The sequence below is a fragment of the Chelonia mydas genome, chromosome 11 (assembly GCF_015237465.2).
Source record: "Chelonia mydas isolate rCheMyd1 chromosome 11, rCheMyd1.pri.v2, whole genome shotgun sequence".
NCBI classification, from domain to species: Eukaryota; Metazoa; Chordata; order Testudines; family Cheloniidae; genus Chelonia; species Chelonia mydas.
Window position 1 is genome coordinate 20,111,693 of NC_051251.2, and position 144,179 is coordinate 20,255,871.

General features: G+C 41.9%; 1 protein-coding gene and 1 long non-coding RNA gene across 5 annotated transcripts; one reads left to right on the forward strand and one right to left on the reverse strand.

Moving 5' to 3' along the window:
* Nucleotides 1–936: 936 nt before the first annotated feature.
* Nucleotides 937–12,515, reverse strand: LOC122462359. The gene is made up of 3 exons (XR_006284858.1): nucleotides 12,392–12,515; nucleotides 11,646–11,885; nucleotides 937–5,066 (listed from the first exon to the last, which is right to left on the reverse strand). It is a non-coding gene; the product is annotated as an uncharacterized LOC122462359 (long non-coding RNA).
* Nucleotides 12,516–36,990: 24,475 nt separating this feature from the next.
* SPOPL (speckle type BTB/POZ protein like) lies at nucleotides 36,991–98,734 on the forward strand. 4 transcript variants are annotated; one of them, XM_043524995.1, is made up of 12 exons: nucleotides 60,034–60,199; nucleotides 61,052–61,123; nucleotides 67,713–67,849; nucleotides 68,038–68,159; nucleotides 68,443–68,594; nucleotides 72,640–72,767; nucleotides 81,736–81,913; nucleotides 82,013–82,068; nucleotides 85,629–85,751; nucleotides 92,672–92,814; nucleotides 92,916–92,969; nucleotides 94,453–98,734. In XM_043524995.1, the coding sequence occupies exons 3-12, from the start codon at nucleotides 67,772–67,774 to the stop codon at nucleotides 94,595–94,597; spliced, it is 1,179 nt and encodes a 392-aa protein (XP_043380930.1). In that variant the 5' UTR covers nucleotides 60,034–60,199; nucleotides 61,052–61,123; nucleotides 67,713–67,771; the 3' UTR covers nucleotides 94,598–98,734. The 4 variants fall into 4 exon arrangements, with proteins under 4 accessions (XP_037767950.1, XP_037767952.1, XP_043380930.1 ...); XM_037912022.2 differs by lacking the exons at nucleotides 60,034–60,199; nucleotides 61,052–61,123 and adding an exon at nucleotides 36,991–37,384; XM_037912023.2 differs by lacking the exon at nucleotides 61,052–61,123 and having other exon boundaries at nucleotides 60,061–60,199.
* The last annotated feature ends 45,445 nt before the right edge of the window (nucleotides 98,735–144,179 follow it).

Genomic DNA, 144,179 nt, shown 5'->3' on the forward strand with positions numbered 1-144,179 from the left:
ACGTACACACACAGGTATGATATGTATGTAAATAAAATGTTAAGTATATGTTTAAAGTAAGTTATTTGTCAACATTATTGAATCTATGTCCATACAACCATTGAGGGCCAAATTTTGCCCTGAGGTGTATGAATGCAACTCCCACTGAAGTCAGAAAAACTCATGTACGTGGCTATCTATGTGAAGGCCATGAACTGTGGTACTCATTTTCCAGAGGCAGATTAGGGGTTTGTGGGGCCCTGGGCCAGAGCAAGTGGGAGCCCCTCCCTACCCCTTCCATCTGACCTGCAGGCCCCTCTACCCTCCCACCGGCGCTCCTGCTGGGGAAAAGCGGTCAGGGCATGGGGGCTTCCCCTGCCTGCCCGGCACTCCTGTCGGGGAGTGGGGTTGAGGCACAGGTGCTTCCCCTGCTCCCTGGCAGGAGCGCTGGGCAGGCGGGCAGAGCGGGGCAAGCCCCCCACACCCTGAGCCTGCTCCCTGGCAGGAGTGCTGGGAGGGCAGGGGAAGCCCCCGTGCCCTGACCACTTTTCCCCAGCAGAAGCACCAGTGGGAGGGCGGAGGGGCCTGCAGGTCAGGTACAAAGAGTAGGGAGGGACAGAGCAGGTCGGGGCGGCACCCATTTTTCCAGGGGCCCCCCACAAAGCCAGGGCTCCTGGGCACGGGCCCCACTGGCCCAGTGGCTAATCCGTCACTGCTGGTTTCCGCAAGCTCCTAGGCTGCTTTCCCCTTATTTTTCATTTGTAGTAAGAGCGGTTTTGAGATTGATCAGACACCTGAGCTTCAGTGTAACACTTCCTCTTGACATTTGTTTATTGCTTTTTCATACTAGAAAGTACGGGAATAAAAATATTATTTTAATTAAATGAGGGTTTGGTATTTGATTTTTTTTAATAAAAATGTTTCATAGAAGTTTCAAAAATCTTTTTGTTTTTTAGTCACCTAAGGTGCAAACACATTTTAAAATACTTTAATATTTGTAGCTAAGCACATATTTTGAATGTCAACCTATCAAATACATATAAACAAAGGTACTTTGCCTCCGGATCAGGAAAAATATATATACTGAGTGTGTAATGTTGAATGAGATCAAGAAGGGAACTAAATCTAATAGCAGCAATAACGGTCCTATGTTGGGAAAAGGTTTAGGGAAGCAATTTCTCAACATCTTGAGACATTGCTTCTTGAAACAGCTACTTCTAACAGCACAGTAGAGGAGAGACTATTCTCATTTCATGCTCTGTCTACATTAAGGAAATTTGCACTAGGGTAAATTTAAGTCCTGTCTATATTAAGAAAAATATACTGGTGTAAAAACATGCTTCTGTACGTTGCTGGCTAAAGGAAAACTAGTGTGTAAATCCCACTTTATGCCAATGCAGTGTATTTACATAAGGGCTTTGTATATATGTACATTTCTGTCATGCAGATGGGTCATAGGATGCAAGGAATTTGGTTCAAAAAGTAACTATTTTCAATCACAACACCACCACAAGTATTAGTGACTACAATATCAACCACAGCTATATAGCTTATGGCACTCACTCCACAAAGGGATTTTAGCCCATGCATCTGGCTGTTACCAGTCTCCCAACCCACTTACAAATTCCCCCTGTGAGGTCCTGCAGAGCTGACTACAGTAGAGCCTGGCTCTCTTGCACACAGGAGACTTTAGAGTTCCTCCACTAGGCCCTTTCATATCTCAGTTCTCTGAACAACCACCCTACACAATACAATGTACTAGTCTTAATCTCATTGCTTGGTTTACACTAACGCCTCCTGAACTGCTCTATGCTGGGGGGCGGGAGGCAGTGACATCCTTTTGGTAAAGCAAACTTCTGTTTGGAGTCAAAAGGGCACCCAGCCTAGTGAGGGGTAAGTTGGGTGGCTCCCATGCTGGGAGAGGGCATTAAAGGACAGCACGGGCCAAGTCCCTTTAAGATTTCCAGCTCCCATAAGATTTCGGTGGCAAGCCAGAGATCTCGCAGGATTTGGAACCATAACAGGAACCCTGCATTCAGGGCCACTTTCTGTTTGACAGTTTGTCTAGCAGTCAGGAGGACCAGAGCATGCGGAGCAGCTGTGTTCGCCATGGATCATAGGCAGCTGACTGGCAACAACCTAAACCTGCTTGATTGTGCTGGGCACATGGGCAGCACAATGTGTGCCAGGGCTAAGTAAGCATGAAAGGCAGCGATACCCTGTGATGCTACAAGACCAGGTGGGCAGCAGGATGGGCTAACTGACACATTGCAGCTGCTTGACGCAGGGGGCCATTTGTTGCCTATTCTGGACCAGCTGGGAAGGTCAGGAAGGAGAGAGAAAAGAGCAAGAGGCCAGGAAGGGAGCCATGTCCTAAGCAGCCAGAGATGGGGTAACTTGTGAAGATGATGCAGTCCACTTCAGATCGGTTTGGAGCACTGGAAAACAAGGGTCAAGCGCAACAGAAGACACCCTGGCCCCTGCAGCAGGTTGAGTTCACAATCAGTCAGGGTCCAGTGGGAGTGCATGGGAAAGATCCAGTGGTCCAGGTATTTGGGGTTCAGCATATTCCCCTAGTGTGGCTGCATGGTCTCAGACAGGCAGTTCTGATGTGAGGAATGGGCGGGGTCCCGGATGGCTTCAGCCTCAGGAGGTACATATGAACAGAGGGTCATAGAATAAGCCAGCTGCCTGCAGGTATACAGTGTGGGAGCACCCAATGCCCAGGCACTCTAGCTGACAGCCCTCCATCTGATGACTCCTCATTTGACAGCCTTACAGCTTCCAGCATCACAGCCATTTGCCCCACAGCCTCTGGTTTCCTTGTTCCTGGCCCTAAAGCCTCAGGATCCTCACTCCCTGTCCCACAGCCTTTATTGCAGCAACCCAGAGGGTCTACTAATGTTGGTCTGAATATGGGCTCATATGCAGCCGCTTCTGAGCCATTGGTGGCGCATCTTCTCAAATCAAAACGTGAGAAGATATGGTGGATGGAGTATATGGACATATTTTCCCTGCTGTTCAGGGAACCTATAAATGGAGGAGAGGAATAGGGCCAAAAGGAAAAACACAGAGAGGAATTGCAGCCTGCATCACCTACATGTGGGTGATGGTGCAGTTATGGCAGTGTATGGGCCTGTGCTGAAATATTTGCTTATTACATGTAGGTCATATAATTCATTTTCAGGCACTTCAGGGCTCTTGCATGATGAGCATGTTAGAATGAGAGCCGCCCTGAACGCCTCCTTGCATTGGGATAAAATTGATCAGGAACTATGACAGGAGTGCATGGCTCAAGGGCACCCTTTAAAGGGACCCTGCACCAATAGTGGACATATACAATAAAGTCAGGGCATGAGAAGGGGGACAAAGTTTTAGCTTAAGACATTGAAACCTGACCAGCCCAGGCCTTCATGCTGGGAATGCAATGAGACAGAGGAAAAAATCTGTGCATATGGTAGGTTTCGGCATGAATGTGGGCATTGTGGAGGTAGGCACACATCTTCAGGTTTCTGGCATGTTAAGTGCATCTTCCCCAGGGGATGTGGGCAGTGGCCCAAGCCCATGCAGAGTGGGGCTTGGGGCAACATGGCTGAAAAAGGCAATATATCCAATTAACTTGGATGTTTTAGCCCCCCTTTTAAGGCATAGTCCCAAAAAGGAGAAAGGGATATACTTGTAGGATGGTTTTGTTCAGGATTATAGGATTCCCTATGAAGGGGAGAGGGCGTATGTCATGGCAAATAATCTCTGATCTGTTAAAGGCATAAGGAGCCCAGCCAGGGACAAGATCCAAAAAGGAGGCCAGGCAGGGATGCAGGTCCTTTCTGACAAATCTCCATATTTCCCCTTTTTCTTAAGAAAGTAGCTGGTGAATGACGTGACATTCACCATCTCTCATACCGTAAATGTGGATCGGTAAACAATGATATTAACCCCAAGCAGTGCACCATGTGCTATGTGTCATTCAACACAGTGATGCACATGATCAACTCATGTGGTCCTGTACTTTGCTATCAAAGACCGACATAAAGTTGGCCTTCTGCCTCCTGATCTATCCAACAGACTTTGACCTCTTGGGCTTTTTTCCCCCTGATGGGCATTTGTCTACATAAAACTGACAAAGGGCTGTGCTATTTTATGGGTAGCCTTTGAAAAATTCAGTACAATGATGGACTAGGTGGTCAGGAGGCACCCAGAGTACCCACAGGTAATTCACTACCTGGATAATTTCTTGTTTGTGGGGAGGGCCAGATCAGACGAGTATGAAAACTGTTTTGGGTTTTTCAAGAGCTGTTGGGAGAATTGGGTGTGCTCTTAGCTAATGAAAAAAACTGAAAGCCTTGCAACCACATGACGTACTTAGGCATTGAGCTTGATACAGTCCATGGCAGTCCCGCCTTTCTAGGGACAAGCTCATGGCACAAAACCATATGGTTAGCCGTAGCAGCAGGACCAAAGCGGTTTGTCTGAGAGGTCTCCAATCTCTGTTGGGCCATTTGAATTTTCCCACACAAAGTCATAGCCCCCAGGCATGCCTTCTGCATGCGGTTTGCTACTGTGACAATTGGGGCAAAGGTCCCACACCATTTGATATGGGTCATTCTGGAGATGAAGGAAGACCTGGTGACCTGGCACCATTTCCTCACTCACTGTAAAGGGATGTCCATCTGGAGGGATGTTTACATGTTAGAGGTTGACCTGCAGGTCCACTCAGATGCAACAGCTGTTAGAGCTTTTGCATTTCAGAGGCACTAGAGTGCCTGGGAGTGGATGGAAGCTGCAATTTTGAGAAACATCCTCATTCTGGTGGTAGTCATCTTCTGGGGTGGGGAGTTCAGGGACAAGATGGTCATGTTTTGGTGCCACAATCTAGAGGTTGTCCATATGCTAAAGCTGCCAGGGTAATGAGGTTGGTGAGGCCTTTCATTCTCCACTGGTCCAGCAAAAGATACTACATCACCTACCTTGTCTCTCTAATATTAATTTCACTGCCAAGCATGTGCCTGGGCTGAACAATAGCATCGCCTATGGTTTTTCTCGTTTGCAGGTTGACAGATTCTGAGCACGGGAATCCGAAGAGGTGCCTGAAAAAGATATCAGCAGCCCTATGGAATCTTGGTTGCTAGAAGCAGTATCCATGGCCAAGAGACTACTTAAACCACACACCTTTTTGGCTTACATGATGGTGTTTGAGGAGTTTCAGATATTCCAGGAGGTTGTGGGTCTATCCATGGCCTAGCCTATACCCCCAATTTGTTGGTTCGTGATCTCACTACCTATGCAGGGGCTTGCACCACTGACAATAGCTAACCAGTTAGTCAGGGTGCCTTTCATAGACTATCAAGGTTGGAAAGGACCTCAGGAGGTCATCTAGTCCAACCCCCTGCTCAAAGCAGGACCAATCCCCAACTAAATCATCCCAGCCAGGGCTTTGTCAAGTCTGACCTTAAAAACTTCTAAAGAAGGAGATTCCACCACCTCTCTTGGTAATGCATTCCAGTGCTTTACCACCCTCCTAGTGAAAAACTTTTTCCTAACATCCAACCTAAACCTCCCCCACTGCAATTGAGACCATTACTCCTTGTTCTGTCATCAGCTACCACTGAGAACAGTCTAGAGCCATCTTCTTTGGAACCCCCTTTCAGGTAGTTGAAAGCAGCTATCAAATCCCCCCTCATTCTTCTCTTCTGAAGACTAAACATCCCCAGTTCCCTCAGCCTTTCCTCATAAGTCATGTGTTCCAGTCCCCTAATCATTTTTGTTGCCCTCCGCTGGACTCTTTCCAATTTTTCCACATCCTTCTTGTAGTGTGGGGCCCAAAACTGGACACAGTACTCCAGATGAGGCCTCACCAATGTCGAATAGAGGGGAACGATCACGTCCTTGATCTGCTGGCAATGCCCCTACATATATATCCCAAAATGCCATTGGCCTTCTTGGCAACAAGGGCACACTGTTGACTCATATCCAGCTTCTTGTCCAGTCACCCCTAGGTCATTTTCTGCAGAACTGCTGCCGAGCCACTTGGTCCCTAGTCTGTAGCGGTACATGGGATTCTTCCGTCCTAAGTGCAGGACTCTGCACTTGTCCTTGTTGAACCTCATCAGATTTCTTTTGGCCCAATCCTCTAATTTGTCTAGGGCCCTCTGTATCGTATCCCTACCCTCCAGCGTATCTACCTCTCCTCCCAGTTTAGTGTCATCTGCAAACTTGCTGAGGGTGCAATCCACACCATCCTCCAGATCATTAATGAAAATATTGAACAAAACCGGCCCCAGGACCGACCCTTGGGGCACTCCACTTGATATTGGCTGCCAACTAGACATGGAGCCATTGATCACTACCCGTTGAGCCTGACAATCTAGCCAACTTTCTATCCACCTTATAGTCCATTCATCCAGCCCATACTTCTTTAATTTGCTGGCAAGAATACTTTGGGAGACTGTGTCAAAGGCTTTGCTAAAGTCAAGGAACAACACGTCCACCGCTTTCCCCTTATCCACAGAACCAGTCATCTTGTCATAGAAGGCAATTAGATTAGTCAGGCACAACTTGCCCTTGGTGAATCCATGCTGACTGTTCCTGATCACTTTCCTCTCCTCTAAGTGCTTCAGAATTGATTCCTTGAGGACCTGCTCCATGGTTTTTCCAGGGACTGAGGTGAGGCTGACTGATCTGTAGTTCCCAGGATCCTCCTTCTTCCCTTTTTTAAAGATGGGTACTACATTAGCCTTTTTCCAGTTGTCCGGGACTTTACTGCAGATCTGTGGGTCTTTCAGATCGCTGTCAAGGATTCATGGTCTGCAGGATTCAGATCAGGCTGCCAGGATACTGAGAGATGCCAGGATGCCAATTACCTTGCATTTTCTTAGGAAGTTAGTTAAGGTTCTTCCTCAGATCTGCTGTTTGGGGGTGGGGGATTAGGCTGGACTCTTCAAGGCAGCTTTTCTGTTGGCTTTCTCCAGTGCCTTCCAGGTCAGTGAGCTGGTCCCTTCAGCCAGGGGACACTCTTTTGGATGGGCTCTCAAACTAAAGAGCATGAAGTGGGAAGCAGACACCATCTGACTCACAGTCCACAGGTCAAGAACTGATCAAATTTGGGGTTGGCAAGGCTATTGCTCCACTCCACTGTGGTGAAGGGGACCTGTGACCTGTTCTGGCACTGTGGGCATATGTGGTTCAATGGCCACCCAGTGGGGGTCCCCTGTTCCAGCATGGCAACTGTTCCTTCCTAACCAAATTCCAGTTTGTGGGAGAGTTTAGGAAGGGACTGTCATTTTGGAGCTTGCCACCCAGAGAGTATGGCTCCCACTCCCAAATAGGAGCTGCAAGAGTCACTACCCCATTGGGTCTGTATGCATGAGAGCTCCAGGCTCTAGAACATTGGCAATCCAGGGCCTATACATCCGACACTCAGTTGCCTGATGGGAGGCCAACACTGGTGATGGGCTGTAAGTACCACAGCTTTTAACCATGTCTGCTTCCTTCCCCATGTCTATCATAGGAGGTAACACTGCACACTCTAGGCTGAGAATATGGATTTGTGGGCACAGCATTTTGCATGGGGCATAGAAGAGAGCATGTAATTCAGTTAGGCGTTTGCAGCCTGGTCTTGGGTGGGTTGCGATTTTGTCATTGTTCACCGTGGCGAGAACAACCTGGGAACATGCTCTGCATTCAAGATGATTCAGAGGAATATTGGACTGCTGGCAGATATGTTTCATGGTGTGGGGACAGTTTGGTCAGAGATGCTGGTCTGCAGGATTTGGTGGACTGCAGTCCACCCACAAAAGGTGGATAGGGCCGGGGGAAAAGTCCAACCAGAACGTGGTGGGCACCTGGCAGCCCGTGGACCACAAGTGGCCCATCAGGGTAATCCGCTGGCAGGCCGCAAGACAGTTTGTTTACATTGACCATCTGCACGCACGGCCGTCTGCAGCTCCCAGTGGCCACGGTTCACCGTTTCCATTCCCGGCCAATGGGAGCTGCGGGAAGCAGTGGCCAGCACTGTCTCACGGCCCGCCAGCAGATTACCCTGATGGGCCGCACATTGCCCACCACTGAACCAGAAGGTATCAGCATGGCTGGAGTCATGAGGTGGCTTGGTTATCTGGTATGACTGCATAGTCCAGAGTGCAGCCAAGCTTTATTGAGAGGGTGGCTAGTATCTCACTGGTATGGGTCCTGATTTGTTCCTGGATGATCTGGGTATTGGATTGGCCAAACTCCTAGATAGCCTATGCAGCCAAGCTTATGCTGGCATCTCCTTGTGGCAGGTGCCCAGTGCAGGAATTAACTGATTTAGGCTTCCTATCCAAAAAAGGTAACAGTGAACACTCCAAGGATATCTCCTTATGGCAGCAATGTGTCTAATTTCTTGGGGGTTAATGCACACCATGGGCTGGGACGCTACCTGGGGTGGAAGCAGGAACTCCTTACTGATGTGGTTTACGGTGGTGCTGGCAGGGGTTGAAGTCCCCTCTTGCCTTAATGCCCCAAAAAGGGAGAGGGATGTTAGTGGATGGGTAGAGTAACCTAGAGAATTTCCTATTATGATGACTGGCACCCCAAGAATTGTCAAAGGATTGGTGCCCCAAGGATCAAGGGAGTGCGAGTGACTGTAGGGGGCTGTCCCCTTATGGGAAACTTGGATATAATTTGAATAGTAAAGTTGCAGCCTGGTTAAAACTCACACCCTGGTGTCCTTACCTTCTTCCATGTCATGAGCACACCAACGAACAGATGGAAAGAGAAGAGTTCTTGTAACAGCTGTATCTTCCTAGTGTGTTTTGACAAGAGAGAATATTACACTGCTGTTCCACTGCATTATGGGCCTTCTACAGCTCAAAGATTTCACATAGAGAGCTCAGTCAATTTGGTAAGAAAAAGTTTTGGCTTGGGGCCTTTTACAGCTGTTGTGGTAGGCAACTGGCTAACTCTAAAAATTTACAAAAAAACCCAAGAGTACTAGTACATCTTAGAGACTAACCAATTTATTTGAGCATAAGCATCTGATGAAGTGAGCTGTAGCTCATGAAAGCTTGTGCTCAAATAAATTGATTAGTCTCTAAGGTGCTACTAGTACTCCTCTTTTTTTTTTTTTGCGAATACAGACTAACACGGCTGCTACTCTGAAATCTAAAAATTTAGATCAAACATCTCAGATGAGTGTCCTCCCTGTAATTTAGTTGGTCAGAATGCAGTTTAGAATTTCATTCTTTTTTATGCAGTGTTGTAGCTGTGTTGGTCCCAGGATCTTAGAGAGACAAGGTGGGTGAGGTAATGTCTTTATTGGACCAAATTCTGTTAGCTCGGAGGTTGGCTCTCACCATCCCACCGTCACAAAATACATTTTTCCTGGTGTGCTTGTTATTGGTATTCTGGCATCTAATTTTCCCCAGGTGGGTTGCCTGAAGATTGATTGAGTGCTCTGAAATGACTCATTCTGCATTAGTGTGATAACTGTCAGATGCCACTCATTCAAACAGATCCAGATGCCCACTTTTCCTCTCATGCTTGAGGCCCTACCTCACTGGTTGAATGTTGTATGAGAAACAAAGATAAGCGTTACCAGTAATTATAGAGATGCATTTATGCTATTCTAATTAAGGTGGTATCAGTGGTTTCATTAACCTTTAAATTGCTGGTATTTTTCAATGTTGTCATGCAAGTGAATAAAGAAAAAAAAACAAACAACAAACAGTGGATTTAGTGCATATAAAGAAGCTAGAATTCAGAATACATCCCCAGTGCCAGAACAAGCATCTCCCCACAGTTCTCTTACTGGAAGGACACAGAGCTCTTTTGGGACCAGATCCTCAGCTTGTGTAAATCGCTAGTGCTTCGCTAGTGCTCCACTGTATTCAATGGCACTATGGCTGTAAGGCCAGATCAGTTTTCATTCCTTTTCACTTCTTGGCCTCTCTGCTGAGACTAATAATCAGGATCTCGAAGTGAAGTTTTTTTGTGCTGTGGGCACCTGTCCAATAGAAGCTGGTCAGAAATCCCCAACATATTTCCAATAGGCCATTGAAAGGCAATTGGATGATAGAAATTGCTACTGACATAGGCCCAAATAAATAAAAACTAAACATTCAGGAATACAAAAATAGAAATTGTTTTCTTTTTTATGGTTCAACTTTTACTGTCATGAAGTTGCATTTTTTTAAAATCCAGCACAAAGCCTCCTATATTTTTGCCGCAACTGACCTCTGAATGGAAAACTTGCTCACATTTAGAGAAGTTACGGAAAGGACATACATGACAAACAATGGTTTGTGGAGTAGAGGAACTAAATCTTCTGGATGTTCTGAAAATAATGTTTGCAGATGTAGCTGTATTTAAGCGAGGGAAGATTTTTCTCCCTCCATATTTCACAAACTTCAAAAACCAAGATTCACTCTTCAGAGGCAGTTTGTGAAAACACTTCCCATGAGCATATGAACATCCAGGAACAAAACAGAACTTCTGGCTGTTGGCAGAAACAATCTTCTGCTGTTTTTTTTTTTTTGTTTGTTTTTTTAAAAATGAGTACCCAGAAGTCACCTACTACAGGACAGGCCCAACAAAGAAAATAACAGAATGCCACTAGCCGTCACCTTCAGCCCCCAACTAAAACCTCTCCAACACATCAAGGATCTACAACCTATCCTGAAGGACGACTCATCGCTCTCACAAATCTTGGGAGACAGGCCAGTCCTTGCTTACAGACAGCCCCCCAACCTGAAGCAATACTCACCAGCAACCACACACCTCACAACAGAGCCACTAACCCAGGAACCTATCCTTGCAACAAAGCCCGTTGCCAACTGTGTCCACATATCTATTCAGGGGACACCATCATAGGGCCTAATCACATCAGCCACACTATCAGAGGCTCGTTCACCTGCACATCCACCAATGTGATATATGCCATCAAGTGCCAGCAATGCCCCTCTGCCATGTACATTGGTCAAACTGGACAGTCTCTACGTAAAAGAATAAACGGACACAAATCAGATGTCAAGAATTATAACATTCATAAACCAGTCAGAGAACACTTCAATCTCTCTGGTCACTCAATTTCTGACCTAAAAGTGGCTATTCTTCAACAAAAAGACTTCAGAAACAGACTCCAACGAGAGACTGCTGAATTGGAATTAATTTGCAAACTGGATACAATTAACTTAGGCTTGAAAAGAGACTGGGAGTGGATGTGTCATTACACAAAGTAAAACTATTTCCCCCCTCCCCGCGACTGTTCCTCACACGTTCTTGTCAACTGCTGGAAATGGCCCACCTTGATTATCACTACAAAAGGGGTTTGTTTGTCTTTTCCTCTCTCCTGCTGGTAATAGTTCACCTTACCGGATCACTCTTGTTACAGTGTGTATGGTAACACCCACTGTTTCATGTTCTCTGTGTATATAAAATCTCCCCACTGTATTTTCCACTGTATGCATCCGATGAAGTGAGCTGTAGCTCACAAAAGCTTATGCTCAAATAAATTTGTTAGTCTCTAAGGTGCCACAAGTACTCCTTTTCTTTTTGCGGATACAGGCTGCTACTCTGAAACCTAGTTTCTAGGGTAATTCCATATCACCCTTCAAAGTTTCCAAGCACATGGCTAATATGGCGAACTATCAGTCTTTCCTCTGTTTCCCCCTGTCACGGGTTCCACTCACCACGAGCAGCACCTCCTGCCAGCTGTCCTGGGGATTAGTTCTGCCAGCTTGCACTCTCCCTCCCGTGTTTTCTTCTCCCATCTTGTCTCGCTCTGCTGCCCTGCTCACTCCTGGGTCTGCAGCTTCCTCTCCATGGCTTGGCCCTCCTGCCAAGTTGCTAAAGTCCTCCCCTTCCGGGAAATTCAGTCTTTCCAGACTGGCTGGTTGGCACCTCCAACATCCTTTGCCACTCCCCAGTGCCTGATAGGGGAACCAAGATCTTCCCTCTACACTGGGTTCCAGCCACAGGCCCCGACTTTCAGAAGTGCTGGGGGGGTGCTGGACTCCTGGCTCTGCCCCAGGCCCCACTCACACTCCACCCCTTCCCCCAAGAACCCACCCCACTCTGCCTCTTCCTGCCACCGCTCCACCTCCACTCCCCTCCCAGTTCCACCCCTCCCCCTTCTTCCCACCCAGTTCCACCCCCTCCCCAAAGCATGCCACATCCTCACTCTTCCCCCCAGCCTCCTACACACCACAAAACAGCTGATTGCGGCAGGTGAGAAGCACTGGGAGGGAGGGGGAGGCACTGATCAGCAAGGCCACCTGAGGTGCTGGGGGAAGGTGCTGATAGGGGGGCTGCTGGTGTTCAGCACCCACCATTTTTCCCTGTGGTTTTCAGGCCCCAGAGCACCCATGGAGTTGGTGCCTATGGTTCCAGCTCGGAGACCCTATAACAAGCAGCCACAGTCCCTGTGCAATCCTACCTCTTGCTGCTGTTTTCCTGGCTTTCCTCCTCTCTGGGTTTGCCAGCTTCCAACTTCCTTCACTCAGGGAGTGACTGCAGCCTACATCCCAGCAGCCCTCCCTACAGCCAGCTACTCTGCTTTTTACAGGTCCTGCCTGTTCCAGCACAGATGAGCCTGTTCTTAATCAACTGCCTCTAGCCTAAATCTCCCCTGCTTGCAGCCTAATTAGCTGATTGGGCCCACTTGGCCTAATTCAGCTCTTGCAGGGCTAGGGTGAGGAATCCACCCCATCACACATCTTCCCCCTCAAGACTGCAACCCAGGGGTGGGCAGGTATTCTCTAAATCATCTACTCCTTACCCCTCGCAGCTGGGCTCTCAGGTCACCCCTTTGATGTCGTAGGTCCCTGACCATGAGCTACAGCCTGTTCTCTTCCTCCATTGCATCTTTACACTTTTTCTCCAGGGTCTGGGTCCCCACAGTAGCCTGTTTCACCTCCACTGTTGTTCCCATTTCAATCTGAGCCCCTTCTGTCCCAATCAATTTATCTAGCAACCCCCTTCTTCCTGTCTCACTGGGGTCCATGCCTTCCTCTTTCCTACTCTGCCCTTTTTTAAGAGGGGAATGCCTCCTTATATGGCCAACCTCACGGCACCGAAAACAAATCCTTTGCCTCCCGTTGGCTGTAGGCGTCCCTTTGGCCTATGACCAATTTACAACAAATCACTCTTTTCATGGACTAGTTGACTTATATAACTGAACTCATGCTGAAAACCAAGAGCCAATAACAACGTAACTGGGGAACATGGGTGCTGAACTAAACTAGCTTCCCTGTGAACAGGCAAAATCCCTGCCTCCCTTCAGACACTGCACATACACATGCTAGGTTAGAGGTCAAAACTAGTTCTTTTAGTGGGGTTTTCTTTAGGTTTAATTACACCTAATCTAGCTGTTTTTAGGGATTCCTCCCAAAAAGAGACCACAAAACCCTTATTTGTACCATGGATTAGAGCTCATGGGCGGCGCATGACTCCTGCATTTGGGGAGGCTGAGCATGAGCACCGGAAGCTCCCTAGAAATGTGGGGGAGCCACCGGTGCCCGGACGGTGGCCCAGCACCTTGCTCCACCCCAAGGCCCGCCCCTGCTCAGCCTCCTCCCCCAAAGGCCCCGCCCACACTCCACCCCTACTCCATCCCAGGCCCGGCTCCCACTTGGCCCTCTCCCCTGAGCCCTCCCTGCCCGTGCCTCTTCGCTCTCTGATTGAAAAGGGACCCTGGTGGCTCCAGTCAGCACCGCTGACCGGGTCATTAAAAGTGCAGTTGGTGGTGGTGCTGCAGGGCTAAGGCAGGCTAGTCCCTACCTGTCCTGGCACCGCACTGGAAGCGGTCAGCAGGAAGCGGCCAGCAGGTCCGACTCCTAGGTGGGAGGGGGGCCACAGGGCTCTGCGCACTGCCCCGAGCATCTGCTCCGCACTCCCATTGAACGGGAACTGGCCTTTTCACCCCCTGCACCTAGGACCCGGACCTGCTGGCTGCTTCCGGGGTGCAGCGTGGTGCCAGGACAGGCAGGGAGCCTGCCTTAGCCCTGTAGCACCGCTGACTGGGAGCCACCTGAGGTAAGCCCATGCCCCAACCCCGAGCCCCAATCCCCTTCCCCAGCCCTGAGCCCCCCCCAAAACCCGGATCCCCCTCCTGCACCACAAACTCCTCATCCCTGGCCCCACCCCAGAGGCTGCATCCCCAGCCCAGAGCCCTCACCCCCCTGCACCTCAACCCACAACCTCCTCCTGCATCCCAAACCCCTCATCCCCAGCCCCATCCCAGAGCCCGCACCCCCAGTTGGAGCCTGCACCCCCTCCCACACCCCAACTTCCTGCCCCAGACTGGAGCCCCTCCTGCACCCTGAACCCCTCATTTCTGGCCCCACCCTGGAGCCCACACCTCCAGTTAGAGCTCTCACCCCCTCCCGCACCTTAACCCCGTGCCCCAGCCCAGTGAAAGTCAGTGAGGGTGTGGGACAGCGAGCCACCAAGGGAGGGGGAATGTAGTGAGTGGGGGCGGGGCCTTGGGGAAGGGGCAGGGTAGGGGGAATGGGCAGGGAGTTGGTAACCCTACTTTGCCCCCTTCCTCCCAGGCCCTCCGCCTGCCGCTCACACCTCTTCACCCTCCCTCAAGCACCCCCACCCTCCACTTGCATCTCTTCGCCCCTCCCCTGAGGCCTCCCCATCCGCTGCTCATGCCTCTTCATGCCCTCCCCCGAAGGGCCCCCTGCCCGACACTCGCACCTCTTTGCCCACTCCCCTGAGAAGACCGCCCCCATCCCTCACAGAACTTTGAGCAAGTACAAAAACTGGAGGGTGGGGGGAGGATTCACTGCCCTCAGGCACCCCTAATTGCTGCCTGCTGATTAGCAGAATGCTCTGAAGGGCTCTGGGCCAGATGGAGGTGGTAGGGGATCCTCTTGTTCTGGCCATTGCAGTTGGTATTGCTCAGCCACCCAGCTTAACTGGCACTGGCCTATGAATGGCGGGGGGGAGGGGCCTCAGGGGAAGAGGTGGAGCGAGGGCGGGACCTCCATGGGAAGAGGCAGACCTGGGGCGGGAAGAAGAGCAGCATGGGCAGGGCCACGGGGAAAGAGCAAGATGCAGGAGGGGGGCTTTGAGGCGGAGCGTGGGCAGGGCCACGGCCCGGGCGCCTTTTCAGCGGCAGCACTCCAAAGGCAGCAGGCCGGCGGCATGCCTCCAAAGGGAGATGCGCTGCATCCTGTTTGAGGAGGCTTAGCCTCCCCTGGCCGCTTATACCTGCCATCCATGTTGGAGCAAATGAGATCCATTGGGCTTGCATGAGTCAGCAGAATAGCCCTGCCTCTCTGTTCAGACTCCTAGTGTGTTCTTATCTCCTATCATGTTCTTCTATGGTGGGGGGGAGTCACGTTACCCCTCCCTCTGGAGCAGCCAGTTTACCGTATGCTGCACCTGCCGCTCTACTGCGCAGCATATGCCCCCTAGAGTCCGAAGAGAAATTCTGGTTGGGTCACCTGCACTTCAGTCTGGAGCATGGACATTTCTACACGCCATTCCATTGGGGTGTTTCCAGGGCTTAAAGTCAGCTGGAGCCATCCGGAGCAGAGCTCCGGTAAATATTTTCAAACCCACTGTAGCTCTGGCCCCTCCTGCAGGGCTGAAAGTCCTGAGCCCCGAGCCCCACGTGGGGCAGAAGCCCTGAGCACTGGCACCTCCCACAGGACTGAAGTCCCGAGTCCCAAATTGCGGGGGCGGGGAGGGGGTAGTTCCGGAAAATAATCTCTGAGAATTTAAGCCTTGGATGTTTCAGTTGTAGAGAGAGAAGTAGGAGATGTTTGAGATGGGAAAATACATAAATGCATAACTTGAGATACTCCATCTTTGTTTGTTTGGATGGTTAGTTTGGTAATATGTACTGGGTCATGGTTGGGTGATGTGTTTCTGATATTGTGGGGGGGGGGGACCCTGAACTAGCAGGATTTATAAATTCTAAGATAAAATGATATATGATTCATTCAGAAGCTTCTCTCAACATCTTAGAAGCTGTTCTCTACTATGACATATTGAGAGACTCCAGTACAATTTGTCTTTTCAAGCTGTCCCTGAAAGAAGATTCTGGTGGATATTTTTTAAGTGCAGAAATGTGTACTGTCTCCTTAGCTTTCAGTTTATATCCAAGTTATAGAACAGAAAATTTTATATCCTGTCAGTTTTAATGGCATTGGGACTACTTTTATAATTGTGTCATTTGTGACATTTTGTGTGAGCAGAATCACACTGGTTTGTAAAACTGTGACATGTGGAAGCCGTTTGCAGCGATTTAAAGAGAATTTTCTTTCAGTAATCACTGAACAATGGGTCACAAGCCATCCCAGTGTAAGTTCTCCTATGGAGGGTCTGGGAGATAGGATTTGCCCCCTAGCCCTGTAGCAAGGGGTTCTGCCCCCTAAATTTTCAGGTGTCCTGTGATCTGTGGATCTCAGGATACTTTCAGGAGTCGGAATAGAGGCCAAGTGCTTCCACGCAACTGCCTGGACTTTTTTCTTATGTGGTGTCTTCCAGTAACTGCTGCAGAATTCCTCTTTGGAGTGTAACCGCATGAGGGAGTTGCTGCTGGCTGAACCAACATTAAATCCTGGATTAAATTCTGTGTGAAAATTATCCGACACCCAAAAAGAGCATGCCATGTCCAGCAGCTGCTCTCTGGCTCTCTCTCCAACTCCTGCCCTGCCCACTCAGCATTGGAAAGCCCCACCCCCATGAAAGACTTTCCACAGAAATCAGACGTCAAGAATTATAACATTCAAAAACCAGTTGGAGAACACTTCAATCTCTTTGGTCACTCGATTACAGATCTAAAAGTGGCAATTCTTCAACAAAAAAACTTCAAAAACAGACTCCAATGAGAGACTGCTGAATTGGAATTAATTTGCAAACTGGATACAATTAACTTAGGCTTGAATAAAGACTGGGAGTGGATGTGTTATTACAAAAAGTAAAACTATTTCCCCATGTTTATTTCCCCCACCACCACCACTGTTCCTCACACGTTCTTGTCAACTGCTGGAAATGGCCCACCTTGATTATCACTACAGTCCCCCCCGCCACTCTCCTGCTGGTAATAGCTCACCTTACCTGATCACTCTGGTTAAAGTGTGTATGGTAACACCCATTGTTTCATGTTCTCTGTGTATATAAAATCCCCCTACTGTATTTTCCATTGCATGCATCCGATGAAGTGAGCTGTAGCTCACGAAAGCTTATGCTCAAATAAATTTGTTAGTCTCTAAGGTGTCACAAGTCCTCCTTTTCTTTTTTCACAGTATGTAACGTAAAGAAGAGCAAATGCTGCACAGTTGCTGCTCTCCTTCACTGCCAGCTTAAGCCTTCTCTACATTGCAACATTATGGCACTGCCAGCACTATTCCCTCTCCTAGCTTGCCTCTAATATATCATGCATCCAGACACAAAAGTTTGCAGTGGCACACAACATGCACAACTCTTATGATTGCACTTGTTCTGAGTAAGCCCTTGTCTTCACTGCTAGGCTATGGCTACCCTGGCACTTTACAGCGCTGCAACTTTCTCGCTCAGGGGTGTGAAAAAACCCTCATGGAGGTGGAGCGCTGGGAGAGCTCTCTCCGAGCACTGGCGCGTGACCATACTCGCACTTCAAAGTGCTGCCGCAGGAGTGCTTTGAAGTTTCGAGTGTAGCCATGCCCCTAAAAAGATGTATTTTTTACCTTGGGATAATTAATACACATGAGCTACCCCAAGATCAAAAAACACAGTGAATATGAGGCATTTTAATCTTACCATGAGGCAAACTTGGTGAGGTCAGTGCTACGGGTCTGGTGTTTACCTTGTGGCTGGGATACAGAACTGATCTCACCAAATTTACCTTACGGTAAGACTAAAGTGTCATTTCTTCATTGTTTTGTCACGTGGGGTAGCTCACATGCATTAGTTTTGCCGAAGTAAAAAAAAATACACGTTTTTTTTTTTTAGCAAGGAAGTCAAGGCCTAGTGCTAAGTGTGGTGTTAACCAGCATGTCACACTACATAGTTGCAAAAAGAAAAGGAGGACTAGTGTCACCTTAGAGACTAACTAATTTATTTGAGCATAAACTGTAGCTCACAAAAGCTTATGCTCAAATAAATTGGTTAGTCTCTAAGGTGCCACAAGTCCTCCTTTTCTTTTTGCGAATACAGACTAAGACGGCTGCTACTCTGAAACCTACATAGTTGCAGTATCACTGTAACTACAAATGCTGCTGTATGAGCTACATTGGCTCAAATTGATCCTTCCAGATCAGTCCCATGCTGCACCAGTCAACCTTTCAGGGCCTGTGTGTATTCTAATGGCATGAGGTCAAATCTTCTAGAAAGTCCCTCATCTGTACAAAAATAGCTGCACAAACCTTGCATAATGACAGGTTTCAGAGTAGCAGCCGTGTTAGTCTGTATTTGCGAAAAGAAAAGGAGTACTTGTGGCACCTTAGATTGGTTAGTCTCTAAGGTGCCACTAGTACTCCTTTTCCTTTTGCACAAACCTTAGCTCTCATTGTGGGCCCTTTTTTCTCCAGCATTTGCTACTGTGGGATGACTGCATTCCAGCGTACTTTGCTAAACTTTCCCACACAGAGAATAGCGTATGTCTCAATGATTGTAAAACACTCTGAGATCCTCTGATGAAAGGTGCTATTTAAATGCAAAGTACCACGATTAATAATACTTGTTATTTCAAGTAGATATTTTTATAGAATTGTCTTTTTAAATAAATCAACAAAAACACAATGCCCTTGAACCATAGTCTTTTCACAGGTAGAAACATCTGCCCCTGCTGAGAGAACATCACACACTAATTGCTTTCAATTTGCTATTGTGTGATTGTGTGCATTTGAAGAGAAAATAGCCAAACCTTTAACTTGAGGTGAAAGGGCCTGAGGTGTGGTACATATGCTTTTGAGATAAGGCCTATATCCCTCTGTTTCCAGCTGATGTCCTTCTGGCAGCACATTAACACCTCCCTTACTCTTTGGGCACAATTATAGTTCCTATGAAGGCTTGCTCCTCAGATGACAGAAGGATGTCTAAAGGGAGAAATGATGCTCTAGAAACATGACTGGAATAGCTAACTAGGGTTTAAAACACATTTGGGAATTCTTCCTCTTGCCTAGGTCGGAGACCACATGGTTAATGATGGGATTGGTTAATATAAACTGGCATTGGAAATGACAGTTATTTTAAGTTGGCTTTAGAGAAAGCCTGCTTGTTAGAAGTTTGGTCAGCCTGGACTGGTTCAGAAGTGACAATTTATCCTCCTAAAGGCACTCTATTGATGCTGTTTAATGGACAGTGTGTTGGAACTTCCACAACCTCTTTCAGGGTTTGGAAGTCAAGGATTAAACTCCTTCACTGGACTGAAGGAAGGGAATCAAAGATGTTTTCTGGGCTGTCAAATGGAGAGATTAGGACCTCAGTTGGGCAAGGCTATAGAATCTAATGTCAGAAAAGAAGCAGCTGGATATAATAGGGTATAAAAGGTGAAATTGGATTGTGTTGACCCTTCTGTTCACCAACTCAGAGGTGGGGGCTTATTTTTTCTAGTCAAGGAAAAAATTGAAATCTGTATAAAGGACCTGTCTTTTTCAACTGATCATGTGAACAACCCTGAGAACAGTGCTTGTGAAGATGCATAATGTGTGTGCACTTGTGCAATGGGGAGGTATAGCCTGAATGAAGCCTCTCTGCCGTTGGTCTTCAGTTTCAGTGAATGTTTCACCTTCCCAAACACAGCCAGGGATTTACTCTGTTCTCTGAGCATCAGTGCTGAGATTATCACAAAGATGAAGATATGTCTTCAGGAAGGCACATCTTTGCAGGAAATTCTGGGGGTTGGTCATTCACAAGAGGCTTTTTCATCACTTGAAGTCTCTATGCCAAGAGTGGCGCACCTTCTAAAAGATGTGCACTAGCTCAACCAGAAGTTAGTCATGTTGATGCAGATATTACTGGTTTAGTGGCTAGGGCACTAGCCTAGCACTTGGGAGACTTAGGTTTACTTCTCGTCTGCTCTGCCACAGACATCCTGTGTGATCCTAAGCAAGTCACTTAGTCTATGCCTCAGCTCCCCATCTGTAAAATGGGGATAATAGTTCCCTACCTCACAAGGGTAGAGATAAACTCACTAAAAATTGTGAAACACTTTGAAATCTAGTAATGAAAAGTGCTATATAAGAGTTAAGTATTATTACTCTGTGAAATTCTATGGACTATGTTGTGCAGGTCAGACTAGATGATCACATGGCCCTTTCTGGTCTTAAAGTCTATGCATATTCATCAAAAATGCATCTTCCTTTAGGCCAGAAGTGAGAACTAGGGGATGGGTACACGTTTTTTATAGGACTCACCATATCCATCAAAATTTACAACCATAGATTATGTTGCCAGAATGGCAGACAGGCAAATTGGGACCTAACAGTCCCTTTAAACTATAGGCTGGTTGATGTGATTTTTCTGTTGATACACTCTGACCACCTGCCCCCCAGCTCCTTGAGAGCAGTTGCAGAGAAACCATATTGAAGAAAAGTCAGAGAAATTACAAGGAGTACTTGTGTCACCTTAGAAACTAACAAATTTATTTGAGCATAAGCTTTCGTGAACTACAGCTCACTTCATCGGATGCATTCATCCGAAGTGAGCTGTAGCTCACGAAAGCTTATGCTCAAATAAATGTGTTAGTCTCTAAGGTGACACAAGTACTCCTTTTCTTTTTGCGAATACAAACTAACACGGCTGCTACTCTGAAACCAGAGAAATTAATGTCCTTAATGGTTGACAAAGCCCAACTGGCCAACAAAGAGAGGCTGATCAAAGTGTTAAAACCAGTGATCTTTACTATCGCTCCAGTCACTACCAAATTATTTATTCTTTCATAGACTATTGGCTGAAAAATAAAAGCAGATGTCTACAAAAGCCAGATACCAAAGCCACAAATCAAAATATTTTAAACAGACACTTTGATTAACTGAACTAAAGCTTTCTCTTGTGCCAATTCATCTCAGTTTCTTTTCTGCCAGGTATCACTGATGATCTATGCCTTGCCTCTCAAAACACACTGATCATATTCAGTAGTGTCCTTAAAATTATCATTAGCGAGACATGACTCAAAGAACCTTGGATTGCCTCAAGCTACACTATGTATCTGTGACTATTGCTTCCTTTCCATCTCTTTATTTTCAACCTGTTGTTATTGTAGGCATCCGATGAAGTGAGCTGTAGCTCACGAAAGCTTATGCTCAAATAAATTGGTTAGTCTCTAAGGTGCCGCAAGTACTCCTTTTCTTTTTGTGAATACAGACTAACACGGCTATTACTCTGAAACCTATCTTAGACCTTGTTATACCAAACAGATGTTTTGGATTACAAGCCTACTTTTTCACTGTGCAGTTTGAATGCATCTTTCAAAAGTTTCATTCATGGCTGTCAATGACTTTGAGATAACACACTTTATTTTCAAGACTGCTTTCAGGATCAAATGACAATTCTGTTCTTTACACAATAGTATAAGCATCTTAATTTTAGGGGGAGAAAAACAGGAGTGATTAAAGGAAATTTATCCAAACTCCACTTGCTCTAAAAGAACACTATCAGGATCAATGTAGATTTTATTTTAACTAACTTCCTTATCTGTGTTAATAATACCAGCATAGAGTATTGAAGCTGAAAGAACATAATATGTTAGCTCTTGATGGGGCAAAGACTTACCATGTTTTATGCATGTTAGTAGTTTCATTCTCATTGCCATAAAGTTAAGCATATGCTTAAGTACTTGTATTATCAAAGCCTAAATCTTTGCTTAGAGATCTGACAGAGAATTGGACTTGCAACTGTTGCTCTGGTGATGCTCAGCCACATTTGGAGAAGCAAGGATATTGCTATGACGTGTAAAATGAAATTGCTGCAGTCTCTTGTCTTCAGCATGTTCCTATACGCATGCAAGACATGGACGCTAAAGAAACAGGAGAGTAAGAGGCTTTCTGCTGTTGCAATGAAATACTACAGATGATTGTGGGGTGTTAGCTATATGTCACACATGACTACTGAAAAGATAGTCACTTCAATTTACAACAAAACCATGGAGTGATACTTCATATCATCGAGGCAATCAGAAGTACAAACCCTGAGTTTGCAGGACATGTGGGTGACATGAGCAGGGAAAGATTGCTGAAACAAGTTTTGCAGGGGATTGGGCAAGGTTCAACAAAGTGGCTGACTGGACTGAATGTGATATGGTGTACTTCTCAAGCCCATGTGAATACTGGCTAATGACTCCCATGTGTTGCGTTTACTGTTTGTTGTGATGCCACTTTATGGTGCTTTGCACTATGAGAATAATAATAAATAAATTAGTCTGTGCAGGCCTGGGGCCTCAGATCTGCAGTTGGATCTGTGTGGATGGACCTTTGGATCTGCATGGAGCCCTTAGCTGGGGCTCCCTGTGAGAGCAAGCATTCACTAGTGTGGAGCCAATTGCAGGATCAGGGCCATAATGTCCTCTTTGCTATTTTTGCTGGCTGTTATTTACTTTTTATACTTCATTAGGCTTATACAACAAAAATACACTAGTCAGCTTGACATCCTGGCTAGCCCCATTCTCATCGTTTGGGTTGCAAATACTGCAGGGAAAGATTTAAATTCAAACAAAAACTGTTTTTCTTGAAATTAAATTCTAATATATTTATTACTTATAGTAATATATTATAAAAACTAACGTTAAGCCAAAACTACTTCTCAGGGTCTCTTTGAGAGAAAGAGAAATAATTCTTTATCAAACATATTTACCGAACAACTTTATCTGAGTCCATTATTCATTACATAACAAAAGATTATCACAAGCAGTAAGAAACTACTGTAAACCATATGGGGCCCACAATTGTCCCTGCAAATTAACCTATGTTTTAATTTTTTAAAGTTATGTTATAAAATTCATTTAAAAAACCCCTCATCGTAAGTTGGCACTTGTGGAGTGTGGGGTACATATCGAACTGATCACATAGCTGAAATGAAATTCCTGGGTCAGGCAATGTAATCATAGAAGCAACAAAGAGAAGGATTCCTCCTGGAGACAGCAAAATGTGATGGCACCTGCTATCACTGACAGAGTGAAGGGCCTGAAAGTCTTTTTAATATAAATGCCTAGTTTCAGATTTTTATAACTGATCATAAAAACTCACTCTAAGCTGAAGGTCTCTGCCAGAGAGCATTTTTTTAAAACAAATGTTCACAAAAATATGTACGGCCATTTTTAGTCACCGAATAAGCAGAAAAAAATAGCAGAGTATTCGCCCTGTACACCTTTTCGAGGCATAAACACCTCACCTAAACACAAGGTTCTTTTTTTAATTAAAAGCCCCAAACATATTGTAGATTTTAAGCGATGTAAATATGCAGCTTTGCTGAACAGCCATATGAAGAGTTTATGTTCAGTTGTAAGTGCTGCACCTATAAAAGTGAATTAGAAAATCACATTCCTGCCAATAGGAAATGGGCTAATTAGTGGTTAAAGGAGGAGGGGGAGTGTGCCAATTTTGGTTTCACAGGTCTCAGCGATGTGGCATTGCATCTTGTGGTAAACAAAGGCAGAACAAATGGAAGAGAATGGGGACGATCTTATCTAGGTTTTTAATCTGGGCCCATTGCCATGGTATCAGAGCACCTAGGGGACATCTGCACAGGGATAAAAGGCCCTCGGCATGGCCGTGGCTGGCCTGGGTCAGCTGATTTGGGATTGTGGGACTGGGGCTGTGGGGCTAAACATTGCTGTGCAGCCCACGCCTGAGCTCTAGAACCTGCCGCCCTTCAGGGTCCCAGAGCTTGAGCTGAAGACTGAGCCCAAATGCCTACACAGCCATTTTTCCGCCCGAGCGCCCGAGCCCCGGGAGCCCGAATCAGCTGAGCCCGGCCAGCCAGGGGTTTTTTTACCCTTGTATAGACATACCCTTAGAGAGAGAGAAAAGAAGAATTGTATTCAAAAAGAGTTCGTGTTCCCAAGCAGGCTCACTGTCAAGCAAGCAAAAGTGTATGTGTGTATATGTGTGTCCTGTGTCTAGTTACATAGGGGCACATTTCCCACTCCTGTTTTCGTAAATACTACCACTTACAAGTGACTCGGTTAGAGAACACAGAATCATAGACTATCAGGGTGAGAAGGGACCTCAGGAGGTCATCTAGTCCAACCCCTTGCTCAAAGCAGGACCAATCCCCAATTTTTGCTCCATATCCCTAAATGGCCCCCTCAAGGTTGTATGTCTTTTTAAAAAACCCAAGGGGTCCTTTCTCAGAAAGTTTTGAATTATCTGGTGGGATTTCCTGCATGTTAGAAGATTTAAAAAATTTCAAGAGATTTTATACAAATTTTGTGTCATGAATCTGTAAGTCCGGTGAGCTGGAACAGCTCTGGAACTGTCCCTTCGGGTCTCACTCTTTCACTAGGGTAAGCCACTTGGCTTTACTGCCTTGGACCAAACTTTGGAGCCTTCAGCACCTCTGCATGACATCGTGAGCTCCCTTCAGCAAGTCCACCTGATCTGGACATCTGAGAGATACCCCCACCTTCAGCATTTGCAGTGACTCTCAGCCAGTGCTGTAAAAACAGTAGGATTGATTCAATGTCTGGAACACAGAGTAGAAAGTCCTTAGTTAGCACAGAGAAAAGAAAGTTACAGCCTGGGCTATTCTGATTACCCAGAGCCATAGCCAAGTGGTGTGCACCCTTTGCTTTGGCTCTGTCTCCCTCTCTGTCCTCTTTGCTGCAGTTCCTGGGACAGTCCCATCTAGACCCTCCTCAGTCCTTTGTTGTGGTCAAACACATCTGGCTTCCTGCAGAAGGGAAGGGCCATCCTGGTCATTAGTTGCTAGGTAGCAAATGTCCCCATGTTTGGCTTTTCCATTGTCTTCATGGACCTGGGCCTCAAACGCAAGACAGCTAGGCATCAGTCACACCTGCCTCTCTGGGCCTCTGCAAAGAATAAAAAGCCCTCTTCCTTGCACCTAGTAAATAATGTAGCATATACGGGAATCTGAGGCACTGCAGTATTCATACAAAATATTACATAAAATTCTCATTCCGTCACATTCTATTCTGTATCATTTATCTGTCTCCACATTGCAAATGGGACCCCAAGGGGTGTGTGTGTGTATCTGTGTGGTCTGTCTTCCACTCTTGTCCTAGAGAAGAAGGGGAAGCATCAAGGGATTTCTCTTCCTTTTCCATCCCGGAGGGAAGGCAGAACCATCAGAGGGACAGATTGTCCTTTAAAGAAAGAAAGGGATGCAGGACTCCTCATTGGGACCTCACTTCTCCCAGCAGCTGCTGCTCTACCTACTAGCTGGAAAGGCTTGGAGCCCCAGAAACTCCTCAGCAAGGCATCAGATCCTCTAGCTGCTCCCACTTCAGGTTCCCTTGCCTATTGGGTCTTCACCTCACCGGTCAAGGAGGAGGGGAATACTGTGAGAGCAGGTTTCAGAGTAGCAGCCGTGTTAGTCTGTATTTGCAAAAAGAAAAGGAGTACTTGTGGCACCTTAGAGACTAACAAATTTATTTGAGCATAAGCTTTCGTGAGCATCTGATGAAGTGAGCTGTAGCTCACGAAAGCTTATGCTCAAATAAATTTGTTAGTCTTTAAGGTGCCACAAGTACTCCTTTTCTTTTTGTGAGAGCAGGGCTCCCTCAAGCTGGGATAAGGAAGCAGGGGATGTTTCCTTAGTACTAAGTAATACAGCAGGCTGAGTTGCCGGGAAGAGATTTCTATTCAGTATGTTGAATGGCAGGTATTATGTGCTGAGGCTCTACAGTTAAAGAGAGAGCGAGAGCAGCTGCGTCCCCACCTACAATCCCGTGCCTCTGATGTCACACCAAACTAGGTCTCTTCTGAAACTTCTGTTCTGAACGTCTTTCTCCAGGTCTACTCATTGTAGTACAGGTAGAGCCACACTCCTCTTTAACTTACATTATCCTCTGAGGCTAGTTACCTGTGAGATCTGAACCATATAAGTAATCAAACAACAACAGAAACGTGAATCATTCGTTAGAGATGGGTTTCAGAGTAAAAGAGACTCCAACGAAAGACTGCTGAATTGGAATTAATTTGCAAACTGGATACAATTAACTTAGTCTTGAATAAAGACTGGGAGTGGATGGGTCATTACACAAAGTAAAACTATTTCCCCATATTTATTCCCCGCCCCACTGTTCCTCACAGGTTCTTGTCAACTGCTGGAAATGGCCCACCTTAATTATCACTACAAAAGGTCGTCCCGTCTGTCCGTCCCCCCGCTCTCCTGCTGGTAATAGCTCACCTTACCTGATCACTCTTCTTACAGTCTGTATGATAACACCCATTGTTTCATGTTCTCTGTGTATATAAAATCTCCCCACTGTATTTTCCACTGCATGCATCCGATGAAGTGAGCTGCAGCTCACGAAAGCTTATGCTCAAATAAATTTGTTAGTCTCTAAGGTGCCACAAGTACTCCTATTCGTTAGAGAGTTCGTCTTACCAAATATAATAGGTACAATCATACTCTAGAGGCCCCCACAAATAGTGTGTGATCTTGCACACAGCACCACATATGCTGGAATATCTAGGCTTAATGTAGTGAGTTACAAAAGATTTTCATACTTAAATCTGAATATCTGTGAGTTATTTAGATTTAATTCAGCCCTTAATGATATTTCTGAACCCAGTTTCCTATTAGGATGATTCTTTTAAACTGTAAACATGATGAAGGCTAGTACTTATTCTTCTTTGTAAGACTGTCACAGTGTTGAGAAGGCTCAGCCCCAGCACTAAGCTGTCTTGTACGTTCTCAAAGCAATATGTGGCCATTTAGCTCTATGACTCCTATTAACATCACTAGCAGCAGAGTGACAAAATCACAGTATAGCACTTTGATAATTTAGGGGGAAGAGGCTAGGGTGGCCTACAAAATAATTTTGAACGGAAATATTTTTAACATACATAGGTTAATCTGACTGAGCAGAATCACAGAAACTCATCCTTTGATGGTAACTGGATAGGGCTAGTGTAGATTGGTTCAAACTATTAATCTTTGCTTAAATTATACAAAAATTCATTTTGCAATACCCTCTTGTTCAAAAGGGCTACAATATATTTCTTCAATGCATAGCTCAAATCATATCTTGGCATTGTTTCTCGAGTTGATCTGAAGTTAAAAACAGCTGAGCGTAGACCACGAATTAACTCATCAGAATTCAGTACCATTTTCATGGACAAAGATATCTATCTGGCACCCATAACCAGGTTATGCTACTGAACTATTATTTATAAGTAATTTATTTGAACAAAATAATGTGTAACCATTATTGTTTTATAGATAACTTCGGTTTTTTAAGATGTGACCACTGTAAAACCAGCAGGCCTGATTTTCTCTCATTTACACGGTCTAACTCTCTTGAAATCAGTGGAGTAACTCAGGTGCAAAACTGGCAAGAGAGAAGTTCGGACCCTAAACTCCTAGTATTTAGTGAAAAACGTCGAAAGACTATCAAGACGGAAATCAGTCAAAACAAGAAAAATGATTTATCTTTGAATTTTAAGAACCTGGGGCTTTTTATGGACTTAAATATGGAAATCTTAGTAATTCTAGCACTAAAATAAATACAGGGAGAAATCTGCATATGAGAAGATACAATACCATCCAGTGCAACTACTAGAGTCATGGCTTTCTTTTGTCCAAAAAAATCAAAAGTGTCAATAGATTACTTCAGAAAAATATTCATTAATTTCACCTTTGATAAAAGTGTGTTTTTTACCTTATCTGAACATAGCATGAATGAGAGTTTACTGTTTAATTTTCCTCACCAATTAGCATTTATGTTATGTAAATTTGATGTAGCAGTTGAACATAAAATATCTAAAATATCAGATATACCATTCATCCAATTACAGTATTATAGAATGATTCATGGGGCAAACAGGAGCTGTCAGATCATTACACTTTATATCTGTGAACAGAGTCTGACTCAAGAGGCCAGTGTCTGTTTTAATTCATTTCTCCTGACCACTAGTTTTAAACTTTCTATCTCGATGGCATATACAGTATTGAATGATGAATTCTACTTATATTACATTATTCCTCTAAGCTACTTGAGTTAATGCTGTTGCTCTAGGAATCTGAATGTTCACATTCTGATCTATCAAACCCCAGAGTTAAAGGAAACTACCAGAGTTATGAATCACAATATGTCATGAGATTTAAAATGCTTGTCACCATCAGGACAAAAATTACAAGAAAACATAAGCAGTGGGATACCTCTTATTAATGAGAAATACAGAACTTACAACAACATTGAGCTGTAAGAAAGATATTAAATCTGGACTAGTGGCAGTAACAGTCTATGATAGGCATCAAACACTAGGGAGATATTTCCATTGTTTATGACTTCATAGCAGCATTCTAAGATTTTCCACATGAAATTTCAATTTTATTGACTCCTTGAAATGTTAGCCCTATTTAAAAATGAATTTCAACAACACATTAGTGTATTTACTTAAAAATAGATATTTCAAATCCTGAAGGCATTTCTTGAGGATTAGACCCTCTCCATGGATGTGAATTTGTTTTATGCGCTTATGTGGGACTAAATTAGTGCATAGGACTTGTGCTGGCCTTCCACATGGGGTGAATTTCATTCTTAAAACTTCGGCTCAAAATAAACTACTTATAGATAAAACTTTCAAAAGTACTTAGGTAACTTAGGATCCTAAATCACTTCAGTGTTTTTGAAAATGTACCCTATGTCTTTTTAAAGTAGTAATTTTAGTCTGTGACAACATATTCTTCTGTCAGATACCTAAATCAAAACACTCAGGAATTCTTAACAGAACTTGGCATTGTCTTAATATAGAACACTTCCTCACAACTTTATATACCAAACATAACTGCATTAGTCAACACCATACAATCATTTAATAGCTGCATACTTGGATTCAGCTACTTTATTGGTGTCCTTTTTGATAGTGATGGAAGATATTATTACAGATTTTTTTGTATACAGTATAAAATATTGTATACCATTATTAAAGTTGAAAATGAGTAGGGATTCACATATTCTCTAAACTTCCAAAATTTGTTCATAAGGACAAACTTCTGTAGCAATACTATATCTGCCCTATAGAGCTCAGCAAGCATTGAACTAAACATCATAGATATTCCGATAGCACTTTTTATTGTACCCAGGTTATACAGAATTGTTCATTAATAAACTTATATTATGAATCTGTAAACTGACTTGAATGCTATTTAAATGCTCTTTTCCCCTGAGCTTAGAATACTTGCTACCCAAGCCACAGCTACTGCAAAAATTTCACACAGGAAGTACAGATCAGATTGAGGTGAAGGTGCTGAATTCAGTAGAAGCATTGAAGGGCAAAACTTCAAAAAACAGGGGCCTATTTTTATGCAAAGTATGCAGAATTGGACACAAACAGGTAACTGCATGTGTAAGTACCACACGCAAAAGGGATAATTGCATGTGTAAATGCACATTTGCACTAACTAATGCACATACAGTTATCTGCTGGTATATTTGTCAGGCAAAATTTAGACATCTGTTAAAGGGAAATACTTTGCTTTAAGTATTTATATGGTTTATTTAAAATCATGGGTATAGTGTTTTACACTTATATTGTACTTTACAGAGTGATTTTTTTCTAATCCAAAGAATTTACAATTTGAACCCACTCCTGTGTGATCAATGGAGCATAAGGACACTGTGTCTCTCAGGACTGGGCCCAAAGTTAGCCAAGACATGGTGTAGAAGTTCAAGATAAGGTGAATGAGGGGCTTATTGATGAGAGGGTAGAAAGGATTCCTCCTGAAAGAAGTGCTGTGTGGGGGTGTTTCCACCCCACACAAGTATTGAAAGGGTTAAGGGAGCTTGAAAGTGCTAGTCACCTCACTGATTGCACCTGGAGAAGGGGTGGTCAGGTGAGGACGGATTTAACAGAGGAGAGAGAAGGTCAGTAGAGAAGGAGACATAGAGGAGAAGATGTAGTGAGTGTCTGTGGCCTGTGAAGGGGCTGGCTGGAAGGGCAGAAAAGCAGAGGTCTACTCCCCAGATGACCCTGAAGCCTGAGGAAAGATCAGGGCCACTGAAGGGTGACAGCCTTCCTGATTACCTGGCAAGGTGGAGAAATGGGCCAGCCCAGGATGCTGGATGGAGTGAGGCACAGGAGCCACAGGATAGAGGTGATGATATTGGGGTGTACCTGAGGCTTGCCTGAAAGGGAGAGTGGGTGGTCAGCAGAGTGAGAGCTGATGATGAGAGAGATGTGAGAACACTGCATTAGAGATGAGGATCCTCTTGTGAGGGAGAGGGCTGGCCAGCTGACCCAAACAAGGGCTGAAGATTTAATGGCCTTCTACTTTTGTTGGGCTTATTAAAGGACTCTGTGGCCCTAGAAGTGGTCAGACTCTTGCAGGTGATTTGACCAGAGGGTCAGACCATGCCTATGGCTAGAATAGGCTGAAGAACGGCAGGGAAACTGAGGCACAGATGATGCAAGGTTACATCCGGCCACTGGAGGTGTGCTGGAACAGCAACTTTGCTACAACCACACTTATGGATATTGCTTAGGGCTAAAAAACATTTCAAGGGGTAACATGACAGAAGTCCCCATGTTCAAAATAACCTACTGCTGAAATACATATCCTTTCCTCTAAGCTGAGATGTATGTGGGGATTTTTGGTCTCCCCTAAACATGACTTTGGAGTACAACATAAAAGCTGGCAATATGATCTTTGTTTAATGACCTAATACTGAGATGTCATCAATGCTATTTGTGATGTCACTAAGTCGTTCATAAGACGAAGGTCTAAACATAATTCTAGACATGTAAATGGTGAAGCTTGTGTGCCCGCAACAAATGACTTAGGCTTTGTTGTGGTAGTTTTGCATTTGCTTTCTTGGCTGAATGTGACTCAGACTTTAAACTGTTCATAGCTATAGCCAGTCTCTCTTGTCACTTGTATTGTGATGAATATGAAGTTTGAATTAGCAGAGTATATGATGAGCATGTGCTCTGTTTACTTGGGCTGCAGTGTCAAGTCTTTTAACTGTAAACTAAATAAAGCTTGCACTCTTTACTGTTCCTTTCTAGTGTCTGAAGTCTGCTTAAGTGTTCACTAAAACAAAGTTTTTCCCCTGCTTATATAGGGGTGGTGTTTGGTGTGTGTGTGTTTGTTTTGTTTATTTTTCACATTTAAAAATATCAGCTCTTGATTTCCATTTTCTTTAGGACTGGAAGGATATAGATATCACAACAAACTTAAAACTGAAATGTGGCTTTCTCACTCTTTAACTACAGGAGAAAGTTGAAGTGAGTTTACAAGACCAACAATAGACCTTGTCTCCTGTCCACTAGAGAATTTTCTAGACTTCCCCACCAAAATCAGGAATTTATTCTGTCCCAGGTGACTTCCACCAGGAGATTCTTTTCCTAAAGAATCAAGAGGTTGTTCTTCTTCTTCTGATAGTTCTGAGTTGCAGTCTTTCTTTTAACTTTATCTAGGGGGAGTGGTATTGACCCCCTGTATTTAGACTGCCTGCCACTTTTCATGATGAAAAATTTCCCCACTCTTTTTTTTTGTGGTTTGTTGTTTTGTTTTGGAAATACCTCCATGGTTTGCAGCAACAATTTGAAATTTGGCAGAGTGATAACACTGTGATCAAGGAGTGCCTTTGCCTATTCCTGTGAATTTGTTCTGACTTGGCTGAGTTATAACTTTAAGATGCCAAATATTGCCGTTTGTAGTCTGCACTATGCTGCTACAAATTAAACATTCAAACTGCACAGAGCATGCTCCATCCCTAGGGAGGCTCCACGAGGAGACTCCCTATCATGTTAAGCTTCCTCCCTAGCACTTTCCTAAATAACCACATGGAACCATAGCCGCAAAACACAGGAGGGGTGGGATGGGAGTCACAAGACAACCTCCCCACAAATCTCGTTTTCTGGCAATACTCCCCAACCTCCACCTCCTCTTTCTGGGGAATTAGTATATATTCTGTCCCTCAAAAGATGTTGCCTGACTGCTTATCCTAATGTTCCCTCAACCAAACCATTTTCTGTTTTCCCACCCTAGCTTAGAGCCTTTAGGCGGAAGAGGATGCAAAATATTGCAGGAGTGTCCTGCAACAGATTCTCTGCCCGTGCCTCCCAACGGCTAATAGCACTAGGAGTGCTAAAGGGGCGGGAGAGTAGAGAGAGTGTGGGCAAGAGGATGACAGAGCACAGCTGTATGGATTGTGATGTGGATGACTGAGCTGTAGTGGATTCTGAGATACTTGCATGTGTCTGAATATCTGCTTGATAGGATGTAGGGGAAGGAAGGTATACGAGACTTCAAGGGGTGGTGACAGGAAAGACCATGTGCAATTCTGGGATGGGAGGCAGCAGAGTACATCTCCATTAGAGAAATTTTGAGGGGAGCAAAAGACAGCCTGTAATTTTTTGGGGGGAGCGAAGGGTGTGGAATTGCTGAAAAATGCATGTTATTTGTTGTAGCAGCCAAAGTCCCCAATGAGGATTATGGCTCCATTGTGCTAAGCACTGTCCATACATGTACAGTAAGAAGAAACGACCCCTACTTCAAAGAACTTGCTATATAATTTAAGACATAACCAGTGAGTAACAAACACAAAAATGGAAGGGAGGGGAGTTGCCCTGTAACCCTTTGTTTCAATGTGTCAGTCACATTGAAACAAAGTGGCTGGGCCATAGAGGATAACTGCCTATTCCTGCTGCTAGCTAATGTTGTTGATATATTAGCTCTAGTGGTACATTTCTCTCTAGTGGTAAAGTCCTAGCATTTGAATGCAACTTATGTGCAAACTAATAACTCACAAATTACAGCAGAACTTTTTTCCCTTTCCTTTTAGGAAGAAACCCTAGAAAATTACACACAAACTGTTTAAAAGAAAAATATTCAGGTTGTACAGTCAAGCACGGAAAGTTGGGAAATGCCTTGATAGGATGTTCATGTTCATGCCCCAGGTAGCTGCAACTGAAGGCAGCTGTGGCTCTTCTTGCAGTAAGGCAGTGTGGTCTAGAAAAATGGATGTGAAATTGGGAGTCAGGTGGTCCTGAGTTCTAAATCTGTTTCTGTCACTAACTCATTAGATGGCCTTTTGCAAATCACTTCACCTTCTCTCTCCATTTTCCCATCTATAAAACTGTAGTACTAAAACTTAACCACCTACTACTCAGAGGTGTTGGGAGGATTAATTTTTTAATGTCTATACAGTGACTTGAATATATAAAATGCTATGTATCCTAAAAAATGGCATAGGTGTCTCACATTGGGCGCCTAAACTCAGTGGAAACTTTCACAAGTTTAGGCTTTCATCTGTGTGCCTGAGTTATCTATCTGTTAAGAAGTTTTTCTTCACAATTCCGCTCTGATATATGGGGATAAAGTATTTGTGAAGCACTCAGATATTATGGCGACAAGTGCCCTAGAAAAGCTCCTGAGGAAATGAATAATTCTGTGTAGATGGTGTGCAGTAAATAAGGTAAAGGACCACTCCCAGAATGATGAGGTTAAAAAGAAATATTGAACAGCTAGGTATCTCATGCCTTCAGCACTGTCACTATGTATCCTGTACAGCAAGGCAGAGGTCCTGTGAAAACAGTATGCAAATACAATCATAATACAGCCACACAAGCAAGGTGAATAAAGGTTAAATTGCCTAATTTGAGTGTTTGACTTTGCAACCTTATTAACATTTCTTTATATTAACATTTCTTTATATGTAATTTATATTAATAGCATACAAATTGTCAACTCTGTTTTCTCAAGACTGCATTTAGAATAAATATTTCCCTTATTCATGAGTTTCTTTATAAAGAAACATACTAAATTTCACAGATCTGGAAAAAAATCATTAGGATACCCTAGCCTCTAAAATTCTGCTCCTACTGCAAAGCTGCATCATTATATAAAACTGAAAGTAGTTCAAGTGGAATTTCTTAGACTTTTGAAAGTGCTCATAAGACAGGGAAACTTGGTTGGGATTTTTCTGGGCCTCTTTTGCACAGATCAGGCTCTGCATTCAATCACAACAATGACAAACTCATGCATAGATCTATCTGTGCTAACTATATTCATTTTCTCTCGAAAGTATATAGGGTACAACAAAATAAGACATTTATGACATATCACAGTGCTTCTATGAAGTACTTCTTTTGGAGAACACAGGAAAAGGGATAAAGGTTCGTTATGGTATTTAGTAACTGTCACTGCTCAGGTACTTACTGAAAATGCTAAAAAATAATTTGCTTGAGAAACAGGAGATGAAATGACTACTTTCAAACTTGGCTGAGACTTTTTTAGATCATAGTTTATAAAATCTAGCAACAGAATGTGAAAAATGTTATTATAGCAACAACTCTTTATACTGGTAATATTACCTTTTTAGATACTGCCTTTCACCAAACAGGCTCCCAAAGAACCTTACTGTATATAATTAATACATATAGTTTCACCTCTGAAATGCAGATAGCTATGGGGTAAAGAATGACAGCTGCTTACACCCTAATCCTGCAAATCATATATTGGTAGCAAGAAATTTGTTCCTTATCCACTTGAGAGCTTTGGTTAAAAAATACAATTGTGTTTGATAGTCAAATTTAAACCTAATTGAAACAGAACAGTTGATGTAAAACATCTTCTAGCTAAGGCAGAAGCCTAGTCTACAGATTTGACTACATATGTGAAAATATCCCAATGGAGCATGACTGAATCTTGATGCCATGAGACAATATTTTAAGCACTGTGATGGCCTGCAGTATGGTCTAGGCCCTGGGAATAGGTGTACAAACTGTGGGGGGAGCCCCTCTGAGGAGGGAGGACACAAGGTGGTTAGCAGGGGCATGTGAGGACCTGATTAAGTAGAACAGTCCTGTATCCTTGCTATTTTCTGAGGACAAGGAGGCAGCACCTCTCCAAGCGCAGGAGCAGCAGTAGCAGCTGGTGCACGACGAGGAGAGGTTGGAGACCACACCACCTGTTTCTGGTCTGGTGTGGAGGGGTTGGAGCCTGAGCCTTGCCCCACACACCCTGCCCCAGATACTGGGCATAGGAGCAGGGCCTGGGCAGCAGCAATGCAGAAGAAGTGGCTGGACCATGAAGTCAGCAGGTGCAGCCTGGTAGGGACTGTGGCCTGGGGAGGGGGAGAAAGGGGCTAGCTGTGGCTGCAGGAGGGGTCAGCATCCTGGGAAAGTGAGATCAAGGGTGTGGCAGGAGTCAAAGCAGGGGGTTTGGGGACAGGGCTGGACTTGGGAGGGGAGAAAGAAGGGGGTGGTCATGGGACATGAATCTTTAAAGTTGGGGTGCAGCAAAATAAGTCTTGGAACCTCTGGTTTAGGGCACTAGACTGGCAGGCAGGAGACTTGGCTTCTGTTCATGACTCTGCCCCCGACCTGCTGAATGACCCTGGGCAAATTACTTCACCTTTTTCTGTTTTTCCCCTCCCACTATTTGTCTGTTTCATGTAATTAGACCGAAAACTCTTTGAGGAAGGGATTGTCTCCTATTTTGTTTTCTGCACAATGTCATAAAGGGGCAGTGATCTTGACTAGGGCCTCTAAGTGCTACTGTAATGCAAATAATATTGACATGGGTCGGCATCATCCTGACACATCCTAACAATATTTCATTTCAATGTAATGACTATATTTTTGCATACACAGAGGACTTCCACACATGCCATGTCAATGATGTAATGGGATGATGTGCCAGGGACATAATGAGCGGATGAGATGTCATGCAGTTTAATGTAGCACTGAGATGAGAGAGAAACTGGGAAATATGAACTGGAGTTGGAGAAGGCAAATGGGATGGTGGCTAAAGATCCCATTAAAACCAATAAGAGACCCTCAATCTTGCATGACATTCTTGGCCATCTTGTTACATTTTCCCATATATCAGGTAAAATATCATGCATATGGGGTGGGGAGAGAGAACTTCCCATTATAGTTTGGGGGAAGGTGCACTGTATTAGCAGCCAGGAGACTCTAGATTGTAGTCTCGCCTCTTCTATTGTCTGCTGTTAATATTTTGGTGTAGCTCACAACTCCTATTACTCATCACAGACCTTAACTTGACTAGGATTTAAAGGTGTGATGTTAACTAATGTGCTCTGAAGGTCTATTGTAGACTAGGCATTCAGCCTTTACTGTGTGAAAAATTGATCAAATTAAAGCCTGGGCTATGCCTGGTTTACTACACGCAGAGCTGGGATTAGAACACGTCTCTAATATGACAGTATTCCCCTCTAGGAGCAGGGTCAGGTATCAGCCTAAGACTAACACCCAGGGGCCTGCGCTGTGGAGCGGAAGATCTTGCATTCAAATCCTCCAGCTACTCATGCAGGAAAAAAACAGAATAATCTCATTACTCAAGGCTGTCCGCACAAGGGGGCAGAGCTAAGGTCACAGGGGAAACCTTAATTCTGGTGTTTGCTAACCCACAGTGTGTAAAAACGACCCTCTCTAAGGTGGCACTTTTGAGAGGTCTGGATGCTTCCGGGTCTTGCTAAGGAGCCTTCAAGTTAAAGGTCACCTCCTGCATGGGCTGAAGGGCATTACAAGCAGTCCCCAGCGCCTGTGGCTGCGGAGGGGCCCCTCAGCGAGCTGAGGCTGGTGGGCCCGAGCGGGAAGCTGAGTGGTAGGCGCCCCCGAGACACAACGCTGCCGACCCCGGGGATGTTACGGGAGCGGGGTGCCGGCTGTCTGGACATGGCCTCAGCCATAGAGGGTGACGGCCGTAACATGCGGGCTGTGTTCGGGTGGGACAAAGCTCAGGGGCTGGAGAATCGCCAAGCGGCACCAGGCGCGTTGGCCCGGCCCCTCTCCTGCAGTCTGGCTGGCAGGGCGTGCCCGGCTCTGACTTGGTTTCCTAGGCAGCGTTGCCAAGGAAACCGGGCAGAGGCCGCCCCAACCCGAGAGGCAACGCGACCCCCAGGCTCGTGACAAAGCCCCCGCTCGTCACAGCTGCGGGCCCGGGGCGGACGCCGCGCTGCGGGCGCTGGCGCCGCCGTTAGACTGGCGGGCGGAGCGCGCGCGGGGAGCAGAGCCCTCGCCTGCGCAGCACGTGGCAGCGCCCGTCCCCGCGAGAACCCGGATGTGAGATCATCCCTGCACGCAGCGTGACCCCCTCCCTGCCCGGAAGTGAGGCGGCTGGGGCTGTACGGGAGCCGGGAGGTGTCGGGCAGGGGTGGGTTGGGGCGGGGGGTCTGGGCTTCGTCCCCGGCGCTCGTAGCAAGGAAGGTTGTGAGGGGGCGGAAATGTGGCTCCGCGACCGCCCTGCCTCGCCGCTCCCCCCTCCCACCGGGCACCAGTGACCGCCCGCCAGCATGAGACCCGCCGCCGAGCCGCTTAGCCCGCGCCGCGCTCCGGTAAGTTCCCGAGCCCCAGGGCTCCTCAGTCTGCACCCGGGGAGTGGGGCGTCTCCGCCCTTGGCCTTTGCTAGCAGCCCGGGCTCTGTCGCCCGCCCCCCCGCCCTCGGGCCGCCGGGGCACACGGGCTCCGCAGGCAGTAGGGAGGCCCCGCTTCCCGGGCCAGTGGCTCTCCGCTCCCCTCCGCCGGGGCGTGCCCGGGACTCCCGGGGGCAGGTCTACGCACCGCCCCCTCCCGGAGACCGCAGCCTTCCTCCCCGCGACAGCGCTCCTGCGGCAGCGAGCTCTGACTGTCCCCGTCCCGCCCCCAGGCCCCAGCGGAGGGGCCGCGATCTCGGCCCTTCTCTCATAGCGAGGCCTGACACACTGGACCCCAGAGGGGTAGGGTGCAGGGCCTGTACCCTCCTTCCCTCTCTCCTCCCTCATCCCAACACTGACTCCCAGGCAGGGGAGTGAGGCCTTGCCCCCAGTCCTGCCCACTGGCTGGGACTCCACTCCCCTTCCCCTGGCAGCTGCTCCCCAGGATGGGGGGATTGTGCAAGGAAAGCGTGTGGAGTTCAGCTTATCTGGGGGGTGATGCAGGGTAGAGTCATAGAGAAGTGTCAGTGTCCCCCCGTTCTCCTACTTTTTCCATCCCTTACACGTCCCCCAAGGAAAGCAGGGGGGAGAGGGTCTTCTGGCTTTCCCTCAGACACCTCTTACATTTCTTTCTGCTTGTAATCTATCACATACCCAACCCTTTTCCCCTCTTATCTAGGGATCTGAATAGGCAATGATGACTGTGGACTCCTTGTTTCAAATGTGGAGCTTCTGTGCCCATTGGGGTAGTAGCTTGGAAACAGGGCAGGAAGGTTCCTTGGTTCCTTTTGCTGAGCTCTTGATACTTGTGCACCTGAGTGCTGCAGCAGCTATTCGGTGAATGAGTTCTATTCTGACAGATGAGTTAATTTTGGGAAATTTTTTAATGAATAGTGGCTGTAGAAAGCACTGGTCTGCGTCCTTCTTACCCCCAAAACAACTTGTATCAACCTGATCATTAACCTAGGAGGTACAGCTGGGGGAGGAGGGCGGCTGAGAAAATTCCTCAGACATTCTTGTCAACTGTGGAAATGGCCCACCTTGATTATCACTACATAAGGTTTTCTCTGCCGCCCCTCCCTCCCCCCCCCCCCCCCCCCCCCCGTATTAGCTCATCTTAAGTGATCACTCTCCTTACAGTGTGTATGGTAACACCCATTGTTTCATTTTCTCTGTGTATATAAATCTCCCCACTGTATTTTCCATTGAATGCATCCGATGAAGTGAGCTGTAGCTCATGAAAGCTTATGCTCAAATAAATTTGTTAGTCTCTAAGGTGTCACAAATACTCCTTTTCTTTTTGCAAATACAGACTAACATGGCTGCTACTCTGAAACATGATAGCTTAGTTTACTTTTAAAGTGCAGTTTTGCTCTGTAAGAGTATTTATATTTTTATTCCTATTAATGCCTAGCTCTTATATGGTGGTGTTCATCCATACATACCCAAGGGTTAATTTAAAAAAAAAAAAATCATTTGTCTGGTGTTTGAGGGTCAGTGGCTTTCAAATTAAATGTGTTTACATGAAACAAAAGATGGAGTTTCTAGCTGTCAGCCATGCAAAGTCAATGTGGGATCTGATATTTAAGCTGGTTCTTTCCTACTCTTTATAACAGTTCTGCAGAATAAATTATGCTGTCAGTGTTTCATGTGGTTTGAACAGTACAAAGGAATTCTTTTGGTGCTGGAATTGAAGTTGAGGTATCATGTGGGATAACATAGATGGTTTTGTCTGAAAACTTTAACTAAAAAGCCCCATTTCTAAAGGCTTTTCTGAGATTGATTTGTTCCTATTTTCATAATTCTGGAAAGCAATCATTTTACTTAGCTGTTCTGAAGGAATAAAACAGGGTGAGCATGTTAAGGGGGCACAGGAAATTTAGAAATCGCACAGATGTCTGAAATTTACTTAATGTTCTTACAGCTAACTCCTAGGAGTCCTATACCTGAGAGTAGGGAAATGCATTTTTTTCTCTAATTCTTGATTTGTTCTTTGCATTTAACAGCGTGTTTGTATGACTGTTTCTGCTGCATAGTCGTTTTTTCCCTTTGTGTGGATCTTTCAGACAGCCATAGGGGAAAGAGAAACATTTTAAAATAATATTTGTAAAACCACAAAACACTGCAGGGGCAAGTATAGTATCTGAAACTACTTCTGACTCAGTCCTTTGAAACTGACTAGATCTCAAGTTGACATATTTTTAAAATATCCAGAAATATTCTTCTCTGGTCTTCGTGCCTCACTGAACAGCCATTAAACCAACTTCTACCAGATTTTAATTTCAACAACTAATAATTGATTTCAGAGTATGTAACTTGTTGAATTTTTAGTTACATAATCAAGGCCTTATTTAACTTGTGATTATTGCAGAAATTGTAGATTCTGCAATATTAGGTTTCCACTGCAGTTATGACGGTGGGAGCCCCGGGGCACCCCGCTCTCAGCCGTGGGCTGCCAACAGCGGGAGCCCCCACTCTCAGCCCCGGGTGGCCGACAGTGGAAAAGTGCAGAAAAGTAATAATGGACTTTATTACCGCAAATAATAAGGTTCATTATTACTTTTCCACAATTTTCCATCGCTTGTCTACAACTCAGCTGCAATTTTTTGATAATCATCCTGCAATTCAAGTAGGGCCATATGCATGATTATCCATGAAGACCATGGTCAATTAAACCTGTCGGTAGCTATCCATAAATTTATATGCCAGCAAAAAAAAAAAAAGAAGAAACAATGGCAAAAATCTCCTGATTATTAAAAATAGGAAAAGCTTGTCTGTCTTTTAAAAGTCAGTACATACTGATTACAATTCTTAGAGGGATATCAGCTTGAAGGCTAGTTATTTTCAGAAAATTCAATAAAAGTAATTTCAGTTAGTAAATCCCTTTGCCAATTTTTGTGGTTTTATGAGTATCTGAACTTTCTGAGCTGCAAATAAGAGAAACTGACTTATGCAGGGAAAATAGTTAAACCAGTTACTGTCAAATGCACAAAGTAAATGTTTTAAAAAATATTTTTTCAAATATGTTTTGTTTATTGAAATAATAGGCGTTTGATTCAGTTTTGAGTAATGTTTAAGTTGATGATTTCTCTTTCTACTGACTCTTGCTTGTTTTTGTTTTGTTTTGCTTTTTTGTCTCCTGTTTGAGCTACAAGCTTTTTTAAAACCTCAGCCTTTTTGTATTGTACTTCACTTTTCTTTTTACATCCTGCACCCTTGCAGAACTTGGTATTCTGAAACTGTTTCTTACCATAGTGAGTTCTAGGTGCTCAGATGCTATGGTGATAGGCTCTATATAATAACACCAGTTACAAGTACCAAAATTCCTCATCATTTTCCCATTCTGTTTTTTCCACTGTACTGGTGAGAAGTAGATTTGGGATGGCTTTTCCTCTAGTAGCATTCTCTGACTGGATCATGCTATTGAGAAGCATTCATGTGTTTTTGGAAAAGGAAATTCTTAGGCAAAACTTCAATAACGTTAAGATTTTCTGCCGGAATAAGGCATTCTAACTGAGGCCATTAGATGTTAAACTAAGGTAACTGATTGCAAGCAATGTCAGACTAAGTATTTCTTTTGTAAAATACCCTGATTTTGCGGAGTATTTTTAAGAATCAATGTCTTTTTTTTAAGCCATCCTTCTTTGCTTTCTGGGTATCTTCTTAACTTATTTAAAATTTTATATATGCAGCTAAATATAAATGAAAAAGAGACACATGCATTTATTCGTATGTATATAAATTACTTGGGAATTTTACCCAACACCCATGAAGGCAAGGATTAAGTCTAATCACCAATCAAAACATATGGAGCCCGGAGCCACGCCCTCTGCTGCTGCTTGAGTCCCTCCCTCACCACATGGGCAGAAGACCCTGGTAGAGGCCTGTGTGGGACTATGACTACACTGAACACTTTACAACAGTGCAGCTGTGCCACTGTAGCTGCACCATTGTAAGGTGCACAGTGAAGCTGCTCTTTATCGATGGGAGCTCTCCCAGTGACAAAATAAAATCACCTCCAACGAGGGACGGTAGCTTTGTCACCGGGAGCACAGCTCCTGCTGATGAAACTGTCCACACCAGCGCTTTCCATCGTTAAAACTTTTGTCGTTCAGGGTGTGTGTTTTCACACCACCGGGCGATAAAAGTTTTAACAACGGAAGTGCCATTGTAAACACAGCCTATTTTTTTAAATCCTGCTTCTGTCCCGCAATATCCACTCCCGCATTGTTTCTTGCAAGTTTATCCCATTCCCACCTGCAAAAACCTTAGATCCCGCAAATCCCACATGCTACAAAAAAAATAAAGTCAGTTAATATATAAAAGGAATTCAGGCACATTTTTTACTAGTAAAAGAATAAAACAAATCTTGCTTAAACCATGTAAAAATACTAACTCCTGTTGTTATATCACATCTCTTTCTATCACTTGGTTAAATTTAAGTATTGAAACCTTTATTTAAAAAAAAAAAACTTCCTTTACATTGCTGAAATTCTATTTATGACAAACTGATGAGAGATTTAGTGTTTTTCTGCGAATTCCTGCCCTCTGGTGAGTTTTTGTTTTTTGCCCACCCAAGTACATTTTACCTGCTCCTGTGATTATGGGAGTGGATCTGGCTGGACCTGCAGGATTCCAGTGTTGCTGCAGGGCTCTAAACCCTGGCTTTCCACTGGCTGAACTCTGCATCCTGCTATTCCTGCCAAGCCCCACACACACCAATCAATTATGTTGCCCTTCCACACACACTATCAATTACTGATGTCATGTCAACAATAAATTGATGGATTTACCCCCTCCCCTCAAATTAATTTATTCAGATTGCATTCAAATTAAGAGTCTTCTGCTGGTGTGGCACTAGTGGGGGTTGGTGGGGCTAAAGATTCTCTCCTACACCAGACCCCATTCTACCCAAAACTGAGCATCAGCCTGGAGGGCTGCCAGACTAGCGGGTGTCTAACACCCCATTTTAAAGATGTTATGCATCTTGGACTGTACGGTCTTTGAGGCATGAACTGTCTTTGTTATATGTTTGTACAGCAGCTAGCACAGTGGAATCCTAGTGCATGATGGGGGCTTCTAAGTAAGTGCTTGACTTACTGACTTATGCCTCTTTATTCCGCTCAGAACTTACGGCCTTCATTACTGCTTTTCGTGATCTCTTGATGCAGTCCTAGCTTCTCCCCAAGTAATCTTAATGATGTTCAGTTCTACTTCTGTTGTGCATTTCCAAGTTGTGCTTGGTCTGTCTTGTTGCCTCTTGCCCTGGGAATTCTAGTCCAGTGCCTGTCTTATTATATTATTTGGTTCCTTCCTCCATGTGTGCCCTAGCGATCTCAATTTCTGTTCCATAATTTTCTGTCTTCAACTGTCTGATATTATGGATTGTGTAAGGCAGCCGCTTATAAAAATTGGGAGTTTAGATCGTAGCATCTTGATGAGCCTCCAAGTTTCAGTGTCTTATAGTAAAACAGATTTTTACAATGGTATTAAATATTCAACTTCAGTTTGGAGGACAAGATTTCTGTTTCTCCAGATTGGCTTTAGGGTTACAAAGGCATGTTTGGCTTTTCCTATTCTAGCTCTAATATCTTTCTGTTCCACATGTTTTGTTTACAGTGCTGCCAAGACGTGATGTCAGACCTGTTGTGCTAATTGAACCTACAAATTTACCCTAATTGTGAGCTCAGCTGTGAAAAGTGAAAGTTCATAAAGTGGACAGGGATGGTGTCCCTAGCCTGTGTTTGCCAGAAGCTGGTAACGGGCAACAGGGGATGGATTGCTTGATGATTACCTGTTCTGTTCATTCCCTCTGCGGTACCTGGCATTGGCCACTGTCGGAAGACAGGATACTGGGCTAGATGGACCTTCGATCTGACCCAGTATGGCTGTTCTTGTGTTCTAATAACCTATGATAAATGTTGAAAGGAAAAGATGAAAAAGGGGGGAGACAGACTGAATTAGTACAAGTGAAAAGGTTTACTGATATAATTCAAGGACTGTGTTAAGAATAATGGCTGGTAAACAAGAAAAGTGGGGACTGGAAATCCCTGAACCAAAATTGGTATGTTGGCAATTAGGCCCAATTGGTAGCTGAAATAATTAAGAATGTTCCACCCATCGCTCACTTTTGAGATCCTTAAGAGGGGAATTTTTGGGGACAGATGTGAATTCTGGCTGACTGAAAAACAAGAGAAGGGGAAGGAGCAAGCTTCACCATCGTGACTGCCACCCCGGGCCTTCTTTGTTCTAGTTCTGAAAGATGTTCTGACCAATCTGGGCTAGAGCGAGGGACCTCAATGACATCTCCACTGGCTCTGGCTAAATCCCAGGATGTGAGACTTTGTCACAAACCTCCCTGCCCACTGTGTGTTCTTTTTCTTTCCCACCTTACTTCTTCTTTCCTATTCTTCTTTTGCCTTCTGTTTGATAAGAATCTGGCTCAATTGGCCGAGACTATATTTTACAACACTGCAGTAAGCCTGTGATCAAAGAGACAGCTAAAAGCAATGCCCTGAACAGCCAGATGCTGGTGCAAGTTTGCCTGCTTTGGGAGTGGCTGATAAGACTATGTGCTCTGCTTGTGTTTTTTCAGTCAGCAAAGTTGCAAGTGAGAGTCAACACTAGAGACAGAAGCTGCATTTTCCATCTCTGCTGTTCTTTTCTTTCCCCTGTTGTGTGTTTGTCTTGTTTTGCCTTCTAGGAAACAGGATCAGACTTGAGCAACAGCAGCAAAAATGTCCACTTCAGCCCATCTCCCCTAACTTCTTTTTGGGGAAAAGAAAAGGACAGTTATTACCATCTTTAATACCATCTAAGACAGGGGTCCCCAACGTGGTGCCCGCGGGTGCCATGGCATTTTTATGCACCCGCAGGACACCCCGGTGCCGAAATGCTGCCGAGAAGTGTTGCTGTTTCTCGGCGGCATTTCAGCAGTGACACTCATTGCCGTTGCTGCTTCTCGGCAGCGGGGTGTCTGGGGCCCTCCACAGTCTTCTGGGAATTGCAATATGCTATTTCCCCAAGAAATGTTGGGGACCACTGATCTAAGAGACTGACAGACCAGAGGGGTTTCTTTTTAAAAACTCGCTCCAGCTAAAGAGAAAATGAAAACCTTATTTAATATTTTTCGTTTCAAATGCTTTAACTGTTTTCCTTTATCTGTATCTTTAATAAAAGGTTAAAAAAATAATAGTGTGGTTTCCATGGTTCTAAGTAGATTGATGTCTCTATTACCAAACCCTGAACCCTGTTTAAAACTACAGTTTCAGGGTCATGCTCACACTTTTGACTCTTTGGGCCCATAGTCTATCAGAATTAATATAACAGACCTCATCTATGTCAATTCCAGTAAGTGCCATTGGTGATTTTTATTGTGTTGATTCTCATCATTTTTGTTTTCTTGGTGTTGATTCAGCCCTATTAGTTGAGCATAAGCCTGGAGATTGTTTGTTTTAGCTTGCCTATCTCTGTGGGTATGGGACATCACATTGATGTCATCTGCAAAGACGAGGTCTTCTGGCTTCTCTGTGAAAGTCCGTCTCGGTTGTTCTGTGGTTTTCTCAGTACCCCATCCATTACTAATAGATGAAGGTCTTGAATTAGGTGACATAAGACATCCTTGTCTGACTCTGGTGGTTACCTCTAATGGCTTCGTCGATTTGCTGTTATGTATTACTTGACGTGTCATATTTTTCATAGAAGCTCTGAATGATCAGTGTCATTTTTGGAGGAATTCCATAGTGGCATAGTTACTTCCATAAGGTACGTCTAGCCACTGTGTCAAAGGCTTTTTGGAAATCTATGAAATCCATAGAGTGCGACTGATATTTGATCAACGGTTCTGAGATATGTAGGATTACTATTTGAGCTATGCGTGATTTCTCCTGTTCAGCCCTGCCTGTTGTTGTCATAGCCTTGAATCTACAGCTTTCTTTGTTCTGTCTAGAATGATGCATGTAAATATTTTAATTGGGATGGACAGCAGTTGAATGCCTCTCCAGTTTTTACACTGACTGAGGTCCTTTTCTTTGGCAGCTTCACTGTATGACCATTGTCCCGCTTGTTTCCTATTTTTTTCTTTTCCCCATATCTTTATAAGAGGCCTTTCAAAGTGTCTTCTGCCTTCTTTGAGTCCTCCTTAAGCACTGCTGCAATAAAAATAATTAATCCCACCCAACGAATGATTCTGTGGCAAGTTCTTTTTGTTGGATCCTTTCACTGCCACCCCAGGAGACTCCTCTGCATGTTGGAGTGACAGGAACCTCTCTCATCTCCTTTCCCCCTGTCCTATCCCACATATCCCATTGCTAGGTTGTCTGGGTTTCCCAGAATACTTTGTTTTCACAACAGTCCGTTTAAGGCACCTTACTTCCTGTGCAGTGGCTGTCCCCTTCAGCAGAGGCAGTGACCCCACACTGCCGCAGCTATTTGTATACACATTGGGGCACACTGCTTTAATTTCCATTGATCCATGTTTGGAAGGTAATGTTTGCATGATAAAGGCTGGAAATATTTTTTAAATGAAAGCCTCAATTTGGTAGAAATTTTTGTTCATCCTGAGAAGATGACTACTCGCTGTAGCTTAGTAGATTTTTTTAGTACTGTGCTTGTATGTGCATATAAGCAGAGTGTGAAGCTGTGCGTATATAATGCAGAAATGTCTCAGTTTTAGGGACAGGGTGGGTTAGGTAACATATTTTTTTGGACTCGCTTTTGTTGGTGAGAGAGACAAGCTTTTCAAGCTCTTCAGGCTCTCTCTGTAAGCTTGAAGGCTTGTCTCTGTCACCAACAGAAGTTGGTCCAATAAAAGATATTACCTCACCCACCTTGTCTCTCAAATATCCTGGGACTGACACGGCTACAATAACACTGAACACAAAAATGGAAGATGATATTTTTAGGGGTCATTTTCAGTTATTTGTAACTTTGGCAATTTTTTTAACTGCAGTTTTGCAGGTTTATGCTCAGTTTGGGAGCAAACTTCTCAAAAATAGGCAAACCAAGTTAAAAAATTTTTAAAACATTTGACAGAGCAAAAGACCCTACGTTCAGTGACCTGGTGAAAGTCTCTTAAAAATGTACAAGATATAATGTACTTAAATTATTTTATGTAATCTGTTAACTGACTGCCAGTGTTCTTTCGATTTGTGTAGGCATGTGTCTCTTAGGAAACTTAGTAGGTAGTGTAATGCATTTCTCTTTGCTGATTCAGAAACTCATTGCTACTACAGGATATAGAAAGATTGAATCTACGAGATCAGTGAATCGAGTTACTTATCTACATCACTGTACTGGCTTGTTTCTTTCAAAAAGTGACTTACACTTTCCTGTCAAAATGAACAACTACCTTTCTGTATTTCTGTAAAAATACTTTGTTGCAGAAGTGACCAAAGTAAATTGGTGTAAAGCATGTTAACTGGATGCACAGTTTGATAATTTGACCTTTATTTTAATTTATCAATACTACTTCCTTTCCTGTGCTGTTTTTCCAGAGGGTGAGGCAAGGCTGTGTTGATTTCAAGTGTACTCTACACAAATTGAATTCCGGTTACCTGGACAGAAGGATTGCCAAACTGAGTTGCCTCAGATACATTGAGGGTAATCAGTGTGTTCTTCCCTGTTTTTGGTGTTGGATTTCTTATGGGATTGAAGTGGGGAGTGGATAGTTCTAGGGAATGTAAATTGTGAGCTCATGAAGGGTTAGAACATGTTAAACTTTTTAAAAAGCATCCTTTTTGACAGACATTGTCAATGAGCTAAATATGTTTTGTTAAAACCAAGCCAAGAGTTTTGAGTGTTTCTGCTCTTTGTCTACACTAGAGCACTCAATTAATTGTACTTCAGTTAATAGCATCATATATACCGAATATCAACAGCTGAGTGTTTCCACCATCAACTGGTGTAACATTTGCCCTTGTGTCCATCCTTGGTTTGCCCTACACCAATGTGAGGTGTGGGTTGTCATCTGGTATACAATTTAACCCAATGTTTTTACAGAGGTAAACTCTCAGCTCAATTGACTATGTAACATGCTGACACAACTGGGGCTCTGTCAATTCTGACAGATCAGATTGCTGCCTCAGTTGGCAAACCTCTACGCTGCAAAAAAACAACAAAAAATTCCCTGCAACAGCGAGACTCCAAGCCTGGGTCAACTGATTCAGGCTAACACTATGGGGCTAAAAATAGAAGTACAGGTGTTCCTGCTGATGCTTGAGCCCGAGCTCTGAGACCCGTCCTCCTCTCTGGGTTTCACAGCCCAGGCTCCAGCCTGAGCAGGAACATCTACACTGCTATTTTTAGCTCTGTAGCACAAGCCTGCATCAGTTGACCCAGGCTCTAATACTCATTGCCACATTTGTTTTTTCCAGTGTAGATGTACCCATAGTTTACAGGCTGAGAATCCGCTCTCTGAACTACTGACACTATATCCCCTTCCCTCTCTCCTTTTCTGCAGAGGATCTCTGGCTGAGACTGCACTGTTTACCTCTTGGTCATGCCCTCTCACGTATGTCTTCTTTCCAGAGTTAGGGTTTCAGCTGGTAAACCACCATTAGCTGAAGATTTACAGCGTTGGGGCACGGGAGGAGGGGAATCATGGCTAGGGAACATTTCTGGGATAATGAGGGGGACTGAAGGGCCAGGCAAGGCAGAGAAATTGTCACTCTGTACATGGACAGCTGTCAGGGCAGACAGATTGTTCATTTGATGTTGACAGTACACCAGTTGTTCCTTTTGTATTGAGATAAAGCCGAGGACCCCGTTGTGCTAGGCACTGTGCAAACATATAATAAAAAGACTGTTTCTGTCCCGAAAAGTTTAAAGGCTGTGTTCCAGTGTGGTTGCAGCTTAATCATTTAGTTTCTTAACTTTGAATGGACTAGTCATTGAACTGAAATAGTTGAGTAAACTGAAATGGAAGAAAATATTCTCTGTGCCTGCAGAAAAGGCTAATGGTATCTAAAACAGATTTATCGCTTCAACAAACTCTGGTTCCAGGTACTTAGCCACTGCCTGCCAGCAGCTCAGTGGTTTGACTTCTTCCTTTAAAACTTGACATCAAATATGTATTACTTCAATTTTTTGGATTAGTCAATTTCTATTTTAATTTTCAATAAGTTTAAATTAAATATAGGCCGATTTTTTTTAAACTTAAACTGATTTAAATTTTTTAAAAAATCTGATCTTTCTTTTTTAAAAAACCTGTTTTTATCCACCCTGTTCAGAAGTTATATTTAAGTTTACATTCCATTTTTGTATGTCTTTAAAGATTTTTAGAAGGTCACAAAGTTTTGTTTTGTGTTTTTTAAAAACAAACAAATTCTTGCGAAAAAATCTGGAGTTGGCTTGTTTGACCATTAATTGTAACCTGAAGCAATCATTTATTGTTTTCACTGTAGAAAAGTGTATATCTCTACAAAATAAAATTGCAAATGATTTGTTTGAATCTATCTGTACAATTTAAGAACTCTGTTAGATTATGAACTCTGCATATATCTTTACCAAGTTGCAAACTCCACTTTGAAGGTGCATGCAGCCCATTGTCTTTACTGTTGTCCCTTTACCTCCATGTTGGACTGAAATTCCAACAGGAGTACTGGCAAAGGTGTAACAGTAGAGGATTGGTAAACCTTGATGGTGTCCTATTCAAACAGGAAGCACTCTAGAAAAAAGGCTGACCCCTTCCCTTCACAGAGGAACTGTTTTCTGGGGAGAGGTCACCTAGCAATTAAATCACCTGGGGGTCACCTGTTATGGCTGACCAGGGAGTCACCTGCAGAGGAGACTGACTAGAAGGTTATAAAGAGGCTGCTCTGTTTGTTTTCTCTTTGGCTATTTTTTTTACTGTCTTAAGATGAGGAAACATGTTGCAGGAGCCGAGTGAGTCGAGGGTGAAGGGGAGACACGCTTTTATCTATATGAGCATATGGTCCCGCAAGCACTTCTAAGGGAAGAATGAGCTAGAGAGGGAAAATGTACATAAGACTTGGGGTTTTTCCCTTGTATTCTCTGTGATTCTCATTATTAAAGGGCAATGCTATATTTGAGTCCTGTGCAAACTCTGTGTTCGTTCTATACCTACTATGTGCCCTTTGAAGAGATAAACCAGAACGCTCACATTTGGATGGAATTCTAAGAAAGGGACTATTTAAATTATGAGGGGAGTCTGAGGAGCCCGTAATGGTTCCATGGGCTAGGCATGTGGGCAGTGTGGTAACCGTTCTCACGAGGGAGTATTAGATGAAGGGTTTCACTCTGACAGTGCATCTAGGACTCAAGAACTAAGACAGTGCCTGAGCCTGGGTTCTGTGCAGACTTCGAAGGCTTAAACACCCATGAAAGCCGAGGCTGGGATTCCTTTCAGTCTGGTGGGCTGCCAGCAAGAGAAGCCCAACTAGGGCTGTGACATATTTGGCATATAGTTATAACTGAAGTAGAATGGACAGAATTCCGTTTATAGAACTTATTCTGCAGGAAGATGGATATATATCTGAGGTGGTTCTCCTATCTGTCTGAATGCATACATTTAACAAAACTTTTTTTCTCTCTGATTTTTGATAAGAAAGTAGTAATAGTGGAAAGGGGCAGTATTTATAGTAATCAAACTTGTGGATGATTCATAGCTGGGAGAGACTGCAAATGCTGTGGAGGTTAGAATTTAAAAACTCTTTGAATAATACATTGGAGAAATCGCTGAAATGAAAAAAAAAAAAGTCAATAAAGACATTTGAAGAATCAGTCAAAGCATTGGACGCTCTAAATGGCTACTAATTTCATGGACAATTACACTGCATTCTTACTAAAGACACCCCTTGCTCCTGGGGGCTGTAACTAATTGAGATGAGTTCTCTCTGCGAGAACTGCATGAATATAAGAGGTGGGAGGAAAACTACATTAGTAACACTACAGAAGAGGGTGAGTAAAGTTGATGAGTTAGCAGTATAGCTTTACAAAGAGCCAAATGTTATGTCGGGCTATGTTAATAGAATTATCATGTGGCTTAAGCAAGGTAACTTGTATTCTTGCTCAGTAGTGGCTTGTCCTCAGTTTGGGTACTACATTCAATTTTGGGCATTGGTTTTTTTAAAAAATCTTTTTATTAAATCAAAGTTACAATAAAATATTAACATACATCATACAATCCATATTTATTCAGGATCAGGTTAATATTCAAATAACCTGTCTAAAGATTAATAAGAAATTGAAGCAAACAACATAGCAAAAATTGCAGCAAGAAACAACCCCCCAAAGTAATGAGTCACTCACTGCAGTTAATTGAATTTTGTGAGGGAACAGTTATTTCAAATAGCTGCATCATCAAATATACTTTTATCAGATACCTGATAACTGTAGTTTGGATTTATCTATAAGCGTTTAGAATAATATACTGTAATACAGCAGTTTTAAACTGTGGTCTGCAGAGAGCAGGCTGGTCACATGATGTTGGCTCTCCTCTTGGTTTCCAACTACTAAATTACATTAAACACTTCCCTATATTTTTTTATTAAAGCAATTTGCTGTAGTTGCCACAGGGATAGTACACGATCCACAGTGGGCGGGGAGGTGTTCCGTGAGACATTCTAGGAGTCATCCACGCTGTGTTTCTTTGTCCATGCTATAGACATTCTTCTTTGCAGGTAAAGCTTGCAGATTCATTATGATGGGTCTTACCCCAGCATGCAAAACCTTGGAGGCAGAACCAGACCTATCAATCAAGGCAATAGTCACTCCTGTGAAGACCCAGCCAGATCATTCTGCCTCCAACATTTGCAGGGAGGCTTTACAAGACCTCCTGCTCAGAGCAATAAGAAAATAGGGCAAAACAACCAAAAAAGGATCCTTTTTATTTTTCATCTGTGAGGGCTTCTTTGGTAAGGACATCTCTCAGGCGACCAGAGATATAAAGAAGCTGGCAGAACAGAGCACAAAAATGTCTGGCCTAACTGGATACAGCTTGGTGTGGATCAGCTATGCTACACCTGCTGTGCTAACCAGAGCCTCAAACCATCCATTGACTATACCACCACTGCTTTCTCACTCTTCTCCAAACAGCCAGCTTTGGAGGGATGAGAGGGAGAGCAGTCCACACATGGAAGAACAAGTAGGGAGTAAGGGGCCCCATTTCTCATGCCGCTCTGATGTAACTCTACCTTGCTCACTGAGAGATGATATTAAACAAAAGGGCTGTTTCATGTTCCTGCCCTTCCCTTGAGCAGGAGGTTAGGGAACATATGTAAAATTCAAGGCCACTTACGGAGTTATCTCAAGATAAGCTATTACCAGCAGGAGAGTGGGGTGGGAGGAGGTATTTTTTCATGCTTTGTGTGTATATAAAAAGATCTTCTACACTTTCCACAGTATGCATCCGATGAAGTGAGCTGTAGCTCATGAAAGCTTATGCTCAAATAAATTGGTTAGTCTCTAAGGTGCCACAAGTACTCCTTTTCCTTTTGTGAATACAGACTAACACGGCTGTTGCTCTGAAACCTTTCAAGTGTTACACATACTTCTACAGCACAGCTTCAGATGTGGTTCCCCCTTTCAATTCCCTTTTCTCAGGGCATAGAGGCCATTCGCCCTCTGTACTACAAAGAAGGGGTGAAAACCCTATAAAGAAAAGATACACTCAGTGTGGGAATCCTGAGAGGTTAATTTCTCTCTCTGCCCCCTCCCCCCCCCCCCCGGTAAAACAAAAGTAACATAATATAAATCCTTCCACTGTACAGGCTCTAAGAAGGGACAAGAAAGGGCCAAGGGAGCACAAAGAATGTTTTTCATATTCATCTTCCTGGGAGCAAGGACCTCTCTTTTGGACTTGGAGCCAGAGCCCATGGAGGAGGAACCTTAGAAACTATATTTTTTTAGGCAGGTTGTTTTGAAACCATTCTCAGGAGTACTTTGCAGACTCTGTGTTCCTCCAGTGGAGCCCTTGGAAAAGGAGTTAGTCCACCCACAAGTAAACTTTTCCTGATTGATACTCCCAAAAGTCTCATTTAAAATAATGACAATAAAGAAAAAGAAAGTGAAGCTACATCAGCAGCTTTTAGTAGACATGCTGCCTGCATGTCTGCATGTCTGGTGCTAGAGCCATGTACGCATGGTCAGACTCCTTATTGACCACTTAGTGCCACTCAAAATCAAAAGATCCTCTGGACTAGCAGACATTATTTTAAAGCAAGAATTTCATAACAGTGGCTGTTGTGGGAGATGCTCCAACCCCAAGAAGCCTGAGATTTACAGTATGAGTAGCATGTAATACTTGATTCTGTGTGACAACACCAACTCCACCTGGCTAAGGCCATGGAAAGCGAATCCATAGGCAATCAGGTACTAGGTACCTCTAAATATCCTGTCAGGTAGGCTCTCTTGTAAGTCTGTAGATAGCACTGTCATGGAAACCACTTTTAAATTAAGCAAATAAAAAAATATCAAAGGATACCTTGGAGCACAAAAGGAAATATAGACCCTATTATAGGTCTTGACACACATACCATCCAGATAATTATAGGAAGGATATTCAACGAGCTGACCAAATACATCACATGGCATAAGGAAGAAAGGAGATGTTTCCAGAAAGCCCCTTATATCGGGCAAGCATGACTACAGGATGACTCTATGATGTGGTGCTCCCCATGTAGGGATCAAGTAGCAGAGAATCTCAAAGTGTCGGATCAGTACTACATTGGAAAAATGGAAAATTCTACTTACTTGGATAATTCACCACTCCACCCCACCTGACATGGCAAACAGTGGGCAAATAAATTTGTGCACCTGAGCTGGTGTATTTTCATGACAATTTTGCGAAGTTGATTTAACCTATCGTTGAATCTGTGTCCAATCCATAATTAACTTCTCTGCCAAGACAGCCAACAAGAGTACCTCTCAGCCAAATGTGTGGTGATTGACACGGTCATAAATATAAAGGGAAAGGTAACCACCTTTCTATATACAGTGCTATAAAATCCCTCCTGGCCAGAGGCAAAGTCCTTTTACCTGTAAAGGGTTAAGAAGCTCAGGTAACCTGGCTGGCACCTGACCCAAAATGACCAATGTGGGGATAAGATACTTTCAAATCTGGAGGGGGGGAAAGGCTTTTGCCTGTCTGTGTGATACCTTTGCCGGGAACAGATCAAAGATGCAAGCCCTCCAACTCCTGTAAAGTTAGTAAGTAATCTAGCTAGTAAATGCATTAGGTTTTCTTTGTTTTGGCTTGTAAAATTCGCTGTGCTGGGGGAAATGTGTATTCCTGTTTTTGTGTTTTTTTGTAACTTAAGGTTTTGCCTAGAGGAATTCTCTGTGGTTTGAATCTGACTGCCTGTAAGATTACCTTCCATTCTGATCTTTCAGAGTTGTTCTCATCTTTTTTTTGTTGTTGTTCTCCTAATAAAGTTCTGATTTTTAAGAATCTGGGTTTTTTGGGTCTTAAAAATCCAAGGCTGGTTTGTGCTCATCTTGTTTATTCTCAAGCCTCCCCAGGAAAGGGGGTGTAAGGGCTTTGGGGGATATTTTGGGGGTAATAGGAACTCCAAGTGGTCCTTTCCCTGATTGTTTGTTAAATCACTTGGTGGTGGCAGCATTTACCTAATCCAAGGGCAAAGACTTTGTGCCTTGGGGAAGTTTTAGCCAAGCTGGTAGAAATAAGATTAGGGGGTCTTTCTTGCGGGTCCCCACATCTGTACCCTAGAGTTCAGAGAGGCGAAGGAACCCTGACAGGCACTGATAGACTAGAAAGCTGAGACACATCCCTCAGGTTATATCCTGGATCCAGAAGTCATGTTTTTATACAAAGCAGCAGAGCATGGTAGAATAGTATTCACTGCCAGCAGCACCAGGGATAATGTCAAAACAAGTAACACTGCTTACCTACGGCAGTTTTAGCTCAGATAAGGTCAGTTTCTTGGCCAAACAGTGTTAAATCACATTTCATCTTCAAAGCACTTAAGCTTCAACATCAAAACCTGTGAGTTATGATCCCTCTTCCAGATAGGGAAAATGAGACGGAAGTAAGGTTCCCAATACCACAGAACAAGTCTGTGTTAGAGACTAGATCGGCATTCAGCGGTTTGTCTGGTACTTGGGTCAGAGATAAGACATGCTAATTTGTTGTGTTGTGCTGTTAAACATCTGATGCACTTTAACTCAGTGATCTTTCAGATGGCGTAATGTAGTCCCTCTCCCTTATACTCATGTTTGTATATAAATTTGTAAACATTTCAGATATGGGGGCTACATAAATATGATTTTATCACATTTTGTACAGATTTCTGCAGGAGTAATCACTAACGAGATAACTGTCTGAACTGATATAGTGAGGCGGTGGAACATTCCCTGCCTCTCTCCTCATACTGCACCAGAGAAGAAGGGGGCAGGGGCAAAGCTTCACAATATTGGTAAACCACAGTGTTTTGTTTGCAGTGTGATAGACTAGCTAATGTCTGTTTGGTTAATAGTGTTTGGTTCTGCACAGAAACATGTCAGTGTGGTCATTTGCAAAATACCACCCCTAGTGAATGGGATTAATTTTGGTTTTGTAAAATATATTTGTAAATTATGCTTTATGCTGTTTCATTGTCTCTTCCCTTTTGAACAACTGCTATACATCTGAACTATGTATATTTTATAATAATCTAAAAAAGGAGATGAGTCCTGTTAGAATAAGGTTCAACCCTCTTTCTAAATCTGGAATAAGAAAACTATTCTAATCTGTGTATTATTGTTCCAGGACTGCCTGTGTGTCACTCTGAAGTCTAGAATGTCTGAGTCAGTGTGAAGTGATGGAAACAGCTACAAACATGGTTGAGAGCTCTTTTTATTCAGAATGTCACCAGGTTCAATTTTCACTGGGATTTGTGGTCATTTACTGTCCAATTTTAAGTTCTTAGCCATTTTGACTTTATGAATTACACCCCTGCAATAGTAAGGCATGTCTTACCAAGAGTCTATTTCTTTGAAGATATTAGCGGTAACTTAATCAGTCACCATCCTTGCTGTACAGCTAATTTGCCTACAACAGTTGCATTGATTGTATGAGGGAGACTGGACAGATGGTGGATTGCTTGGCCCAACTGCTACCATTCTTCAAAACCACCCACACAACATAGCCAGCGCACATAGTAAACCCAATTACATGTAGCTCCTCACTGCAGCACATCCCCCTCCTTTGCCACAGAAATCCTCAAACTCCAAGCACAACACGCGCACATGCTCATTCTCAAGCATGCTTACTGTCAAACCATGCACATGAGCAGCAGAGCCACAGGTCATCACTAACACATGTGAAGAAAACAAAGATACCAAAAGATCTTTCTACAAAAGCATCACATTGGTACTGCTGAATCAAAAATAGCTGTAAAAATGCAGGAATACAGCACATCTATGAAACTGTGATCATAATAGAAACAGGTTTGAGAGTAACAGCCGTGTTAGTCTGTATTCGTAAAAAGAAAAGGAGTACTTGTGGCACCTTAGAGACTAACCAGTTTATTTGAGCATGAGCTTTCGTGAGCTACAGCTCACTTCTATGCATCCGATGAAGTGAGCTGTAGCTCACGAAAGCTCATGCTCAAATAAACTGGTTAGTCTCTAAGGTGCCACAAGTACTCCTTTTCTTTTTATAATAGAAACAGTATGTTCTTTGCACAACTTAGTCCTTAGGAGAAGTGTAGTAATTCTGTTCCCTGATAAGACCTTAACTCTGAAAAACTCCTTTCTGGCGGGATTGTACCCAGGATAGCCTTTAAAGGTAGAAAAGTCCTAAAGGCACTTCTGACCGAAGGATCAACAGGATGCTTAATCTTAGGGGTTTAGTACAAGAACTAGGTCCTCAGAGGGAGTTCTTCGCAACGCTACATGAATGAAAAGGTAGGCAGCTATAAGAAATCTTATGCCTCGGTAAGAGGACAATCCTGCACCTGCTTGCTGTCTAGTGAGCTAGAAATGTCCATCGCTTGGGTTTCAGAGTGTTGGGTTTGGGGCCAATGTTGAGACTTTACTGTAAGAACTTTTATCTCCCCACTCCTCTGGGCTGGGGGCGTGGGGAGGGGGAGTTGCCTTACCTTCACCAAATCCATCCATGCTAGTGACGGAAGGGTCGTCTACTCTACAGTAGCGCGGCTACAGTGCTGTTGAAGGAAGGGGTTTTTCTCTTGATGTAGCTGAGAGTCAGTAGTTAGGCTGACGGAAAATTATTCTATCAACCAAGCTGCATCTACAGTGGGGGTTAGGTCTACCTAACTACGGCACACAAGGCATGAAATTTTTCACAGCCCTGAGCGATGGAGCTAGGTGATCTAATTTTTAGGTGTAGACTACGCCTTAGGCATTGTACACCAGGCCTCTGGATATGCCCAGTTTGCGGGATACTTTCTCAAGGTGTTACCTGCACAAAATTTTCTGTTACCCGCATACTCTAGGGGCACCCACTTTTAGCCTTCCATGGGCTCAAGGCTTAACCCTGTAAATTTAAGTACCCATCCTTACTCAATTCCTAGGAGCTCAGGGCGTCCTTTGTAGGACCTTTTATCAGTGAAAGAGCCTTACACAGTAATATCCTTATCCTCTATTTATTAACAATTACCAAGCAAAATACACAAGCTAAGCATACAATGCTATGCTCACCAATCCTGATCATTCAGGCAGACTTTACTGTTAGCCAGGCAAGGTCAGTCTCGTCTGGATTCTGGTTGCTGGATTCACAGTTGTGCAGAGGATTCTTAGGAGCTCTGATCTTAGGCTGTGTCTTAGAGGTGAGTTTGTCGTCTTCTCTCCTCTCCCCCCCCCCCCCCCCCCCCCCCCCCCCCCCCCCCAGTTTATATAGTGAAACCTGAGTCCTGCTTAGCTATACCTTAACTAATCATTTTACTACAATATTATTAAACAATTCTCTAACCAATCCTAACCTATTGTAAAACAATTCTTTAACCAATCATACCCCACCACATTCATTCATTTGCAGCTAGCAAAATTAATTATGTAACAGAAACCATACGGATAAACAATAGAGTAATGGAGACCATAAAGACAAAACAGTAAGGAAGTAGGGATTTCACTACCATAACTTGTTGATAAGTGATTGATGGCATTCTGTCTGGCAAGCGAACAAAGTTTTCTTTAAACATCTTAAGATCTGTTTCTTTATCTGGTGATGGTGGATACCATTAGGACAGGATCACCTTCTTAACAGACGGATATTACATTGTTTTTATATTCTCAAGAACATTATAAACAGGAGAAGGCAGTCATGCTTTTGTCAACGGGAGACAGTGCATGATAGTAACTACAGCCTATTAATCTCTTCTTCGGATATAAGATCTCAGTACCTTTGCTGGATCCTGGATGCAAATAGGTCCATTACTGGGGACAGGGTGAGCAATCCAGGGTCTAGCTCTCCACTTGACATCCCAAACTTGACGGGTGGTGCTGGCAGCGAGTGCTGTTCCATCATGATCTGCTAGTTTGTGTTTGTATAAACCTGATTTCTGAAACCAGGATGTTACCTCTGAGGGGTTTCTCTCAGTTTCCTAGTATATAAGGGAAAGTCACATTTGGCACTGAGAGGTACTCTTGTTGGCTGTCTCGGCAGAGAAGCTAATTATAGAACGGGCATAAATTGAACCATAGGTTAAATCAGCCTTGCAAAATTGTCATGAACGTGTACTAGCCTCTGTACACAAATTTATTTGCCCACTGTTTGCCATGTTGATAATGAGGGGAGGAAAAATACATTAACCAAGTAAGTAGAATTTTCCTAGGCTGGTACAAACTATTGGCCACTGAGGTTGGATGGAGATTAAAATATAATTAAAAATGCACAAAACCAGCTTTTTAGTTTTATTAAATAGTATTCTTCAAAGTGCTGGATACATAAGAAGAAAAGTTTATCAGAACATGTTTGCTTTTAAAACTCAGTAACTTATTAAAGAAAGTACTTAATTAGCAAATTGAACGAGTTGTTTCTGATCATCATTCTTTGAGGATTTTAGAAGCGGTAGACCTCATCCTCTCACATGTTCACACGTAGTTTTATTTATAGTTTGGAAGAGGAAAACAGACTCCTTTTTCAACTCCAATTGGGTTCTTAATTGTGAGTGAAGTAGCCATTGAACTGAACTAGTTGAATAAACTGAACTGAAGAAGATTATTCTCTGTGCACTTGCAGAAGACACTACTGCAGTCAGAAGCTGGTTTAGCACTTCAGCAAACTCTGGTTCCCATTGCATAGCCAGTGACTTTCTTTAAAAATTGGCAGTGAACATGTACTGCTTAATATTTTTTGTATTTCATTTAAATGATTATAATAAGCTTAGACCTTAACATCGGCTGTCAATTTCAAATTTAATTTTGGTATATTTTTCTATATTGAATTTAAATAAAACTGATTTTTAATCGAATTTTTATCCATCGAAATAATTGATGCAAGGATAATTCTGAGTTTTGCTAATAGGAATATATGTGAACCAAGAAAGGATACTACTATACTTTTTGCAGCAACTGAGGGAAATTCACTAAGTACAGCATTTAGTTTTGATCACCTCAAAAATAACATAAATTAGAGAAAGTTCAGGGGACAGCCAAATGATAATTGGAAAATAAGAACTGATAAGATAGGTTAAGATAACTAGGATATTGGGTTTCCTGTCTTTACTTGAAATGCATGCATGGCTGGAGGAAAGTGGTAATTTTTCCGTGTCCTCTAGCAATCCCTCAGTATAGCTACAGTATACTTTATTTAGAACTGAGAATTTTTATCTGGCTCCTCCCCACCTTTCATTGTCATTGACTTCAGTGGATAGATGACCTCATTCTCCAATGCATGTTATGGAGCATAAAACTGAGTTATTGTGAGTTTAAACCCCCCCAAAATGTAAGTTCATTTGTTTTACTGGTAGCAAAGAGAGACTTGGAGAAGATGACATTTTATAAAATGGGAAACTTACGATCAACCAGTTGTAATGAACTGCATCTCGATTAACAGTTCTGCTGTTTTTGATCTAACTTCATATTAAGGCTAGAAATATACTGGATTAGAAATGGAATATAATTATTACAGTAAACTCACATGCTTAAAGCTTCTTGTATTAATGGGTATAATACACATACAGTGTCACTAAAATAATGACTGTAAACTGTTGGTTTGAAAGGGAGGGTAAATGTAGTTGTGGGGTGGTTTTAAAACTCCTATGTGTATTTCTGATTCCAGTGCGAAGAGTCTTTAGATTAATATGCCCCACTGAGTTTCTGGTAACCCTTTTGATTAACTAACTATTCATATGCTTATTGTCCAGAAATGGCAGTTTTCCAAAGGTACAAAAACTCGATGTGAACTTGCTTGCTTTCCCCTACTTGTACTACCCTTGGTGTAGTCAGACTCGAAAAAATCCTATTTCTCGGACAACAGACAGCTAGGATAGGTGACTTAGATGAAGAGTTATATTGCATGTAAGACCAACAAATTGAAGATCAGGCTGTTGTACGGTTTTGCTGGATAACCTGGGTCTTGACTAAAGCAGTTTCACTGTTAAAGTGCATAGAAATTTAACAAAACTCATGCTCTGCTGCTTTGATTTTAGAGCAGAAGTGAAAGTGAACCATCTTGTCAATTTCTTGCTGCTTCAGTGGGTGCTCTGATCAGGATCTGGGTCATTGGACACATCTGGGTGTTCAGAGTGGTATGGAGTCTGTAGCTCTAAATCTGCCAAAAAAGAAACTACAATGATGGAAAGGAGGCAAAAGTAGGTAAGAGAGAGAGTGGGACTTGAGTGATGTAGAAACAGAGACTGGAAAATTGTCCTTGTCAACATCTGTTTTAAAGTGCTTAAGAGAGAATCTCCTTTTAAGAAGCTGACGCTCTTGCTCCTCAGACAAGTTATCCAACAAGTCCTCCAAAAAAAATAAAGAAAGCAAGACTTTATATTTCTAATATTTCTAAGGTATAAACATCTAATTTAAAGATGTACTTGGCCACAGAATATTTCTAACTGCATGGAAAAGTAACATATCTAACAAAAAATGTTTAGTAGTTTAAGTACAGTAATTGAATTAGCATATATTAGGTGCTTAGATACCAGTGCCAGAGTAGTGGATGTGATAAGAATTAGTAAATATTAGGTAAATGCTATTTTGTATGCATTTTTCAGAATTATCTGTTACTTTCAACATCCTCTTCTAAGGAACAAATGGACAGATTGGCAAATTGCATAGCCTTTACTTTGCAAATACATATTGAGTAAATGCTGTGCATCCTCCAGCAGGAAATTTAGTCTCACATATTTTGGTATACAGGGAATGCAGTTTGACCTTGGGAACAAAAGTGTACTTAATCTTTGTAATTAGATGTAATGATTATATTATTTTTATCATGTAATGTAGTTATTTACAGACAGACAGAAGTCTGGATAAGGGTAACAGATTGTTCCTTTTAATTAGCTTTTTGACTGTCTTGTCTTGTCCTCAAATTCAGACTTTCTTTCCAATAACAGTTTATTAATTATTTTAAAGAACAAAATGGTCAGTTTACGAGACTAATATTTTGACAGAACAACGTAGTAAATAACACTTCTCATGACTGAGGATTTTTTTTTTTTTAAGTATCTGCAGGATTTCGGGCGGAAGAAGATTGCCCTGATAAAGTGATGCTAAACCCATTTTAACCAGCCATAGGTATATTGCCCTAGTGTAAGAGACCTATATCTAATGACAGCTGGTATACTGCTCCTGCATGCATGCCGCTGTGGTTAAGGGAAAGAGGACATTTAAGACAGTTTTGCATGCCCCTCATTCTGGGTTTGCTATGCGCTGGTTTGATACTGTGATACATCCTTCATCCTGAGTTGGGTTTTTGCACTGTGCTTTAGCCCAGGATTGGGAGCCAATGAGATTTTAAATGATCAGGTATTTGAAAACTTAATACTTCCTTCTCCCAAATAGTAAATGTTAAAAATTTATTGTGTTGATTCCCGTCACAGGAAACTAATAAATTAAAATCCAGCGAAACTGCTTTGATTATGGGGATTGGAATGGTATCACTGGAGCTAGACCATGTTAATTTGAATTACTTTGCAAACTCACTTCATTGTTTGGGAGGGGATTGTATTGACTTCAGATTAACAAATCAAATGTTCATCCATGTAAACATGCACATTGGAGTCCACTTCAATTCTGCTTTCTAAATTTAGATATGTAATAGAAATGAAAGCAGGAATTACTGGAATTGATTCATATACACTAGCTGACCTTTGAGAAATAGTCTGCATTTTTAAAATTTCTGTCAGACAAAATTTGGGTAGATCTAAACTACAAAAGGTTGACTTGCTTGTCAGCTTCTTTAGGATGATAGTTGAAGCATGTTCAGTGCATCTAAATGCAGAAAAATATTATGACAACTCAAACATGTTGTAAAATACACATTTAATATCTGTTGCCAATACTTTCGTTTTATTATTAGTCTTTTCCTTAATATTTTCTTACTGCAGTCGGTAGTATTGTTACTAAGATCTAAAGACTCTTGGGGGCTCAGTTGACTAAAGACAGTATTGCATATTACAGTATTATTTTAGGTAATTTCTCTTGCCAAGTTACTGCTCCTGTTGTATTTCGGTAGGCTTCCAGGCTAATGTAAAGAAGAATCGCTCTGGTTATTAGTTGACGGTTGTCTATGTATTCAAATCAGTGTGGATAAAAATCAGTTATTTTTTAAATAAAAATTTTGTGTTACTTAAATTGAATATTTTTGATTTAAACTAAAACCAGGTTCATTTAAAAAAACTACTTAAATTAAATTTGAAAAAGCTGACCTATGTTAGGGCCTTAATGTATTATCTATTAGTCATTTAAATTAAATAAAAATTAAGCAGTACATGTTTACTGCCAAGTTTCAAAGAAAGTCAAACCACTGAACTGGTGGATGTCTGGAGCTTAAGCACCTGAAAATGGAGTTGTTTGAACTGCTAAACCAGCTTTTGATTGCATTAGCTTCTTCTGCAGGTACAGAAGAGAAGATTTTCTTCATTTCCATTTATTCTATTACTTCATTTCATTCAAAATTAAGAAACTAATTAGTAGCTGAAAAAGCAGGAAAGTTTGTTTTCATCTTTCAATCTGAATAAAAACTAGATGCAAGAGGATGAGGTGTACTTGTTCCAAAATCTTGAGGGAATAATGACTGGAAACAATCAGTTCAATTAATTAATTATAAATTTCCTTTGTTTAATAAATTCAATTTTAAATGCAAAACATGTTTTGATAAACTTTTCTTCTTCCGTATCTAGCACATTTAAGATAGTTTTAGTAAATAAAAAGAATTGTGCATTTTTAATTGTATTTGAATTTTCATCCAAACACAGCTTGACACTAATCACAAGTAAAAAAATTAATTACCATCTAGTAAATAGTTAAGCTATATAATTGCTTAAAGAAATGTGTACTGATAGAGTATATACTCCTGGTTAGCAAGAAGAAGCACCAAATTTAGTGTTAAATGTGCGAATCAGATATTTTAATGCTTACCAACCAATGAGAATATACCTGTCTTTAGGAAAATAACTCAAAAATACAAATGCAAAAACTCGATTAAAATCATGCTTTCCTGCTTGCTACTTTAAATCATAATTAAAATTGGTAATTTAAATAGCTTTGTTTTAAATCCACAGTCATTCAAAGTGTCTGGGAAAATGGCATTGTTTCCTTTGGCTAAATATTTATCTAATCTTTTCTATATTGTTTTTTTAGATTAAAAAAAAAGGAAATTTATTCTCACTGTACTATTCCTACAGCTAAAGTATGGAAGCACTATACTTAAGGTCAATATTAGTAGCTAAAAGCAATTAAAATATTAGTTGAATTGATAGGTGAGAGACACACCCAAGTGGTTTCAGACCAGAAGCTTTTTGTAACCTATACACAGATATTTGTTCCAGAGTCTGTTCATTCATTTACTACGGAAGACACATAAGAATTGCCAGCAGTATAGTTTTAATTGTATGATGGTGGAATGGGAGAACAGGGAAGTTTGCAGCCCACTAAAGAAACTTAGGCAGAGAAAAGGCTATCAGATAGTGAACTGAGCATTAGCAATCTACATTGCAAAATGGTGCTATGAGTATAAGTGTATTTTCTTTAACTGAAGCATTTTTCTTTAAGATGGAATGGTCTGATACGAAGTGCTTCAAAATTTGTTTAGAATAGAGTAAGTTTTCATTGACTGTACGTTATTTTGCACTGAGTGTTGGAACAGATCTTACAGGATAACAGGTGTAGTCCTCAACAGGCTTCCTAAATCATTCTTCACTGCTTAACTTTTGAGTAGAAAACGTAAGTAAACTTCAAATCATAGTTATTCAGTAAGCTTTATCCTGTGCTTAGGAGTGGCATACGATCTGAATACACCTCTACCCCAATATAATGCGGGCTGCTCCCGGCCCCACACTAATCCCCCAGGCCACTCTGGGACTGCAGGGCCCCCAAAAGTGCCCCCCCAGAGCTTCTGCATCCCAGACTCTGTGAGGGGAGCCCCTGACTGCCCCCGAAACCCTCTGCCTCTTATCCAACCCCTCGGCCCTGGCCCAGCACCCTTAACATGCTGCTCAGAGCAGCATGTCGGAGCTTTACCGAGTTGTATGCGAACCCGCGTTATATTGGATCATGTTATATCAGGGTAGAGGTGTAGTTAAAGGATAAATTATTGGAGGCCCATTATTTAAATAGGTATCCATACATCTAGTTTAAAATGTTATACTATTGCAATACAACTTCAGAAGGTCTAGCATGTAATCACATTTAGAACTATGTATAATAAAACTCTTTCCCATAAAGATTTCACATGTGCTGTGGCTCTTTTTAAGGTACTTACATCTGATACTTTAGGTTTTAGACTCCTATAAATGCTAACTAGACTTGTTTTGAAAGTTAAAAAGTATCTAAAATGAGTGACAGAAATAGATGATCCTCTGATAGCTGAGCTACAACCAGCAGCCAAGGAAAACTCAAGTAAATATGTACTGCAGTAAAATTGAGATTGTATGCTGCATGTACAACTTAAAAAAAAAAAAATCTCATTAACACATTGATTTGGAAAAAGTTAACTGAAAGTCTGGCTTTGTGATAGGGAGGTGAAGATTATGTTGCTGCAGGAAAGCACGGCAGCATTTACTTTTTGCTGCTTTTGAGGTTAAAACTGTTGAGCCAAGACTGATGCAGGCAGGAAGCTAGTTACTTTGGATCAAAGAATATGGATGTGATGCACTTTCTGACTTTCCTCTCGTGGTGGCATGGTGGTAACAACATGTTTCCTGGAATCTTAAATTCTAGGAGTGTTTGTGGAAGATATTCCACCCCATTATACTGGGGCTCCAGTTTCCTATAGTGGATTACATAGGAAAGCTGCATTGTCTCTGCTGCAAAGGATGATGGGGGTGGCGTAGTATGGGTGGCTTCTGTTGATGGCACTGCTGGCTGAGAAAATTAAACCAAGGCCAGGGGTCTTAGGAGAATGTGAAGGGGATGAAGATTCTACCACCACTTGTCCTGTGTGTGGGGAAGGAAAAATTTCTGGCTACTAGAAGCAGAGTAACTATTTGACCAGAGTTTGTCAGAGAGCACAGCTAAGGAAAATTGCTGAGGCTGAGAGGAAGGAAATCATTCAAAGGTCCACCGATCTGTTACAATGGGTACATCAGCCTGATTTTGGCTTGAGGACAGAGACAGATCTATCTGCCGCTGGCGGGAGTGGAATGTCCTGTTCCCTGAATTCCCTCCAGTCTTACCAACCTCCTGTGGTGATCTAGCCAGACCTTGTTGTTGTGAAATTTTTCTGAGGGGAAATTCCAAACTTTGTTCAAATTCCTAACAATTTGGGGCAACATTTGTCCATCTAATTCCTAGTTGTGCCCAAAGATAGCATTTGTGTTTAAGGAAGACTGTCTCCTCACCACTGCTTCCCCTTTTCAGGTATTTCCAGCAGCTGGTGCCCCTTCAGGGAATGAGCTAGGCTGGAAAAGGCCAGAGGCAAAAAGAAAATCTCTCTCTCTTTCCTGGAGCTCAGCCTGCTCTATGGACAGGACATAGTTCCTCCTCACAGCCCAGTCTCAGTCGTGTCACCCAGTTCTTTGCTCTTGGGCAGGATTGGGAAAAACTGGCTCCAGGGCAAGCAGCTCCTTCTCCTCATCACCATGGAAGGAGTGCTGCCAGTGTGCCTCTGGGAGGACCATGCTTATAATAAGTCCATAGAGCCTGCAACAGCAGCCATGCTCTTGACTGCTCACTTGCTGTCTCCCCTCAGGCTACCAGTGCAGCATGGATAACTGCCACCACCATAGAGTGTGGTAAGAGGCCTTTTGGCCCAGCTCCCTCCCCCTAGTCCATCTCTGTACCAAACCTGCTGGGGTTCTCTATGATATCTCAGGCTGGGTCTTGATGGGGAAATGCAGAGCCCTCTGGCTTTTGTGGCTCCCATGTAGTAGAGAAGGGTTCAGTTTCTGCAGACTTCATTCTGAATTCCAGGCTAGTACCTTCTTGGAGAAACCAGTGAGGAGAGTATCTTTGAGGCTTGGGGGAGAACATACAAGCTTAGTTATAGGAAGACAGCTGTAGGAAAAAGAAAGAGAAGGGGACAGACCTTGGAGGTGGGGGGGAGGAGAAGAAGGAAAAAAGCTATTTTGTTATGTTTAACCAAGTGGTGCAACTAATCAAATTCGTGTTTTTTAATTTGGTTGAAAGGATTGGCAAAACTAAAATTCAGTAGGAATGCAGGCGAACAATGGCCATGGAGGGAGGCAAAGGAAAATATTATATTTATTGGTGGTGGTTTTTTCATTTTAGAAAGTTTCATGCATTTTTTTTCCTGTTTCAGTGCCATCTGCAAGACTGTGTTTTTTCCTTATTGAGTGTAATAATTGTCAATATAGGTGTGTGTAGTTACTTGTTAGACTCAAACATGAGTAAAATAAGATTTCAGAACTTAATCTGGATTGTAGTGAGTCATTACCATTTTAATACAAATATGTATGCTTTTTCTGTCATTAAGAGTTAGCCATGTTGCTTTATATATAAAGCATACTGAAACAATTTTTAAAAATTGACTTTGGGACAAAAGTGATAAAATATACTTAGTTAGGCAAAAATCCATATTTAGTGTGACTCATAAAATACTGGGGAAAATATGGTAGTCTTATTTAAGTCCCTTCTATCAGAAAATGTGAATTCTTATATATTAAATGTTTGTGCTATTTAGTTAAATAATTTTTGTATTTATAGAAACAAAACTGTCCGTTGTTATCAAACCTATAGTATGGTGGTCATGTTCTAGTTTCAGTGATAGGTAGGGACTTGGTTAAAAGAGGCTTCATGTGCTGGGAATTTTTCTAAAATATTTTATTGTAGGAACATGCTTTACAATATTCCAGTTTGTCTCAACTTCTAGTATGTTGGAGAAAACATGATACTGAGATGTAAGAGTAAACCACAACAAGAATATTTTAGGCTATGCCTTGGAGGCACTTAAATGAGCTCCCAACTACATAATAATTGTGGCAGTTGCATACAGATGTACTCATGGCTTATTGCCAGTAATATGGCTACTTCGTTTAAAAAAAAAAATTGAGTTCATGCCTTGTCCTTAATTCTGCTTAATAGAAGTATGAAGAAAATACTACTCTTTAAAATAGCATACTTTTTCTTATCTTTTCTTCTAAGGATCCTTGTACCATTTGACTCTGTTGTGTCCCCAGATGACCAGCGCCCCTTTCAGCCACAATTTGTGGCCCCACAGGCATTTTCAATTCACTTTATCATTATTAATTTATTGCATATAACATGCAAGGCACTTTACAAATAAAAAGGACCCAGTCCACAAGGGAAGGCTAATAATATGACTAGAGGGTTCGAGGTGGTAATTGGCAATGGTAATGTTCAAATAGCACAATTATTTTTGAAGTATGATATATAGGTTGTCTCTACTGTTCTAAAACTAAATATCACATTGGGATCCAGCTTGCAGATCTCTGGGTAAAATGTGCTTCTCAATGAGTGTATGGGACCTAGCTAATGTAGATTTAAACACAAACTATTGCCTTCTCTGCTAGGTGTTGCTTTTGATATTTTCAGTAATTTATCGAATGGAATTTCAAAACTACACAGTTAAAACAATAGCTGGCGTACCAAAATGTAGTAATAGGCTTATTTCCTCCCGCCACCCCCATTAAACTATTCTTTGGTCACTCCATTTTATTAAATATAATAATCTTATTTTTTGTAGGAAAATTGCTGAAGAGTGGTCTGCTGCCGTGATACTGTAAATCTGCAATAAAGGTGGCAATGTCGAGAGTCCCCACCCCTCCACCACCTGGAGAGATGTCCAGTGGACCTGTGGCCGAAAGCTGGTGTTACACACAGGTAACTTATACAAACTTCAGTGACTGGGTTTTTCTTTTCACAAGATCAGTCTAGGCAAATGTTTTTCTGATAACAATTTGAACAGTGCTGACAATTGAACTATTCTCATTGGTAGCAGTTACCTATATGACAAGTGATTTAAAAACTGAAGTATCAATTTGAAGTAATTTTCTACATCTTTTGTTCAGGTGAAAGTAGTAAAATTTTCCTACATGTGGACCATTAATAACTTCAGTTTTTGCCGAGAAGAAATGGGTGAAGTTTTAAAGAGTTCTACATTTTCATCAGGGCCAAATGACAAAATGAAGTGGTAAGAGCTCTTCTTTTTATCAGTTGTTTGTGGCCTTTTTAACTTAAAGGGTTGAAAAGTTAAATAACGTATTACACACTGAATCAAGAGAAGATTCTGAAAGGCTTATAATACTAAGTATCTAGTGTTTTTCAGATAAGTCATGGTTACAGCGATCATAAAGGGAGAGGGGAATATAAGGGAAACATTTACTTGTTGGTGTACATCATCATGATGTATTATCAAAATGTTTCTAAATTTATTCTGTCCAATTTAAAATTTAGTCCTTTACATTTTGTTTCAGGTGCCTGAGAGTAAACCCAAAGGGTTTAGATGATGAAAGCAAAGACTACCTGTCATTATATTTGCTTTTAGTCAGTTGTCCAAAAAGTGAAGTCAGAGCAAAATTCAAATTTTCCCTTCTGAATGCTAAAAGAGAAGAAACAAAAGCAATGGGTAAGTGGAATTACAAATGGTGTAATGCAGGATTTTAAGGAAATCCCCATGAAATTAAACTCTGAAATGAATTTACTTTTACTTTTAAGTAGAGGATTTAACTCTGAGGCAAACTTTAAAGTATCTAATGTTTAAGGTCCTCATATGGTCTTCATTCAATTTAAAAAAAAAATCTTATTTCATATTTTTCACCTTTATGAACATTGAGCTAATCTCATAAATTATAATTGCTAACCACAGTCATTTCAGATTCAATCTTTATTCTGTTATCTGGCTCTTGTAGTGGGTTCTGTTTTATGTTACCCTAATTTTGCTTCTTTTTTAGTGGATTTATTTACTTATTGTTGATCATACGCTGATACTTGCTGATTGATTGCCATATTAATTACGTTAAGTTGAAATACTTTTTATTGACATCTCTTTACACATGTGTAAAAACTCTAAACTTTGATCTACTTCTTCCCAGTTTGCAGTACAGTCAATCCATGTATATATCCATATATATGTTGGGGTTCTTTGTATATATGCTGTCATAAAAATAAAGGGAAGGGTAAACACCTTTAAATCCCTCCTGGCCAGAGGAAAAATCCTTTCACCTGTAAAGGGTTAAGAAGCTAAGACAACTTCGATAGCACCTGACCAAAATGACCAATGAGGAGACAAGATACTTTCAAAGCTGGAGGGGGGAGAAACAAAGGTTCTCTCTGTCTGTGTGTTGCTTTTGCTGGGACCAGAGCAGGAATGCAGGTCAGAACTCCTGTAAAGGGCTAATAAGCAATCTAGTTAGATATGCGTTAGATTCTGTTTTGTTTAAATGGCTGATAAAATAAGTTGTGCTGAATGGAATGTATATTTTTGTAACTTAAGGTTTTGCCTAGAGGGATTCTCTGTTTTGAATCTGATTACCCTGTAAGGTATTTACCTTCCTGATTTTACAGAGGTGATTCTTTTACTTTTTTCTTATCTTTTAAGAACCTGATTGCTTTTTCATTGTTCTTAAGATCCAAGGGTTTGGGTCTGTGTTCACCTATGCAAATTGGTGAGGATTTTTATCAAGCCTTCCCAAGGAAAGGGGGTGTCGGGTTTGGGAGGATTTTGGGGGGAAAGACGTTTCCAAGCGGGCTCTTTCCCTGTTATATATTTGTTAGACGCTTGGTGGTGGCAGCAATAAAGTCCAGGGGCAAAAGGTAAAATAGTTTGTACCTTGGGGAAGTTTTAACCTAAGCTGGTAAAATAAGCGTGGGGGGGTTTTCATGCAGGTCCCCGCTTCTGTATCCTAGAGTTCAGAGTGGGGAAGGAACCTTGACATATGCCTTCTTGCTTTTGAGCCTTTGGTTTCATGTTGTCAAACTTTCCTCTCACAGGATGAGGTCTAGAAACTTTTTTTTTTTAACATGACATTTCAGATTCTCCTGTAACTACATGATTCAAGGGGCTGGAGTGCTTAAGAAAAACACCAAATATGATGAGACTGTGCTGCAATGCAGTTAGTTAACTGTTTAAATGTTCAGACACTCAAAATGATGCCTGCACAAGTTGGCAGATCTCTGGATGGGAAATTCAGAGCACACCGTAGGAACCACTGGGCTTCCTTGAGTTTTTGGGTCCTTATTGCTTTCTATCTCAGGATGACCCAGACTCCTCAGGCTATACCGCCTGTAATTTCTCCCTTTACATAACTACACCTATGTGCATTACTTAAATTATTTCCATAAACAGAACACAGGCCCCAAATAATACAACATAGAATCCTGTACAGATGTGTCTTGGGCTAACATTATAATATGCAAATTCTGTGTCAGCCAAAGCTAGTTCTTCCTCTCCCGTCTACCATAGATGGAAACAACATATTCCATCCCTTTAAGCCTTCTCGTTTACTCCTGTATGTGTTGACAGGATAACATCCTTTATTTAGTTTAATACAATCTCCCTATCCATTCATGCAGTTAATTAAAGGTGTGGTGCATGATGTCTAATATACATGTCCATTTCATATAAGATGTGAAGAGGCATCGTATGTTGTGAGAGAGCTATTACTTTTTCATTCATTTTTTATTTTAAACACTGACGAGCAAGAAATGCTGAAACCAGTGTTTTGGGTTGTTTACTCTAGTTTGAAAATCAGAAATCACAAATAAGCAAACTTCACACCTTGCAGTTTTTGTAGTGGCAACTCTTAAGTTTTGAGTCACTTTTGGGCCCTATGGTTGAATACCTGTTATCTTGAATCTTATTTTCATTGCCTTTCCAATTATTTTATTTAGGTTCCTATTGACTCCTGAATCTGGAGCTGCTTTATTTTTATTTAGACTTAAATACAACACAAAAGGATGGTTATCCAAGCTCTAGGATGTTGACTAAAGATGCAGAGCTCTGTCCACAATTCTCCTTGATGTGAAGGGAGTTGTGTGTGGAATGGATAAAGACTGATCCTTTAATTGTTTAAATTCTAGTGTAGTAACTATTTTCATGTTGCTTCACTTCTCTGGTATTGTAAACCCCTAACAAACTGTTGTGTTTTCAGTTTAATTTTGGTTGCTGCTTTTTTCTAGAAAGCTTTCTAATTTTAACTCATGAAGTTGGAGGTTATTGCTAGGCTAATTCTAGAGATATTGAATTTGAACAGCCTTTGTTTTGTTTCCTTTTTCTGGAAGTTATTTTGTGATTGAAGTTTTACAGTGTTATGTGTTTTGAGATGTTGGTCAAGAAGAATCAAAAACGTGCCCCTAGATGCCTTAAAGTTGAGTGGATTGACTCTAATCAAAGCAATATAACATTATTGATTTAAATTATTTAATCAGCAAGCAGGAAACCTTGATTTAAATGACTTTAATCTTATTTTTCATCTGTACTACTTTGTATTTCCCTAAAGAGAGGGTGAGTTTCATTGGTTGATATCCATTAAAACATGGTTGACTTAGACTAAATGTAGCCATTACACTAAACTTGGTACTTTTTGCTAACCAGGAGGATATATGATATTTATACAAACTTATTTAGGCAATTTTATAGCTTGACATACTCATTTAGATTCTTGATATTTACATTTTTTTGTTATGGTGAATGGTTCAAGCTCTCTTTGTATGAAAATTCATTGAAATGGACAAAAACAGCATTTTAAAATCTTTTAGTTAAATAAAGCTATTTTAAAATGTGCTGGATATACAAGAAAAAGTTTATTAAAATACATTTTGCATTTAAAACTAACTGATTTACTAAAGAAAGGGAGTATTTTCTGTAGTTACTGAATAGAACTCCTAGACTGTAAGTCCAGAAGGGACAATTGTGATATGATTGTTCTGGTCACGGTGTCCTTTAGGATTTTAGAACTAGTACATCTCTTCCTCTGACCTAGTTTTTTATTCATAGATCTTGAAAAAATTTCCTGACCCAAAAGGGACTGAGTTGAAATCTTGAAAACTCATTAACTAAAATCTAAAAAATTCAAATGACATCAATTGAGACATCAAAATCAAAACAACTGCTTTTATTGTTTTATATTTTATCATAAAATAATTTTAAAATATCTAAAGAAAGGTCATTTTGACCTGAAAAACAGGACTTTGGGGTTTTTTTTTTTTTTTGTCAAAACAAATTGACAATTTCAAAACTTTTTTCAAAAAATTAATCAGAACCAACCCTTTCTCACAAACAATTTTGCTTTTGAATAATCAGAGTTGTCTGGTTAAAAAATTTTTCCCAACCAGCTTGGGTGACTACACAAATTAGCTTGTAGCTAGAGAAGAAATATCTAAATGAATAGTCCTTGATTTAGTACAAATAAGATTATTCTAGACAATTCTAGGGAACAATATAGAGAAAATTATTCTGGACAAGTCTTTTAAAAACAAAGTAAATATTGTTTAGGATTTTCTAAGAAATGACACAATATATGAAGTATGTTAAACTGACTTTAGTTAAATCAATTTAACTGTTAAGCTTTCTCAGTATTGTTTTTTTTTTAAGCTCAGTTACCCCATATCTTTCTGTTTAACAAAATGTTTTGCTTGAGCATACTTGTTCTGTTTCTTTTGTCTTTTGCCAGAAAGCCAAAGAGCATATCGATTTGTGCAAGGCAAGGATTGGGGTTTTAAAAAATTTATCCGAAGAGATTTTTTACTTGATGAAGCTAATGGTTTGTTACCAGATGACAAGCTTACATTATTTTGTGAGGTATGGGTTTTTAACTAATTAAGGTATCTTTTTGCTTAGATTTTTAAAAGCTTCTGTTTAATAAAATTATGTACTTTTTTTGCAGATATAGTAAATTAGCAAGTTTAAAACCATAATGTGAATATGGTGTGTTGAGTATTTCCTTCTTTGATATATGTGTGTGTGTACTAAATACCAAAACGGGTGTGATCTTATGATAGTGAACCTATTGGACTTCTCCGAGTGACTAGGGAATGAGCTGTAGAGCTTCTTTTACAAAAGGTGGTTGATAAATCCCATAGATGGAAACTCAAGTATAGTGAGGTTGCTCTTTTCAGTAAAAATCTATTTAGAAGAACAATCAAACTGTTCTCCACTAGCTCAGGAATACATTTTTATCCTAGACTGTTATTACAAAATAAGCTAAATGTCAATAGGAAAGAATACTACATTCATAACTAGTACATTTTAGCAAGTGAGCAAGTTTCTCAAGTAAAATGGACATCAGTTCTTTAATAAATAGCTGTCTTAATTTCTCAGCCAGTGGCAAGATTCCTACAGCAACTTCTGCTCATGAGAGGGAATTTAAAAATTGATATATTTAAATTCTTAAAATCGAACTACTGTAGGTGTACTGCTCTGACTTATATTTTGGATTTTAGCCTGAAGGCTAGTTGTATAACTTACTACCTTTATAACACTACAGTGTGAACAAACATGCAGGTTACTTAAAGCAGAACAGAATAAATACCTGTATACTTAGTGTATATCATGGAGTTAATTTTAGCCTCATGGAGAAATATATGAGGAAATAAAATGTAAATCATAATAAATCATGCCAGTAACCTAAATGGTCATACTAAAATCCAGTAAGACAGCTTATGACTTTTTAAAAATGGAACCCAGAGAACAGTTGTGATCTTAGTGCATCTGGTATTAAATAGACATTGGCAGGTTATCACTGCTGCCATGGACTGATTAGTGGCTTAGGGGGATGATAGATGCTTTAACTGCTAATAAGTTTGCTTTGATCTGCGTATTTACAGGAAATGTGTAAAATTGTCTTGGCAAGATTACAACTTAATTTTATGTCATTATGCTGTGTAGGAAGAATAATTGAAATGTGGCCCCTGAGACAAGATGGTGCAAATATAGTGCATCTTATTTTCACTTAGACAGACAAGTTAAATTAGTTGCATGATGAATTTATTCTGAATACAATTATTTGATTGATAAAAGCAAATGTAGAAAATACTTGATGGTTATGCGAGGATGCTCATGAGCTCTTTTTAAAACCTGCCCAGCATCAAATAATTTACACCAAACTAGCTTTACCTGATAGCATTTATGTTTGAAAATGACTTGCACTACATAAGTTTAAAGATAAAATACATATATAATTTTGAACATAGGAGACTTATCTGTTCTATTAAGAAATTAGTATTCCTAATAATTAATTCAAACATATTTAATCTCAAAACAAATATTTCTTTCCTATTAAAATTCTCTGTATTTTCAAAATATCATTGGCTAATATTAAGTGTTAGAGATATTCTGCCTCTAAAGGCAGAAAGAAGCATTATATTTAGTAGTTTACAATAAATTTGTTAAAATAACTTCTGGCTTAACACCCAAGCAAAGGCTATATAATTAAGGTTGAAATCCTGCTTAAACTGCACTTATTCCGCTATTCTGTTGTAGCTTTTAGGCTGCTATGTGAAAGACTTTACACAGTTTTGAGGCACTATGACAAAGGAACCTACCTACAAATGACAATATTTTTTCAGCTTTAATTCTGAATCCCTGTTTTTACATCACTTATACACAGGTCTGGAGACAGTTCCTAGCCAAAAATCAGTAATTACTACTTTTTTAAATTATGTTATACTGTGGAAGCTGCTTTATAGCAATCCTGATATTGACAACTTCTGGTAAATAGCAATGTTTTGCCAGGAACCAATCCCATCCCTTTCACTTTGATGTTAGTGGGATTTGGATATTGGAAATGGCATGCCACATACTGAGAACTTTTTTGGGGGAAGGAAGCCCCTGGCCATAGGTAGATTAGCAGGGCTGCAGTCAAGGAAAGACGTGCCAGTGCTTGGCACATCTCAATGCTTCCTTCCCTGGCTGCAGCCCTGCAAACCTGCCTCCACCTGGTGACCATACAGGAACTAAGGGGCTGGGTAGCTCGCATCCCCTGCTGGAGTCTTGGTGCTGTGGCTGGGTGGGGAAGCTGTGGGCAGAGCAGCATTGGGGAGGGAGGCTGCGGTGTAGGTACTAGGGCTTTCCTCAGGGAGGCAAGGGTGTTTTGGGGCCTGGCGAGCTACATGGTTTCTCTCCCCACTGTTGCCCTCCCTACAGCCTCCCTCTCTAGCTCACAGGGACAAGTATATTGTATGGCTCAATGGGCCCTCATGATCCCCTGTTGCTGCCTCCCACAACCTCCCCTCCCACCGCACAGGGAGAGGTGACAAATCTGAGCAACTGTCCCAGATTGAGATGCCAATAGAATGGGTTTTGGAACAAATTGATAAATTTAACAGTTATTAAGTCACAAGGTATTCCCCCAAGAGTTCTGAAGGAGCTCAGGTATGAAATTGCAGAACTGCTAACTGTGGTATGTAACCTATCACTTAAATCGGCCTCTGTACCAAATTACTGGATGATAGCTAATGTAATGCTGATTTTTTTGTTTTAAAAAAATAAAAAGGCCCTAGAGGTGATCCTGGCAATTACAGGCCAGTAAGCATAACTTCAATATCTGGCAAATTGGTTGGAACTATAGTAAAGAACAGAATTATCAGGCACCTAGCTAAACACAATATGTTGGGGAAGTGTCAACATGGCTTTGGTAAAGCATGATTTCCCTTTACAAATCTGCAGCCAGAGAAGGCATGTTTCCAGCACTTCCTTCCCTGGCTAGAACCCCACAAACCTGCCTGCTGCTTATGAACAACTGCTGAATAATGGCAACTTTTTTGCTGGCAACAAAGAGGTTACTAATAAGTGAATCTACCTGTATGCACAGTTTGGAAAAAAAATTAGTAGATACACCTAGCCCTGGTTTTCAGGGGGAGTCACTTAATGGGGTTCCAGAACTCCAAGTCAAGGAGGCAGAACGTCGCATTCTTTTTCCTTCCATGCAGGGTGAAGGGGGATTATTCAGTCTGCTTCAGATTTAATGTAGAGTGCTGCACACGAGACTGTCTTTTGTAATATGCTGCTAGTGTTCCTGTGGCCAGCAGGATATGGTGATATGGTTATGCTTTCAGCCACAGCAAAGACTGGAGTGCCAAACAGCCAAGCAGGGTTATGCTCAGCTGCTTAAGAAGATGAGTCACCACTGACAAGTAGCAGGATGGATAAAAAGCATGATTTTTAATCAATTTTCGATTTCAGTTTATTTTTTAAGGTTAACCTTTTTATTTACATGTTGCCAGTTCTTTACTTTTTCCCCATTTTATAATCTTAAAGTACTAATGTAGATATACTGTATTTACTACTTTATTAGTAGTATAATTTTTAATTTTATATAGTTTTCTTTTCTCCTGAGAAGTTTAGAGTTTTAATTGTGACTCTGTTGTGAAAGAGGCAAGTCCAGGGCCTCATTAACATCCTTACTGTGAGAACAACAAAACCTCAAACACAACAAATAGCTTGTGCTATATGTGCAACCAACACCATCCTCTGACACATTGATTTTCCGCAAGTCAAGGAATCCATCAGGATTTTAGTTTGATCACAATGGGACTTGTGCCAGTGAGTCGTGTAGGTGCTTTTGAAAATCCTATTTGCCTAAATATGCGTTTAGGAGAGAGAGAATCTTAAAAAGTCCTGGCCTGTACATATAAAAAAGGTCATAGTGACTTCGTTTACATATTGAAAGTCTAAATAACTTTTCATTGTTAACATTGGAGCAACTTTGTTTGGAAATGACACCGATTTTATCAGAGTTCAAGAAAAAAAAATTGCAAATATTTGTGTATTCTTAACCTTAAGCAAGAGTAGGCCCACTGAAGTCAATGGGATTATTCCTCTGAGTAATTTAAATACCTTTTGAAGCGTTTACAGGATTATTGCCTTAGTTTTCATTATTGCAGGATATTCTATCAGAAATAGAAAATAATCTATTTAGGATATTTTCAATATTTTGGTTTTTCCCTATGCCGGTTTTGTAAAATTTAAATAGGAAACTTAACCTTCAGTGGCGTTTAAAAAAAAAAAAAACTCTTACAGTTTAATTCATACAAATTTATGGTTGCTAATAATAAAGTTGGGAGGTATTGCCAAAATGGAGGAGGACCGGAATATCATACAGGAAGATCTGGATGACCTTGAAAAGTGGAGTGATATAAATTGGATGAAATTGAATAGTGCAAAGTGCGAGGTCATGCTCTTAGGGACTAACAACAAGAATTTTTACTATAAACTGGGGATTTATCAGTTGGAAGCAGCAGAGAGGAGAAATACCTAGGTGTATTAGTTGATCACAGGATAACTTTGAGCCACCAATGCGATGCAGCAATGAAACAGCCTAATGCGATCTTAGGATGTGTCAGGCGAGGTATTTCCAATAGAGATAGGAAAGTGTTAGTACCATTATACAAGGCACTGGTAACACCTCGTCTGGAATACTTGTGTGCAATTCCAGTCTCCCATGTTACAAGATTAGCAGAGATCCTAGGGTTATTTTTGCCTTCCTCTACAGCAATGTTTCTCAACCTGAGGGGGTCATGGGATGGGTTTAGGGGGTGATAAGTGCAAGACTGGCATTCGGGGGTGGCAAGCAGAGCCCTACGCCACAGAGGGCCGCTTGAAACTAAGTTACATGCTTCAGCCCCAGATGGTGAGGCTCAAGTCAAAGCCCGAGTCTCGCTACCCGGGGCTCAAGCCCAAGCCCTGCAGCCCAGGCCTGAGGCATGTAACTTAGCTTTGCAGGGCCCGCTTTGGCATGGGGCCCTGGGCAGTTGACGTGCTTGCCACCCTCTCATGCCAGTCCTGAGTATTATTAATAATTTACTTAATGATATTTAGGGTAGGGGGTTGACGTTTTTTCAAGTGTTAGTATGGGATGGAGGTGGTACAATTTTTTGAGCCCAAAGGGGGTCGCCAGCACAAAAAGTTTGAGAAACACTGCTCTGCATCATAGGGAATGGGTCACTTGCAGGTTTAAACTACAGTAGAACCTCAGCATTACAAACACCAGAGTTACCAAACTGACTGGTCAAGCACACACCTCATTTGGAACTGGAAGTACGCAATCAGGCAGCAACAAAAACGCCTCTCCGGCCCCCACAACACATGTGCACACACGCAAATGCAGTATAGTACTGTGTTTAAAAGTAAACCACTAAAAAAATAAAGGGAAAGTTTATAAAAAACTATTTGACAAGATAAGAAAACTGTTTCTGTGCTTGTTTCATTTAAATTAAGATGGTTAAAAGCAGCATTTTTCTTCTGCATAATAGTTTCAAAGCCGTATTAAGTCAGTGTTCAGTTGGAAACTTTTGAAAGAACAACCATAACAATTCTGTTCAGAAAAAAGAACAGGAGTGCTTGTGGCAACTTCGAGACTAACAAATTCATTTGAGCATAAGCTTTCGTGGAGTTATGAACATTTCAGAGTTATGAACAGCCTCCATTCCCCATGTGCTCAAAACTCTGAGGTTCTGTTGTAGTGAATGGTTGAATCTCTGTAACATGAAGTCTTTAAAACATGATTTGAGGACTTCAGTAATTCAGCCAGAGGTTATGGGTCTACGACAGGAGTGGGTGGGCGAGTTCTGTGGTCTCAATGTGCAGGAGGTCAGACTAGATGATCACAATGATACTTTCTGGCCTTAAACTTTCTTCATTCTTATAGGCTCATAAAAAAGGGACTAAGGAAAAGGGGACAGGAGGATGGAAGAGTGGGAGAAGACAAAGATAAACCTAACATAAGAAATGAGGGGCATAGTGGGGATGGTGTGATCGTTGGAGAAAGGAATGTAGAGCGAGATTGCTTGGGATTATGTGGACTGTTACCAAATTGCACCATTTCTGTACATATTAGCATGCAGATTAGCTGGGGCCCTCCACCTTGTTGCATGTTGCCATTGGTGGTCTTTTCAGTACTACTAAAGCCCAGTATGCTGTGTTTTCACTAGGAAAATATGTGGTAGTTGAAAATTTCTGCCCTGAGAAGTTTTTAATGGTTGAGTTATAAACTTGTGATAATGAGGATTTATAAGCGGGGGGAGGGGGTCAGAACATAGTTCAGGGTTGTTTTAAAACAGCCACAGAAAAAAATGCCAATGTAACAGGCATCCAAAAACTGACACTAATCATTATGGCTGTAGCAGAGATTGTGAAACTTAGCTTTTGGAGTCAGTATGTAATATTTAAGTAGCTAATTCATTATCCCTTACTGTAATAAAATGTGTAGCCTAACATTAAAATTGTGCAGATGAAAAAATTATATAATATCCTGTTAACTTAAGCTAATGTCATAGACCTTTTCTGGATCGTGATCTAGATCACTTAAGTACTTGTATGGCCTTTCTTATCATAATATCAGAGTATCACAGTCTTTAAAGTTTTTATCATCTCAACATCCCTGTGAGATAGGAAAGTACTATTGTAACCCATTTTATAGAGGGGGAACTGAAGCAGAAGGACATGCTCAGGTCTTGAATACACTACAGAGCTGTAGCTGCTGTCCCTATATTGACAGAACCCCCTTGTGTAGATACAGTGTAAACTAGCAGAAAGAGTTCTGCTAGCATAGCTACATCACCTTCCTGAATGACATTAGCTATGCCAACAGAAACACACCTCTGCTAGGTTTCAGAGTAACAGCCGTGTTAGTCTGTATTCACAAAAAGAAAAGGAGGACTTGTGGCACCTTAGAGACTAACCAATTTATTTGACCATAAGCTTTCGTGAGCATCCGATGAAGTGAGCTGAACCTCACGAAAGCTTATGCTCAAATAAATTGGTTAGTCTCTAAGGTGCCACAAGTACTCCTTTTCTTTTTACACCTCTGCTAATATCGTTGCATCTACAGCGAGGTGGCCAGAATAATCCTATCACTTAGAATGTGTGAAGTGTGCCCCCTCCCTCCCCCCCGGTAGATTGACAACTAAACTGGCAGAATTTCGTAGTACAGACCCAGGCCTCAGGAATTGCCCAAAGTCACGCATGAAGTCTGTGGCGAGGCAGGGAATTGAACCCAAGTTTTACATTAGTGTTTTAACCACTGGACCATCCTTCCTTTCCTTATCTGACATTTAGACTGCTCAAATGAAGTTTAGGTTGTTCAACTCAGACATGTCCATGGGGCTTGGCCACATCCTTCTGCCTTTGAACCATGTTCTCTGGCTCTGGAACTCCAAACAGAGCAGTCAGTTGAGTGCTCTCACCTTACCTATTCCACTTCTAAATTTCTATAGCTTAATTTGGAGAATCACAGATCAAGATCCTTTAGCTCAATGTTTCTCAGTCTCTTTGATACCAGGGACCAGCATGCTACCTTCCTAAACTGTGTCAAGGAGATTTCGGGGACCGGCACCAGTCCATGGTTTCTCAAGACTGCTTTGGCTCACTTTAAGCTCCCTAAAGGAGAGTAGAATTTCCAGGCATTTTCACCAGATCAGGCCCCCTGCTCAGCTGTTCCTCATTTGTTTCCCCATCACCATAGAGCAAAAAGATGGTGTTCAGTCTGTGAGCAGACTCTCAAGGTATATCTACACTTAAATTAAAAACTTGCCGCTGGTCCATGCCAGGTGGCTCAGGCATGGGCTAAAGGACTGTTTCATTGTGGTGTAGAGGTTGGGGCTTGGGCTGCAGCCTGCGTTCTCAGACTCTCCCACCTCAGAGGGTCCTAGAGCCTGGGTAGCAGCCAGACCCCAAGTTTTTACTCTGGAATTCAACAGCCCCTATAGCCTGATCCCTGCAAGCCTGAGTCAGCTGGCATGGGCCAGCCGCAGGTTTTTAGTTGCAGTGTAGACATACCCTCAAAAACACCACTATCATCTTTCCATTCCTTCCCAAAGACAAAAAAAGCCAGCAAAATACAGGGAGGGGAAAAAAAAAGTCAAGAACCACTTCAGATGCACATCTTTCACAATCTTCTTGGTTTAATTTAATTTAAAACCAAATTTAACATCTTATGCACAAACATTTGAGTTTATATGGTGCCTCTATGCTACATTACAGACTCATTTTTTCTAGAAGAACCACTTTAAAACTCTTTAAAAGGAAAGTATCCACATTTAATTTGTGCTCCTGTGGGGCAAAGGCAAACTGAATAATGAAAGAGCTGTATTTTACTGGTACTTAGTTCATTTGCTTTATCAGTCTACCGTTTTAAATAAAGTTGTACAAGTTCGTTTTGACTAATTGGGGTAATTTACTGATAAGAACTACCCAGGATCACTTTTATGAAACTCTGCTTCTTCTGTGCTCACATAATCAGTTTGGGTTCAGTAAAGGGAGAGCCTTTAAACTAACAACACTTACTAATATGTGTTCTGTTTCTCAGGTGTGTGGAGAGTCTTATATTTTGTTGATTGTCTCCGAAATAGCAATAATTTTTAATTAGAGATTCCATTTCTCTCCCAAGAATAGTGTCTGCCTTTCATATAATCTCTGGCCTCTTTATCATGCTGTTTGTGGCATCATGCTCTTGATTTTTGTCTTGGTCAGATAACTGCACTAAATGAACAGTGTTTGTATCCTTGAAAAGAAAAAGCTTATTTCTCTTACACTTCTTAAAAAGTTTGTTTCTTTGGCTCTAGTATTGTTCCATAAAACCTAGCCTCTTTGAAATGTAGTCTTTTCCACTATTGCATTTTGACTGGTTTAGGGTTGTGGGGGAGAGACAGAAGCACCAATCATATTCTTGTTTTGTCTAAGAATTACTCAAGTTCTAGTGTAGGTGCTAAAATTTAATGATCATTGGCATCAGTTATGAAGGAGTTTCTATCTTACTGTGATTTTCTGTTAGGTAAGCGTGGTCCAAGACTCAGTAAATATATCAGGACAGTCTAATACAAACACTTTGAAGGTACCTGAATGTCGACTAGCAGAAGATTTAGGGAATCTCTGGGAAACCACAAGATTTACAGATTGCAGTTTTTGTGTAGGAGGACAAGAATTCAAAGCTCATAAGTCTGTCCTTGCAGGTACTTTTTTACTTTTGTATTGTAACATTTTTTTTATTAAATAAAAATGTTAAAATTCGGCTATTTAATTGTATTTAATGCTTAATTCTTTTGCTACAGCTCGTTCACCAGTTTTTAATGCAATGTTTGAACATGAAATGGAGGAAAGCAAAAAGGTAAGCGGGACTGAAAGTTTAAGGTGCCATTCTCATTCTGATTCCAAAGAAAAGGTAAAATTTATAGAAAACTCAATTGTACTTCATGGATTGAGAAAGATAAAAGTGAGTACTTAATATGGAAAAAGTTATATCAACCAGGTAAATATCTCAAGATATCATTGAGTTGACGCCACTCTATGTCAGTAACTCAAGCTATCTTCTCTCAAACTAGCGTAGCTCAAATGAGAGTGGCCACATTGTGAAATTACACTTGAGCTGCTCTGTCCATGCTGATGGTTCACTCATCTTTGTGTGGCACTAAGACTTTTGGGGTGTATCCCCTGGTTCTTTGTGCTGCAGTAAGATGAGCCAAGGAGGCTTCAGTGAATTGTGAACATTTGTCTGTCATTTCTGAGCACACAAGGAGAATTGTGGTAAGATACTGCAGAACTAGTGGCATTCAAGTGGAGCTATGCCATGTCCACACTAGAGTAGTTGTATTAGCAGCTGGCAAGTTGCACTCACATCAGCTGTAGCCTATTACCACTTATGAGCCAGCCAACTAGAGTTAAAAGCACCACCCCACTTGAGTTAAGGGATGTATGTGTACATGTCTAGAGTTAGGGTTAGAGTTGTAACTCAAATTAACTTTGCAAGGAAGCCTTGAGGGGAGACTGAGATCATTCTCTTCAACCACAGATTCCACAAACACTTCACGCATACAACTGGTCTACAGGGATAGTAGTTTAATAAGTCCAGATTGCTTCATGCTCTTTATATCTCCTACAGTGAGGAGCCATCTACCTATGTAATGGAAAAGAATACTTCAAATTCTAGAAAAAAGAAAAGGAGTACTTGTGGCACCTTAGAGACTAACCAGTTTATTTGAGCATAAGCTTTCGTGAGCTACAGCTCACTTCATCGGATGCATACTGTAGCTCATGAAAGCTTATGCTCAAATAAATTGGTTAGTCTCTAAGGTGCCACAAGTACTCCTTTTCTTTTTGCGAATACAGACTAACACGGCTGTTACTCCGAAACCTTTCAAATTCTAGCAATTTCTCCAGTACTATAGAATTGGGGAACTACTGCAGAATAGGTAACTGTACTGCTTGCTCTGACTGGGTTTGGGCTAGCTTTGCAAGCCCTGGTTCTAAAAGCATTGAAGTAAATCAGTGCCACTTCATGCAAACTTGACTCTTTCTCCTCTTGGTTAGTGAAAGCTAGCTCTCAGTGGTTGGGGCCACCACGTGAATGTCATCACCTCCTTGAGAGATGGGGCAACCTAACAAATTTTGAAACTCTGGGAAGGACATACGGTCTCAAGAAACTATCACATGCTAGTTATCCCAAAATCTCTAATATCTCCTCCTTGGGCACGGTTATCCAATAGACAATGGCTAAACTATTCCAGTTGTACCTTAGCTGTAACATAGAATCATAGAATATCAGGGTTGGAAGGGACCTCCGGAGGTCATGTAGTCCAACCCCCTGCTCAAAGCAGGACCAATCCCCGACTAAATCATCCCAGCCAGGGCTTTGTCAATCCTGACCTTAAAAACTTCTAAGGAAGGAGATTCCATCACCTCCCTAGGTAACGCATTCCAGTGTTTCACCACCCTCCTAGTGAAAAAGTTTTTCCTAATATCCAACCTAAACCTCCCCCACTGCAACTTGAGACCATTGCTCCTCGTCTTGGAGCCCTTGTAATCCCTATTAGATCTGGAGATGATATTCATCTGAATTGTTCTCGGCCTGAATCTGTGTATTCCATAGTTCTGCAGCTATAGAACTTGCCATGGATTTCAGCCCTTGGAGCAGTATTATGCGCTAGAATCTTGGTTCTCTTTCTAGCCTTTATGGGTGTGAAGATAACATTGAAAATATGAACAAAGCATTAAATGATGCAGTATATTTTTCCTGGGTTTGCAGGGTACCCTTCATCACAACTAGTGACCGATAGACTCAATGATTTCATGGCCCAAAATTTGGTATTTTTCCAAGATGACATGGAATTTACCATTTTGCTGCACTCAGGCGCCTGAAAGGCTTTTTTCTGTCTCTCTGTTGGGACTTCCTGCAGCTCTATTACAGGGCATACTCACTATCCTGTTCCACGTAGCTAGGCAGCAGCAAGAGAGACTCCAGCTTGCAGCCAAGGAGCATAGGGAACCATAAATGTAGACTGGGCAGCTGGACTGTCTGGTGAAAATCACAGCAGCTCAAGCCTGTGGAGCTCAGAAACTGAGCTGGTGTAGTTGTTTGCAAGCTTCCTCCTTCCTTAGCATACATAGGAAGTAAGATTTTGAAGCAGGCCACCTGGATAACAATGCAACTGTGAAAGCCCATAGATCTGGATCACCTGCAGAACCTAGCAAATAAATAAATAAATCAAAATAAAAATCCATAGTTGAATATCACTGACTAACTTTAATGTTCATGAGGATTTTCAACTTAACAATCATTGGGTGTGTTTGGGGAGTGAGAAATGGAACATCAAGTCCATTTCGTGAAGATACAAGTTAAATTCTATGGCAATATTAGGGTTGCTTGCAAAAGAATTTTGTCCTATTGAGCCTTGGTGACCATGAGTCTGTGATTATAGGGCTATGCAGAGCTCAAACATATGTGTATATATTAACTCTGTTCTTAACAGTGTGCTGCTAAGAGCTTGCCTGGTGCAGCAGCAGCAGTAGGTGGAATTTCATTAATGTGTATTCATACTTTGCTCTTGGGTAGATCCCAAAGGATTTTTAGTGGACAGTTCTCATTTTCACTGAAGGTTCTCAGTTGGAGTCCAGTGATGGGTACAATGATGTTTCCTCTTGTAAGTGAATCCCATAGGTGAGGAGGACCCTGTACTAAAAACTACAGCTACTTCAAAATGCATAATGGCCTTCCAATTCTGTATCCATTTCAAGATCCTGGTCCTTGTCTTTTTACGGCCTGTGTCTCAACACGCTATCCTACTGCAACAGCTGTATTTAGGGATGCTGATGAAATTCAGGTTCTAACTTGCAAAGACCAGGGCCATGCATTTCTTAATGGAGAGCCCTAAACTGTAGGATTCAGGTGAGGTACAAATACAGTCTTTGCCGGGCCTCCTTTGAGAATAACTTTCAGAACAAATTGGCCCTATTAAACTGAGCAAATTAAAGCTAACTCTCTTGTTTGCTGCTGGCTAACTTTTTGCTCTCTCCAGTACTTAGTCTCTTCTGTTCAAAGACATGTTGATGGATTTAAATCCAGGCCAGGATGTATTTTTAAAAATTCCATAGACCATATTTAGGATTCTCTGTATATACTTTAAGATAACTTTTGCACTGCAGATTCCATACAAATCCAGCCATGTCTAAAAGGAGCTATGATGTCCGTCTGACTAACTTGTAAAGCTGCTGGTAAAAGAGGAGCTTGACTCTAGGTCTATAGCTGAATCTAGAAGTGCCAACTTAACCTTGTAAGGTTCTATATGATGGATATGAAATAAAAACTTGTAATAAGCAAACCAGGTGATCTTAAATTTTTACTCCAAAATTTATAGGTGTTATGGTTTTCCTTTTTTTGTTTTTATTCAATAGAATCGTGTAGAAATAAATGATGTAGACCCTGAGGTTTTTAAAGAAATGATGAGATTCATTTACACAGGGAAAGCGCCAAACCTTGACAAAATGGCTGACAACTTGTTGGCAGCTGCAGACAAAGTAAGTAATTAGCTCTTAAAGTCCTCAGAATTGTTGTTTTAGAAATCCCTGTTCGAAAAACATATATTTTGAGTTGTTTAAATACACAATTGATGTCGAAGAAAAATAAACAGATGCACCAACAGATATAAGAAATGGAGTGGCTTGGAGGGAGAAAGATTTTTTTTTTTTTTTTTTTTTTTTTAAATGGTGGGAAGATTAGAAAAATATAAAACTTTCCATGGCTGCTGGGAGTATGTACTACCAAGATTCTTCCGAAGAAATTGGAGGAGCATTAAATATCCTTTAGAAGATCAGTAATGACAAAAGTGTGTCCTTGATCTTTGTATTATGAGACAGGATAAATAACAGGGCTTTAATGACTGCCTTCTCTAAACCATTACTACTTCTATAACTTTGTCATCTTTCTGTCTCCTCAGTACCCTAAATAGTTCAAATCTGTTCTTGTACCTAATTCTTGCCTTTAAATATTTACCCTTTAAGCCTACCCTTTAAATACTTTCACTGTTCCTCTGAAATGTTCTTCCTTCTGTTCTGCCCTTCTTGAAAAGGGGGACTTCAACAACAACACCACAGTATTCAAGGTGATCTAATTCCATTTCATATTTTAACATACTATTCAAAAATCTTTTTAAAATACTGTACAAATGTAATATCTTTTGCTCTTTCCACTGCTGTTGCACATTGAGCTGAAATTTCATCTAGCTGTCCACTATGAAGTCTAAGGGTATGTCTACACTACGAAATTAGGTTGATTTTATAGAAGTCGGTTTTTAGAAATCGATTTTATACAGTCGATTGTGTATGTCCCCACTAAGCGCATTAAGTCAGCGGAGTGTGTCCTCAGTACCGTGGCTAGCATTGACTTATGGAGCAGTGCACTGTGGGTAGCTATCCCACAGTTCCCGCAGTCTCCGCTGCCCATTGGAATTCTGGGTTAAGCTCCCAATGCCTGATGGGGCAAAAGCATTGTCGAGGGTGGTTTTGGGTACATGTCGTCAGTCGCCCCTCCCTCCCTTCCTCTCTCCCTCCATGAAAGCAACAGCAGACAATCGTTTCGCACCTTTTTTCCTGGGTTACCTGTGCAGACGCCATACCTTGGCAAGCATGGAGCCCGCTCAGCTCACCGCTGCTGTTGCGCAAGGTGTTTACAATGCTCACATTATCCTGAAGTATGTGCAGAACTGGGCTAAGAGATGCCAGCACGAGGACGCTTGTGATGAGGACATGGACACAGACGTTGCTGAAGCATGGGCTGTGGCAATTGGGACATCATGGCGGCAGTGGGGCTGGTTGCTACAGTGGAATGCCGATTCTGGGCCTAGCAAACAAGCATAGACTGGGGGGACTGCATAGCGTTGCAGGTATGGGATGATTCACAGTGGCTCCGAAACTTTCGCATCCATAAGGCCACTTTCCTTGAACTTTGTGAGTTGCTTTCACCCGCCCTGAAGCGTAGGAATACCAAGATGAGAGCTGCCCTGACTGTTGAGAAGCGAGCGGCGATAGCTCTTGGAAGCTTGCAACGCCTGACTGCTACCGATCAGTCAGGAATCAATTTGGAGCGGGCAAGTCTACTGTGGGGACTGCTGTGATCCAAGTAGCCAGTGCAATCACTGACCACCTGCTATCAAGGGTAGTGACTCTGGGAAATGCGCAGGTCATACTGGATGGTTTTGCTGCAGTGGGGTTCCCTAACTGTGGTGGGGCAACAGATGGAACACATATCCCTATCTTGGCACTGGACCACCTTGCCAACCAGTACGTAAACCACAAGGGGTACTTCTCAATGGTGCTGCAAGCACTGGTGGATCACAAGGGATGTTTCACCAACGTCAACGTGGGATGGCCAGGAAAGGTGCATGACGCTCACATCTTTAGGAACTCGGGGCTGTTCGAGCAGTTGCAAGAAGGGGCTTACTTCCCAGACCAGAAAATTACCGTCGGGGATGTTGAAATGCCAATAGTTACCCTTTGGGACCCAGCCTACCCCTTGCTCCCATGTCTCATGTAGCCGTACACAGGCAGCCTGGACAGTAGTAAGGAGCAGTGCAATTATAGGCTGAGCAAGTGCAGAATGGTGGTAAAATGTGCCTTTGGACGTTTAAAAGCTCGCTGGTGCTGTTCGCTGACTAGGTTAAACCTCAGCGCAACCAGCATTCCCATTGTTATTGCTACTTGCTGTGTGCTCCATAATATCTGTGAGAGTAAGGGGGAGACGTTTATGGCGGGGTGGGAGGTTGAGGCAAATCGCCTGGCAGCTGATTCTGAGCAGCCAGACACTCGGGCGATTAGAAGAGCATGGCTAGGTATGCTGCGCATTAGAGAGGCTTTGAAAACCAGTTTCATGACCGGCCAGGCTACGGTGTGACAGTTGTGTGTGTGTGTTTCTTCTTGCTGCAAACCCACCCCCTTTGTTGATTTTAATTCCCTGTAAGCCAACCACCCTCCCCCCCCTTCAATCACAGCTGGCAAAGGAAATAAAGTAACTACTGTTTTGAAACCATGCTTTCTTTCTTTATTAATTTTAAAAAAGTGAGATAACTGACAAGGTAGCCCGAGTGGGGTGGGGTGCAGGAAGAGGGAAGGACAAGGCCCCATTGCTTACTGTAGCCACACTACAAATCAAAACTGTTTGAATGACACCCTTTTGTTGTTTGGGCCATCCTCTGGAGTGGAGTGGAGTGGCTGGGTGCCTAGAGCTTCCCCCGCCCCCCCCCCCCACCCCACCCCGGCGTTCTTGGGCGTCTGGGTGAGGAGGATATGGAACTTGTACAATGGATGCAACGGGGGGTCTGTGCTCTTGTTGGCTTTCCTGCAGCTCCAACAGACATTTCATCATGTCTGTTTGCTCCCCCATTAACCTCAGCATCACCTCCTGCCTCTGCTCATCATGCTCGTTTAATGCTTTCCTGGTCTCTGCCACTGAATGCCTCCGTGCATTAAGCTGTGCCCTATCAGTGCAGGAGGACTGCAGGAGCTCGGAAAACATGTCATCGCAAGTGCGTTTTTTTTGCTTTCTGATCTGCGATAACCTCAGGGATGGAGATAATAGGGGGAGCATAGAAACATTTGCACTAGGGGGAGTGGAGATAAAAAGGGAGAGTAAAATTTAAGATACATTTCTGAGAACAAAAGGGAGACTCTTTCACAGTGAATCAAGCAATTCACAGCACATGTGCTTTAGGTATAAGGTCACATTTTGCCTTTTATATTTGAGCGCCTGCTGGTGTGGTGACACATCACACACGTTTGGGCAACAGAATTCGGTTTCCAGGCAGCCATGGTAAGCCTTTTGGTACCCGGGGTTGACTTCTGCCATCTTCATAACATGTGGGAATGGTTTCAAACTGCAGCATCATCCTTTCCCATAGCAAGCAATGCCGGTTGGGTTTCACATTTTAAAAGGAGGGGCTGCGGTTTTTGTGTGGATGTGCAGCACACACCTCCCCCCACCCCACCACATGGCTATTCTCTGGGATGATCCCTTTTAGTCAAGCGCAAACAACCCAGCAACAACGGGGTCCTTTTATTGTTCCCTTACAAAAATTCCCCTATTTCAACCAGGTGACCATGAATGATATCACTCTCCCGAGGCTAACACAGAAAGATAAAGACCGAATGTCGCTTGAATGCGACCAAAACCCAGGACCATTCGCTGCCATGCTTTGTGCTGCAATGATTCCAGACTACTTGCTACTGGCTTGGAGTGGTAAAGTGTCCTATCGTGGAGGACGAAATAAGGCAGTCCTCCCAGGAAAGCTTCTGCAAAGGCTTTCAGAGTACCTCCAGGAGAGCTTCATGGAGATGTCCCTGGAGGATTCCCGCTCCATCCCCAGACACGTTAACAGACTTTTCCAGTAGCTGTACTGGCCCTGAATGCATCCCAATTCTTCAGGGCAAATCAAACATTAAACAGCAAACATATTGCTTTTAAACCCTGTACTGAAGTTACAAATGTGCACTCACCTGAGCTGCTTCTCCGGCTTCTGGGTCGGGGATCCCGCCTTGGGAGGGTATTGGCTCCAGGTGATGAAAAGGTTCTGGCTGCCGGGGAGAACGGATTCACCACTTGCCTGCTGCGCATTCTCCTCTTCCTCATCCACAAAATCCTCCTCCCTGTTGTGTGAGACTCCCCCCTTGCAGGTGTCCACGGACAGTGGTGGGGTAGTGCTAGGGTCCCCCTCCTAGAATGCCATGCAGCTGATCATAGAAGTGGCATGTATGTGGCTCTGATCCGGAGCGACCATTTGCCTCCTTTGTCTTTTGGTAGGCTTGCCTGAGCTCCTTAAGTTTCACGTGGCACTGCTGTGTGTCCTTGTTGTAGCCTCTCTCCACCATGCCCTGTGCGATTTTGGCATATATTAGCATTTCTCCTTTTTGATCGGAGTTTGGCCTGCACAGATTCTTCTCCCCATACAGCAATCAGATCCAGTGTCTCCCTTTCAGTCCATGCTGAAGCTTGTTTGTGATTCTGGGGGGACTGCATGGTCACCTGTGCTGCTGAGCTCTCCACGCTGACCAAATAGGAAATTAAATTCAAAATTTCCCGGGGCTTTTACTCTGTACCTGGCTAGTGCATTGGAGTTCAAAGTGCTGTCCAGAGCAGTCACATTGGAGCACTCTGGGATAGCTTCCGGAGGCCAATACTGTCCAATTGCATCTGCAGTACCCCAAATTCGACCCAGCAAGGTTGATTTTGGCTCTACTCTTCTCACCAGGGAGGAGTACAGAAGTTGATTTTAAGAGCCCTTTAGGTCGACGGAACGGGGTTGGTTGTGTAGACGCATTCATTTTAAAATCGACCTAACATGGCTAAATTCGACCTAACCCCGTAGTGTAGACCAGAGCTTAGTTATCTTCTTCTAAGTGGGTATAAGTAATTTAAAAGCCAGCCATATGTGAACTGTTCGCTTTGTTCCTTTCAAGGTGTATTACCTTAGACTTGTCTACATTTTATCTGATGTCATGCCCAATAATGTAGCTGTGTTACCAGGTCCTTCCCCAGCTGCTTAGTTGACTTTGCATAGAGACTCCTACTAGGTTAGAGAAGCAGATTTTTTCTTATGGAATCTGTACTGGTTTGTTTATTATACTAACCTGAAATTATATTTTGAAGTAATTTTTCTGGTACTGAAGTAAGGTTTGTAGCTCCCATGATCAACCCTAGCACCTTCTTTAACATACACACAGCACTGACTTGCCCCTTCGTGGCTAAATTTGTCAAAAACTTCATTCTTATATTCCTTCTGAACTATTGGATTAGTGCTATCCAGGCTTTGATGATGCAGTAGTTTAGTTCTCTCCTCATACCTCTCTGACAGTGCCTCATCTTCAAGATCTCATTGAGTCTGAGACAGATGTTAAAGGCACTCAAGAGTGGAGAGAACTGGAGTAGTAGTGTTTCTGTATGAATGAAGACTTTTATCCAAGGCATGATTGCTAAATACAGAGAATGTAATAACTAGAAACTGCCAAAGGCTGCTTGCTCTGCCTTTCTCATGAATGAAAAATAATAGTCTGAAAAAGTAGTTCTGCAATGTTACAAAAGCAACTCTATTAAACTTCTGTCTTGTCTGCTAGGGATGGCTTTATCATAACTGGCTTTTACTTATATAATCCAAATAGAAGCACCCTAGAAAACAGTACAACAATACATCTAAAATAAAAATAATGTGGTCTGAGAATAGAAAAATTTAGCTAAGAAATAAAGTGGTAGAGTTTTCCTTTGTGCAGATAAATATTAATATAAATAAAATGCAAATAAAAAGTAACAAATACATGTGGCAGCTTCGCTATTTTGTGCAGCGATTGTTTCTAAGTTTGTCATGGAAACTTTGGAATTACTTTTACAAATGATGGATTCTAAAGTAAGTAACCACACAGAAAAAAGATCTGGGTGGTGTTATGTACAGCTTAATGAAAACCTGCTCAATGTTCAGCAGTGGTCAAAAAGTAAACTGTTAAGATGTATACAATACGAAAGAGAATACACAAAATGATTCCTTTACATATCAATAGCATACCTTTACCTAGATTGCTGGGTTCAGTTCTGGTCACCCTATCTCAATAATATAGCAGACATATGAGAGGTGCAGAGATGGGAAAACTAAATGATTTGAGGCATGGAAAAAATGCTGTATTCTGTGACTCAAGTTTGGGATTCTTTAAATTAAGGACAGATTGTGATACTTTATTTACATAGTACCTATCAGTTTCTCCCTGAAAGAGTGGGTGATATTATAAAGGTATACAAAAAAAGCTTTCAGTGGGGAAATTAGGTACTCCTTATTCACCCTTTTTCTTTGTACAAGAATTATTGAACATATATAATGAAATACAACAAATTTATAACTGACCAGGGTTTTTTGGGGACTCGTGTATACCTTTGGAATTTACCCTCAATGGTATATTGTGGCAATAAGAGGTTAGGAGGAGTTTAAAAGAGTTATGTCTAATAATGCAATTATGGATGTTCTAGCTAGGGAATAAGCAAATCACTGGCAAGGGTTAGGAAGAACCTTCCCCTCCAGTGGAATTTTATATAATTTTCCTCTGAGGCTTCTTGCACTTTAATCTGAAATTTCTGAGACTGACACTGTGAAATATTTTACTGGATTATTGAGCCATTGGTCTGATCTGATATTGCAGTTCCTATAATCCTAATATTTAAATAATAATATTATTTATGGCTTCTCTTCAGCTTTTCTTCGTTAGTACAGGGGGAGAGGGGGAATAAATTAATTTTAAGGTAGCAGTTTTAATAATTCTCCTGTGAGGAACACTAGTCAGTCATCAGGAATGGTGCTAAGCACATCACAGGAGTGGGGCAAATTGTGTTTTAGATTTGTTGTACTTTACAGATTACAGCAGAAAGAATAAGTGTGAAGAATGATTAGTATAGTTTTTTCTTTCATTAGTATGCACTGGAACGGCTGAAGGTCATGTGTGAGGAGGCACTCTGTAGTAACCTCTCAGTAGAAAACGTTGCTGACATTCTTATCCTCGCAGATTTGCACAGCGCAGAACAGTTGAAAGCACAAGCAATAGATTTTATTAACAGGCAAGTAATGTTCCTTTATTACACTTGAAATAATGCCTTAAATATCTGTACTTAAATATCCTTTCCTTCTAAATGTTTTTGTATAACTTCCCCTGTCATAGGTGCAGTGTTCTTAGACAACTTGGGTGTAAAGATGGGAAAAACTGGAATAGCAAGTAAGTAAAATGATTCACAAAGTTTAAAGTTACTTTTTCCTACACAAGAGTATATCCCAAATTACCCACTAGTACAAGAGAGCTACACTCTGCTTTGACTTCCATGGGAGTAAAGACAAACCTGTTATAGTCTGTTTAGCAGTGGAAGGCATCCTTTGTAAATGTCAATGCCACCTTCATTCTCACATGATTGAGATAATTGCTGATTGCAAGTGAAGTAAAGCTGCTGCAACAGAAGCCTTGCTTTCTGGGAGATACTTCCCCACAGTTCTTCCCCCACTTTATTTTCCCTTCCACAAAGGAGAAGAGCTGAGGCTAGTCTGTCCTCTGCCAGAAGATGACAACAGCAGCCAACGTTAGCTTTTACTTACTCACTTCAGTACAGTTTGCTGCTGCGGGGAGCAGTGAGAGAGCAGCAGCAAACTGTGCAAATGCATCTTTTCCTCTCTTTATATATAAATCTGCCAAGTTTCTCTTTGTGCCCATGAAGGCTGCAGCAAAGAAAGAGGCCCTACTCCAGAGCAGATGGAACAGAGAGCAGCTACGGATGGCTGGAACATAGATGTGGGGAGTGGGGCTACTATTTTGTATTATGACAATGTACAAAGGCTCCAGCCAGGATCAGGACTCTCTTGTATTAGGCACTCTGCAAATACACAGGCAGACACAGAGTTCTCATTCTAATATGAAAGAAGAGGCAGCAAATAAGCGAGACAAGCAGGAAGGGGAGGTAGAAATAAGGTGACAAACATATTTCCAGTGCTGAGCATCCGTATAAGAACCTAGATAGATAAGATCACACAGTTAGCTAGGTTAGCTGGTACATAGTTTGACTGTTCCAAATCATTTTAACTTTTAAAAACAAAGATTTAAAAATTAGCTATCCTCTGCTGTTGTACAACCTAGCTCTCTATGGTTGGCTGCTTTCCTGTAAGTGTTGTAACTGAAGTGCATCTTGAGGAGAGAGTTGGCCTGGCCTGACAATTCTTGCGTTCTCCCAAAGTGTGCACAGGGGAGCTGGAACTTCTGAACAGTTTCTTAGGGTACCTTTCCTTTACTCACCTGCAACAAAAGGTTTTCATATCCATATGTCTCCCAGGATACAGCATGTACTGCCACAGTGTCAGTGAGCTCAGTAGTGAAGATTTATAACTGGCATATAAAATATGTTGATACTCTTCTTACAGACTGCCACACAATTAGTGTATAGTCTTGGCTGAAGGCATGGCATAGATCATTTCACTCTGGGGAAAATTTCAACTACAGAACAATGCTAGATATATTTCTTCCAGTTAATCTGTAGTTTCACTAAAGTATAAGCGAATACAGTGTTGGTTACAAATAACATACAACTATACTCAAATACAATATTCCACATGTCAAATCATTCTAAGTATTTTCTGGCTTCAGCTTTTAGAGGATTCAGCATTATATGGACATAAATCATTTTAACTGTGATTATTCTTAAACCTTTTGTTTTCAGCCAAGCAACAGACATAATGGAAACAGCAGGCTGGAAGTCCATGATCCACTCTCATCCTCACTTAGTGGCAGAGGCCTTTCGAGCATTAGCATCTGCACAGTGTCCACAGTTTGGCATTCCACGCAAACGACTAAAGCAGTCATGAAATCTTCCATGAACTTTAGAGAAACTGAAATGACTCTACTCCTCCATGTCCAGAGGTGTTTTCACAAACCATAACAAGAATTTTTGTTATCCTTGTCCACAGAACAGAAGCTGAAAAAGCCTATTGTTTGCTTTTCAGTTGGATAATTTATGGTTTAATCCTCAGCTTTAAATTAGACTGATTACTCTCTAATTCACTGAAAGGCCTTAAATTATCTTCAATGACTCTCTAGTCCATATAGTCTAATGTATCTTGATTTTTTTTTTTATTGTGCCTTGTCTTTCTGACTAGGCTATGCAGGATTGCACTAGCTCCATAATGCAGTAAAGTTGATAACTGAAGATTAACTTTTGAAAGGGATCTTCCATTATTTTCAAAAAAAAAAAAAAAAAAAATGAAGATTATAGTTTGGTTCTGTGCTAACTGGAAGGTTTCAACTAGACTCTCTTTAAAAGGACTTGAACTGGAGGCACATAATGTGCCCCCAATCCAAGTACAATACATAGGGAGAACCAGTTTACTTTCAGAGGATGCCAACAGGCTATTAATGGCAATATACTGCTTTGAACATAATTTATTTTTCATTGTGGGGGCAAATATGCAATGGTTTGGCCCAAAAATGTATTTTCAATATAGTTTGTAATGCCTATTGTGTGTATGTCAAAGCTGTCCAACGAACGTTAAAAAAGAAACACATAATAAACCTTTTGCCTGTGTTTCTTCATGGTCCATCACTAGTTTACATTTAATGGAGAATAGGGTGAGAGGTTAAAGATTTTTCTGTGAAGAAAGAATAGTATTGTATTTGAAGAAAAATTATTTATATCCCACATGTATGGTTACATAGAAAAGTAAAGGATGCATAGAATGACCAAATGTAAATTTAAGAAATGGGCCAAATGGATTCTGATTATGCACTTTTAATGCGTAACTTTTGTATGTTGTGTGGTACATATATATTTTGCTTTTGATGAATTAATGAGGTACCGGTAATTGTGGCGTAACTTTTTAAATACATTTTAAGATGCCCACAGCCACATGGGATTTAGTTTTCTTATTATGAACAAGAAAAGCATGTCTTTGAAGACTTAATTGAACATGACTATTGTAAGCTCTCATGTTCTATGTTGAATATTTTCACATTTTTGAGAAAGGCATGTGAATGACGAAACAAAACTTCGGAAGAGGGTCTGTTCTCCACTCAACATGTGTGCACAATTTCCATTCATACCAGTGGAAGTAACGTATAGTAGGAAGAATAGGTACCTGAAATGTCAGATGGTATTTGCAAGCATAGACTTGCTTTTTCTAGCATTTCAGTTGTTGTACTAGCATTGTGGATGGTATAATGTGAAAAGGATGAAACATTTGTAAAGTGCTTATCATGGGCCAGTTCTTTATTATATGAACTTCAGCTTTAATACCAACATTTTCAGTGTTTGATAGCTTTGTTTACAATTGCGGGGGAAATCTGCAGTAGTGCACATTCTAAATGTTTCCTGAGTTATAACATTGAATTTACTGTAAGGGTGGTAATATGCTATATTTTTTGTTTGGCAAGATTGCATTTAACAGTGGGAAATGAGAGGAGATCTCACTGTAATTTATAAACATATTAAGATAAAGACTTCAGTTTGCCTATAGACTTACATGAAAAATGAAATTTAAGATTTACCTTCTGAAAAGATATCTCCTTCCTAAGTTCTTTAAGATTTCTCAGAATTAATGCTCATGAAGTTTTAGGAGGGTAAAGTATATATGCTTTTATATTTTGTTACCAAGTAAACCTTTAGCATAGACCAACCAGAAATAAGTGCCCAGTCCAGTTTTTAAAAAACAAACCTCCAAATGCTTGCACACACTGTGTTTGAACTAAATCTTAATGTGGCTTAAATATAAAATCTTCTTAGACAAGTATCTGAACGGTACAGGGGGCATCTTACCTGACTCTATTTATGGAGCAATTTATCAGTTTTTTCTTTAAATATTCATCTAAATTAAGATTTTGTAAGCATTCTTCATAATAGGGTTTATAAGGATCCTTGTTCCCTCCAAAATAGCGACATTTTTGCTGCAGTGTGTATTACAAATTAGAACTAATATATTCGTACTCATCATGAACAAGCTCACTGTTGAAACTTGCAGCTCTAATATACAAAGTGACTTGAATATTTAATACTGTAATTATGATTGTCCAGTTCAGCTTGTTCTAAATTACAACATACAGCTATCTAATGCGAAGCTTAAGGATTTTGTTCTGAAGGTTTTTTTAAAAAGCTTAATGGCACACTTTGTACCAAAAATTGTCAAACACTGTGCTGTAAGTATATCTGCATTTGTAGAAATATCCATTTTTCCAGTAAGGCAGTGCATACCATGTACAGTAATGGAAAATCACGACAATTGATCTGCTTATATTTGATTTATTATGTATAATTTTAAGTTTGTCAGCTCTTAAGAAAAAGGTAAAACAATTGCTGTATTCTTCAGTGTGCACTAATTATTCACCTTCTCATTCTTGGTTGAACCACATGCAGTGTTCTCACCCAAATAAATAGCTGGTCAGAACAATTTTCTCCTTTAGATTCAGCCCCTTGTTTTTATTCCCCACATCTCAAGAGTGCGTTCTTTAAAAACACAATGACCAGTTTTAAGTTCAGCAGATGTAAAACTCTCTCTAGTATAAAAGTACAGTTTTTTCGGGCCAGCATACAGAAATCCTGAAAATGTATTTAGTCTGTTTAAAGGATTTGGAGCACAAAGTGTAACGGTGTCTTGTTTTTGCTTTCTAACACTAGTCTCTTAAATATACAATAGCTACCACTTTCAAACTTTTCTAGGGAGAACCCTGCATGTGTGTGTGTGTGTATCTGCGATTTTGTGTGGTGCTTTTTTTTTTTAATGACTTTCTAAAAATAAGCACTCAGTTCACTGTTGGAATGATGGTAGAGCTGATTACATCATTTTTCCATTTGGACCTTTTCTGGGGAGGTGTTTTGAATGAAGTTTTAAAAAAATCCTTGTTTTATAGTCCATTTACTGCATTCTGAAGTATGAACACAGCGTGCCTTTTCTAATATACCTTTGCAATGAATACAAGATTAATAGGATATTAAATCTTTTAAAAAGGTATTTTACAAGCTCTTAAGGAGAATGGTGTTTGGTACAAAAATAACTAGAGTTGAGGTAGATACAAGTTATGGAATACTGATTTGAACTCCACCATGTTTTGCTTGGTTCTTATTTGGTTCTTAAATTCAGATTACTGTCTGGATAATAAATACTAAAACTTTTAACAAGTTTTACAGACTTGTGTATTAGATAATGGTCTCCTGCAAAAATATAATACTGGTTGTATGATTACAAACTGATTTTTTTTTGTTTTGTTTGTGATTTCTTAAATGTGGAAATTGCAAACACAAAGGAAGGTTTAAGTTATCTAGGGTGATTTGGGTCTTTCACTTCAAGTATTTGATTCTCATAGTGATTTAAATATTTAGAGTGAAACTCACCACTGTTTAGGGACAGCGTAAGGCCTACGTACCACCTACCTGCATAGAATAATCCACCCTCATGGAATAAGACTACTGTTATAGAAGATACTAGAGTGCAAACTGAGATACAACTAATGCTATCAAAACTAATGTTAAAATCTAGTTTGCCCAAGTTAAATATTCTTAATTTTAATTTACACTAAAATTCACTATTAACTTTTCTCTCAAATGGCATTGATCTCACGGTAGGTGTGTAGTTTATAGTCTATCTTAATTAGTCTCGCAACTTGGCTTTTGTTTGCAGTAAATGGACTTAGTTTGGAAAGGGAATTCATTTTTTTAAGTGTTTGCATTGGTAGACTTCATCATCTCTGTAACCTAGCTAATCCTGGTTTTTGAGACTTCAAAAAAGAAGGCTTAACATAAATGAGTCCTATTTTAGAAATGAAACAAATGAAATGATTTAGACCTGTTTTGAGGTGGAAATGATTAAGAGAATTCAGATATGTGAACACTTGCATCAAACCATCCAGCATTTTTATCAGCTGATGTTAATGGTGAAATACTTTTTGTATCTTGTTGCTGAAAATATTTTTTGCATTTCAGCACATCAAGTTACAATAAAGTTGTTACTTATACAGAATTCTTCTGTGCAAGTTGTATTTTCTTTTGGATTTGGAACTCACTGTAGTTACCTATGCTTCTTCTCTTGAGATAAGAGTATTTTAATAGACATATATACATAAGACAATTAAGAAATTTAAAATGGTGTAGAATGTTGTTGGTGGCTTTTCCAGTAGAGAGCATATCGCAACCTTGTTCTACAACCTTCACTGGCTTTTGGTTAGTCTTTAGGCTGGTGTTGAAATGTTTTGACCTATAAAACTCTAAATATTTTGATACCTGCCTACCTGAGAGACCAACTTCTCCCCATGCAATACCTCCAAAGTGGTGATCATTGGGGGAGGTATCCAAGCTAAAATCCTTTGGTTTAAAAATGAGGGGGTAGTGGAGGCTCTATAAAATACCCTTGTGTGTCTTCCATTTCCACCACAGAACCAAGACCTTAAAAGAATAGTACGAGACTCATTGAAAGCCTAAGAAAATTAATGAGTGGACATAGATATATGAGGGGCAGATGTGCTGGTGACATCATTAACATTTGTTTCAAGAAAATGTTTGGGTTTGACCTGTATTGATAGCTCGTTTATTTAATGTATTGTAGATATTTTGTATCCTGGTTTTTTTTAATATTTGCAAAAATGCATACAACTATTTGGATTGCTGATTTAAAGAAAATAAATCACATTGGATTTGGAGGAAAACATAAAACTTTAAAAAAGATAGACTTTCAGAAATGGACACTATTGAGCTAAGTTACTACATCAATTAACAAGGACCAAAAGGTAATCTTCAGTGTAACAAAAAGAAAGATCCTGTGTAGCAATGCCTAGGCAACTTAAAATACATCTGTTTTCCTGACACCGGTCAGTACCGAAGGCCCTTTTTACCCCCTTTGCTTATGACTAGGGTCTTAAGCAGTTACCTCACTCTGGAGTCAATCTAGTGAGCTCAATTAACTTCCTTCTTTCTGAGGTCCATGCCAACAGTTAATAACAATGTCCCCACCCAGTTAACTCCAAAGAATCCCTTATTGATCTGGCACAGAAAACAAACGTACCATGAGATTTAGCTTATACTCTGCAGGTCATTACAAAAAAATTCTTTAACTAGGCAGTACATTTTAGTTGATAAAGAAAACTCTTTCTTCTGGTTAAGTCGTCTGACTCTGCCTGCTTGAGACGTACTGTATTTTTATCAAGGAGCACCTTATAAGTCATCTTTCCTTCTGTGGAGATGAGGCATTTACTTTGTCATCTCACAATAATTCCTTGCTTTGTGCAGCTTACTAGATTTAAATTTAGCATTGAGACAAAATTGTTTTCTTCTTGTTCTAAAGTCTAGTGAGTCACTTCCTGTTTTCATATTGGGAAACTGATGGGCTAACTAAGAAAGCTTTTCCTCATCGAATACTTTAGATCATAAATATTCTACAGTAAAGATATAACAGGATCTTATCTCTGCTCAAGTCTCATTAGCAACATTTATTGTCTTCAGCAACTTTTGGGGAACAGTTTACTTGTTTCAACATGTTTATTTCAACTTTATAATTTCAGAGAAAAAATTGAGTAGCAAATCTTGATGGGGCTGGTAGGATAAGTCATGGAAATAAGACACTTTCCCTACTACACAGAATGCCAAGCGTGCAACAGTCTAGACAATTGGCTAGATATGGGAAGTGCCAGTTCATACAACGTATATTTTGATGCTACTCCCTTGGATTTTATAACTTGCTCTTGTAGTTGTTTAATAGCCATGATAACCTACACTGGTTTTTAGAAGCTTAATTTAACTATCTAAAATGTTGATTTGTTTTTAGATTGTAATGTAACTTATCGTAGCCTTTATTTTAAACCAAGTATACAGCGCACTCAGTTATGCTCTTTATTGAAAACATTTAAGTTTGAGGTTTTCTATCTGTCAGTCTGAACTTCCATTACAAATGATGGAGTTGTTTGCAGTGCATGTCACAAGATTATTGGACAATTAAATTCCAATACAAATATTATTTGGATGAGTTTATTTCTAACAGATTGTATTAAAGATACAACTGACTATGTGCATCATGCAGAAATGACTTTGCATTTAAAATTATGATCGTGCAGGAATTGGCTCAAATTGTACCAGATTTTTTTAGACTGCTTATCTTGCTGTAGGCTCTTTTGTAATTTTCCACTGTCTACCCTGAGTAGCTTATTTTATTGTTGCATCATCTATTTTGAAGATTCATTCTTCTGCTAGAGAAAGCTGGAAGAAATACAAGCACAGAAATGGAATAAAGCAGTTCAGATCTATTGTGCAAGGGACTTCCTTTTCTACTGCTACCACAAAAGACAGATTCTGCTGACGATATTCCTGAGTGTTCTGGAAAAGAGGAGATGGCATTGCAACTACAGGCAAACAAGTTATCTCAATCCAATATTTTAAATTGACAGTTTTATGTGAAGCCATGTTTTCAGTTATGCACAATTAAGGTTGCCAGTTTTGGTTGGACATATTCTGGAGGTTTCCTCACATGACAATCTTTAATTAAAGATTAATTTTTAATTCCTGGATACTCCAGGACAATCCTGGAGGGTTGACAAACCACTGCACAATGTACCACTGAATTTTTCATTGTTTAAATATTATAAATGACAGATAAGTGACTTTGCAATTTGGAACTCCTGGGAGGGAAAAACAAGACTGCAGAATTTCTGTTTGGCAAGACTTTATACAAAGAGTAGAAAGGCTTTTTGGTTTTGAGTCAGTACTAAAGTATTCCACTGCAGATTAGGTTAGTATCCTTCAAAATACATTCTAAATCCTGTGGAGTAAAGAGAATTTAACTTGCTTTGAAAGATTCTATTCCAAAATAAGGTGTAGGGGCCTGACACTGGTATTTGTTTTGGATTCTGGCTAGACTTTTGGAACACAGTGAAACAAACTATTTTTATGTAGCTAATTTTTATTGCAATAAACTATGAATTGTAATATGGCACCAACTGATCAGAATGGTGGCAGTCAATTAAGTCAGTGGCAGTTTAAGTATGTTACTACTCTTTCTTCCTACTGACTCTGCAGAGTCAACACTCATACAAGTGTGGGAGCTGGATTCTGTTATGCATTGTGAATCAACAAAATTGTTAGATTGCTCTAACAGAATTTACTTATTACTAGTGATGAAGAACAAGCCAAAAAAAGAACAGCTTGACTTTTAATTTGCTGTCCCAGCAGTTAGAGAACCACATTTTGTGGAAGTCCTTGAAAGACACACACAGTTTTTATGGCCTTGATCCTGCAAAAACATATGCACGTGCTTAACTTTATGTACCGAGAGCAGCCCCAGGGAAGTTAATGTGACTACTCACAGTTCATAAAGTTAAGCAAATATGTAACTCTGGAGAATATGGACCTAGGCCATTTTTAGTCCTTCAAAGAGTAACTATAGTGTAAGATGAGTTTAAAATTCTCAGTTATTTTGCTGTCTGACATGACGACATCATTGTTCAGTTATTTTTAAATTTCAATTGTTGAATAATTTTTAGCCTCACAAAAACACATTGTTGATAGTTCTGTCTAGACTGTAATGGGATAGACAGATACTGTGCAAGTTCCCTTGCAAAATCTTTCATCCTGATATATCTAAAAACTTTCCCAAGGTCACATAGTAAGTCAGTCACATAATAAGTCGGTGGCAGCGCTGGGAATAGCACCCATATGTCCCAATGCTGCACCCTGTGGCCTGGAACTTGAAGTTCTTTCCTTGTGTGTATTTACATATATGAATATTCTGTAACTTCATTGCTAAATGTTTTTGCAATACCGTATCACTCAATGTAGCTAACTGATTACTATTAACAGCTAAAAGCACATTTTAGAAGTATTTGCGAAGACTGGTATGTTTAAGATGTCTTGACAACTAAAAGTTTTTGGGAGCCAGGATATTTTGACCTTTTTCCCAAGTAAATCATTTTGACTTTTAAAATGGTAACTCTGAAAGGTTTAAGGTTAATTTGTATGTATTAGGTGCACGTAATTTTCCAACCCAGTTCAGTTATATTTATCGGACCTTGAAATTCAAAAACAAATTCCCTGCTACTGAAGCATGCAATTTAAGTGCCTGCCCACAGCAGGCAACAAGAACTAGTCTGTAGCATCATTGTGCCACCACCACCCGACCACTACCAAATTTAAGACCTGAGTGATGTTTCCAGACACACCATGCAATGCGTTGTAGAAAGTAAGATGTACATTAATTGTTGCTAATCTCATGCTGCTATGTTGTCTGTATGTCTTCGCACATAAAATAAAAGCCTGAAGGAAATAACCTGTGAGGAAAGATGGAAAGTACTGAGTCCCAATTCTCTCCTGCCTTTGGCCTGCTATGGATTATGCTGGCTCAAACTGGCCCTTAGAACCAGGATAGCCAACTATGAGAGTATCACCCAAGTGTAGGGGGGTCTCTTTCAGTGGCATATGCCTGGAGTTGTGGCTCTTCTTATTCCTTTGCCTACAATTGGCATAAGGGCCCACAGCTGGGAGAAAGAGGGAGCATGACCCTGACTGCCATAACTGCTCCTGGCGGTTCATTGACAACTAGTGTAATTTAGAGTAGCCATCTTGTGAGTTGTGTTGTGCGTTTCTTGGCTGAAGCTGGTGATCTGCACGTAAATGTGTGTAGAGTTTGGCTAAGCTATCGTGAGGATAGGGAAAAGATACAAATGCCAGAAAAGTGTATAGTGGGGATGAAAGGGGGGAAGAGCTTTGGGTGGTACAAGCATGTGAAGTAGGAGAATTGGAGTGAAAGTCCAAAATTAAATTCTAGGCTCAACGTAAACAAGTCTGTGAATTGCTGTGAAGGGATAGTATAGAATAGATCTAAAAATTCTACTCTCCCCTCCTGCAGGTCCTCTACTATAGAAAAGCTTTCATAACATCACCATTACCTTTACACTATAGGAGGAGTAATGGATGAGACTCCCATCAGATCAGTCACCAATCCTTTATTATTGTTTAATAAGAGAGTCAGATCCCATGCCAGGAAATAAGTATGCTGCCTTTGCAGATTACAGCCCCTACCAATTTATGCAAAAGGCTGAGACCACAGCTCTAAAAGACCATTAATGATACTTGGAACAGTTTAAAGTGCCAAATGAGCTTCTTCAGGGATTATGTCCTTGGGTTCTATTTAGGTGGTGTTGTGTAATATTTGCTGACCTGACTAAGTGGCCGTTTTAATTGGTGGTGCTGATTTTGAAGTCCTATATTGAGAAGCTATCAGAACTGTTTTAATTATATGCAGGAGCAGGCTTGTAAACTAATTTTTTATTGTAATTTTAAATATTGAAGTGATGTTATCCAAATTCTCCTTAGCTGTTTGAGTAAATGGTATTTGAAAGGTGCTGCATATTCACAGACCTCTCTATTCAAGGTGAATTGGTGCAGGGAGTAGATATAGAGCAACATAAATGCTTTGTTATGGACCTTATGGGCCAATTCATTCCACTTGCATATGTGGCATATTTATATGATGTCACCTTCCAAGTCAATTGTAACAATACAGGATACTTCATCTAGCAAACTCGTTAACTAATATGCAGTGTTTGTAGCAGTGTCGGTCCCAGGATATTAGAGAGGCAAAGTGGATAAGGCAATATCTTTTATTGGACCAACTTCTGTTGGTGAGCGAGAGCTTGTCTCTCTCACCAATAAAGGTATCACTCCCCTTGTCCCTCAAAGCTCCCGAAGAGTGAGGATCACACCTAATTAACAGAGAGGCTTGTAAAGCATTGTCTTTAAGAAACTTAATCTTGTTTGTTATATTGCCCATTAAATAGAAAATGTACCATGCCAGATCTAGTTAATTTCAAAGCAAATTATAAGGAGAGCTAAATGGTACACTCGTTTAGGGGGTGGGAAACAAAATGTTTAAACCAATAATGCCGGAGTAGCAGACATCTACTTTTGACAAGCTGACAGAACAAGAGAATTGAAACTTGATGAATCTTAATGCGTTCTGTCACGTACTTCAATTTTCTCAAATTATTTCTCCAATTACTTCTAGTCTTTGTGAAGGAATGACTAATGATAATTAATACATTCTTATCATTTGCATATTCAGGCTCCAGTATTTCTGAAAAAATGCAGATTTGTTGTGAGGACAAGCCAAGTATTTTCTTGGGAGATCAAAACACTTTAAATGCACTGCTGCAGTATATTTTCAAATGAACAGGAATCTAGTAGTTTGATTAGAATGAGTTTAACCTATTTTTTCCTGGGAAATAGATTGCGCGTAGGCATGGACCCATTTGTGTTTTTGGTGGGGGTTTTTTGGTCTGTAAAGCATCTGTTGTCTCTTAGGTGCTGCCCTTTACTTTGTTTGGGCAGAGGGGAAGGGCTCTCTCTACCAACTTGGCCATTTAGTGCACCCACAAGAGGAAGGCCAGATTTAGTGTTTAAAAATAGTTTGTTCAAGATTCGGAAGAAAACTGTCCACATAAGTTACAGAAAAGTCAATACGCGTGCAAGCTTCTTTATGTTGGCTCTGACAGTGTGCCTCAACTGTGACTCTGAAGGGCCACCTTTTAGGAGTGGGTAGTACAGCTGGGCAGAAATGATTTTCCTGTCCTGCATCAGGACAAAACCAAGACTATATGAAGTTTTTGTGAAAAACCAGAGCCAGACAGATCCCAGAATACCCAACAGCCCGGTGGTTAGGGCACTCACCTGGGATATGGGAGACCTTGGTTTGGGACCCTGCTCCAGTGAATATTTAAGTGCAATGGGTCCAACAGGAGATGTTGAAAGACACTGCTCCCCCGCCATCCCAGAACAGCCAACACTTTTGTGGTTAGGACTTTTATCCTGCATGTGGAAGATCCAAGTTCAAGTTCCGGGTCTGAATGAGACAGAGATTCAGTTTTATATGCCCCCTAGAATAGCCAGGTGGGATAGCACTCTCTCCATACGGTTTTGTCCAGTCTATCTTGGACCTGGGAAACCTTTCTTAGCAAAAGGTTTTGTTGAAACTGGTAGCTTCCTAGAAAAAAAATTTTCCTTTTGACAAATCTGAATTTTCCTATTAAAAAATAGTTGTTAAAAAATTCCCACTAGATCTAGTGAAGTAGTCTGGTTTGTGTGTCTACTCAATCTTGCCATCTCTACTGATACGGCCATCAAGAGAGCCTTTTCTGATACGGACACGTCTACTTGCAGCTGAACTAAACTGAGACAAAAAACCACAATCTGTTAAAGCCTGTAGCAAAAAGATCAGGAAGGCAACATTAAAGCTGGGACTGAGTAATGGACGAAATTAAAATGAGATTCAACTTACTTAATATTTGGCAGAATGGCTCACTGAAATGGATTCAATGGAAGGGAGATACTTCAATTCCAATAATGCAGGAAAAATGCCAAAAGGAGATAATGAACAACACAAGATGAAAGTTTGCAAAAAAGACAATGCAGTTCAATGAGACGTGGAGGCATCACACCAAAGTCTGAGGAGGTGACATTCCCTCTGATTCAGCTCTCGACTTAGGCAAGTCTGTCAGTCTTTTCCAGACCACGTCAGTACCAAAATGTTGCCTTGGGGATAGGGGAGCAGGAGGAATAGCAGGATTCAGATAAGGGTGACAAAACTCTGTGGCAGACCCTGCCGGCGAATGGACAGAGAGGAAGTATTTTGTCCCTGCTAAATGGTTTGAATACTTTTATTGACACCCGCCACCAAACTGTTTAGTGATGGCGGCAGCGGCGAACAAACAAGAACATCAAGGGCACCAAGGTCCATCACCTAAAGCCCAAGATGTGAAGAAGCTGAACCTCTTCATGAGAAAAGTCTATTCTAATGGGGGGCTCCAGCTTTGGATTTCAAACCACCAGGTGATCCTTAGCCCTGCAGGAATTGAAGCTATAACTGCTGTGTCAAATTCACGGAGCTTCTGCCAGAAGACTTGAGGGCAGAATTCTCCACCTTGGTGGAGGAGGGCAAGCTTGTGGCACAGGTTGCGCTACAGGAAGCCCTGTATGGTGCTGATTTGGCCACTCGGACCATAGCTTCAGAGGTGGCCATGAGGAGGCGCTCCTGGCAGCAGGAAGCAGGGTTCCCATATGAGGTCCAACAGACCATCCAGGAGCTCCTGTTTGAGGGCTTGACCCTCTTCTCTAAGAAAACAGATTTATGGATTCACAACCTTAAAGACTCAAGAACCATTGTCAAGTCCCTGGGCCTCATGCCTCCCCTGTGTAGCTGGCATATGTTTAAGCCCCAGTCCCTGCCTCAGTTCTACCAACTGCAGAATAGGCAGGACTATTCCAGGAGGCGTACTAGAAACAACAGGAAGAGGCCTCCTCCTTCATCTGCTCAGGGCTCTGGGCAGGTGAAACAGTCCTCTGGTCAAAAACAAGCCTTTTGAAGGTGCGCCCAAGGGAGACGTACCAGATTTAATACTAGATCCAACTTATCCCATCCTTTTTGTGTCAGCTGTTCTAATTCTACCATGATCACGTCGGATCGCTGGGTGCTTCGCATGCTAGAACTGGGATATTCTCTCCAGTTCCTCCCTCTCTCCCTTCCCCCCCCCATCCCTCTTCAGGGACCCCTCTCACAAGCATCTTCTAATGCAAGACGTGCAGCTGCTCCTAAGAGTAGGGAAAGTGGAAGGGGTTCCTCGGGAGCTAAGGGGCAAGAGTTTTTCGTCCCATTATTTCCTAATCCCAAAAGCCAAAGGTGGTCTCAGACCTATTCTAGACTTGCAAAACCTCAACTTATTCATGAAGAAACTGAAGTTCCGCATGGTCTCTTTGGCCTCCATTATCCTTCCCTGGATCTGGGAGACTGGTATGCCTCCCTCGACTTGAAGGAAACATATTTTCACATATCCATATCCCTGTCTCACAGAAAATTCCTCAGGTTTGTGATAAACCACAATCACTATCATTTCACAGTCCTCCCCTTCGGCCTGTCAGCAGCACCTCAAGTGTTCACCAAGTGCATGGCAGCCATGGCCGCTTTCTTACGGAAGCACCAGTGAGGGTGTTTCCATACCTCAACGACTGGCTGATCAAGGGCCGCTCCAAAACACAAGTGGAGGCGCATGTAAGCCTGATAAGAGCAACTTTTGATGACCTTGGCCTTCTACTAAATGTGTAGAAATCAACCCTGTCCCCCATTCAGCGGATAGAGTTCATAGGGGCAGTGTTGGACTCAAAACAGGTGAGAGCATTTTTACCAGAGTCACGGTTTTAGACCTTTTATGATACCATAAAAGATCTCAGATGATTCCCTACCACCACAGTGAGGAATTGCCTGAAGCTCCTCGGCCAAATGGCTGCCTGTACTTATGTAGAACAGCATACCAGACCGAGGCTCCAGCCCCTTCAGGTGTGGCTAGCCTCAGTGTATCGACCAAACCGGGACAGTCTAGACAAGGTAGTCACTCGTTCCCAGCCAGCTCTCGAGTCTCTCCTATGGTGGCTCAACTCACAAGCCATGCATGCGGGGATTCCCTTCTCCAGACCTCAACATTCTCTTTCCCTAGTCAGAAATGCATCAGTGATGGGATGAGGCTCACAACTGGGGGAGCTCAGGGCCTCTGGTCCCAAGCAGAGCTCTCACATCACATCAATGTCAGGGAGCTGAGGGCATGTCCAGACGTGCTACGATATGGCAAAAATACCTGTCCCTGCGCTGACAGCGCACTCCATTCGGTTGCAGGCATCTTCAGTGGCATTCCTGGCCCAAGGTCTGACCGAGGAAATTTTCTGGGCTGTGATGTGGTCCCCAATCCACACTTGTACCTCACCCTACACCATTACCCAGCAGGCAAGAGACTCCGCAACCTTCGGCAGAGCGGTGCTCCAATTAGCAAACCCATGAGCTCTGACCCCGCCTCAGAGTTCCTGCTTGGGAGCCACCTAATTGGAATTGACATGAGCAAGCACTCGAAGAAAAAACGGTTACCTACCTTTCATAACTGTTCTTCAAGATGTCTTGCTCATGTCCATTCCAAGACCCACCCACCCCAACCCCTCTGTTGGAGTAATGCTGGCAAGAAGGAACTGAAGAGGCAGTGGGTTGGCAGGGTCCTATGTATGGCACCATGGAGGCACGACTCCAGGGGGCGTCTGAGCCAACCCGACCAACAGCTACTGTTAGGGGAAAAACCTTCTGGCTACTTTTCACGCAGCACGCACACACCTAATTGGAATGGACATGAGCAACACATCTCAAAGAACAACAGTTACAAAATGTAGATAACTGTATTTTCCCAGAAATGTTTGTACTCTTTCACAGTGCCCAGACATTGGGACTTGCTAGCTCCTTTTTGCTGGAAGCTCACCAGAGAAAGACCCTAACTCACTAGGAAGTTAAATGATGGTAAAGCCAAAAACTTACCAGTTGGTCTTAGCTAATATTTACGGTGCTGTGACATGAACACAGGAGAAAAACAGGGCTAACAAGATGCCATATATCAGTGCAGCAAATGGATCGTTATTATTTTTATCACTTTTTCAGTAGTTAACAATAAGCTGGGAAACTACAGAATGTCAGGAAGTTGTAAAGGGAATCCTTATTGCTTACAGAATCTATATATAGCAATAAAGAACCTCTGGCACAACCCTGGAGGAAAAGGGTGCAAAAAGACCAGTAATCCTAGTAAAAATAGGGCCAGGAAGTCAGTGTGTAGAAGATCTAAACTTGATGACATTGGCCCAGATTCTTGTGGGTGGTGCCATACCATCATTCGGGTCTGGCTGTAAAGCTGTCATAAGTAGTTTTGGGAGGATCACTGCAGTGCAGAGGGGCTTCTCCAGAGGCTCCTTTGCTTCACTTTTCCTGCTACCTGCATAGGGAGCAGAACTGCAGCTCCAGTATTCCCTGTCAATCACCTAGGTTTGTTCAGGGCTGGTGAAACAGGCCGTTCTTGTGCCTGAGGAGTAGGTTCTGCCTATAGATGGCCCAGCATCTGGGTAGTGCGAAAGTGAGCTTCGTGTGAGAAGAAGAATGGTCCAGTGGATAGGACACTACCCTGGGACTTGGGAGACCTGGTGTCAGGAATGAAGGCCTGCAGGTAAGCCTGGGACTAACTAACTCAGTCTCCAGACAGACTAATGAATGCACATGAGCTACAGCAGAACCACCTGATTCGCCAACACACCTGTTCGGCTGAAGGAAGTCAGCAGGGGTGCTCTTAAGCCCAGCAGCAGGTCCCTGGCTGCTCAATGCTTATGCCAGCTCCCATGATCACTCCTGTGCTTGACTTGTGCTCAATCCTACTCCAGCCTTGTTCCTGCTTCTGGGCATGCTCCCCTTCTCAATTCCTGAATCTGGCTTTGACCCTCGACTCTGACTGCTGGTTCCTGACCCCATCTCCAACATTATCTTCAGACCCCCATGTCCTGGTTGCTGGCACCTGGGTTCAATTTCCTGCTCCACCACAGACTTCCTGTGTGACTTTGCGCAAGTCACTGTGTCTCGGTTCCCATCTGTAAAATGGGGATAATAGTAATCCCCTACCTCATGGGGTGTTGTGTTGTGAGGTGATATACACTAAAGCTCGTGAGGCACTTTGATATTATGGTATTGAGGATCACATGAGCACCTAGGTGAAATATTTATCTCTTTTTGCATCCAACCCCCATCCCTTGGTATGAGCACCTCTGCATAGCCAAGGATCTGGCCCGCAGACTGAAGTAGAGATGACTGATCTCTTAGCTGCACTGGAGGAGGTGAGTGGACTGGAAGAGGCTCTACTGCTAAAAGGTAAAAGGTGACATGGGATGGGCAGGAGGTTGAGAGTCTGTGACCACCATTATGAGAGCTCAGGAAATTTGCAAAAATCACGAAGACTTGTGAAAGAATCATGTATCCAAATTTAGCTTCTCTGCTCCTAGAATTTCTACCAGCAGATTTCAACTTATTCATTCATTTTCAATTTTTGTTAATTTTTCAGCTAATTTATCTCTGCAAGTGTTCGCATTACAGTTCTGTTGATCATTTGGTTGGTCAGTTAAGTCACATGCTATAGTTTCAGTGCTCTGAACGGGTGAGTGTACAACTACTTCCATGAATGCTTTGTGCAATTTTTTTTTTAAAGGCTAAAATTTGCTTTCTAAAAACATTTATGCTGGGGGAATATTTGTTCATATGGATGTTTGGGGAGACACAAAGAGGGGGTGAATGTGAATAAGTCGAATGTGCTGTTGGGATTTTCAAAGTAGACTAAAGGAGTTACCTGTCCATATTCCATGAAAAGGCAACTGAAACTAAGTGCCTAATTCCTTACGGTACTTTGAAAATCACAGCCTGAGTGAACTCAAAGAAAATCTGGTAATATTTTCCCGTCTTCCATTATTGTAGCTCTCCATTTGAGTGACGTACATTTCTAGAAGCCAAAGTGCTGATATTGAATGCCTTGTTCTTTCTAGAATTCCCTTTGCTAGTCCATTCTTGTCTCTCACGTTTTGAAGCCTATACTTGGAAACTTTTGGTGTTAAAAGCCATTTAAAATATGGTTGGGGGAAATATATTCTTTGTAGTCCTGAATGGCAGAGTTACTGTGAGAATTAAAAGCATAGCTTCAGCTAAGTTAACCATGAAATACAAAGCTTGATATTACTGTTCTAGACCACTGTCCACTGGCTGTTAGGTTATATTTTGGGTGTTTAGGAAAGAAATGAAGAGGTAATATTGATTCATCCTGATGAGTGTTCCATTTAGGAATTGGTGCTAGCTTAAATGTCATGTACTGCTTCTTAAGAATTGTAAAGGTAGTGCTGTGAAAACTGGTGTATCAATCAGCTGTTTAAGATAGCCCGCTTGGGATAAGATCAAGTGTGAGTCCAAGCCAGTTGCCTGTATTGTGTAAATTAGAGGAAAAATAATTATCTTTGCATTCTGATTCCTTTTAGGATATAGACTGTCTTATCTTTAAGTTGGTGCTATCAGCAAAACGGTGACCTTCCCCCTTTACTTGTTTGCAGAGTTCTCACTAATCTCGTCCTCCTGGTGCTGCTTCATAAAAGTGTATAAAGAGGTAAATCTTAGCGCACGGAAGTTATCTTTAAAATATAATTCTTCTTTTTTAATGGAATTTAACAAAGAGGAAAGCAAACTTTTCCTGAGATGAACCGATTTTTCTCTCTCAATTGACCCATTAAAGAATAAAAATAATTTGTTCAGATCTGTGGCAGCTCATTAACATTCAGTGCCATTTGAAGTCAGGGCATTGGTCTATGTGAAATACGTTGATGATCTAGTCATATACAGTATGCCTGCCACAGAAGCATCATCACAGTTGGCACTGGTTAGCATCCTTGTTGGCATTTTACAAGCCAAAAACTATGAATGGTCACGGAGACTGAATCACTTTTCACTCTTCGGGGGTAGGGGGGGCTTAATTTACACTGATAAGATAAGGGGGAAATTGTATTTCTGCAGCTTTTGCACTGTGCCTGTTGAGTAGAAGAATGGACTTCAGTCTCCAGAACTGTCATGGTGGCACCTTTCACCAATGGTAAAATACTGGCTTACAATTTAAAAAGCTGTACGATAAACCATTCTGGTGTGCACCAGGAGGAAAAGATATGTGTAAAAAGTCATTAAAGTTCTAGTTGAGCCTACTGTTGGCTTGTGCTCCAATATTGAGTTAATGTCTCTGAATTATGCCATATGCAAAGCAAGAATTGAATAAATGGATGTTCCTATGGCTGTGTAATAGAATTGAGAGACAGAATCCTAGAACTGGAAGGGACCTCGAAATGTCATCTAGTCCTGTCCCCTGCACTCACAGCTGGACTAAGTATTATCTAGACCATCCCTGACAGGGGTTTGTCCAACCTGCTCTTAAAAATCACCAATGATGGAGGTTCCACAACCTCCCTAGGCAATTTATTCCAGTGCTTAACCACTCTGGCAGTTAGGAAGTTTTTCCTAATGTCCAACCTAAACTGCCCTTGCTGCAATTTTAAGCCCATTGTTTCTTGTCTTATCCTCAGAGATTAAGAACAGTTTTTCTCCCTCCTCCTTGTAACAACCTTTTATGTACTTGAAAACGGTTATGTCCCCTCTCAGTCTTCTCTTCTCCAGACTAAACAAACCCAATTTTTTCAATCTTCTCTCATCAGTCATGTTTTCCAGAACTTTAATCATTTTTGTTGCTCTTCTCTGGACTTTCTCCAATTTGTCCACATCTTTCCTGAAATGTGGTGCCCAGAACTGGACACAGTACTCCAGTTGAGGCCTAATCAGCACGGAGTACAGCGGAAGAATTGCATCTCAGGTCTTGCTTACAACACTCCTGCTAATACATCCCAGAATGATGTTTGCTTTTTTTGCAACAGCGTTACACTGTTCACTCGTATTTAGCTTGTGATCCACTATGACCCCCAGATCCCTTTCCGCAGTACTCTTTCCTAGGCAGTCATTTCCCATTTTGTATGTGTGCAACTGATTGTTCCTAAGTGGAGTACTTTGCATTTGTCCTTATTGAATTTCATCCTATTTACTTCAGACCATTTCTCCAGTTTGTCCAGATCATTTTGAATTTTAATCCTATCCTCCAAAGCACTTGCAACCCCTCCCAGCTTGGTATTGTCTGCAAACTTTATAAGTGTACTCTCTATGCCATTATCTAAATCATTGATGGAAGATACTGAACAGAACCAGACCCAGAACGGATTCCTGCAGGACCCCACTCGCTATGCCCTTCCAGCATGATTGTGAACCACTGATGATTACTCTCTGGGAACGATTTTCCAACCAGTTATGCACCCACCTAATAGTAGCTCCATCTAGGTTGTATTTCCCTAGTTCTTATAGTTTCTATAAGAAGGTCATACGAGACAATATCAAAAGCCTTACTAAAGTCAAGATATACCACATCTACCACTCCCCCCCCCCATCTACAAGGCTTGTTACCCTGTCAAAAAAAGCTGTCCGGTTGGTTTGACGTGATTTGTTCTTGACAAATCCATGCTGACTGTTACATATCACCTCATTATCTTCTAGGTGTTTGCAAATTGATTTCTTAATTATTTGCTCCATTATCCTTCCGGTTACAGAAGTTAAGCTGACTGGTCTGTAATTCCCCGGGTTGTCCTTATTTCCCTTTTTATAGATAGGCACGATATTTGCCCTTTTCCAGTCTTCTGGAATGTCTCCCGTCTTCCATGACTTTTTGAAGGTAATCGCTAATGGCTCAGATATCTCTTCAGTGAGCTCCTTGAGTATTCTAGGATGCATTTCATCAGGCCCTGGTGATTTGAAGATATCTAACTTGCCTAAGTAATTTTTGACTTGTTCTTTCCCTATTTTAGACTCTGATCCTACCTTATTTTCACTGGCATTCACTATTTTAGATGTCCAATCGCCACAAACCTTGGTGAAAACCGAAATAAAGAAGTCATTAAGCACCTCTGACATTTCCACATTTTCTGTTATTGTCTTTCACCCCTCATTGAATAACAGGCCTACGCTGTCCTTGTCTGTTTTAATTCTGATATTAATTTGCGTGTGGCTGTGTACATATTTCTTTTGAGGGCAAAAAAAGCCAAAGGGTAGAGAGTAGACACCAACAACATAGTCACAAGTTTGTCATTTTCTTTAGCACATTGTACAAACAGCTTCCATTGTGCCTTGGCAAATTTAAATCACTGAATTGGACAACTGAGTAGTAATCATACACATAAATGTGATATGAGAGAACGAGCATATAGATGTTTATCTTCTCTGGGCTTGGATTGGGAGTAGGAGTACCCTTAGGAAGATCAGAAGGATGCATTTAGTGGTGAGTCCTGGATAGGAATAGCAATTTATCTTTGGACTTGAGACAGGTAATGTAATACCTGTTGTTGTAATGTAAATCCAGCCCTTTGGATCCCTGGAATGGAATTTGAAAAAATATACACATGCATCTGTAACGTTAAAAATGACAGTGGCCACAGCCGTTTAAGCAACATGCTTATTTCAATCAATGAAAAACAACAGATGCTATTTTAAGGAGAGCTAGCTCAATATATTTAGTTTTTTCTTTAGATGTACTGCTATACATGAATTTAATTTAAACCTTATACATTCTGTCACTTTTTGAAAGCTATAGATCCCATCCATATAGCTATTGGACTTCACTTAACATCATTAAAGAAACGGAAGAGATTTTCATTCCTTAAATATTGCAATAATACACTATTCAAAGTATCTTTGGAAGTGAGGAAATTTCCAAGAATCAATCAGGCAGAGGGGATTTCTTTTATGGAAAAGTGAATATGTACAAAGTAAAGAAAAACCAGCAGATCTTAAACTTCCAGGTTGTATCTGTTGGAGTGCCATTCATAACACCTAAGTCACATAAGAATTATTGACTCTACTAATGTTTACCAAAGTATATGGACAAATATTTTAAAAATGTCTAGTGGTGATAGGTGCCCCCATTTTTTGGACACTCAGTTTGAGACTGCTTTTAGGAGTTCTACCTTTCAGATGGCAATTGCCCAGCAATTTCGGATAATCAGGTCACTTCAGGGTGTCCTGGGTTGAGTACCCAAAATCACTGGTCACTTGAAAACTGTGGCCTATGTGTATATTGAAAAATACATATGTTCAATGTTTACTTGTATATAAAACTGTATATAGTTAATTTGCACTTCTTCCCTCAGCACCCACAGTATGTTGCTCCTACTCTTTTATAGGCTGATCTTTTGGTGATAAGGACAGTGTCTTTTCATGTGCTCATCTGACTCCTAGCACAAAGGGATCCTAATGCTGATGGGCTGGTGTGTGTGCGGGGGGGACCTTTGGCCACTGCTGTACCACAGCAGTAGTGTACTTCAAAGTCATGTTGAAGGCAGTGGGCCCTTATTAGTGTTTGCGAAGTGCTCTGACATCTACAGAAGACAGGTGAAAAGTATTTAATACAGAATGTTGAAATGTTTTAATACTTGGTATTTTAGCTGCAGAATGGTGGTCATGCATTTTTAGAAGACGCAAGGCAAGATGGAGGTGTTTTCTGAAGAGAAATGACTGCCATTGAATGCCACCTTTATGAATTCAGAATGTTATATTTAGCACAACACTTGCCATCCCCATGCCCTTCCAAAAACAGTGTTTGCTAGTAAGAGTGCAGAGAAGGCAGCAATATTTCACTACCCAGTATTGGACCCTCTGGTTCAGAACTTGACAGGAACTACCAGTAAGAGGAATGTAAACAGAAGTATGGACGTCCTGTCCCATTACTCTGCATATGTTGCAACTGGGAATTGCAGTGCTGACAACTGTGCCATCGCTACCTGACTTCATGCTTGCAAATAGCGCTATAATCCGATTTATTTGTGGTGTTTTTGTGGGGACTGTAAATAGAACACTTCACGGAACACTTCTATATTTTAAATAGAGCATGAAATTACCCTGAGAGGGTATATTTTTAAGCTCAAGTCTTATTTAACCATTTAAAAAAGCAGCACGGCTGCAAGAACTTTAAAAGAGAGCCTGCACTTCGTGGACTAACCCAGATGACATCAACAGAGGTGTGACGGAAGGAAAGGGCCTGTTGAGATCCTCTTAAGTTCAATGGTAGATAACTTTAAAAACTCACTGCAAGCTGTAGTACTTGGTGTGCCTTCCGTGTACGTCCCCACCAGTGAAATGCAGGTGCCAGTTGTGTGGAACATTTATTATTTGTATCACAGTAGCATGTAGGCGTGCCCACCATGGACCGGACCCTAGGCATTGTATAAACACAGACAGAAAAGATGGTCTGTGCCCCAATGGGCTTATAGCAGCTTAACAGCACAAGTCTGCGCTACACAACAATTTAGGATATGGACCGGAGAATAATATATCTGCTTTAAACTGTATGATGAGGAGCTGATGGATTTTAGATAAAATGTAATTACCCAAGTAGGTATTTTCTTTGCTGGGAATAATATATTCATAGTGCTGAGAAAAGTGCAGTGGAATCTCCAAGTACAGCAAACATTCAGGGCCTTAGTTTTATCTCCTATCTGAAAGGCAACACTTCCACTGGTGGTGTCCTTTATATTGCTGGGGCACTACCTCAGTATTATCTCAGAAAGTAGATTTGTAGCTACTGACTTCAGAATGTTATGTGAAGGGCCCTACCAAATTCACATCCATTTTGGTCAATTTCACGGTCGTAGGATTTTAAAAATCATAAATTTCAAGATTTTAGATATTTAAATCTGAATTTTCCGGGTGGTGTAATTGTAGGGTTCATGACCCCAAAAAGGAATTGGGGGGGGGGGGTCCACAGGTTATTTATAGGGAAGGTTGTGGTACTTCTACCCTTGCTTCTATGCTATTGCTGCTGGTGGCACGGCCTTCAGAGCTGGGCGAAGAGAGAGCGGCGGCTGCTGGCCGGGAGCCCAGCTCTGAAGGCCGAGCCACTGCCAGCAGCAGTGCAGAAGGAAGGATGGCCTGGGATGGCATTGCCACCCTTCCTTCTGCGCTGCTGCTGGCGGGGCGCTGCCTTCAGAGCTGGGCGCCTGGCCAACAGCCACCTCTCTCCAGCTGCTCAGCACAGACATAAGGGTGGCACTACCATGACTGCTGCCTCACAAATAACTTTGTGATCCCCCCGCAAATCCCTTTTGGGTCAGGACCCCCAATTTGAGAAATGCTGGTCTCCCCTGTGAAATCTGTACGGTATAGGGTAAAAGCGCACACGACCAGATTTCACAGTCCGTGGTGCATTTTTCATGGAGGTGAATTTGGTAGGGTCCTAATTACGTGCAGCACTCTGGATTTTCCTGAGAAATCATCCACCTGCTACCAAGTGTGCCCCTCTCTACTTAGCATGTGAGAACCTGAAGGATGCATTTTCCAAGTTTCTTTCATCAAACCGACATAACTCTCCTCACTAACTACATCTCCGTCTATTCCTTGCTGTTGTAATGCCTTGTTTACCATCAGAATACAAACTCTTCCAAGTAAGGAATGGCTTTCTATATATGTAGAAAGCAACAATAGTAATAAAATACTACAATAAATCATTAAAACTAAACTACAACTGACAAAATGAGGAAAGTACATTTTGAGATGGGTTATCATTGCCATTCACTTGCTCACTATATCTCAGTCTCCCAATCATTACTTTGAATTAGTGATGTTTTATTGTCCCGTGATAGCTTTTAAAAATACCTTTCTCCATTACTTTCTGGCATGGAGTAGTCATCAGGTTTATTGGCAGCCATCTTAAAACTGCTAGTTGAAAAGGAATATTTAAATTTAATTATTTGGGATGACTACCAAATCTTTGCTTGTTTTACTTCACTGAGTTATAACCACAAGTATAAACCCACCAGTACCATCAGTGTAAAATCAGGGATTTTAGTCAGGGATGATGGTGCAATCTCTTCTCTGAGAATGTTTTTTTAGTAAAAATATTTTTTATTTCAAAAATGTATTAAACAAACATACCCGCTTATGTTAGTCTTCAATATATAATGCTTTTAATATTCTGGAATAGATTAAAATGTCAATCATATCCATATTTCATAGTGTATCCTCCAGAAGCCTCAGGGAAGGTGCATATGTCTGGCTTTACTTATATCCCACCAATAAAACAGCCCTCTGGAATGAAATCTGTGGAGGACACACAGCAAGATGTCAAATTAATTGTACCGAAATAATGAGTTAGAACCAAATGCTAATTAAATAGTAATGAAAGTCATACTTTCAATTATCTTCATTATGGTGCAATGTTTTATGTCGACATTAAATGCTTGGAGTATGGGCATATATTGTAATTAGGTTTGTTGTATAAAAATACAAGTTATTTCACTTCTCTGATGAAATCCATATTAAAAGCATTTGAAGCCTCTGATCTCTCTGAACAGTATCTTTTTCAGATGGCTGAATTTATTAAACGTTATTGTTTTCTTATCTCGGTGTTTGCTCAGCCTGTTTTTCACAGCCAAAAAATTGATATACTGTGGTAATATTACAAAGGGACTTTCAAAAATACACAGCAGAACCAAACTGCCATTGCTATTTGTGATGGGGCATCTGCCTCACACTGGCCCATAAGGGGTCAATAGAGCCCTTGGGAGGCTACACAGGAGGCAGCCAATCAGGGCCAGGCTGGCCCATATAAGAAGGGCTGCAGAACAGAGCAGCTTCAGTGGCTCCCTAGAGCTTGAGGAGGGAGGCCTGACTGCCTTGTAGGAGGAAGAAAACTAGCATCTTGGACAGAGCAGTGCTGGGCAGGATCAGGGGAGTGAGAGTGAGCTCCCTGCTGACTACTGGCATGCTGAGGCCCTGAGACAAAGGCGGAGAAGGTGCTGGGGCTACGGGGAAGTGGCCTAGGGAAGTAGACTGAGAGTTGGAGGGGGTGCAGCACATGGCTGCCATCTACAGGGTCCTTGGGCCAGGACCCGGAGTAGTGGGTAAGCCTGGGTCCTCCTCTCCCGAACTCGCCACTGAGGAAGTGGCTGGACAGTGGACTGCCGTTCCCCCAGAACGGGGGAGAACCAAATGTGACACAGCTGGAGGGCTGCGTCCTGAAGAGGATGTCGCAGTCCTTGGAGCGACATGGGTCCAGGAGCAGAAGTTACGATGGTGAGGCACCACCAGAAGAGGGCGCACTGGCAAATAGAGCTAATCCCCAGGACGGCCAGCAGGAGGTGCCGCAGGGGTGAGTCCTATCCTGTCACACTATTCCACATACCAGTTTCCCCTGCCCTGTTCATGCTATTCTATCCAGAGGTCCTTGGTTCACTCCCTACTGATGATATAATCAGGGATGTCATCGCACAGGGATTTTCAAAGCATTCATTTTCTTAAAAAATAAGGAACATGAGCACAGTATTAGCTGTGGAATAGACATGCATCATTACATTAACAAAACATTCAAAATAAAGTTCTCACATCTTTCCTCAAGCCCATCCGTTTACCTCCTTATCAGATCACTTCCAGGACTTCCCTGTCTGTCTCTCACTCCCCAACTTCCAGGTTTTTCTGCTGGAGCCTACTCGCTCCCGGCAATAGCTATATTCTGCTCTGTTCTCCCTGAGAATAATCTCTCTCTTTGGAAGGCCAGCAGCCTGACTTCCTCCTGTTGTTCTAAGGGGAATCAAGGGATTCCTGCTCAGGGGTGCCTCTTTCGTAATCAGGGTTGGCTGGCCCCAGGCCTCCTAGCCTGTAAGGGACAAGCCACCCTATTACACATGGAAGAGCAGGAGTATCTGAGCTGAAGAATTAATAATGCATGGTAGAAAGGAACTGCGGTGCCAGCTGCTGAGAGGGTAATTTCAATACTCATAATGATTTTCAACTTCAATTTTAAAACTATCACTTTAGAATTATCCCTCACCTAAAGTAAAAAACTTTTCCCAGACCATAAGAATAGAAGCTGAACATTCTGAGCATGTGGAATTAATGACTGAATATTATGCAGAGAGCCATTTAATTAAAAACACTTTCATTAACAATGCAGTTGGAGAGTGTATATGTGTTATGTAATTAAAGATAGTACATCAGTAAATGATACTATATAAAACCAATTCAAAAAATTCAAATGAGACGGTGTAGCATAAGGAACTTAATGCAAGTGGGAATAAAAGTGGATGTGAAATAAGCTCTGAGTTCTTTCCTAAACTGGAAGCTCCAATTAATCTACTTTTGGCAAGATGATTCAGTACTTGTATTTTAATAATGGGCTGTATGCTTTTAAAGGTGCTTTACAGCATTAGATACCAAATATCTTTTCTCCCCATTCCCTTCCTCCAGCAGAGTGAGGATTCCCTGAATTTCCTGACAGCATCAACCAGCTTTGCTGACTTTATCAATCTAGACTGCCTAGTGCTCCATTTTAATCTGATGGCACTTTTACTTTCTGCATAGCTATATTGTGCCTGAGTATGTCTCAGAAGCTACGGTCGAAACGGGATTCCTGCAATATCCAATTTCTTCACTCTAGAGGCCACTTTTCCCCCCTCTTAATCTTAAAACCAGATGAAAAGAACTTTCTTTGAGGCTGGAGCTATCACCACTATAGGACAGTCAATAGCAAGCCCTTGAAGTGAGCAGCAATCTAGATTTTTCAGGAGTGAAGAATGGTAATACATGATAATTTGGCTAATCTGAGCATCTTGTGATTTACAACAGAATCTTTTACCAAATTGTGTATCGTGTATGAGATGATGTTGGCATCCTCAAACTCTGATCTTTACATTTTTAAAAGAATTTCAAAGGGAAGAGGATTCTAGTCCTATAGTTTACTGAATACATAAAGCCTGAGTGTCAAAAAGAAAATAATTTAAAATGAAATAATAAAACTTGCATGTGTCTAACACTGAATTGATACTGTGTTAATTAAAATAAAATTTAAAAAATCCTATATTAAGGGAATGGTTGCAGGAGTTAAGCACTCAAGTCAGGAATGCCACAGTTAAGTGTTAAGACTAATTACACCATCACATTTATTAAATAATACTGTAGTAAAATGAGGGCCTGAAACATCAGGCCTTGTATTAGAGGCCTGGTATGAAGCCTGGGCTAAAGTAATGGTCAAAACTTGCTAATACAAAGCAATGTTAAATTGTGAGCAAGAGGCAGGCCCTACTCACAGAGTCTGGCAAGAACAGGGCTGATATTGCAAAAACACACATTTCTAAGCAGTGCTAGGCATAAGAATATATATGCAAACACCTTGCAGAAAGGTGGTACCAGAACGCCTTGATACCAGCACATTCCCCAAACATAACAGGAACACATTGACCCATCCTAAAGATAAGGTCAGGATGACAACATGATGGATAGAGATGTTTTGATCAAACCAACATGTACAAGGCAATGGGTGGCACCCTGATACGTCGGGGTAATACGTAATTTGTTTGTGTCTGTGTATAAAGATGTATCTCGGAGGCAATGTCTTTGTTTGGCAGAGGGGAGAATGGAAAGTCCCGCCATTCACTGAGCCGGCCCATTGTCACGGGCATACATGTGTTAGTGTACCTGTAAACATTGAACCAGGGCATTAGCATCGTGCTTCGTTGGCAATAAACCTGACCAAGTTCCTTTGCCGAAAACTGAGTCTGTGGATTTCTTGGGCAGTTCGATCTGAGCCTGCTGTATGGGCTATCTGGCCCAAGTCAGTACAGCATGCAGAGAGAACACACACACACAGCTAAACATCTGACGACAAATACAATATAATATGCAGTCTTGTCCTATAATCTTAAATACACAAGTGTAGCATCTTGCAATATTTTTCATCCTTTTCTATTTGCCTTCTCTAACAAATTTGTGTCTTCAGTACACTCCTCACTAGACCACAACACTAGCACAGTATGCATGCACAGTCTGGCCTTCCTTAATTGAATATTTTTCAAATACCCCTTTAAAAAAAAACAAAAACCTTTGGGGTGGAGACTTCCAAAAGTGCTATGGGATTTAGGAGCACAAGTTGTATTGGCTGAAAATCGACCATACAGACAATTTTCCAGATGGTCACAAGTTATTCAAATCAAAGCCAGCTTCTTAGGAATGTAGGCCTTCTCCTAGATGAGGTGCACATCAAATTTCAGCTTTCTACTCCCAACTGTTTCAGATGTAAAGCTGTTCAAAATTAAGTTCCTTTAAAAAAAGAGTGAGAGAGAGAAAGAGAAAGTGTGGAGGCAAAGACACTCTCTGAGTACTCAACAATGGATGAAATGATTTTGCTCAAACTCAGAAATAAAAGAAAATAAAAAATAAATCCACTTTGCCATGTAAAGATATGTTTATGAAAGATTTGGAGATGCTCCCTCATAAGGGACTGTGTTGTGAGTGTGGGAATTTGGAGATGGAGGCTGGGTTTGGGAACACTGCATGGCTGTGTGTAGCAGTTAACCAGAAATGCTCTCCAGTTTGTTTTTATTAAAGTTGTATTCCTTTCTCATTCACTGGCTTGTTATTTAATGAACCCCAAGATTGTTACATAGTATCAGAAGTATTGAATGAGAAACAAACTGCAGTCATTTTGAAATTAATTCCTGTGTTTACATCTGAAAGCAGAGACAAAGGGAGTCACCGGAAAAGCATGTGGAGCACCAGGCACAGAGGCTTTTGCATGTATTTGAGCACAGTAGTAGCTTGACCAGCTTAAGAAGGGGAAAAAAGCCCAAAATGGATGTGTTACAACCTCCATCCAGTCTGCAATTGTCAGGCAAAGTTGCAGGGAACTGGAAAAAATTTAGACACAGATCTGAGTCATATTGAGCAGGCAGAGGAGAAAAATGATAAAGTGAAATCATCAATCTTTTTGCATGTTGGTGGGGAGGAAGCATTAACAACTTTAAATTTGAAGAAGGTGAAAGCATGAAGTTAAGTAAAATACTGACTACATTTGAGGAACATTGCATGCCAAAAAGTAATGAAACCTTTGAGAGAGAGACATTTTTTACATGCATGCAAAAAACCGGATAACACTGTAGATCAATATGTCACAGAATTAAGGAAACTCATTAAAACCTGTGACTTTGGTGAGCTGACAGTCTGTGGTCAGAGATGGAATCATTTGTGGCTTTAAAGACAATGTGTTAAGAGACAGACTGCTCCGTGAAGGAGACTTAACTTTAGAAAAAGCTCTCCAAATATGCAGGGCAGCAGAATGTGTGATAGCATAAGCCAAAGAGCTGAATTCACCAGGAGGGTTTATGTACTTAGTACAAAAGGATATAACCAGAACAGGTCAAATCAAAGAGTGGAACCACTCACTATGAAAACCACTGCTAGGGGGAAGACTGGCTACAGTCATTTGGAAGGTGTAGATCACAGCATTGCCCCAAACAGTGTATTGCCTATGGGGAAAGTCTGTCATAACTGTGGGGAAAATAATCACTTTGCAAAATGCTGCAAATCCCAAATGCAGAAGTCAGGTGCATTCAGTTAAAGACAATCTGGTTGAGAAATTTTTCATAGATTACTGGGATCTAGCAAGCCTGTTAAGAGGGACTGGATACTGCCTATGACAGTGAATGGAACAATTATTCCACTGAAATGGGACACCAGACCTCAGGTTAATATTCTGTCTGAACAAGCTTGAGAGAGACTAAAAATTAAGACCAAAACTGGGAATGACAAAAAATAAAAGTAACTGGTTATTCTGGAACAAATATACCAGTGAAGGGGAAGTGCATTCCTAGCACCAACCATAAAAACACGTACTGGCTCCTGCTCATTGTAGTGCCAAAAGAGGTGACACCAATTTTGGGTGTGGCTGCATGTGAGAAACTCGATCTGGTAGAACGGGTGCTCTCACTACAAGATCATACTGAACCTGGCTCTGAGGCACTCTTTCAGGAGTATCATGACCTGTTTCAAGGGTTGGGTTTCTTGCAGGGAGAACATACAATCTAGATAAACAAGCAGGTTCCTCCAGCTATCCATCCATATACAAAGGTACCATTCACACTCCATGCTGAACTCAAGGCTGAGCTTGCAAGGATGAAACCAATGCAAGTGATACAAAAAATTGAGGAGCCAGCCGAATGGGTGAGCTCCCTAGTCATTGTGGAGAAAAGTAATAGCCAGCTATGCATATGCTTAGATTGCAGAGACCTCAACAAGGGCATAAAAAGAGAACATTTCAAACTACCAACCAGATAAGACATTATGGCTCAATTTGCAAATGCTCAATATTTCAGTAAATTGGATGCATTCTCGGGTTTTTGGCAGCTAAAATTAGTGGAAGAAAGCTCAAAACTATGCTCATTTGATACCACATTTGGAAGATTCTCATGCTTACCCTTCAGCATAGGTTCAGCACCAGAAGTGTACCACAAACCATACAAATGATCTATGAATACATTAATGGTGTTGACACCTCAATGGATGACATCAACTCGGGCTCAGTGAAAAGGAGCATCATTGTAGACTTTGGGAAGTCCTGGATGCAACTAGAACTGCAAATAAACTAAATGGGGAGAAATGTGTTTTAGGGGTTACAGAACTGATTTTTGTTGGGGACATTATTTCCAGCGAAGGAGTAAAACCCGATACGAGGAAGATTTCAGCCACTGAAATAATGCCACATCCCCAAAGAAAGATGTCCAACGGTTCCTGGGAATGATTAATTATCTTGGAAAATTCATACCGAATCTATCTACCAAAGCAGCAGCTCTGAGAAAACTCCTAGAGAATAAAAATGAATGGTATTGCGGTGCAGAACAGGAGGAACCATGGGAAGGTTTAAAATAACTGATGCAAGAACTAGTGTTGAAGTTCTATGCACCAAGAAGGCCTATTAAAATCTCAGGAGATACTACACAGTCTGGGTTAGATGCAGTGATTTTACAGAAGCATGAGGATTGTTGGCAACCAGTGGCATATGCATCCAAATCACTGACTGAGGCAGAAACCAGATATGCACAAATCAAAAAGGAGCATTTAGGAATATTGTTTGCTTGTGGGAGATTCAATTAGTATATCTATGGACAGACAGTGGAAGTTGAAATGGACCACAAGCCCCTGATTGTGTTATTTAGCAAATTGCTAAAGACTGTACCTTAAGGATTCAAAGAATGATGATAAAGCTGCAAAAGTATTATTTGGTTGTGACCTACATGCCTGGTAAATTAATGTTCACTGCAGATGCATTTTCCAGAGCAGTGGCTGCCAAGAAACCAGAGAAGACTTTAGAGACAGAGATGCAAGCTTATGTAGATCTGATTGTAAAGTCAATTCCCATAGCTAACAGGAAACTACGACAAATAAGAGAGGAAATGGAGAAAGGTGAATCATTGGAAATACTTAAAGAAGTGACAATTAAAGGGTGGTCTGAAGAAATAAGTAGTTTCTGTCCAAGTATAAGAGACTATTGGAACTGCAGACATGAATTTACTGTGATAGATGGGGTGATTTTTCCAGGGCAGTAAGGTTGTAATTCCAATATACCTCCAAAAGGATTTTCCTTAGCTTTTCTATGAGGTTCATTTAGGAATTGAGAAGTGCAAACAACAAGCATGAGAGGTGCTGTATTGGCTGCAGATCAATCACAACATCACTAATGTCATGGGAAACTGCTTTTCCTGCTTGAAACACAAGCTATGCCAACAAGCAGAACCACTGAGACCTCATCCAGTTCCACAAAGACCTTATGAGAAGGTCGGCACTAATTTATTTACCTGGCAATCAAAGGATCATTTAATAGTCACAGATTAGTATTCTCTGTATCCAGAAAGGTGCACACTGCACAGTACTAATGGTAAGTCAGCGAGAGCTGGAATGAAGGGAATCTTCTCCCGACATGGAATTCCAGTTGAATTCCAGTCCAAATTACGCCCAATCAAATGGACTTGTGGAGAGGTCTATACGGACAGTAAGGAGCCTTATGAAAAGACATTTGGGGGGGGGGGTGATTTGTATAAACCTTTATTGATTAACTAAAGTACACCCTGGAGAATGGCTTTCCTCCAGCTCAGCTGTTAATGGGAAGAAGGATCAGATCTAGTTTACCAATTCCTGATAACCTGCTGTAATCTCATAACAATGACACCATGCGGAAGATGAAAGAAAATCAGAAGTGGAAGCAGAAATATTTCAACAAAAGGGCTGATGATCTCCCATCTCTTAACCCAAGTGACAGTGTGCCTGAGGAATCACACCACTAATACTTGGGGCCAAAGGGGTACCATTAAAGAACAGCTACATCTAAGATCTTCTGTAGTCCAGACAGACCAGGGTGACACATTTCAATTCATTGAAGGGATTTCCCATCTGACCCTTTATCATTAATGCACAAAGGAGAAACCTGTCAAAGATCAAGAGAACAACTGACTCTAATGAAAGGCTGATACTAAGAAGATCAGAGCTGGAGATTAAACATCCCAAAAGACTCATAGATACTTCTTAATCTGTCTCGAGAAGGAGTATTTGAAGAAAGTGAATAGTAGAGACTCACTCCAGAGTGGTGTGCTGGTAACCTCTGACACACCGGGTTTATAGAAATGTACTAGATGGGTTGAGAGTTTAATGGTGTGGTGTTAGATAGTTTGCTGGACTAGATTGAGAACTGGTATATTTCGGCTATGGGAAATGTAAGAAAGAGTGATTCCACAGCAGACCCCAGAATTTGGCCTGACCATTAGGAAAAAAAAAATGTTTCTCAGCCACCCTGCTGAGTCTGTGTTGATTGAAATTGCCTGTCAGTTTTACAAGGTCAGTGTTAATTGTAGAAGCACATCCAGAGACAAAGAGATTGTTCTAAAAGTAACAAGATAACATCTGTCCTTTATGGATGGTACAACTTTGTTTTCCTAAACTCCAGAATAAGATTTGTGAACCCCCCACTCTTGTGTGCTTATCTTGTTTGTTTCCTTTTAGATATAACAAGTGGGATGAATAGACTTATTGAAGTCTGCCATGTCCCACTGATTTTAGAATGGTTATGTTAAAGGATGGGTAGGTGATTAAAATGCAGATGTGACAGGATAGATGGCGGAGTGTGATTGTATTATGATTGAATGAGGAATGAAAGATTAAAGGTTGAGATGCCAGCCTTAAAATAAGATCGTCTGGCTGAAGAAAGCAGTGGATAAGATAGCCCAATAACCCTGAGGGCATACGTGCCCCGAGGACAGGAGGGCCGAAGAACAAGATAACAACATAGCGTCATTTCGTCATTGCTGTGCCATCTGCGTGATTGACTATCACCTCAAACATGAGAACAGTGATTGATGATCACTTCAGACATGAAAACAGCATGATGAAGCAAACCCCATAAACTTGTATGAGGATAAATCCCTATAAGAACAAACCCTGAAGACTTTGGGTCTGATTCTTCAAACCAAGTTTCAGGAGCATCAGATGCGCATCTGACAAGGCCCTGCTCCCTCCTTGTGTCCAGGCCACCTGGCCAGTGGCTTGGCATGAGCAACTCTTAGGCTGGTAACTATGATGATAACCTTGCAGAATCTGTGTGTGTATAAATGAATGTGTGAAGGAATGTGAAATTGAATAGAATGTTATAGCTATAACTGACTGCTTACTGTGATTCTTTCTGTATTCACAATGAACGTGGCATTTTGCCGTATCCCTTTTAATAAGACCCTGCTGATTTTTATTTTATTGGTATAACAAGTTAACTGTTCCTTTATATAAGAGTTAATTCTTTTTTCTTTAGCAGGGAAGATGTAGAGAGATGTTTATGAAAGACTGATGCTCCCATAAGGGACTGTGTTGTGAGTGTGGGAGTTTGAAGATGTGTGCCCTGAAGCCGGAGCTTGGAAACACTGCCTGGCTGTGTGCAGCAGTTCACCAGAGACGTTCTCCAGTTTGTTTTATTTCTTTCTCATTCACTGGTTTGCTGTTTAATGAACCCTAAGATCGTGACAGAGACCAAGTTTGAAAAACATCCCAAAAGCTTGGAGTCACTGAAAAGAAAGGGGATTAGGAAAGAGAACATTATGCAACCATAGCTACAGCAGTTCCTAATGCTACTCCCACAATACATGAAAACAAATTCATAGACAAAGTTCTGGATAACATAATCACTATTGTTCAAGGCATCTGGTTGCAAGTTACCTACTTTGGAAACTGGCAGCTTCTGCCTTATTAATGAAATCTCAAAAAGAAAAGATCGCTGGTAAGTAATTACAGGTTTCCGAGTAGCAGCCGTGTTAGTCTGTATTCGCAAAAAGAAAAGGAGTACTAGTGGTCTGTAAGGTGTCACTAGTACTCCTTTTCTTTTTGGTAAGTAATTAGTGTGCTAATTTGTTATATCCAAACTGACTCATACTGAAATCTTGGCATATAACCTGCTAACTTCTTCTGTGCCTATTTTTAAATCTAGGGCTAACTGCCAATGGCCTCCCCATCTCATATTTCACTTTTCTCTTTATTTCCAATTTGGAACTAATTACAACGTATCACCTTTCAGGAAGATCACCAGCTTATCTGGAGCTGTTAAGGTAACTCAAATGCTGATTGAAACATTGTTGTCAGTGAATTGAAGGGTCTGTTGATGAACTGAAGGGTGCAGTGCAGTCGCCTCAGATCAGGATGCTAATAAACAGGCATCTATCCCAGCTTTCTCAGCTGGCTGACCTAACAAACGTAGGGAAAATAATGGAATGTCTACCAAAAAAAAAAAAAAAAAAGACGTCAGAAACGACAACAGAAAGAGAAGCCTTAAGCATTGTTTGTATTGTGGTATGGCTCAAAGTTCCTATTCTGAGCAAGGACCTCATCTTGTGGGACTCTGTACAGACACCTACCCCAGATGAGTTTACCACATAACTTGAAATAAGATGTGTGGCAACCAGAGCCATCCCTAGGGGACAGCGAATTGGGGTGACCGTTCCGGGCCCCGCGCTTTGTGGGGCCCCGTGGGCTGGTGTGATTGGCCAGCAACACATGGGTAGTGGGTGAACCACTGGCTGGGGAAGGCTACCCCTAGCCCCGCCCCTTCCACCTGTGGGAGAGCGCGCCGGGAGGGAGAGAACGTGGCGGCACCACCGCAGCCTCCCCAGCCCCGGGAAGGCGGGTGGTGTGAGCCGAGCCCTAAGGGGGCAGAGTGGGGGCAGGGCCACAGCTGGCTGTTTGGGAAAGCACAGCCCCCACTATACTCCCGTACCCGCCCCCAGAGCAGTTGGTTACGGAAGTGATGTCACTTCCACCCTGGACCCCGCAGCCCTTTAGGGACAGCCCTGGTGGCAACAATAGGAGGGGACAGGGAGGAGAGAGGGTGAGCCTCAAAGACTAGATAAGATTGAAATGGGTGAAGTTGATTTCAAATCATCTGAAAGATTTTTAATAAAGAAAATTAACTAATCAGGCATAACCTAAGTAGTTGTCCATCAGGGTTCCCCTTAACAGGACACCAGAATGAGCATTAAGGCCCCTGTATGCTCTCATCAACATGGGACCCAAACCTTTCTTCACCTCAGGAAATCTGTTCACTCTTCAAAAGGGTGCCCCTGTTTCATGCACAGTCCATGTGCAACAGGCACTTCTAGTTTCCACATGCCCCCAAATGATCTGCTTTTGCTCCCAGAGCATCTCAGCAGTTAGTCCTGACTGCAGGTTTTAAGCATCGCACTGACGGTTTAGCTGCACATGTGCGTATTTATTCAGTCATCAGGTGAATATGACCATCTAGATTGGATAGTACTTCATGGCCAATTTATTTACAGGTATTTTGTATTTTGTTGCATATTTTAACTATTGTAAAAGCACCCTGGAGTCATGGATAAAGACTTTCAATAAATTGCAGGAAATAAAATACCATTGGTCAACTTCTTAAACATCTTTTAATTAAAGCCCTCTTCTTCTATATATAAAATATATTTAATTTTCTTAAACTATTCCATTTGATCTGTTTGACTGTTGCTGTTTTTTGATAGATTGAAAAGAAGCTTATGTCATGCACCTTTTTATAAGATCCACACCCCAAAAGGATATTTCATTAAGTCCTTGTGTCAAATTCCTCCAAATGGTAAGTAGGTAGATCTGTTCTGAGTAAACTGTTTTCCTGTGAACTTATTGTTTTTTAATTGGGCTACAGCTGGTGCTGGATTTGTGCCAAGTTAGTGACTGGTTTATGTCTTTGCATAGTTTATTCTTCTTGGCTTTTCCTTTGAAGCTTTTATGTTGAGTCCAGGTTACGCTGGGATTCGCAACTAGAGGTGCTAGAATTTGAGGTTTAATCCTGATTTTTTTAATGTACAGATGAGTAGCAAATATAGGGGCCAAAAATCTGAGAGACTGAGAAGCTAGCAGCAGTCTCTGCACTATGATGTTTCTATGCTACACTGCTACGAACCTCCAAAAGAACATGTTGCGGCCGATACGTTCTCTCTAGGTATAGATCTTCAAGTCAGGTCTAGTAGGCCTGTGTTGGAAGCTTTCCAAAATAAGGTGTGGTTTGACCAAAAGTGGGATGTTTCAGCCCCTTGCAATTCACGTTCTTCTATCTAAAACTAGTATATCAGAAACGTGTTTCATGAACTCAGTGTATTCCATGCACTTGAACAGCTTCAGGTGCACAATCAATAGGGAGCTGTCTGGTGACATGGGATTTAACCCCTTTTAGCTAACTCCAGAGACCTAAATCCAGTACTCGGGGACATTATATGCATCTGTGGCATTCCTTGAATGACTGTGTTTCCATAAACCCATGAATGGATTACACTAATCCCTAGATTTTTATCAGTGACAAGTACAGTGCAGGCAATGTTCTCCAATTATAATTCAAAGCAAGCTTGCCAATATATTATATAAATGTCATTTTATTTAATATGGAATGGAAACTACTTATACTAAATATATGTAAGAGATGATTATCACTGAAGAGATAGAGATGGGAATGACATCGTCTAGATTTTTGAATGAGGCATCCCACAGCTAAAAACCCACTTGATGATATGCCTGTCATTGAGCTGTCTAGGATATATATTACTTGTCATTGCAGATCTTTCCGTATATCTGAATATGGAGAGTAATGGTGGGGAACCACATTATTATTATTATTTATTATTTATTATTTATTATTATATAAATAAGAAATTAGCCAGATGATTCCGGTCTACAGTAAACCTACTAAATGAAAGGCTAAAACAGCAGCTCATTAATGAACAGAATTCTAACATTCTTGCATTGTACATAGAATCATAGAATATCAGGGTTGGAAGGGACCTCAGGAGGTCATCTAGTCCAACCCCCTGCTCAAAGCAGGACCAATCCCCAATTTTTGGCCCAGATCCCTAAATGGCCCCCTCAAGGATTGAACTCACAACCCTGGGTTTAGCAGGCCAATGCTCAAACCACTGAGCTATCCCTCCCCCCTTAATTAATAATAATATATAATTATTAACATAATTAATAATAAGAAAATTCCATTCACAGGGAGCCAATGATGCACTGATCCCATGCTGAACGCTTTCACTCAGGTGCTGTGGCAGCTCTTACAGTTGGAATAGAGGTTACATTTTTGGGTTCACTTTTTATCACTCTGGTAGGTGAATTCACGTAAAAAAGGAGAGTGTGCATACCTAGCAAAGCCCAATAAACTCACAAGTGAAAGGTGCTCTGCTGGCCTTATAGATTTTTCTATAGCACTCACTGCTTTAGTACCCAAGCATCTCATACTTTATTTATTATTTGTATTGTGATAGCACCTAGTAGCCCTAGGCATGGACCATGACTAGGGTGACCAGATGTCCCGATTTTATTGGGACAGTCCCGATATTTGGGGCTTTTTCTTATATAGGCACTTATTACCCTCCACTCCCGTCCCGGTTTTTCACACTTGCTATCTGGTCACCCTAACCATGACCCCATTGTGCTAGAGGCTGTACAAACCCAGATTGTCCCTGCCCCAGGAGTTTATAATTTAGTATAGGACAAAAGACAACAGAAAGATATAGACAGATGTGGAAGTACAAGAAAACAATGGGACAATATTGGTCAGCATGATAAGCAGTGGTCTCTGCACACTACCAGCCTAACTGTTCTCACAACGCTCTTATGAGAAAGAAAAATAGTATCTTAGTTACAATAGGAAATCGAGGCGCACACATTACGCAATTTATCCAAGGTCACACTGGAAATCTGCCACAGAACCTTGATCTCCTGAGTCCTAGTCTAATACCTTGAACACAAAGCTATCCTTCCTTATCTTCAACATTATGCTTGTGACCCTGCCAGCTGCTGAGCACGTTTTCAGCACTTTGCACTCTACAGGCTCAGGCCGGTTATATCTATCAATATAAAACAGAATTCTCTGGATCCAAATGATCAAAGTTCTTATAGAAGAAAAGCTAAAACAGATCAACCAATCCACTGAATGAGCCCTATTGTCTAGAGCAAAAGGATTTTTTGTTAGCTAAAGAAAAATATAATTCTATCCTCATATGCACACATTGGGATCCTGATGTTTTTTCAATTATTCATCTTTTTCCATGCATCTAAAGGTAGAATCTGAACCACTGAATTTAAAATGAAGAACAAAGGCGATTACGCAAAAAAAAAAAAACGTATTGTAATGATATAACTAGAAAAAAAAGATTTGTTAGAAGTGTTTTGGTTAAAATAAAAGTACATTTTAGGATTGTTTTAAAATAAAGGGTTAATGTAAAAGCTGTTTGCTACAAACATTTGCAACTTCCTGCATATTTATTTTGTTACCAAATGTCATTTGTTAACATATTTTAAGTGAAGGTGTAAATTGCTTTCAATTTCTAAATATAATTCAAATTCACACAGAGTGACCATTATTATTAGTCCCTAATGTGCCTCAAAATTAATTTTAAAACATCTGCTAGCGTAGCAAGTGACCAGTATATTTGAGCCTACAAAGCTATCAGATCCCAGTACATAATCATAATTGAATTAATTCCTATTGTTTACACTCGTAGCCTGAAAATACAGAGTTAAGCTTGAAGCTCTGTCATTGAGCTGCCCTGTTAAGTAGGTATTGGAGGGGGCTCAGCAGTCAGTCTGCATTTCTGGGTTTAAGTAAGACATGTTTTCATTCCATTTTAAAGTATTTTTAAAAATAAGAGTAAAGTATTTTCTCTGGTTACATTAAAAAAAAAAAAAAAGTAACCGATTTGAAAGCAAGATGGTCAACTGGTGCTCCACAGGCTAAATGTATCTCACTGAATTGTGCAGCCCATAGCTGACCTCATCTGGCAATGCAGGTGTGCAGCATGTACAGTCCAGTTTTCAGTATGCAACAAACGCTTTGTCTTGATCCAAATGGTGGTTATTGCCAAGCTCAGAGTTCTTGCCCCCACACTATACAGGTTAAATGCTTGTTCTGCAAATATCTGAAATGCCAAAATATATCTGCAGGTTATCTTAGCACACTGTTAGAATATAGCTAGTAAATAAGAATTGTAGCTCACTTCTAGTAATCCTTAGGGCTTGTCTACATGAGGAAATAACTGGAATGGCTATTCCACTATGGCCATTCTGGAATAGCTCCCTGCATGTGTCTGTTCGGGGAGCTTTCTGTAATAGCTATTCCAGTCTATTTTCCCACATAGAAAAGCCCTTAAGTTCTAGGCATATGACTTACAGATTGTTTAAACTGTAAACGAAAAGTTTTATGAATGATGATGCATCGCAAATGGGGGAAGATGGAGTAAAAATTAACTAATTGGAAAATGATCCACTTGTCAAATCCTGCTCGCTTTCCGTGAATGTTCCCGTAGATGTCAGATTTCTCATATAAGGCAAATAGCTCTAGGCCACAGTAATGGGCGGGAGATAATTATAATGCTTCTAAATGTTTCTTTAGCTGAATGTTTTTTATAGATATAACAAACCTTTTATAAATCCAGTATTCTTTCAGCATTTGGTTCGTTAACAGAACATCCTTGACAACGATGAGAACAATAGTAAATCTCCATCATCAACAGCAAAAGCTCTCGTGCAGTTAATGTTGGTTGGGCAACTTTTTCTGGAGTTCTCCTTTTGAAGTTATCCATTTCTGTGCTGCTTGGAATCTTATCTTCACAAGCACATGTACTTTATTTTCTTTGTGTTGCAGAATCTATTTTCAGTGGCTGAAAACTTCACTTTTCAAGGGAAAAAGGATAAAGCCGGAGCACGCTAACCCAGCATGTCCCTGGCAGTAAATAACTGAAACGTTTGAAAGAAAGAAGTACCATTTGCACAGTGCTAAATGTGCTGTGTCATACAAAGCATCCTCTAGATATTATAGGAAGTCATCATAATCTAGTCCAATACCTGGGAGATATTTTCTAAATGTGGGCCAGATACTGAGGTCTTAACAGAATAGTCTGGCCAATATTATTTGTGTGGAAGGGATGTTCACTGTGGGTCCTCACATGTCCCAACCAAGGTTTGAAAGAGGCTTAGCTGCTTCTGTAGCAATGCTCCTCTGCCCCAGCCCCTGTGTAGTCTCTTCTGTGCCATTTGGAATTCACAGCCTGGAGGGCAGTTATGAGGATGTTTTGTGTGAGAAGGTGATCGAGACATTAATGGGAGTGTACCCTGAGGAAGAACTGAATATGGGGAGGTGACTTACCTGTAACTGGAGGTTCTTCCAGATGTGTGGTCCCTATCTGTATTCCACTGAGGGTTATGTGTATGCGCCCAGAGCTGGAGCTTTTCAAAGTAATAATGTCCATGGGTATGCACATGGATCCTTGTGTACTGCCTTGTGGTTCCTCCTGAGGCGATAAAGGGCGGGTTGGACCGACCGCATCTTTGGTTCTTTCTCCATCGCAGACCTACTGGATTTGCAACAGAGGGGAAGGAAGGTGGGATTGGACTACAGACAGAGACCACACATCTTGAAGAACCTCCAGTTAAAGGTTAGTGACCTGCCCTTTTTCTTCAAGTGATGGTCCCTATTGTATTCCACTGAGAATGATTAACAAGCAGTATCTAGCTAGGAGGAGGATGCGAGGAAGATGACAGGATCATGGAATGGCAAACTGCTGCACTGAATGAGGTGTCTGTTGCAGAATCATGGACTAGAGCATAATGAGAAGAAAAGGTGTGTACCGTGATACCAGTCTGCTCTGTGTTCTTGGGGAACCAGGGAGCAGTATCCAGCCTGTCTGACTCATGAAAGACACCCCCCCACCAGCCTCTCCTTAAACCAAAATGCATCAGAGAAAAAAACTTGCAGAGAGCGATGAAGGGCCGATGGGAGACACACCTAGACCCCTCTTGACAAGGGTGACAAGATTAAGACATCTCCATTAGCATACACAATGGAAAACAGAGACAACTCCCCTGCATGAAAGATGGGACAGGGAGACATCTCAATTTGCACAAAATGGAGAACAGAGAACTGCACTGAACTCTGGGACCAGAAAAGCAGGGAAGGACGGCATCATGGGGGATCTCTGCTCCAGATGTTAATGAACCTACACCTGCACACACCCAGCTCAGCAATTATCAGACCAATTCTAGTAATGAATCCTTGATTGATATCCAAAATACTGAAGCAGCCTAGTTGCATTGTGAGCTCCCTGGAAGAAAACACCACCCATAGCCAAGAGTGATCAGCTCCCATTGTCTAGCCTAAAGAAAACCCTTGAGTCATCAGTTTACCTATAAACAAATCTAGTGTTCTCCCTTGAACCACTGAATTTTCTCCACAAAAATCCCAACTCACCGTCCAGTCAGTGTTCTGATGCATGGATCCAAACTCTGTATCAGTTCACTGGGACTCCATCTCCTGACTGACCGTGCTGGGGGCTCTGCCTGTCTCCAGCACTTAGGACCCTGAGCTACTACCATCACCTGGGAACCCCGACCAGCTCAAGCCTCCTAGAGTGGGTGAGATCCATCTCTCTCTCTGTCTCTGTGGTTTCTTTTCTACCTCAGGTATTAACCTTTAAAAATGTAACTGTTATGTTTGTTTAGCCCTCCTTGAGTAATTATCACTATTATTCAATAAATAACTTTTATGGTTAAGTTGGTTGCCTCTCTCTCTCTCTCTCTCTCTCTCTCTCTCTGAACTTTACTTTTTTGTGGTTTTAGCTTCCTGCAGTTACTCTGCAGCAACGCTTCTTTTACCTAAGCTAAAGAGCCCTGTAGCGCCCAATAATACCGTGGGGTTTGCTCATCAAGTGGGTTACTACCAGTACAATTGTGACGTGAATGTGGGGATGGGGACATGTTAAACTTGTGGTATATAAGGGTGGGGGTAAGGGGGGCAGCTGAAAGTGCTGCTTGACCCAGCCTACTGAGACCAGGGGCACTTAAAGGTGACAGCTTGAAGGTGCTGCTTGACCCAGCCCATTGAGTATAGGGACATATAAGGGGATCAGCTTGTGAGTACTGATTGACCCGGTCCGCTCAGACTTGCTCCGTTAGTGTGTGTGTGTGTGTGTGTGTGTACACGTGTTCATCTGGTTCTAGGGCTGGAGGAACCCAGTCCTGGGGAACGTAGGTCCTGCAGGATAGCTCCATTGGGAGGGGACTTGCAGAAGGAAGGAGTAGAGCTCCATATGAACACACAAGTGACATAGGCAGTACATTAATAGAATTACAGAACCTTCCCCCCCCACACTGACAAGGAAGAGTAATCCTAATAAATGAACATACCCCAAAGTAACGGGCACATCTGGTAACAACCGAACTCCAAAGGGCCATCTTACATACACCTGCAAGGGGCACATCGTGGAGCGCAGAGGTAGTTGTGCTCACAGGGAATGGGTCCACATCCCACCTGGTGGGGACCATCCTGATGATTGATAGCGGAGAGCAATGCTCCCTGAAACCCATTTTGATATTCTTTGGGTGGAGATGGCCTGCCCTTTAAGTCTCTCTGCTAGGGCAACAAATAGCTGGGAGACTTCCGGAATGGCTTCGTCTTTTGTCGTTAAAAGGCGACGTACACCAAGGGAGCGAAGTTGCTCTTCATCATCTGAGGTATGTGGTTTAGGAAAGAAAGTGGGTAGATGTATGGATTGGTTGAGGTGGAAGCGGAAAACCACTTTTGGTAGAAATTTGGGATGCGACACAGTGAAACTTTGTCCTTATTGAACGTGGTGAAAGGTGGGTTTGCCATCATGGCCCCCATTTTGCCAACCCTCCTTGCAGAGGCAATAGCAACCAGGAAAGCAAACTTCATGGAAAAAAGGGAAAGAGCAGGAGGCCAGAGGTTCAAAGGGAGAGTTCATTAATGATGTGAGGAGTAGGTTGAGGTCCCACTGGGAAGCGACAGTCTGAATGGGTTGGTATTTCCATACTAGGCCCTTCCAGAATCGGGCAGTCAAAGGATGGGTAAAAACCAAATGCCCCTCCACTGGAGGGTGGAAAGCACTAATAGCCACTGTGTGCACCCTGTTGGAGTTAAGAGTGAGCTCCAAGGCCTTCAGATGGAGGAAATAGTCTACAAGCATTGGAATGCCCACAGCCTCAGGGGCAAAACCGTTCTGTTGGGCCCAAGAAGAGAAACATGCCCATTTTGCTTGGTACAATCACCTTGTGGAGTCCTTCCTGCTATTGGAGAGGACATCTTGTACTCCCAATGAACACTCCCATGCTAGTGGAGGAGTCCATCCAAAAACCAAGCTTGTCAGGTGAAGTGTCCATGGATTGGGGTGCCAGCGTCTGCCGTTGTGTTGCGTGAGTAGTTCTGGAAAAGTTGGGAGTGGGAGAGGAGGATGCTTCGATATGTGGAGAAGAGGAGGAAACCATAACTGGCGAGGCCAGAATGAAGTGATCAGGATGATTGTCACCCTCTCCCACTGGAGTTTTTGAAGGATGCGATGCAAGAGCAGGAGGGGAGGAAAGGCATACTTGATTCGGTCCGAGCAGTCGACGACCAGCGTGTCACCCTAGTCCATCCCTTGAGCAGTACTGAATGCACTTGGTGTTGGCATGAGATGCAAAGAGGCTCCTGATCAGAGTTCTCCAGGGACCAAAAATGTCTGAGTACCGTGTCGTGCCACTCTAATTCATGGTTGATTGTCAATGTTCTCTGCAGAAGTTTTGCAGTCGTGTTCTGGGTTCCTGGTAGGTAGGCTGTCAACAAAAGGATATGATATACAATGCACCATTTCCAAAGGTGTACCGATTCTGCACACAGCATTGGGGACCTCGTGTCCCCTTGCTTGTTTATGTAGTAAACCATAATGGTGGTGCCCTCCATGGCAAGAACATGATGAGAATGGATAGCTGGTAAAAATGTATGGCATGCCTTGCGTACCGCCTGAAGTTCCAGGATGTTGATGTGCAGCATGGCTTCCTGAGCAGTCCAAGTGCCTTGTGTCATGTGATCTCCCATGTAAGCACCCCAGCCATCAAGTGACGCATTTGTTATAATTGTCATGCTCAGAGAGGATGGAAAGAAGAGCATTCCAGAGCAAACTTGGAGCGGGTCTGTCCACCATTAAAAGGAAGAGATGACTTCTGGTGGAATGGTAAGAATGGTGTCCATGGGCTGGTGCATAGGGGAATAGACTCCCTGCAGCCATAGCTGCAGGCAGTGGAAGTGCAGGCAAGAAAACACTGTGACATACCTGCATGCTGCCATGTGACTGAAGAGGGAAAGGAAAGTCCTGGTGGGACTGAATGACTGGAAGATAAGTGCGTGTGGAGGCTGTGCTCCTATGAATTCCAGGAACTGTGTAGTGTGCAAAGTTGATTTTTTTTTTTTTATGTTGACGCTCACTCCTAGGGAGGAGAAGAGTAGAAGGAACTGGGACATCAACTTTCAAGTTTCCTTTCTGGACTGTGCCACCAGCAGCCAGTCATCTAGGTAAGGGAAGACAAGGACTCCTTGTAATTAGAAGTGAGCCGCTACCATGAACAAAACATTTGTGAAGACCCCTGGGGCAGTGGTAAGTCCAAACAGGAGTATCCTGTATTGGAAGTGCTGAGGACCCACCATGAATCTCAGGAACCCCCTGTGGGCCATGTGAATGTCGATATGGAAGTAGGCATCTTGCATATTGAGAGCTGTGAACCACATGCCTTTTTTTAGTGAGGGAATAATGACCAAAAGCATGATTATGCTGAACTTTGGCTTGCGAATAGAACAGTGGAGGTGTTGGAGATCCAAGATTGGTCTCCATCCCCCGTTTTTCTTGGGCATCAGAAAATAATTGGAATAGAACCCTGTGCTCTAAAGGGCAGTAGGGCAGTGGTTTTCAAACTTTCTCCACTGACGACCCCTTTCACACAGCAAGCCTCTGAGTGTACCCCCCCCTTATAAATTAAAAATGGGGGAAGGTAATTTAATGAGTGCTCGGGGCTGTCAGCCAGAACTCGCAACCCCCATTTAACCACCTTTCAACCACCAGAGGGGTCATGACCCCTAGTTTGAGAGTCTCTGCTGTAGGGACTGGCTCCACTGCTCCTCTCTGCAGGAGGTAGTCCACCTCTAGAGTAAGAATAGTGTTGTGAGAGTGATCCTTGGGATTGGATCAGGGCGGGGGATGTGGAGGAGGTAACATCACAAACTCGACGGTAGAGCCTTGTTAAAAGACATCCAGGATCTACTTGTCCATTGCTATTGCTCTCCATGCTGGCAGAAAGAGTTTGAGATGGCCCCTGAAAGGGATGGCTGGCAAGTGCATTGGGGTGCAAAGTGATTGATGGCTTTCTAGTTGCATTTGGGCATATCGCTTATGCAAACATTGAGTGTGTTGGGCAGAGGAGTGTACTGTTGGAGCAGGCAGACAGTATCTGTGGACCTTTGGGCGTTTCTGTGAAGGTTTGTAGGTGGTAGAACTGGGGAGTTCTGTAGCATTGCGTATGTGGCGGGCGTTAAAATTTTCACTTTGGTGTTGGCGTATATAGACCTAAGGATTGCAAAGTGGCACTCGAGTCTTTCAGTGAGTGCAAGGAATCATCCGTCTTCTGATTGAAGAGGTGTGATTTATCAAAAGGAGGATTTATCCTCAACTCTTCCATACCTCCCTAGGGAAACCTGAGGTACGTGACCAGGATTCGCTCCTCATGACAATTCCAGTCACCAATATGCCCAAAGATATGTCTGCTGAATCAACTGCAGCCTGACGTATGGACCTAGCGACCAACTTGCCTTCCTCTAAAATAGCTTGAAATTGGGCATGATCCTGTTGAGGTAGCTTATCCACAAATTCTGCCATCTGTCCATAGTTCAAAGTCATATTTGGCCATCAGTGCCAAGTAGTTCAAGATCCTGAACTGGAGGCTGTCAGAGAAAACCTTGTGACCCAAAAGGTCTAGCCTCTTGCCCTCCTCGTCAGTGGGGGTGAAGAGTGTATGCTACTGTTTAGCCTGTTCTGCAGCAGCCTGAATCACCAGGGAATTGGGCAGAGGATGAGAGAACAGAAACGCAGACCCCTTGTGTGTGGGGGGTCAAAGTACCTCTTTCTGCCCCTACCGGGGTGGGGGCGTATGTGGCCAGTGTATGCCACACAGTGCGAGCCAGTTGGAGAAAGTCATCATTGATCAGTAGGCCACCTTGGCCAGTACCGATGTACGTAAAATGTCTAGTAATTGGTGCTGACTGTCCTGTACCTCATTCAATGGGAGCTGGAGAGCAGGTGCTATCCTTCATAACAGCTCCTGAAACTGACAATAGTCCGGGGGAGAGAAGGGCATCGTCAACACAGCCATGTCTGGGGACTACAAAGGAAATCTCTCTGGCTCCATTGGCATAGTTGGGGCCAGGCTGATCAGCACATTGTCTAGTTTTGGTTCCGAACATCTACTCAACGAAGCATGGGGCAGTGATACGGGGAGCCCTCCTGCATTGAACAGGACAGTTCTGAAGGTGAATATTGGGGCCACGAGCTCCAATATGGCCAACCTGGTTGATCCTGCTGTTGCAGTGGTGCTGCCCAAAGAGTCAAATACCAGTGGTTCCTGGGCTGAGCTAAAGTAGGGTATTGCCACAGTGCCGTCATAAACCTCTGATAGTCATGTCTTCGGAATGGAAGCAGCGGACCATGCATAACATCCAGATCCTCAGACTCAGAGGAACCAGAGTCCAATACAAATGGCAGTGCCTATGGAACTGGGCGTACTGTAGAAACATGGCCAAAAGGTGGCGTTTCCAAGACAGTGGATGGGGCTCTTTGTAGGCGAAAGTATTGGAACACATGGAGATCTCATCCTTTCAAGGGGCACTTTCAAGTCTCCCTGGAGTCAACAGAACCAGGGCCAGTCAGGGGATCAGTCTCTGAACTGATGATTCATGGGACGCTGGCAGAGCCAATGCAGAAGGGGTGTGCGTGTCCGGAACTGGGACCAGCAGATCCGGCGAGTGATGTGACATCTTGTCTCTTTTGTAGGCCTTGAAGTGTGGCACTGCTCTGTGGACGGAACTCATGGATGGCGTGACAACTTTCTTAGACCTGGAGGAAGACTTATTGCCAGGCTTCTGTGACTCATGGCTAGGACCTGGTGCGTGATCTGTAGCAGTAGTACTGGCTCCACGGTAGGAGGCGCACTCTTGGGCTGTTCGGGGGATGTTCCCTGGCCAGGATCTGATGGAGGCCCCCTGGCAACCTCCAGGAGGTACTTCTTAAGAGTGAAGGCTCTGCCTTCCCGTACGTGAGCAGGGAAGGAGAGGCAGATACTGCACCTGAACGTGGTGTGGGCTTCCCCCAAACAGTATAGACAGCATTGGTGCTCATCGCTGAGGAAAAACAAGCAAGGGCAGGAAGCTTAGACTTCGAATCCTGGCCTCTTCAACGTAACCCGGTACCCAGACCTGGGTGCTGGAGGGAGGGGGACTGTTTGGCGGGAGTCTGCAGAAGTGGCATCCCAAGTCCTTAACTGAACAAAAAACTTCTAGAAACAAGATAATTACTACAAAGAGAGCAAAAATCTTGACTATATACAGTACCCAGACCTGGGTGCTAGGGGTTTGGAGGAGAGGTGATGTTGGGGACTGTTTGGCGAGAAACCATCAAAGCGGCATCCCCAGCCCTTAAACCTACAAAACTTCTAGAAACAAGACAACTATTATAAAAACAGCAAGAATCCTATGTATGAAAATAAAAAGAGTTTTTCTGGGAAGTTTGGAAAATCTGCCAACAAGGATGAGAGGACAGCAGAAGTTCTGACTTGGAACATGCGCTGATGAAAAGGGACTGAAGACATGGTCAGTCCGCCCCACCCTTTATTGCTTCGGGCTAAACCACGAGGCAATGCTAGGGTGCGTGCATGGAATGATGGACATTACTACTTTGAAAAGCTCCAGCTCTGGACCCATGGCATATGCATACAACCTCAGTGGAATGCAATAGGGACCATCAATTGAAGAAGCATCAATGAGGCCCCTGATCCTTCAATGATTTATGCTTGGGAGGTCTACCTGTGAGGACTTCATTCCAGGATTGTGGCCTGAGTTATCACCTTAGGATTTGGCTCCTGTGTTATAAACATCTTTTAAAATTTACCTAACATTTTATTTTATTTTATTTTTAAATCCTTATTCAGTAATGAAGCCGTTTAATAAACAGCCCATGGTAAGAACTCTGCCTCTCATGCAAAACTTAGATTTCTTTTCTCAGTCATCTGTGCCCTATAGAATCTTACAGTGCTCTGTTCTGAGTGCTGCAGCACAATGAGTTCTGATGGACACCTGTACATCTGGAATAAGAATCAGTACTGAACGGGAAAAAACTTTCATACAAGTGAATCACTAAGCCAGTAAATATGTAAGAAGAAGAACAAAAACATTTTTAAAATTAAATATACCACAAACAAGTGACAGATTTAGCAAACTCTCTTTATTTACATGGAAATACATGTACACATATTCTGTATATGTACACATAGATTTAAGTACTGTATATATACATATATAATTTCCACGTACTCTACAATAAATACTTTGTAGTTTTTTAAATAGTTTATAGAGCTGGGTAAAACTACAAGGCAATAAAATTGTGGCTTACAGCTAAGTTACAAAAGCACCAAACACTGAACATATAGAATATAGTAACAAATACTAGCATATATACAGCTAAATCTCAGACACGCTATGCAGAACACAAAACAGAACATTCTGTAGGTATCAGTAAGCAAACCAAAACTCATCTGAAACCCAAAGACCATTTGTATGGAATAAGCTGTGACAGGAAACTTTTAGATTTTTATAAACAAATCCACATTTCTAAACTTGTAACTTTAAGACAAAAACAAATTAAACATTTAACATGAGTTGGTTGAGTTCAGGATCCTGACGCAGGGAAGAAAGGTAAGCAGCAGGATACGGACCCTGGACTTCAGGAAAGCAGACTTCGACTCCCTCAGGGAACAGATGGCCAGGATCCCCTGGAGGACTAACATGAAGGGGAAGGGAGTCCAGGAGAGCTGGCTGTATTTCAAGGAATCCCTGTTGAGGTTACAGGGACAAACCATCCCGATGAGTCGAAAGAATAGTAAATATGGCAGGCGACCAGCTTGGCTTAATGGTGAAATCCTAGCGGATCTTAAACATAAAAAAGAAGCTTACAAGAAGTGGAAGGTTGGACATATGACCAGGGAAGAGTATAAAAATATTGCTCGGGCATGTAGGAAAGATATCAGGAGGGCCAAATCGCACCTGGAGCTGCAGCTAGCAAGAGATGTCAAGAGTAACAAGAAGGGTTTCTTCAGGTATGTTGGCAACAAGAAGAAAGCCAAGGAAAGTGTGGGCCCCTTACTGAATGAGGGAGGCAACCTAGTGACAGAGGATGTGGAAAAAGCTAATGTACTCAATGCTTTTTTTGCCTCTGTTTTCACTAACAAGGTCAGCTCCCAGACTGCTGCGCTGGGCATCACAAAATGAGGAAGAGATGGCCAGCCCTCTGTGGAGATAGAGGTGGTTAGGGACTATTTAGAAAAGCTGGATGTGCACAAGTCCATGGGGCCGGACGAGTTGCATCCGAGAGTGCTGAAGGAATTGGCGGCTGTGATTGCAGAGCCCTTGGCCATTATCTTTGAAAACTCGTGGCGAACGGGGGAAGTCCCGGATGACTGGAAAAAGGCTAACGTAGTGCCAATCTTTAAAAAAGGGAAGAAGGAGGATCCTGGGAACTACAGGCCAGTCAGCCTCACCTCAGTCCCT

Excerpts from the sequence above, each read along its gene's own strand:
- SPOPL (XM_037912022.2), top strand. The coding sequence starts at position 67,772 with ATGTCGAGAGTCCCCACCCCTCCACCACCTGGAGAGATGTCCAGTGGA. Across the intron at positions 81,914-82,012 it reads TCATAAGTCTGTCCTTGCAG|CTCGTTCACCAGTTTTTAAT; the intron begins GTACTTTTTTAC and ends CTTTTGCTACAG. Across the intron at positions 92,970-94,452 it reads GGGAAAAACTGGAATAGCAA|CCAAGCAACAGACATAATGG; the intron begins GTAAGTAAAATG and ends TTTTGTTTTCAG.